Here is a 142,086-nt window from a genome sequence, read left to right as displayed (position 1 = left end):
ATTTATAAAAATTAACACATCATTATAACTGTGTAATATATGCTATGAAGTAAAAGCACAGCGTCCTAGAAGGACCTCTATCAGGGAGAGCAGGGAAGACTTCCCTGAAGAAGCAGCAGCATTTGAGCTGATAGCCAATGGATGCTAATCATATCGGGGCGGGGGCGGGGGGTGGCAGTTGGAGGCAGTTAGAGAGGGGTCATTGTAGAGGGATTATCATGTGCAAAGGCTCTGAGGCCAGAAGTATGTGGTGTATATGAGGGACATAAACAGAGCCTTTATGTCTGGATGGTAGAGGTGAGTAGTGAAGTGGTGAGCAATGAGGCTGGAGAGGGTGGCAGGGCTAGATCATGGAGGGCCCTGTGAACCCCAGTAAGGGTTTCTGGTCTTTATCTTAAAAGCAATGCGGAGCCAATGAAGGGATTTAAACAGGGAAATGCACTATCAACTTTGTGTGTTAAAGAAATCACTCTGATACATAGATTTGCTTCAAAGGAATCCAGTGGAGGGGGACTGGGGGAATAGAGGGTGAGTCCTGATGAAATAGGGACAGTCTTATGTTGAGGCTTATTGTAGCCAGGTGATGTATACATGGGGGTCCGCCCTACAACTCTCTCCTCTTTTGTATATGTAAATATCTCCTCATTTTCCACGGAGACAGATCAGTTAGAAGACTGTGTTCCAACAGAGAGATGACATCTCAGACTTGGTGGCACTGGTGATGAAGGGCCAGGGGTCGATTTAGGGTATATATTTCTAAAGAGAGCCTCACCTGGTGATCAACTGGACATGGGGCATAAAGGAGAAAGTGTCAAATATGACTCAGATTTCTGGCTTAAGCAAGTAAGATACTGCTGTTTTGCGAGGCAAAATAGAGAAAAATGTATTAGAAAAAGAGCATATTTGGAGGAAACATTTATGAATTCAGTCTTGAACATGTGTGCGCAACATTTAAGTAGAGCTGTCAAGCTATATATGAGTAAGGAGCTCAGAAGAAAGGTCCAGGCAAGAGGGATAAATTTCTGAGTTATTGGTCCATGAATGGGTAGAGGAGCTAGGAAGATCCCCCAGGGAAAATGGGTCCGTAAAGAAGAGAAGCTATCAACAAGAGTGCCAAGACCAATTCAACGGGGGAAAGAATAGTTTTTTCAACAAATGGCGCTGGGACAGCTGATATCCACATCATAAGAATTAATTTGGACCCCTATCTCACACCATATACAAAAATTAACTAAAAAATGTCAGAGCTAAAACTATAAAACTCTTAGAAGAAAACATAGATGTATATCTTTGTGACCTTGGATTAGGCAATGGTCTCATAAGATGAGACCAAAAGCACAAGAAACAGAAAAAAAATAAATTGAACTTCATCAAAATTAGAAACTTTTGTGCCGCCAATGATAACATCAAGAAAGTGAAAAGACAACCCACAGAATGGGAGAAAATATTTGCAAATCATATATCTGATAAGGAACTAGTATTCAGAATATATGAAGAACTCTCACAACTTTGAAAATATTATACTAAGTGAAATAAGCCAGTCACAATAAGACAAATACTATATGATTCCACTTATATGACACATCTAGAGCAGTCAAAGTCAAAGAAACAAAAGTAGGGTGGTGACTGCCAGGAGCTGGAGGGAGGGGGAAATGGAGAGTCATTTAATGGGTACATGGTTTCAGTTGTACAAGATGAAAAAGTTCTGGAGATTGGCTGCACAACGATACGAATACACAACACTACTGAACTGTAAAAATTAACTAGGAAATGATTAAAATGTTAAATTTTATGTGGGTTTTTTCCACCATAATTAAAAAATTTTTTTAAATTGTTACAACCAAACATTAAAAAGACAAACAATCCAGTTAAAAAAAGGCAAATGTGGGCTGGCCGACGGCATTGGGTTAAGTTTGTGCACTCTGCTTCAGCAGCCCAGGGTTTGCTGGTTCGGATCCCGGGTGTGGACCTGGCACTGCTTATCAGGCCATGCTGTGGCAGGCGTCCGACATGTAAAGTAGAGGAAGATGGGCACAAATGTTAGCTCAGGGCCAGTCTTCCTCAGCAAAAAGAGGAGGATTGGCAACAGATGTTAGTTCAGAGCAAATCTTCAGCCCAAAAAAAAAAAAAAGGCAAATGTTTGAATAAACATTTTTCCAAGAAAGATATCAAATGACCAATAAGTACATAAAAAGATGCTCACATCATTAGTTATCAGGGAAATGCAAACCAAAACCACAATAAGTTACCACTTCACACCCACTAGGAGACTATAATCAATAACAAGTGTTGGTGAGGATGTGGCAAAGTTGGAACCCTCATACATTGCTGGTGGGAATGTAAAATGGTGCCATTGCTCTGCAAAACTGTTTAGTGGTTCCTCAAATGGTTAAACATAGAGTTACTATATGATCTAGCAATTCTACTCCTAGGTATATACCCAAGAGAACTGAAAACATATGTCCACACAAAATCTTGTACAAGAATACTCATAGCAGCATTATTCATTATAGCCAAAAAGTGAAAACAACCCAAATACTCATCAACTGATGAATAAACAAAATGGGATATAGCCATACAGTGGAATATAATTCAGCCATAGAAAGGAATGAAGTACTGATACATACTACAACATGAATGAATCTTAAAAACATTACGCTAAGTGGAAGAAGCCAGTCACAGAAGACCACATATTGTATGATTCTATGTAGAGGAAATGTCCAGAATGGGCAAATTCATAGAGACAGAAAGTAGATTAGTAGTTGCCAGGGGCTGCCAGGAGGGGGAAATGGGAAGTGACTAATGCAGATAAGGTTTCTTTTTGGGGTGATGAAACTGTTCTGGGTTATGGTTGCACAACTTTGGGAATACGCTAAAAGCCACTGAATCGCACATTTTAAAAGGGTGAACTTTATGGTGTATGAATTATATCTTGAAGGAAAGAAGTCTGGGACTTGAAGAACCACAACATTAAAAGATTGTGTGGAGGAAGGAGAGGAGTTCCCCCAAGGAGATGAGGAGAGAGTGTGCCTCAAGAGGGAGAATACCAGGTGTAGAGGCTGTCGTGGAAGCCAAAGGAGTTTTCAAAAAGGAGGAATGGGAAAGCAGTGAAGTTGCTGAGAGGCAGAGTGGAAGGAAGACTGAGAGGCAGTCTGGACTTGAGCACCACGGAGAGGATCGGTAACTTTAGCCGCGACAACTTTGGTGCGCTCGTGGGAATCTGAATCCAGACTCGGGTGCTAACGGCCTTCTCCTACCTCTCTCCCAGCCTGGAGACTTCATCCCAGGGATGGACAGTGGGGACAGGCCTCTGAGCACAAGCGAGGATGCTGTTGAGCACAGCCGGAAACCCAGGTCACTGGCCAGCTCAGCGCCACACCAACCTCGGATCCTGCCTCCCTCGCAGTGAAAGACCGCGGAGGATGGGAAGGAGAAGGGACTGTACATTCCTCTCCTGGTGCCCTGAGGAGGCTGTTTGCCGTCGGGGAGGGGCAGGGGTGCTGTCCTTGCTCGCAGCCTCACCCTGGCCCAGCCATCCTCACCTGCCTCTCCTTTACCCTTGGTGCGTGTCTGCCGCAGCCCGCAAATCCCAAGTCCATTTTCTGCGCCTGCCTCCAGGAAGGGCTGGGAAGCCCGGGGTCACCAGCCACACCCAGAATTCCAGCACGGCACTCATCGCCAGCTCCCGGAGGCGGCGGCCCGGCGCCAGAGAGCCCGCCTGCCTGGCCCCGGCCCACCCTTTGGTGGGGGCTGGTGGGTCCTGAGACGTCAGAGCAAAAGCTTGCGCAGACAGGGAGCGCTGTTGGGAGAGACGCCGCGCCCGCACATCCCGGCCTCCCTGAAAAGAGAGCCGTCCCCCAAACGAGCCCGCTTGGATTGGTGCCCAGCACCAAACCCGGTAGCTGGCCTGGATGTGGGACTCCCCAAGCAGAGTCAGGCTCTGAGCCCTGCCACAGGCTCCAGCCAACTCTGCTCCCCCAAGCTGTGGTTCGGCTAAGGGTTCAGATTCCTAAGCAATGACCTAGTCTTAAGGAGCTTGCTGGGGCCTGGGACCTCCTCCTCCAGGGAGAACTCCAGATTGTCTAACTGGTGGAAAACCCCTAGGAATGCTGGCTCTCACCACTATTATTCAACATTATTCTAGGGGTTCTAGCCACTGCACAAAGGCAAGAAAGAGAAATAAAAGGTTTATACATTGAAAAGAGATGATTATTATTTGAAAGATAGGAAGATTACCTAGGGGACACACACAATCAACTGAAAAACCATAAGAAAGTGGCCCAGATATTCTTATATTTGGGCACTGGACTAGACAGAGCTGTGACGGGGATAGACACGATGAACTCTTATGGACTTAATTATTAGTCTAGTGGTTAGAAGAGCAACATAAAAGTCAATAGTTTCCCTGTAGGCCTGCAATAAAGTTATAAAATATATTCAGGAAAATGATTTCATTCATATGGCAACAACACATATAAGATATCCAACAATAAACTTTTAAAACATAGAAAATCTAGGAGAAGAAAACTACAAGCATTTTTAAAATGACGTAAAAGAAAACTTGAATAAATGGAGAGACAAACTCTGTTCTTGAATGGGAAGATTCAAAGTTTTAAAGAGGCAAATTTATCCCAAATTTAATGCAAGGGCTTTGCCCTACCAGATGTCAGAACTACAAAGAAAGAGCAATTAAAATAGCACGGTCTTTACTGGCTTAGGAAAGATTAATGGATCAATAGAACACAAGAGGCAGTCCAGAACATAATCTATGGGGATCTGAGAGTTTAGTATGTAATAAAGAGTTTCAAATAAGAGAAGAATGGATTGTCCAATAAATGGTATTGGGGTGACGGGGTACCTCACACCATTCACAAAAATAAATTCCTGGCAGACTAAACATCTGAATATTTTCTAATCAATAAAGAACTAAAGTAAAATAGAGGAGAATATTAAACTATCAGGAAAGGTTCTTCTAAGCAAGATATAAAACCCAGAACACATAAAAGATTTAATTGCATAAAAATTAAAAATCTTTGTACATCAAAATTTAAACTGACAAAGGATTGGTATTTTTAACATGTAATAAGCTCATCCAAGCCAATAAGAAAAAGGTAAAGGGGCTGGCCCAGTAGCGTAATGGTCAAGTTCACACCCTTCACTTTGGCAGCCTGGGGTTCGCAGGTTGGGATCCTGGGCATGGACCTACACACCACTCATCAAGCCATGCTGTGCAGCATCCCACATAGAAGAACTGGAATGACTTACAACTAGGATATACAACATATACTGGGGCTTTGGGGAGAAAAAAAGAAGGAAAAATGGAAGATTGACAACAGATGTTAGCTCAGGGCCAATCCTCAAAAACAAAACGACCACTACAATCAAGATATACATTTCCAGCACCTTCCAATAAAAAAAAAAAAGAAAAAAAGAAATGCAAATCCTTTGATCTAACAACTCCATTTCACGGAACTTGGTATAAGGAAATAAATGGACAAATAGGCAAAATTTATATTCATACGGTTAACAATTATGGGGGGAAAGTGGAAACATGAAAACAGTATTTTTTTCAAAATAGTATTTTATCAATAGATTGCTATGTAATTAACTAAAAGAACGGAGTATAGGGCTGGCCCAGGGTCGCAGCGGTTAAGTGCACACGTTCCGCTTCGGCGGCCCAGGGTTCACTGGCCAGGATCCCAGGTGGGGACATGGCACCACTTGGCAAGCCGTGCTGTGGTAGGTGTCCCACATATAAAGTAGAGGAAGATGGGCACGGATGTGAGCTCAGGGCCAGTCTTCCTCAGCAAAAAGAGGAGGATTGGCAGATGTTAGCTCAGGGCTAATCTTCCTCAAAAAAAAAAAAAAAGGGCAGAGTATAGTGTTAAAATGGAAAAGTCCAAAATGTGTTGTTTACTGAAAAGTAGGTACAGATTAGTAAGATATAATCCATTTTTAAAATTAAAAAATCTATACTTAAGGATATATATCAAACAATAGTGATTGTATCTTGGGGAGAAATATGGGAGGATTTTCACTCTATAATTTGTGTTTTGTTTGAACTTATCATAACAGGCATGTAATACTTTTAAAATCAGCAAAAGCAATAAAGATACTTAAAAACAAAAGGCAGAAATGATATTTTTTCTTATTAAATTTCAAAGGCTTAAAAGTTGAATAGTATCTACTGTTGATCAACATGGTGAACAGCCAGTCTCACACACTACTGTGTGGTAGTGCAGTGTGAAAAAGATATATACATTTTATGTGTAGATAATTGTCAGACTCATAAATTCCATTTCTAACAGTTTATTCTTAGGAAATAATTGGACACAAATTTAAATGTATAAGAATGTTCACTGAAGTGTAGTTAGAAGAGAAAAAACAATAGGGCATGAACAAATTATGGTTTATTCATAGAATGGAAGGCTATGTAACTATTAAAATGATATCAAATTATTTATTAAAACTTATTTCTTAAAAATAAGTCTCTATCGGGGCTGGCCCATGGCCTAGTGGTTAAGTTCAGTACATTCCGCTTCGGTGACCTGCGTTCAGTTCTCGGACATGAACTTACACCACTCATCAGTAGCCATCCTGTGGTGGCAACCCATATACAAAACAGAGGAAGATCGGCACAGATGTTGGCTCAGGGAGAATCTTCCTCAGGGAAAAAGAAAAAGTCTCTATGAACATGGAAGGATAGCATTATACAACTTGGAAAAAGCATTATATAGAACAGCATGCATGATAAAATATATGTCGGGAGGATGATCAACAAAATTCTAACAACATTTTTCTCCATCACTTGGGATTTTAGGTATTTTTTATTTTCTTCTTTATACTTTTCTGTATACTTTGCCTAAATTTTATTGTCACAATAAACTAACTGTTTTCATTAGGTGAAAAGAATAAAAAGGAGAAAGGAGAAGGATACGACAAGAAAAAAATTTGTTCAAGGGCACAATATGTTAACTAATAGATACCTCTGAAATTCCAAAATCCTAAAACCTCATTCTTCTTGCAGGGAAACCCTCAGAATCCAACAGAAAAAGAAACTTTGATTTTAAAAATGAACTTTGCCAAATCCCCACATGATAAAACTACACAAAACTAAAAACACACACACAAGTGAGTGCATTTAAAACTGGTGAAATCTAAATAACGATGGATTATATCAATGTCAATTTTCTGCTTGTGCTGTTGTGTTTTTGTTATGCAGGATGTTACCACTGGGAGAAATTGGGTGAAAGACACACAAGATCTCTATATTATTTCATATAATTGCATTGCATGTGAATCTACAATTATCTCAAAATAAAAGTTTATTTATTTATTTTTGAAGAAGATGAGCCCTGAGCTAACATCTGCTCCCAATCCTGCTCCTTTTGCTGAGGAAGCCTGGCCCTGAGTTAACATCCATGCCCATCTTCCTCTACATTATACGTGGGACGCCTACCACAGCATGGCGTGCCAAGCGGTGCCATGTCTGCACCCGGGATCCAAACAAGCAAACCCCAGCTGCCAAAGCAGAATGTGCGCACTTAACTGCTGCGCCTCCGGGCCGGCCCCAAAAGTTTATTTTTATTTTTTTAAAGATTTTATTTTTCCTTTTTCTCCACAAGGCCACCAGTACATAGTTGTATATTCTAGTTGTAGGTCCTTCTAGTTGTGGCCTGTGGGATGCTGCCTCAGCATGGCCTGATGAGTGGTGCCATGTCCACGCCCAGGATCCGAACCAACGAAACCCTGGGCCACCGAAGCAGAGCGCGAACTTAACCACTTGGCCACAGGGCCGGCCCCAAAAGTTTACATTTAAAAAATGAACTTTGGGGGCCGGCTGTGTGGCCCAGTGGTTGGGTTCTTGAAAAGAAAACAGACCAAGCTTTTCTTAGAGCTGGAGCTGGATCACCAGAGAGGCATGGTCTCAGATTCTCCAAGCTGGAGGCAATGCAGGGAAACTAACTTTTGGTGAGCACCTCCTGTACCAGGCCATTTCACAACCTGAGGATCTCTGAAGTGGGTCAGACGTGACTCTGTTTTATAGATGAAGAAAGGGAGCCTCAGAGCTAGTAGTAACTCAGGCGTAACTTGTGGAGCAAGGATTTGAATCCAGGTCTTTGTGAAAGCTCAGGCTCTTCCTATTATATGATAGTGACTACGTATCTGAGAAAGACTTAAAAGAAAAAAACACTTATTCAGTGTTATCCATATCAAAGAACTTGGTGTAAGGAAACTATTTGAGTGGGTGAAAAAAAAGTGGAGTTGCACTTAGGCACAAAGAATTTCAAAATGTGTGCCTACATGTGAATATCATCCATCAGATATGTCACTGAAGCCCTGATTATTAGAGTTTTTTCCACACCTGAATGGACCTTGTCCTATGTAGTGATCCTTCACCAAGGAACGAAACTGTCATTACGTTCCTTCCTTGATAAAGCTAGATCTCCGTCGTTAGTGTGACCAGTGCAGAGTCTGGGCCGTGAGCATTACTGCTCTCTCTTCTCCTGGGTCTGATATTGCAAGACCCATTAGCTCTCCCACCCGCTGCTTTTACATGGGGCCAATTGGTTATTTCCAGTCCTCTCAGGTCTTCCTCCATCATTACAAACCCTGGTTGACAGTCTAATGAGCTCTGGAGGCCAGGCAAGGGTTGCAGGGCGGGTCTGTGAACTCTTGGAATTTGAGGCAAATTGTTGTGTCTGAACAAAGGATCATGTTTCTGGAAAGAGAGCATTTCACTTTTATTAGATTTTTTTTTTATTAATGTTATGATAGATTACAACCTTGTGAGATTTCAGTTGTACATTATTGTTAGTCATGTTGTGGGTACACCACTTCCCCCTTTATGCCCTCCCCCCACCCCCCCTTTTCCCTGGTAACAACCGATCAGTTCTCCTTGTCAATATGTTAACTTCCACCTATGAGTGGAGTCATATAGAGTTCGTCTTTCTCTGACTGGCTTATTTCACTTAACATAATACCCTCGAGGTCCATCCATGTTGCTGCGAATGGGCCAATTTTGTCTTTTTTTATGGCTGAATAGTATTCCATTGTGTATATATACCACATCTTCTTTATCCAGTCATCAGTATCTGGGCATGTAGGTTGGTTCCACGTCTTGGCTATTGTAAATAATGCTTCGATGAACAGAGGGGTGCAAGGGACTCTTGGGATTTCTGATTTCAGGTTCTTAGGATAGATACCCAGTAATGGGATGGCTGGGTCATAGGGTATTTCTATTTTTAACTTTTTGAGAAATCTCCATACTGTTTTCCATAGTGGCTGTACCAGTCTGCATTCCCACCAACAGTGTATGAGGGTTCCTTTTTCTCCACAACCTCTCCAACATTTGTCGCTCTTGGTTTTGGATGTTTTTGCCAATCTAACGGGTGTAAGGTGATATCTTAGTGTAGTTTTGATTTGCATTTCCCTGATGATTAGCGATGCTGAACATCTTTTCATGTGTCTATTGGCCATATTCATATCTTCTTTTGAGAAATGTCTGTTCATGTCCTCTGCCCATATTTTGATTGGGTTGTTTGTATTTTTGTTGTTAAGCCGTGTGAGTTCTTTGTATATTATGGAGATTAACCCTTTGTTGGATAAGTGGCTTGTAAATATTTTTTCCCAATTAGTGAGCTGTTTTTTGTTTCAATCCTGTTTTCCCTTGCCTTAAAGAAGCTCTTTAGTCTGATGAAGTCCCATTTGTTTATTCTTTCTATTGTTTCCCTCAACTGAGGAGTTACAGTGTCCGAAAAGATTCTTTTGAAACTGATGTCAAAGAGTATACTGCCTATATTCTCTTCCAGAAGACTTATTGTTTCAGGCCTAATCTTTAGGTCTTTGACCCATTTTGAGTTTATTTTGGTGTGTGGTGAAAAAGAATGGTCAATTTTCAATCTTTTGCATGTGGCTGTCCAGTTTTCCCAGCACCATTTGTTGAAGAGACTTTCTTTTCTCCATTGTAGGCCCTCCGCTCCTTTGTCGAAGATTAGCTGTCCATAGATGTGTGGTTTTATCTCTGGGCTTTCAATTCTGTTCCATTGATCTGTGGACCTGTTTTTGTACCAGTACCATGCTGTTTTGATCACTGTAGCTTTGTAGTATGTTTTGAAATCAGGGATTGTGATTCCGCCGGCTTTGTTTTTCTTGCTCAGGATTGCTTTAGCAATTCGCGGTCTTTTGTTGCCCCCTATGAATTTTAGGATTCTTTGTTCAATTTCTGTGAAGAGTGTTCTTGGGATTCTGATTGGGATAGCATTGAATTTGTAGATTGCTTTAGGTAGTATGGACATTTTAACTATGTTTATTCTTCCAATCCATGTGCATGGAATGTCTTTCCATCTCTTTATGTCGTTGTCAATTTCTTTCAAGAAAGTCTTGTAGTTTTCATTGTATAGATCCTTCACTTCCTTGGTTAAGTTTATCCCAAGGTATTTTATTCTTTTCGTTGCGATTGTGAATGGGATTGAGTTCTTGAGTTCTTTTTCTGTTAGTTCATTGTTAGTGTATAGAAATGCTACTGCACTTTTATTAGATTTTTAATGTAGCCTATGACTCCCCAAATGACAGGAAATACAACTTTAATTTGATGAGCAACAAGATGGGTTTAAAATATAAACTCCAAAACTGATTACTTTAAAAAATAAACACTCAGCTAGCAATGAGCATCCCTGGTGCTTAGATGGTTGTCTCTAAATGCCATGCCCAACTGAAAGGAACTGATGCTCCTTGGAGAAACGACTGATTCCAGATTTGGGGCAGGAAATGAACAAATGAGCCTAAAATATCTAATCACACCAGAAAGCAAGGAAGCCATCAAAGACTGAGGTCATGGCACAAGGACTCGGGAGCCAACTTGAAGATAGGACAAAGATGGGACAATCTGGGCATCAATAAGCATGATGTCTACAATGGCCTGAAACACATCAAATCTGTTTAAATCCATGAGATCATAATAATACAAAAATGACTCATTGGTCACCTTAGGTGGATACTAAGGACCCATCTCATTATTTTGAAAACTTGTAAATAAAAGGAAAGAGTTAAGCATTTATTCTGCCTTTCTAGGACTAGCTATACGTCAGTGTAACCAAATAGATGAAGAATGGACATTTCTTTTTATAGAAAGATTCAAGCTAATAAATGATGAAAGAGTGATAGAATTAGAGTAATACCATTTTCAAATCCCTAATGAAATAGTGGGTCTAAACAAAATAATCACCAATGGCTGCTAACATCCCTCAAAGAGACATAACCAGACCTTACGTGCTTCCTCAAGTGTTCAATATCTCCTGAATCTGAGCAACCTCTAGATCCAACTCCCAACGTATAGGAAATACAGGAGGCAGAGGAACAATTTTTTTTTGGCGGGGGGGGGGGGGCAGGGTGAGGAAGATTGGCCCTGAGCCAACATCGGTGCCAATCTTCCTCTATTTTGTATGTGGGAACACCACCACAGCATTGCTTGATGAGTGGTGTGTAGGGCCATACCTGGGATCTGATCCTGCAAACCCTGCGCCACCGAAGTGGAGCGTGCAAACTTACCCAGTACGCTACCAGCTGGCCCCCAGAGGAACATTTTAAACAACATCAACAAACTGGGAAATAGTACAGTGTAAATAACCCGGTTTCTTCAAAAAGTAATTGCAAGGGAAAAAAAGAAGAAAGGGAATGGGAAGGGGAACTATAGATTACATGAGATTGTAGAGGTATAGATATATAGATTCCATGTGTCAACCAATTGTATAAAACTCACTGGGATCCTTATTAAAATTTTTTTAAAAAGGTACAAAAACGTTTATGAGGGGGCCAGCCCAGTGGCACAATGGTTAAGTTCGCACATTCCTCTTCAGTGGCCTGGGGTTTGCCAGTTCAGATCCCGGGTACAGACCTACACACCGCTTGGCAGGCTGTGCTGTGGCAGGCATCCCACATATAAAGTAGAGGAAGATGGGCATGGATGTTAGCTCAGGGCCAGTCTTCCTCAGCAAAAGGAGGAAGATTGGTGGCAGATGTTAGCTCAGGGCTAATCTTCCTCAAAAAAAAAAAAAAGTTTATGAGATGATGGGGAAATTTTAAAGATTTTATTTTTTTCCTTTTTTCTCCCAAATCCCCCCAGTATATAGTTGTATATTTTAGTTGTGGGTCCTTCCAGCTGTGGCATGTGCGATGCTGCCTCAGCATGGCCCGATGAGTGGTGCCATCTCTGAGCCCAGGATCGGAACCAGTGAACCCCAGGCCGCCGAATTGGAATGTGCGAACTTAACCGCTGTGCCACCGGGCCAGCTCCTCCTGGATTGTTGGGTTTTTTTTTTTTCAGATTTTTAATTTTTATTTTTTTTCCTTTTTCTCCCCAAAGCCCCCCGGTAGATAGTTGTATATTCCAAGTTGTGGGTCCTTCTAGTTGTGGCATGTGGGACGCTGCCTCGGCGTGGTTGGATGAGCAGTGCCATGTCCGCACCCAGGATTCGAACTGACAAAACACTGCACCGCCTGCAGCGGATTGCACGAACTTAACCACTTGGCCACGGGGCTAGCCCCTCCTGGATTGTTTTGAAGCAAATCAAAGATACATTATTTCATCCACAACTATTTCAGTGTGCATCTATAAAAGATAAGGTTTTTTAAAAAATAGAACTACAATACCATTTTCACACCTCAAACATAACAGTAACTCCTTAAAATCATCAGATAGCTAGTCAGCATTTAAAGTTTCCTCATCAGGGGCTGGCCTCGTGGCCGAGTGGTTAAGTTCGCGCACTCTGCTTCAGTGGCCCAGGGTTTCACTGGTTCAGCTCCTAGGTGCGGACCTAGCACCACTCATCAGGCCATGCTGAGGCATCCCACATAGCAGAGCCAGAAGGACCTGCAACCAGAATATACAACTATGTACTTGGAGGCTTTGGGGAGAAGAAAGAAAAAAAAAAAAGAAAAGAAGATTGGCAAGAGATGTTAGCTCAGGTGCCAATCTTTAGAAGGAAAAATAAAAAGAAATATGTAATTTCTTTTTCTGTAGAAAAGAGAAAGAGAGAACCAATCTCCTAACCAGTCACTATTGTTTCCTCAGGCATAGCACCCCAGCTGCTGCTCTGACCCTAAGTCAGAGAAAAAAGGGACACTGATGAAGTGAAATACCAGTAAAATTTTGACAATTATTTAACATACCATTTAAGTGCCACATCAACACATTAGGAGGAAAGCAATTCATGTTTTTTTTTTTTAACCTATGCAGGCTTTTTATTTTTTTTTTTGAGGAAGATTAGCCCTGAGCTAACTGCTGCCAATCCTCCTCTTTTTGCTGAGGAAGACTGGCCCTGAGCTAAGATCCGAGCCCATCTTCCTCTGCTTTATATGTGGGACGCCTACCACAGCATGGCTTGCCAAGTGGTGCCATGTCCGCACCCAGGATTCAAACCGGCGAACCCTGGGCCGCCAAAGCGGAACACACGCGTTTAACTGATGCACCACCGGGCCAGCCCCGCAATTTATGTTTGATTTAAACTAATTCTTTGTATGCTTTTTATTTCATATTTTTTAAAAAAATAGTGCCAGACAACTGATGTCCATTTGAAAAATTAACAATGGGATTTTCTGGTGGATTTTAAATATCATCTGAGGAAACACTAATTTAGGACAAGGACTTAAAGACTGGTTCGGAATCCACAGGTTATTAAAACATTCCAGTCCTACATCACGACCAAGCATTTCTAAACTAATAAAAATTTGTAGTTGATGGTGGGAGAAGGGAGGAACCAGTTTGCTCTGTACAGGCATTTATTCTTGGGAACAATGCCCTCCTTCTGGAATCTGTGCTGTAGCAGACAGGTGCTCCTTGGGGAGGCAGTTGCAGTTCTTAATCACACCGGAAGCTCCATTCCCAGGGGCTTCTGCCCTGCCCCTCCACCTTCCTCGCCTACAGTAATAAACAGCTGGGAAATTAATCGAAGCTTCAAAGGTCGGTGATAACACATGAGGACAGGTCACGCCCTGCAGCCCAGGTGAACAGCATCGCAGGGCAGGGCCAAGGCCGACTTCATGACAAAGTTACATTTGCATCAGGGATGGCTGCAGGATTAGGGGCAATTATTTTCTCTTCTCAGGAGGGGAGAAAACAAAATTATTTTCTGGTGCCCAGACTCAGGCCCTGGACACCAAAGTGGAATGCTGCACTGTGCTCGACTTCGTCGGCTTTCCAAAGGTAGACACAGCAAAGAAGAAATTATGTAAAGAAATAAAATACCTTTAGAAACTGAGGGTGACAGGCTAGTTAGCAGAATCACTGAAAGGCTACATGGAAGAGGCCTCTAGGGAGCCTACCATCCAATCTCCTTACCTTGTGATGGCAAAGCAGGTCTAGAGAGGGGACCTGACTTGTCTCAAGCCTCAGCAAAGTAGGAACAGCGTGAGGCTAACTCACTTCTGACTCCCAGAGGAAAGCTCTTCACAAGAGTCTGATAAATATGGTATGTGGCATTCAAGAGCCAAAGCAAAGACTTAACGAGGTTAAGGACTGGGCGGAGCCGCGCAGGCATGTGCAAGAGCTTCAGGGAAGCTGGGGGGTATAAGCTCATCTTGAGTACTGCCGACTTCAACCCTAGGGGGTCATCCTAGGTGGATGAATTGGCACACAGACCCGTCTGGTCTGCACTAAGGCTTTGAGGACTCCCCTAAGCTCAGACATTTGAAAGCTACAAGGAACATCAAAGCATGGATAGGGCCCGGACTGTCCCCTCTACGCTATTCAGAAAATTCTCCCAAAGGCAAGTCAAGAAGGAGAACTCCACTTTGGCCCCAGCAGAAACTCTCCCAGAAGGTCGGTGGCAACCCCTGCCAGCTTTGCCCTCTAGACCTGCCCATTTGCCCCAGAGCTGCTCACTGCTTAACCGGCCCCATCAAATTGTAACCTCAAACCTGAGAGGGTCTGCCAGCATGGACCTGACTGGACTCCAGCAAGCGTGATCAGAGGACTGTGGAGGGGGCATACTGCCCCCTTCACTGCAGACTGGGAGGGACATCCTCTACGCTGCCTCTCCCTGCAACCCCATAAATCTTTGCTCTGAAAGGAGCTAGACTTCAGAGCCAGCTAGACGTGTACATGCGGCAAAGACATCCTAGATTGTCAGGGGACTCGCTTTCATTCCCTTGGAGCCCAATCCCTTCAAGGATGGGCACCCCTAAACATCACGCAGTGGTGGGGGTGGGAGTGGGGGAAGTGCGGCAAGCAAGGGTAAATGACAGCTGGGTAGAGTCTCACCAGCCTCTTGACGACAGGAGAGAGGGAGCCCCTAAGCATTCTGCCAGCTCCACATACCTGTGTGGAGTGGGCACAGGGCTCACGCATTCACACTACCTGCCCCAGGGCTGGCTGTCTAGGGGTGCCAGGTTGTCCTACAGAGCTCAGATTTGGGGCTTGGGACCTGGGTAAGGGCAGGAATTTATATCTTCATTCACTGGCTCTATCTTCCCCAAATAATCTCACTCCTAGGGCCCCAGGACCTCAAGGTGGGCAGAGGCCACAATTCTTGATGTCACCTGAAACGCCAACTACCGCCTGCCCTGCCTCCTTCCCCTTTCCCCAGCTACAAGAACTTTCCTTTCTCGGAGGACAACTTTGGATCAGATCTCTAGACTGAGAGACCGGCCCCGGCCCGCCCGCCCGGGCTGAGCCTGGTGCACCGGCGCGGCTGAGTCGTGCCAGGATGCCTCCACCCACACTGCCTGCCTCCCGGGCAGCCGCGGGCCGCTACAATTGCACACCCGGCTAGGAGAGGAGAGAGGCTGTTCCCTCCGGGGGCCAGCAGGGCAGTTCCAGCCTTTGGGCCGCGGCAGTCAGGACTGGGGGTCGACGTGGCTGAGGAATGAATGAATGAGCAGCGATGCTGGCGGAAGCGGGTGGCGGTGGACCAAGGAAGATGCCCTCCACCACCCTGACGCCGCCCAGACGTCCCTCATCCCGCAACTTCAGACCCCCGCAGGAAGGGCAGACTGCCCCGGCGTTCTGCCCCCGCGCGAACACCCGCAACCCCGGAGGTTCCCGGGCCGGCAGCTCTGGCACGGAGCCCTCATGCCGGCGCCAGGGAGTGTCTGCCCCGCGGGCAGAACGTGCCGAGTCTCCGCGGGCCCCGCGGCCGCCCGCCCCCCGCCCCGCCCCGCCCCGCCGGCAGCCTCCCCTCGCTGCGGTCCCGGGGCTGCGCCCCTTACCTGCCCCCTTCGGCGGCCTCGCCCCGGCGCAGAGCGGTCATCGCAGCGCCTCCAGCGAGCACCGGGGACCGCCCGCCGGGGACCAGCGCGGCCCGACCCCGCCCTCCCCAGGAGTACCCACCTCCGCCCGCCCATTGGCTGCTCGAGCGGGACGCGCCAGCCCATTGGCCGTCCTGCCCCCTCTCCAGACGCGGATGGAGCCCCAGGCGCCGCGCAGATCCTACAGCTCCGTCCTCTAGGCTGGAAAGTCCCAGAGCCCAGGGCCTGGGTCCGTACTCCCGTCCTCACAGCGAGGGCTTGGGTCCGCTCCAGACCTTTAGTCTGTAGCTCTCTGCAGCAACCATTCCCACCCTTCTCCCAACGCTTCCAACACTGGGCTCCAGGCTAGGTTTCAACTTCTCTCCACACCAGAGAAGTGAGGACCCAGCAGGGGCCACCAGAGGGGATTTTGAATGTGATAGCCCTGGAGCTAGAATGCCTTAGTGCAATTGGCCTAGAGTTGAGAACTTCCCAGGGACTCCCAGGCAAAAAGCTTTTGTACTGAAGATAGCCACGAATCAAGAGTGGATGATTTCCACTCTTGGAGCACAGGAGGACGAGATCAGACGTGTGTATAAGAATAGAATGGGACCCGTCCTGGTCCCCCAGCCAACCTGTGGGCCCCTTCCCTCCTATCCCCACCAGGTAGGGATTGGTCCTAGGGAGTGGTCAGGAGGGAGGGAAGGTGCAAGCCAGATTCAGTTGCATTTCCAACCCTCCCACCTCCTTGGCCCTGCTTTATCATGGTGAGAGCACTTGGCAAGCAATAGTGGCACAAAGGGAGACCAGGGGTCCACAACTATTTTGGAAACTGGGAGCAGAACCCGGTCTTATCCTACAGCTCCCTGCATCAGAGGCCTTTACTGCAGGAAGACCTAAGAGGAGGGGCAGGGCAAGAGCACCTCACTCCTGGTTTACTGCCCTCTCCTAGCTTTGGTCCAAATAAGCCACTAAAATTACTCCAGCTGCAGGAGCTTTTAGAGACACAGCTACCACACCTCCCCAGTGTGCTGAAGGGGGTAACCTGTTATCCTTGCTCGTCAGCTACTGCTTTCCCAGCACCTCTGCACCCTGGAGGACAGAACAGGTGGCCTGAGTTGTTAACACAAGAGTACCCACCAGGAGCCACGAGCCTCTTGCCATTTTCACCCTACTCAGAGGGCAGGGTTCAACCACCCACACCCCCATCAGAAAAGACAGGAAACAGGTGCTTCAGCTGTTGTTTATTGACATACAGGTAGGCTCTATAGCAACAGGCCCGGAGGCGGCTGCAGGAGTGGGGAAAATGGAAGATGGAGGCTGGAGTGTTTATCTGCAGCGACAGCTGAGTGGAGCAGAGACACAAGTGCACAAGGTGCAAATCGGGGAGGCTGAGGGGGTTGGAGAAGTAAGGGCCAGGGCCCGTCTGCTTAAACTGGAGCCAGTGCCCATGCCCTACGGTCCCTACTCTTGCTGGCCATCTCCTGACCCCAGGCCGGGCTGGGAGTTCTCTGGGTATCCATTTTCGAAGGAAGTGAATAGAGTATACAAAGGAAGAGAAGCAGGAGCTGCCGCCCTCTGTGTTAAGCTCTGGGGCCTCCAGTCCCACACACTTCCTTCATCCCCTGCTTGGGTGGGCCACAGGATGGGCAGCCCAACTCTAGGCTACCTTATCCAAGCAGGGTCTTAAAAACAGCCATGTTTCACAGAGGCATTCATCTTCTTCCCTGGTGTCCCAGCCTACCAGTGCCACGCTACAGCCCCAAGTGAGCATTACAAGCATTGCTGGCCTAATGGATGGGTTGGGGGAAGGGGATGGGACAGGGGCTGCAGGAGGGGCTCTGGGGCCCATCATGGCACAGGCACTACACGCATGGTGTTGGTGAAGCCAGAGCCAGGGCGCCACCCAGTCAGTACAATGACCACATCTCCCTTCTTGAAGAAGCCTCGGGCCTTGCCTGGAGGAAGAGAAGAGAAGAGAGGTGGTGAGTAAAAGCCACGCCAGGCAGGTAGGCACCTGGGAGACTGCCCCACAGCCAGAGGTTGCAAGCAGGGCTGGCTGACCATTACTTCCTTACACCACAAGGTGGCGCCAGCCTCACATCCCAGGCGAAGGGGATGTGGAGAAGCCCTGAGATTTCCTTATCACTCAGATGGTAGAGTTGGCAGGGACCTTAGGACATCATTCATCTTATACTCTAGATGGTGGAGAGCCTTGCCCGAGGTCAGAGCTAGCTGCTTGCTCTCATCCCATGACATCCTGCTCTTACACAGGGACAAAGGTCATATGAGTACATAGTCTGTGTGTGTGCGGCCCCACAGTGTAGGAGCTCTCGGCTAATTTTATAAACATCCTCAGTAATGAGCAAATGTAAGAGAAAGAACAGCCCTGACGATCCAAGATCTTTTGTTTTGGGCCCCAGACTGGATGACTGAGGAGAGGAACTAGGTTACTCAACTCCACAACCCCAAGGCTCCTCTTCCCTCCTGGGCTCAGCCCAGGACTTCAGAGCATGGGGATGGATGATCCAGAGAGAACAGTCCCAGTGAGGGCAGCTGGGGCTCTTGCACTCTAAGGTCTGCATGTTCCCCTTTCTATAGGGTCCCAAAGAGGCCAGTGCTCAAGCACCCTCCCATCCCTCTAGGCTCTAGCCCTTGCCCCCAGCCACGCACCAACATTCATGGCCAAGTTCACCCGGAGGTCCACGTCCTCAGCCCAGGCCTCCTGCACTGGGTCCTTACACACCACAGGGAAGATGCCACGGTACAGGTGGGCCTGGCGAGCTGTCTGGTGATTCCGGGTCACAGCAATGATGGGGGCCCGGGGGCGGTATCTGGCCACCTGGTGAGCAGACCTGAGATGGGATGGGGAATAGGCAGAAAAGACCATTAGTGTCCCAGGAGCCTCCCAAGAAGCCCTTTAGGGCCTTCAGTAACAGCTCACTCTAATCCAACTCACTATGCCAGCCTCAGGCTCTGGCCATTTCCACATCTGCTCCCAAGGCTGGGGCAGCCCCTAATCCTGTTATCGTCCCAGCATATAACTCCTCCTCACAGCTATGCTATCCATTTGTCCTCTAGCCCTCCCCACAGGCAGGGCCACAGGCTCATAGCGGCCCAGCATGGTCAGTCTCACCCACTTACCCCACACAGACCATTGTTGGCAGAACCCTCCCACCTCCTCTAAACTTTTCTGTTCTGGCATGAGGAGGAAGCCCTGTCCAACCTCACCAGCACCCATTCCTCTCGCTGTCAGCAACAGCTACAAGCCAGGCAGCATGTGAATAGCACCTGACTTTCGACATCTGTAAAGAAGAGGAGCAGAGCCCCACAGCCCCCCTGGGAATCTGTGATCCAAACCTTCCTCACTGTTGTGCCCTCTCCCCACCCCACATGGCTCCCAGCCCCTGGAAACAGGCCCAGCAACTAGGCTCTAGAGCCCTAGAGTCAAACCTGAGTAGCTAAGTGAGGCTTGGAAATCTGGGTGCTACCCAGGAGGCCAGAGCATGAGTCTGGAGTGTCCGTGTGGGAGGCTCTGCCTGTGAAGGCTCCCCTGGAGGGCTGGGGAGCCCCAGAAGGCCGGATGCCAGGTGCTGCTTTGAACACTGACACTACAAGTGTAGTCGCACATGTGTCTCAGGAGCTGGGGAGGGGCTTGCAGGAGGAACTGGGCCCAGAAGGCAAGCCATGAGGACACTCAACAGGTGTCAGGGAACTTAAGCCATGTCACAGCAGAGAATGCCCCGCTTAAGGCCTGGCCTCCATACAAGGCTTTCAGAGAGTAGCAACTGCTGAAATCAGGACCAGCTGAGACTGAAATCCCAGAAGACTGGAGCTAAGAATAGCCAGAAAGCAAAGGCCAGACCTTCTCACAAAGGTCAATCCTAACGTTGGAGCTGTTTATCCTGACCTTTCTGCTGAGAATCTGCACAGGTCTCGTGTCCCGCTTCCCCAGGCAGCCACACCTGCTGCTCTCAGTGCATGAGGGCTGCCCGTGTGCTCCTCTCCCACCCTCCTCTGCCAGGAACCCTAGCCACCCTGTGGGCAGGGATGAGCAGCACACCCCCAGACTTGGGGATAATGCAGACTATCCCAGGCTAGGAAGGGGTCCCAAGTCCTCAGCTTGGCTGCATGGCACCCCAGAGTGTCAGCAAGACAACACGGTGACCTTTCCTGAGCCAGAACCCACTCATCATTGGGGCTCAAAGACAGAAGAGGACGGGTGCATCAACGAAACAGCATGTCAGCGAACAGCACTAATTTTCAAAACTGAACTTTTAAAAGAGCCCATAGTTACTGGAATAAGCAAAACTAGTTGTCTTTTACTTTTTTAGAAGACCTGCTTTTAAATATCAAATAAACATTTGTAGTCAGTCTATCTGTAGTTACACAGTTAAGTCTCCAGTTTGTCATGAGGGTATAAACTTGCTTTGGATCCAAATGGCCCAACACGCCTTATGACAGCTGCCTGGAGTCCTGTCCTTCAGGCCCAGGGAAGGGGCTCTGCTCACTCCTGGATCCTGGCTTGGGGGAGCTCCTTCCCTGTAGGGTCCAGGTGGCAGGCAGAGGGGTCTTACCTTGGCTCAGCGCCACTGAGCGCCGTTCAATGCACTGCTCCCAGGACCCCCAAGGAAAGGTGCTACTGAGCAGGGCATTCCCAGGGAGCCACTGCCACCTCCTACCTGCCAGACTTGGTGAGGACGATTATGGCCCCACTGCAGCACTTGAAGGAGGCCTCCACGGCGCCCACGGCGGCGGCTTCTGTAGGGTCACTGGTAATGGGCGCCAAGCGGCGGAGCTCCTCAAATAATTGCAAGTGGTAGATGGCGGCCTCTGCCTCACGGGCAATCTAGGGGAGCAACATCCGTCCAGAGGGACGAGAGGGGGACAGAGCTTTGTCAGAGCTGTGTCACAACGGGAGAGGGAAGGGAAGAGTCGCACAGACAGCTGGTGAGGAACATGTCCCCGGATGCAAAGGCCAAGAGGAGACCAATTACTGGAGGTCCTGAGCTGAGTAAGATCAAGACTCACAGGAACCAGTCCTTCACCAAGTGCCTGTGACACCTGCTGTGCCTACCACGCCGAAGGACCTTTGGTCCTGCCCTGCCTTAACCTCCCTGGCTGGCTCCCTGCAGATGAGACAAGAGGCCCTGAGTCCAGGTCCCAGGTGCAGGGCTGGGCCCTGGCTGTCTTCTAGAGCAGCTGGAGCAAGAAGCTGGTTATCCTAGAGTTACCTGCCCTCAGGGCCCTACCTGCCAGACTCCGTCAGAACTATCAAAGCTGCCGCTAAACAGTGATAAGAAGCCTGCACGCTGCCCATGGCCATGGCTTCCATGAGGTCTGTGGAGTGACTTGAGGCTCGCACAAGTTCTTCAAACAGCTTGCGGTGGAACATGGCTGCCTCAGCCTCACGAGCTATCTGCAAGGTTTAGGAGAGACGGGAGGCAAGGAAAAAGAAGGGAAAAAAACGAGAGACAACACATGGAAAGACAGAATGTGGAATTAATCAGAGAGGAAGGTAACCTTGGGTTAATTGGCTAAATCTGTCCTTCAGGCAGATGCAATGAGGCAGGGTGATGAAAGCTTAACTATTTAGGACCATGTGGAGAATTTTCAGCACCAAATGCTGCTGCTTCCCCTCCAATAGAGGGAAAATTGGATCCTCCATTCTGGAAGGATTTTTTGATGGGGGATCGTAGGGGTGGAGGTGGGGGGAGACAATATGGCAGCAGGCTCGAGTATCCTGACTCAGAAACATGTCCAGGCTGGGCCCACGCCACTCCCTGGCAGGACTTGGCCACACTGCCTCATGACACAGCTTAGAGGAAGGAACAGGCCCTCTCTCCTCACATGGCTGTCTAGTTACCCCAGGCCTCCCTGCCCAGCTTCCATGCACACATGGAGTGCTGCCTTAGCTTCAAGCGAGGATGCTATGAGCCTTTCCCGTGGCCTGCCACGGAAATGCATGGAGCAGCGCTGGAAAGCTGGGGTCAGACAAAGCCAAAACCATGTGGCTTTACCGCATTCTAAGCAGGATGGTGGGAAACTGGCAGCCTAATGAGGGGTAGACTGACCAGCCATGTGATGAGATAGATGCCTGTGGAAGCACGCAGGCAAGTTTAACAAGACATCTGATTAAAATCTAATGATTAAAACAGTCATAAGAAAGGCACCGAGTTATTTACAGACCAACTACTCAGACCAACAGCAAGAATTAGAAAGAAAATTTAAGCTTATTATTATTAAGGATTATAATGCAATTATCAGCAACTTAGAGAATGATGGGTGAGGGAATAAGTAACAGCATCTCATTAATTTGACAGTAATAAGCAGATGTGTGGCAGGATTTACTAGGTTAAAGGTTTTCTTTCTGTAAGAATAGAATGCATGCAGCCCAAAGGAGAGGGGACATGAACAGGAACAGAACCATACCTGGTACTGCCTGGCCCTAGTCATGGGTCATTAACTGCATCAATTAGACACAGGGGAAAGCAGTTAAGAGGAGAGGCTGTTGTGGTCTAGGGATGCGGAAAGGAGAGGCCAGCACCACCTGGCCCAGACCCCATAACTTATCTTCTGAGCACCACCATGCAATCCAAGCCTTGCAGTTCTAAGACGTGTTTCTTCACAGGAAAGATCAGGGTATGGAAAAATGGACATGGAATTGAGAGCCTAGAGCCTGATTCTCAGTCTCTGACCCCAGTGAGGGCTCCACATGGATCTGTGGGCCTATCTCTTGCTAGACAAAGCACTACATTGCAGGAGAGAACAGTGACTTAGGAGTCAGGAGATCTGGGTTCAAATTCAGGCTTTAGTATCATGTAACCCTCATCTATAAATTGGGGTGACATCTATCTCACAGAGGTTATGAAGCTTACATCAATCTACAGAGGGACTTACCAGACACTTAATAACAGCAGTGAATAGTTAATGCTAAGGCTACAATTAAACATATCCCATCTAATTCATTTTACAGATAAGGCCTTGAAAGCTGAACTGATTTGCCAAAAGATACATAAAGTCCCTAAGTCTACGTGGTTTTATCGTTTAGTAAATCAGGTCAAGGTCACTATCCCACCTCTGAAGCCATTAGGCCACACAACTAAGAAAATCAGAGGGGGGATGTGTGGAGACACTCATAAACAACAGCCGCCACTCTAGAAGTGGCGGGGTCAAGGTCCACTGTCTCCTGGGAGAGAAAAGACACTTTTCTGCACTGGGGCAGTCATGAGAACAAGCCCAGAGGTCCTGAGCATCCGAAGAGCAATCACGTTGCAGAGAAGCTGGCCTATCAGCCAGGCCAGGGTACTCAGCCATCCTGGGGATAGGGAGCGGTCTCTACCATTTCCTTATGGGGTAGTCCACCAAGGATGCTGAGGACAGCCCGGAAGACATCGGTAGTTAAGGTGTCTCTGTTCACCACTGACAAAGTGTTTAGTTACAAATGACACGTCTTCTCCGGAAGCCATTTAAGTCTAATAATTGGACACATAGAAAGGGAAGGAGGAAAGAAAGAAAACCTAGTGCAGAGGTCCCTTTTGGGGGGTTGTTTTAAATTTGGTGGAATGCAGGGGCGTCACACAAAGGACAGGGGGTCCTGTGTTGGCTGGAAAGGGAAGAGGAAGGTTGAAGAAAAACTACTTCAGAGCAAGAGGCAAGCTCACTGAGCTGTACGTGACAAACAGTGAGCCAGGACGACTGTGGGAAAGTTCATCTGCAGCACTCATTTTCCCAGGGATAAGAAACCCTCATAACTGATGCCTCCATTAACTCTTTAGTAAGCTCTAGAACAGAAGCAGATAGGGCAGAGGGACCAAGCCTCAAGCCCTGAGAGGCAGCCAGGTGGTAGGACACAGCCGAACAGAAGAGCCTTGAAAAGCTAGCTCCCTGCAGGAGAGAAAAGTCACCTCCAGATGCTCTCACTCCAGGGCCAGCCAGGATCAGCCATCTTCCCACCTATCTCTATTTGTGGACCTGTCGCCATCACTTACACCCCACTTTTTAGTCTGGGGAGCGTGCAACAGCTCAGCAAAGCAGGTCCCACTGCAGGCCCCATGCAAGACCAGCTCATGGTCCACTGAGCGCAGGCAACAGCCTCCAGCGCAGGCCCAGAGGCCCCTGTGGGGGAAGCACCTGTCTTTGGGACAGGTGGGGAATCAAAATGAAAGCCGGGGGCCGGTCCTGTGGCTGAGTGGTTAAGTTCCCACGCTCAGCTTCCGTGGCCAAGGGTTTCACTGGTTCCGATACTGGGTGCGGACATGGCATTGCTCATCAGGACATGCTGAGGTGGCATCCCACATGCCACAACTAGAAGGACCCACAACTAAAAAAAATAAAGAACTCTGCACTGGAGGGATTTGGGGAGAAAAAAAAAAAGATTGGCAACAGCTGTTAGCTCAGGTGCCTATCTTTAAAAAAAAAAACAAAACAGACAGAAAGCCAAACAAAGAGGACAGCTGGGATCAGGAGCCCTTGACCTTTTCCAGAATAGGGGAGAGCTACTCAGGTCCTCTGGGCTGTCCAGAGGAAGAGACACAAGTATCCCAGTACTTAAGCCAAGGGAAGGACTCACAACCCTGAAGCTATAAGTGAACAGGGCTATCGTGTGATGAAGGAGGACGCCTCCAGAACAGAAGGAAACAGGGGACGTGGTGTGGGCAGGGAAGGTAGAACAGAAAAAACAAGACACCCCTTGCCCAGCACACCCCTCCTCACTCTTCTTGTTGTCACTTGGAGACTGCGTGTGCAGAAACCTAAATGGCGTTGCTCTGTACCAGAGCGTGCCTCCATCCCAGCCCCAGCCTGAGCCCGGGGAGATGCGCAGGCCCTGAGAACTCACCAGGTGCTGCATGCGAACAGCCTCCAGAGGGTAGTCCCCTTTGGCGGTCTCTCCAGACAGCATGATGCAGTCGGCTCCGTCCAAGACTGCATTGGCCACATCACTGCCCTCGGCCCGGGTGGGACGGGGCTTCTTGATCATGCTCTCCAGCATCTGGGAGGGGACAGAGCATTAGTGAGACATGGCCTGGGCTATCTTCATAGATGAAGGACTGCAAGCTGACTCCCCAGATAGTGTGTGTGCAGAGAGTATAGCTTTGTGTGGGTGCATGGGGTGGGGGAAGGGGATATATGTACGTGCGTATGTGTGTGTATGACGTGGAGCAGAGTCCACAGGAAGAGACCAGTTTGTGGTCTAAACTTTTAGCCCACAAAAGTTTCCCATGAAAGCACACATACTCAGGGAGAGGCACATGCCTGTGTGGCGCAGATGACAGGCTTCCCAGCTCGGTTGCATCGCCCAATCATCATCTTCTGAGCAAGGAAGACCTTCTCTGCAGGAATCTCAATGCCTAGATCACCACGAGCCACCATGATCCCATCGCTGGCTTCCAGGATCTCATCAAACCTGACAGAGAAAGTGGAAAGAGAGCTATTTATAAGGAACAGGGACCACAAGTATGGTGATGCAAAGGAAGTTTTGCTGAGATTCTCTAACTTAGCTGTCCTTGCACCAGGACAGCCATCTATGAGGTCATCACGGGTACATGGAGGTGGTGGGGTGTACCAGCCCCCTAAAGTGGGACAACAGTTCTGCTTGCTGGGCTCTCAGCACCAGTATGGATACTTCATTGGGGTGAAAGGGCAAGGTCCCCCCAAATTCCCATGGGCTGATTTCCTCTCAATCTATATTGTATGACGCCCCTCTTAAGGTGTCTACCATTTCCACTCCTGTCAGCACTTCCAAGGCAGAAAGAAAACCCAAGGCCTGCTAATTGCTCCTGACGTGAAGGTCCATGGCTTCTTCCAGCCAAGGACACTTGAGAGCTGCTCCTTCAGGTGGTTGCTTCTAACTTGCTGAAGGCAAGAGGACACATGGCTTTGCCTAGCCTGGGGCTTAGGTCAGCTAGCACCCATGGCTTATCAGGATGGTAGAGGGAGGACCCCAAATTGCCTGGTACAAAGGACATCTAAATGAAGCTAAGGATGGCAAGGTTATGACACTGAGTAGTGCTGCTCCTCCCACCCTCCCCACGCACACACCTAAACCACATGAGTAGTTCTGGAGTTTCGGCAGCAGTGAGTTCTGTTTCCAGTAGGGAGCCAAAGAGGAACAGATGTCATCAACCTGGCTATACTCATTTGGCTCTACCTGGTGAGCTCTGGGGAGGTGGTGAAGCTGAGCTGGGACAATCTGGACCTAGGGAGAACTGCATGCTTTCCGCTGGGAAGCTGATACCATGCCCAAGCTAGCCCAATCGTCAAGCCAGCTGCTTTCTTAGTGAAGACCAAGAGGCCATAAGCTTCAGTCTCAACACTAGGCCCTGAGCTTCCACATGGCTCCCAAGTGAGGGGGCCCTTTCCTAAAAGCCTGCTGTCTTCCCTCTTGGTGGTTCCCCCATGCCAGGCAACATAGCACAAGGGCTCCTGATCCTGTGAGCAGTGACCCTGTTCTCTCTAATCTGGTCCCTGGGCCTACGGAACGATGTCAAGATGCTGGCATCCCAATCACCTAGGAATCTTTGGTTTATTTTTAAATACCAATGCCTTCCACTCCCCTTCTTAAGATACTATAATTCAGTGGGTCGGGAATAAACACTAGCGTCTGTATCCTAAAGGGCAGGCAGCCAGGTTTGGAACTAGATATTCATAGGATGCATCTTGCTCTTCAGAGAGATGGGTTGGGGCTGAAAGAGGTGGGAGACAGGCAGGGGACTTACCTCCGAACTCCCTCATGATTCTCAATTTTGCTGATTATCTTGATGTTCTTTCCTTTATCTCCCAGGACCTTCCTGACTGCATGGACATCAGATGCCTTGCGGATGAAAGACGCAAACACCATATCTACATCCTGCTCTACCCCAAACTTCAGATCCTGGATGTCCTTTTCTGACACAGCAGGCAGGTCCACAGCAGCCCCAGGGAGGTTCACACCCTTCTTGCTGCCCAAGGAGCCACCGTTCTCCACCTCGGTCACTAGGAAGTCAGGACCTGTGCGAAATGGAGCAGGTAGGAGAGATGGAGCAATGAGGGCATGTGCCCTGAACAGGAAGTAGGCTCTCTCCAGCACAGTGAACAGGGAAGTAGCAGATGATGGGCTCTGGAGCCATACTGCCCAAATTCAAATCACAATCCCACTAACTATGTAACCTTGAGCAAGTCAATTAACTTCTCTGGGCCTCAGTTTCCTCACCTGTTAAATAGGGATAATAAGTACTCATCAGGTTGTTTTAAAGTTTAAACAAATTATCATGTAAAATGCTTAGAATAGTGCCTGGCACTTAAATATTAGCTCTCAATCCCATGCACGCTGGAGGCCTGTACATATCATTCTGAGGGATGGAAGAAGGAAGCAGAAAGCGAAAAGCAGTGGAGATGCTCCCCAAGAGCACAATCAAGCTGGAATGAAGTCTGCTTTTAAGAATAAGGAGTTATAAAAGGAATTCCTGAGCATATAAAGACTCAATATTGCTGCCAGCTAAAGATGCTTCCTATCTTCCTTATGTTGAAGAAATGTAGAGATGGGAGACAGCTTTAGACAACTAGACCCTGACTCCTGTAACATACCTTTCTCCTTCACCTGCAGAGAAATAAGTCCATCATCCACGTAGATCTTGCTGCCCACATCCACCACCTTGCAAATATTCTTGTAGTCCAGCCACAGGACCTTCTCGTCACACTTTTCCATGTAGGCGTTATCTAGAGTGATCTTCAGAGTGGCTCCTTTCTTCAGCTCCACCTCTGCAGTGCCGCTCTACAGTGAAGAGAGAAAGCCGCGAGTGGAAATGCAGAGGCCAGGCCCTCCTGGCAAGAACAGAAAAGCTCCTTCCCTCCAGGGAACAATGCTCAAACCTCAGGTCGAAGTAACACTAAAGCTTTTCCTTTGGAAATAAATGATCATAGCATCTAACTTGGTATATTTCAAGGAAATAACCTAAGAAAAACCTACAATGTTTTAGTTATGCTGCTTACTGAGAGGAGAAAAGACATAAAGAAATTGCTCCCCAAAGTTAGAGACCTGGAAGTGGGTTTTTAGAGAAACAAAGATTATTTCTGACAGTAGTTCTTAGCAAAATAGATCAAATCAACAGTTTTTACAGAGAGGAAGGAAACTCTCATTTATAGACCTAAACACTGAGGAACACAGCTTTCAAAGGGCAGAGACTGCTGAGGTTGTCTCTGCGGCACCCTGCTTCCTGTGCCCTCCCTCTAGCTTCTCCCCAGGATACTCACGCCCTTGATAAGCCCAGTTCGAATTTCAGGTCCTTTAGTGTCCAGGGCCACAGCAACCGGCCGGTAGAGAATGGGGTCAGAAGCAAAGCTTTCTGTGGCTGTGCGCACGTTCTTGATGGTCTCTGCATGGTACTAGGGGAAAGGAGGGAAGGTGATGAGCAACCTCCCACACGCTAGGATCTAGTGCTGAAGCTAATCACTCAGGAAAGACCTGTGATGTTCTAGACCCCCACCTCCGTCTAGTCTCAGCACCGTCTATTCACTGAGCACCCTCTACCAGCTTATTTCAACCTCCTCAGCTTCCGCCCTCTTCTGCCACAGCACTAACTCACTCTAAGGGCAAATCTATGAGACTTTTCATAATACTGCCACCAAAACCCATTAAATGTGTCGGTGTAAACATGTCTCAACATAAAAGAAGCATGTGTCCCTCCGGCTGTTCTCTTTTCCCTAAGATTCATCAAACACTCTCAGCAAATAAAGCAGGCAACTGGAGTAGAACACCCAGGCTCATGTCTGGATAATATTGGTCTGGCAATCAGTGTCAGCTTCTGATAGATTTGGTAATTCTGCATTTTTCCTCTATTGTTTCCAACTACAATTCAAACTCAAAGTTATTAACTTAAGCTAAAAGTGGCCGAGTTGAATAACCCACTGCTAAGGTCACACAGACATGGTTTTCCCAATCACTTTCTAGAGTCTGATTAGACACGGAAGTGGGGTAGAGAGAGGTGGGAATATGCCTTTCTCTGAACTAATTGCCCTTTGCTATTTCTCACTTGCAATAAATCCTGGCTTCAATCGTCTCTCTAAATCCCTTTCTCTTTTTCCATTTGCCATTGCCATTTGACTCAAAGCCAAGATGTCTAAAGTTCTTAGACAGTGTAACCAGTATGACTTTGCTGATAATGGACAGCCAATTCAGCACTTGTGGGCCTTGTCCTTTAACTATCACTGTCCACCAGAACAGCACCTGCAAGGAGGAGGCTGGTGGGGAGCTAGCATCAGAGGTTAATCTCCAAGCATGGCATTACCTAAAGATCTTCAGCTTCCAATTCTAGGAATACTCTACAATGAGGACCGCTGGCTCGTTCCGTTGAGGTAGAGGTCCTTACCGTCAGTTATGAGAATTTCTTTCTATTGCTGATTTGCAGTAAAAATAGTACTGAATACAGAAATAATTTGAAGGAATGGGTGTTGAATATTGTCAAATGCCTCTTCCTCAGATTTGATGTGAGGAGTAAAAATACATGAAATGCTTAGAACACAGATGAGCACATAATTATTTAATAAATGTTACCTATTATGATCATCTTCTATTAGACTGACCACTCTATTTAATCCCAGTGTGAACTTTGTGTTCCTAGAATAAAATTTACTTGGTCATGGGTCATGAAATTCCTTTAATACACTCCTGGATCTGGACTGTTAAATTTTATTCATGCTTTCTAAGTGACACTGGTCTAGTGTACTAACTTAGTACTAACCTGTCTGGTTTGGATACTATCCTTGTCTCATGTTAGCATCAGGGTATGTTGGTTTCAAAGAACATACTGGGAAGGTTTCTATACTTCTCTAGGCTCTGGACCAGCATAACAAAGGATTTAAGTATTCCTTGATGGGGAGACATAATTCAGCCATCAAAATCATTTGGGTCTGGTATTCTGAGCAGAGCTAGATCTTACAATCATTTTTCAATTTCTTAAGGCTGATAGCCTATTTACATTTTCTACTTCTTGGAAAATAGTCAATTTCATCTCAACTTATAGGGCTGAAGGTATAAGTCTTTTTATAACTTTTAAACTCTCTTCTAATGTATAGGAAATATTTCCTTTCCTATTTATAGTGTTTTTCGTGCATCCTTAATTCTTGACCAGGCCTTCCAGTTTGTTTTACTGTGGTGGTGTTGTTTTTTTACTCCCAAAGAACCAGCTCTTGGCTTAATTTGTCAAATTTACTTTCTACCACATTATGCTATGTTTTTAAATCAATTTCTTTCCTCCACCCTTTTAAGGTTTAGTATTTCCCCCTAGTGTTTTGAGTTAAATATTTATTTCATTTACTTTCAGACTTCTGCTTCCTGAGAAGTGCATTTAAGTCTATAAATTTTCTCATTACTAGGTTAGACTTTCTTCTTAATTTTCACAAAAAAAGGTCAGAGAATGCAGTCTATATAATTTCTACTTTACGGAACTTGAGGGTTTCTGAGCGGCCAACTATATGAGCATTTTAAATAAAACATGCATTTTTGGTCTTGGAGATGTTATATTATACATAAGCCAATTAGATTATTAGGTATTATTTTATCCAATTCTTCTATATTATCATCTTCTGGTATATCTCTGGGAGGTGCACTGAAGTCTTTCACTATAGCTGTGGTTTTGTTGGATGTTACCAGGTGGTAAAGAATTCTATCAACCAATGCTGTCCTTGTGGAAGGTTCTAAATTTAGGTTGGTTAAAAGTCAGTATTTCTGGCCAACATGGCATTATGTGACCGCCCATTCAATAAAAACACCTCTTGCCTACGTGAACTGCCAAGAGTGGGGACTGGAGACACTGTGGCAAAGCTGTCGCAAGATCAGATGCAAACAGTGGATGTCTCTCTGTCAGAGGGAGGGAGAAGACAATTCCAACGCTCTGCTTACAAGATTATTTAGAATTGTCAAGATCAAAAAACCATGTCCCAGCTGCTAGTCAAAGGTGCATATGAAGTGAGGGCCCTGAGACGCAGTCAAACTAAAGCTGTGTACATTATATAATACTAGGACAATCTCAGACCAGTGTCCAAAACCCCGATCCCAGGGACAAGACAACTTCACATGGTCAAAAGCCTCAAAAGAAACCCATAAAAGAGAATTGTTTTTTTTAATCTCAATTCTAATCTTGGAATAAGAGTTAAAGCATAGATAATCTCCAAATGCTTCTTGTAGTTAAAAAAAAAAAAAAAATCCCTGAGCCAGCCCCCCTCCAGCAGGTGCAGCAGATCCCCTTGCCATTTCAGGGCTGTGTGGTGTTACTTTACTGGATGGAAGAAGCGGTAAAGCGTAGTTAAAGGTCAATTTCTTAAAATCTATTTCTGCTCCTTTGCCTGCACACAGAAGACCCTGGCACTCTCTAGTAGTAGGCACCAATACTGAACCGATCTTCTCTGAGGTCTTCAGCTCTCTTTGGGCTAAGCTAACACTTGCAGTAATCCCTGGTGACTCCTGCTGAGGACCCTTTGGAAAATTACAGAATGTCCTCAGAGATGTGTGTCTTAATCTGCCAGAGATGCCTGCTGAGCACAGTTCCTCTGAGCTTGGTCAGGCCCCCATGACATTTGGAGGCCTGCTGCCTGCCAGGCCATAGGCTGTTTATGGAACATGGGTTAAGGAACCTCTGATGAAGAGTCTCAAGTTTCCAGAAAGGAGAAATTCACCTCTTAGATTGCACTTCCTGAGCTTTTATTTTTAGTCTAAACTTCACACTAACTTCCAAATGCCAGAGGGCAACCCCTCAACTACTTGACCTTACAGGGTAGCGTTTTCCTTATTCTGAACAGGAAATACATAAGTCAAGAGTTGGGGAAGTCTGCCTCACCCATTACTCCTCTATCAATGCTAATATGAAACCCCTGTAGGGATGAATGGCCTATGGTTGAGCCTGAAGGTTTTTGAAAAGCACTGTTCCGCAGGGAGCCCCACACACCTCAAAATAAGTTTGTTCTCACCTTGGGAACAGAAGTAGGAGTGTAGCAGTTCTCAATAGCTGTCACCTGGTCCCTGGGTAAGGCTCTCCACAGGTGAAGTCAGCTCATAAACAGCCCCAGTACTAATACATTCCTACAAGGCTCCCTCCTGGGGAAGTGTGCTGACTTTATTTTAATAGACCAGACCCCTTAGGAAGAGATAGTCTGGGAACACAAAGTTCATGAAGTGGGATATTATGCCAGATGGTGTTAAGGCATTAGACTCAGTCCTTAACTTGCAAGAGTGGAAACCCCTCTCCTGGACCTGCCTAGTTATCTTGGGTCTAAACTAGGCCAGAATCAGTCTGCAGGGTGACCTTTTGGTTCATCACTGCAATATGAGCTATTACAGAAACCCTGGGCTGGAGTGTCAAGCCCTATGGCCAGGATACCTAACGGATTAGAGTAGAATGCTTCCACACTTTCCTTTCCTTTGTGAGGCCAACAGTAGCACAGGTGTGTGGGAGAACCATGGCCAATGATAAAGTAGGTCTTCTTTGCTTAGGAATTAGGAAGACTTGGCCAGTTGAGATGGCAGGACAGGGGGAAAGGAGAGTAGGGGTGGGCCAGTGAAAACAATCTTCCCATTGGCTGTAAACCCCAGACTCCTTCTTCCCTGGTCCACTGTGGCTACACGAATACTGCATTCCCACCATTTCCTATAAGCCATCCCAGTAGCCAAACTCTCCAGCTGAGGCTCACCTCGTGAGTTCCATGAGAGAAGTTCAGACGAGCCACATTCATTCCAGACTTAATCATCTCCTTCAATGTTTCCACCGATCGGGAAGCTGGGCCTAGCAAAAAAAAAAAAAAAAAAAAAAAGTTTTAAGGCCGTAAGTGTTAATTATTCAAAGTAGGAATAACACTTTAAGTTGAAAGAACTCTTGATATTTTATTTTTTTCCCTAAATTCTTCCTGCCAAATTGCTCAAAATTCTTTCAAAAGCATATATATGGCTATTATTGTGCTAGCCCACTTTCTTGATTGAGGAGGACACTTCTTCTATTTCCTTCAAATTCTACAGGCTTCCATCTAATTAGGAAAGCCTAGGTAAGACTTGGCCAGCCCTCTTTGCTCTCCCTGAAGCCCAGACAGATGTCCAAACACAGAACCCTGGTTGCACAGAGCATGTCAAAAGGTTCTTTCCTCTCTCAGATGTTTCTACAAAAATCTGCTAAGGAAGACATCCTCTAAATTTTGCCTTTACCAGAAAACATAAAGCATACTAATTCTTTATTGCAATTTCCTATGACTTGAATTCCCACAAGAATCTGTAGCATCTCGCTTAGCACCCAGGTTTGCTACATTTAGTCTTTTCAGGAGAGAAAAGATCACTGTGAAGCCCTTGTTTGGGGGAGGGGGGGAGAGGGGGGCCTGGCACACCTACTCACCGATAGTACAAATGATGCCAGTGTTCCGGGCCGTGATGGGTGGAGAATCAATGTCCAGGCGGCACATGTGCTCCAGGAATGTGTCAGCCATGGCGGCATGCAGCTGCTGGGTCTGAATGAAGGCAGTACCGGCATCACTATGAGGCTTCGACATGGCTTCTGAGGTCCTGGGTCCAGGGGAACTGAAGAGAGAGTGATCAGTCTGAGAAGCCTGGGGTGGTTAATACACCGCTTGGCACAGGAGGCTGTTTCCTCCTTACACATTAACTCAATAAGCACGCTTTGTGCACAAGCCACAGGGAGCCCCACCATGCGCTGGCTATGTGGGTGCTCCTCAAGTCGGGCAAAGGGCTCACACAACTGTGAGCAAGTGGAAAGGACCTCAGAGAACAAGTTAAAACCTTGTACCAAATGCATGTACTTCCCAGGTGTCCAGTGTAAGCAGACCTCCCTCACACCGAGCTAATAACGACCTTGACAGCTTTCCCACTAATCCTATAGATAACATCATTTTACATGAACTGAAGGAGTTCCCTCAAAAGGCAGCTGTAACCAATCTTCCAGTGATGCAAGTTTTTTACCTTGGAAAATCTAGATCTTTGCATGGAAAGTTGTCTCAAAGCTACAAACCTCTCATACGGGCTGGGGCACTGAACACCACTTCTTAAGAATCCCCACCCACACCCAAAGTGCTTATCCTGGCTCTAGAGACAACCACCATCCAAGCTCCTAGCTCCAATCCTCCAAGCTCCCAAGTCCGAGGTTTTCACTAACCCAGAACACCACAGAAATTCATTTCTCAACTTACTTTAGGCCCAAGAGTAGGTCCCAGCCCACCGACAGGCAATAAAAACCAGTCCCTGGACAGGAAGCAAAGTCCAGCCAGAACCCTGAATGCAAAATCTTTCACCCCAGGAGTCTAACTAAAAACCACATTTACTTTTGGTCAGGAGGACTTTAGGACGTGCAAAGCAATGTGCATACAACCAAGGATAACCACAAACGCACTGGTCTAGTTCTAAAATTCTTATAACTACATTAACAGGACACTTGCAACATGAGGAAGTCTTGCTCGTCAAATCTTTTCCCCAAAGGATTGTCTGATGGACCATCCTGATTCCCTTTCTAAGTCTGACAAGTACACTACCTCCAGCAACAAAGATCATTTGTTCCAGGTAATTAACCAGCCCAGGTCACAATCCTGACAACTGCCCTGACCCTTGCTTGTCTTCATTACTGACTTATTTGCTTAACTTCATTACTAACAACTAAACTCACTCAGCCGGCTAGTTAGGTGATTAGAGACAAAGACTTGAGAAGTTTCTACACAGTGTTTGAAAAACCATCAGGTGAAGGATGTGAGCCAGAAGCTTGACACTCCTCATCAGAAGGCTTCAAGGAAGTTCCTTCCTCAAGTTCTCATAGCAAAGGCTACTCCTCCTAAAACCCTTGAGCCTAGACGCTTCAGCCCAGCCTCAGGAACAAGCCCCTCTCTAGCCCTGCCCCACTTCCTCCTAAATCTCAGGGCTTCAAATCCAGGTACCCCATACATATAACCCTTACTCTTTCTCCTCCTCCATCCTTGACTCTGTGGCCCCTCTGGGTGGCTCAAGTAGAGCGTGCATCTACCCATCTCTGCAATCTTCAAGAACTCCGGTAAAAGGCCAAGAAGCTCTGTGACCAGTTGTGAGCAAAGCTTCTGTCAGCTATTGAAAACTGATGGCTATGAGTCCTTAAGTATAGACTCTAAAACTTTTTAAAAAAGGGAAATAAGATACCAGCTAACTATTCCACATGGGAAATGCACTGTTCCTTTCAATGTGCATGTCCCAACTCCCTACCCAATGCATACCAGATAGCAAAATGAAAATGTCAACCCTCTCCTCCATGACCTATGTAGTTTTGTATCTCTTAGCACCCACTACCTGGAGGTATTCCAGTGTTTGTTCAATGAACTTTCAGTGGATCTTAATGCCTCTTCATCAAAATGAAAGTTATACCTCTGCTCCCCCTACCTCCCCAAATCTGAGGAACTTCTGAATTACTGACAGGACGGCCTGGGCAGCCAGGGTCCCTTTACTCACACTCATCATGGAGGCAGGGCTTCAGAGCACCCAGTTGGACTTAGGTAAGTTTGGCTGTTAAGGGAACATTACTCAGGAGATGGTAGCAAGTGGCACACCAAGCCAACTGGAACACGTGGGCCTTGCTGTGGCCTCCAAGTAGAGAGTCATCCAGTCTGAGGACTGTGTCATAGACAAAAGACCTGACTAAGGGCGTGGGAGTAACTAACCCCACTCTTTTTAAAAATCATCAGCCGGTTCTTCTCTAGACCTGAGACATTAGGGTCTCCTTGCAAAGACCTGGCTGGAGCCACTGATTATCAGGTCATACCTTGTGCTCTCTGGGCTTGGGCTTCCGGTGATGACATTATGCTCTTTTTTTGGCTCAGGGTCGCTCCTTGGCCCCACTTGCAAAGACCGGTCGGAGCTGAGCAAGGTTTGCCCTGTAGAACTGTACAAGGATTAAGGTAAAAGCTGAGTGTAACTAAAGCTCTTTGAGGTAACGGAGAAATTACTTTAATAACCAGGAATCCAGGTGGTACTGCTCCTAGAGATTCAGCTATGTTACCAAAAAACCCCAGAGAAGCCTCCCAAGAAAATACCAAGAAACTGATAATAGAAAACTCACAGGTGAAAGTGAGTTCTTACTGGCTTCTCTGCACTGGTTTATCCCCTCCCACTGTACCCAAAGACTGCCTTCTCTCTCAAGTCTCTCTAAACCTGTGATTTACTAACATTTCACTATTTATTCTATAAAAGAACTTGGTCCCTCGCCTTTTTTGGGGGGAAGTGACACTAAATAGACATACATAAAAGGACTGGAAGGATATCTACCAAGTATTAACAGCATGTCATCCAGGTGGTAGGATTACAGCAAAAATTTTTTTTAAACTGTGTTTACCTGCTTTAAAAAAAAAAAATTTTTTTAAGATTTTATTTTTCTCCCCAAAGCCCCCCGTACATAGTTGTGTATTTTTAGTTGTGGGTCCTTCTAGTTGTGGCATGTGGGATGCCGCCTCAATGTGGCTTGATGAGTGGTGCCACGTCTGCAACCAGGATCCGAACCAGCGAAACCCTGGGCCGCCGAAGCAGAGCCCATGAACTTAACCACTTGGCCAAGGGGCTGGCCCCAAAAGTTTTTCTTCTCTTTATTAATGAATGGACTGATATGAAATACTTTATAATAAGAAAAATTACAAGTGTCTCTCTTCTAAAAATGATATATTTACAAGCACCCTGATAAGACTGTTGGAATTAAAACAAATGTGAAGCTCCCAGTTCCATTAGTCAACTGCTGCTCTATGCACTTCTGGAATACATGCTTAAATGTGGCAGATGCAAAATATGCCATCTCAGGCCCTAGGTCACAAATATATTGCAGGATAGTTTCACTGGCTTAAGGTCAACCTTGATCCATTCAGAACCTCAAAGTAAAAAAAGAAAAAAGTTAACACAGTCCTTAGGACAATGCTATGCCCAAAACCTGTTAGTTACGTGCCCAAATCCAGCAAATTTTCTTCCCTGTTTAGTCTGCCCTCAAGCTTCAAAGCAAAATCTTTGTGACAAAGATGTTCTAGTCCAGAAGGGCTGCCTCTGGGATCAGGAGACGCCATTAGAAGATATAATTACATTGGGCTCAAACACAAACCCCATTTCACCATCTTGAATTAAATCTGAAGTCTACAAGCTCTGATCTTTTGCTCACCCAGGCTATTAAGTACAAAAATAAATGAAAATTTGTTTGGCATTTGAGTGGATTTACACACCAGCAATCAAAAAGTTTGCTTGTCAGCAAGTCCGCCCAGAGTCCAAGAAGATCTCATCATGTCCTTAAAGCCCTCCACCAAACCAGAGACCTGTCTCATCCGGGGGCCACCAACTGGTCTCTCTCCCCTCAGGCTCTGCCCTGGGGTCAGAGGACGCTCCTGCCTCTTTTCTGAGCACAAGCTGCCCATCCCACCAACCACCTACCTACAGTTCTGACTTAATCACTGTCTGGACTCTCCCTCTCCCGGCCCCAGAAGAGCAGCCTCAGCCCCGGTTTCTCAGAGCAGGCCTCTGGGAAGAGCTCCCCTCCCTTGCACTGGCCGCCTGGACAGTGCCTGCCTGGACATGCGGCCCAACCCGTGCCAGTCTGACTCACTCCTGCACCCTCCTCTCCGGGAGGCAGACATGCAAAGCCAACCTCCTGCCAGCAGTGGAAGCCCGGTGGATCCACTGACGGTGCCAAACGCAGTGCCCAGGTACAGGAGCCTTATTCTGGAGCCTGAGCCCCTGCAGTAGGATCTTCCCCAGGGCCATTTCTCCTCTGTGAGAAATGAGATACCATCAGACGCCCTAGTGCAGGCTGACGGGCTGGAACAGGCAGCCACACTCAGCTCCAGGCACCCTATTCCCACCTTTCCTTTCATCTCAAGCAGCTCCTGGTTCTCTAAAACTATAGTTTTGTTTGTGCCAAACACAATTCTTTGCCAGTTTTCAGGAACCAGGGGCTGAAAATTATATATAAAAATACTCAACATGCCACTCAGAGCCAATACTCTTGGCAGGTTATGCTGGGAAAGATTCATGCTTCACCAATTCCATCTTGCACAAAGGCCCAAATCATTCTGCCCTAGTAAACCAGCCTGGCCTATGAGGCTGCATCTACATAAGCCTATTTTTAACCAGCCAGGCCTCTCTGCACCAATTTTGCTCTGATGCCAACGACTGTGTTCCTCGCTCTGACATCAATTTGCTACACACACCTCCAAGTCTCTAAGCCAGCATGAAGGCTTTTCAATTCCCCAAATCTTCAGAATTCCAGCATCCAGTAGAAAGTGTGCGTCACAATACGCTGGACCCTGACCCTGCATTCGGTCCAGCCTGCTTTCTAGCTCTCTTCCTACATGATGGAGCAGTGAAATATAATTCTCAATACTGGCCCTCATCTATGAGAGCGACAAGACCAAAATGGGTGCTGGAACAGCCACAGAACCTAGGAAGGTCTGGAGTAGATCCTGATCCACACAAACAAAAGGAGCTCACTTAAAGGTTCAGGTAAAATTCCCTTGCTCTTCTATTTATTCAGGGCTAGAACTAGTGACTTTACTTTATAAGCAGGAGCCTAAGGTCCTATTTCAAACTAGAGCGGAACAGGGCACAAAAGCTGATACTTGGGTTTACCCCCAAAAGGGAGTCCCAAGTCAGAGAAACCTCCATGTCCTCAGATACCAAGGATTTCCTGGTTTGATGACAGATGCTCAGAGCAGAGAACTGGTTTCAGCCTGAACGAGGAAGTTTGGATGAACCTTTTCTTCCGCTGTGTCACTCCTTACGAGGCTTAAAAACATGGGGCAGTGCTTCAGGACGTGATATGCATACTCTGGAAGCAGCAAGGACTCGGACCCTGGTTTATGGCCTCAGCAAAATGAGGCGTTGGCTCAGCATTTAAGGCTATGATGCAGGACGGAGAGGAAGGGAAACACTAACTAGGTCCAATTAGCATGGACTAGTCTTCCTACAGTGACCTTTACAGGTTTGTCTCTATTTTGTTTTGTTTTGAACTTAAAGAAAAGAAATATTAACATCTGTATTTCCACCACCCAGAGCTCATTAGTATTTAGCCAGATTTTCTTTAGACTTAAACAATTACAATTCATACAGTTCATTTTTCCTCCATCCCCAGGTCCCTCCAACCCTTCTACACCCTGTCATGAACTTTGATACCCACCCACCATCATGAATTGCATCCTTCTATTTAAGCGTCTATATACGGAACCTCATGACATTGTTTTTTTAAAATGCCCTAGGTAGTATACTCTACAAACATCGTCGAACAACTGGCTTTTTCACGCAACACATTTAAGATCCATCCAGTTGGTATATGGATCTACTTAATTCACGTGAACTCCTATACTAATCCACTGTAGGACTAGACTACTTATTTATGTATTCCCTTGCTGGATGGCCCTCTGCCCTCCACTAAACCGATTTTTTCCCTATTAATCAATTCTATAACAACCCTCCCTGTACATGTCTCCTTGTGCAGGTGTGAGCTTCTGCATATTCAAAAATGGAATTCCTGGGTCACAGGGTATGTTTATTTTCTATTTTACTAAATACTGCTGATATACTCCCCAAAATGGTTATATCCATTTACACCAATCAGTAATGTGAGTTCTTGCCTTCCCACACCTTTGTCAATACTTGATACTATCAGACTTTTAAAATGTTTGCCCATCTGATGCGTGACATTTGTTAATCTGCTCTGTAATGTAATAAAAGAGGGATATCAGGATAGCCTTGTTTTCAAAGTCTCCACTTCCCTACCTCTTAACCAGATCAAAACCCTAGGACTCCTCCAAAATGTACATGGTTATGTCTCAAATACCACGAGAGACTCAGCTGACTAATTCTTTGGCACTCATCACCAGAGACAGGGGAGACACCAGCTGTCTACAGTTAAATAAGTATTATTTGTAGGTTAAAAGGTGTTTAAACAGATGGTGCTCCTTTGGAGAATTTTTTGACTGCATCAGCTAAGGTGGTCCATACTCCAAAATACTATGACCAGCAAGTTCAGTGCCCTATCATAGCTGGTCTTGGCATCTCCTCTAACACAGCCCCTACCTGACTTCCAAAACAGTGAGCTAGCATCAGGAAAGGGAGGCTTAGAGCTGCCCAGGAGCTTTGCCTATGACATAAGTGCGTGAGGAAAGTCTCAGAGGCCACCAGAGGTACTGCAGCCTGGCTCTCCCTCCTACGTGCAGACTGGCACATACCGATCACTGCAGGGGTGGGGTTGCACCGCTTGGTGGCCCAGCCAACCTCCCCTCTTGGGCTGAGCAGTCATACCAGGACAAAGTATGATGGTATTAAGAAAGGTCTTCATTTTGCTCTATTCCTATCTGTGCCAGAAATGATCCCTAAAGTGATGACTCAAGGTCCTATAAGACCTTTTACCAAGTAAATCACTTATTCATTTCATAAGATCCTCAACAAGGTGGGAAGAAAACTGCTCACCCGGACAACTCTCTCTTGCAGTGTACCAGTCAACTGGGATCTGACTGTGGATATTTGGAAGGATTCAGAAATAAAGAGAATGTCAAATGAGTCATTTCCTCCTACCTTGATCTCAGTCTTAACTCTTGGCCAAAATAACACACCCTGAGGTGCCTTCATAAAAGCTGAAGCAAAATAAATAGAAACCCATGTAGTGTGAGCTTATACTGCAAGAGTTGCATTTTTTCTACCTTCCTGTTCAGTTATTTCCTCATTTCTTCCATTGCCTCAATATTAAGAAATGAATAGCTTGAAGAAATAAAATGCCTTTTCCTGTGCCCCTCATATTAATGTCACAACATTCAAGGCACAGAAGAAACTGCCATAGGGTGCTAACTCTGTTTAGTGTCACAGCTACCAAATGTGCCAAGTCACTATGAGTGCATTTCTTAAAGACCCAATAATCCTCTTTGTTGAACTATAAATTCAACACTAAAATTATTTACTTCTAACATAGTGCTTAAAATGAGAGTAGCTGTACTAGACAGGAAGAGACTGATGTCCACACAGTCGGGCTCAAGCCCAGTAACCCAGAAATTAGCTCAAGGACATTATTTTAAGTCATCATTATTCATGTACATACGGCCCCCATCCCACCAGGCCTGCCATGACCACTGCAGAAGGCTCACCCTGGCCTGCGGCCCTGCCATGCTGCACCTCAGCTCCTAGGGCAGTAGAGAGAGCCTGGGGACCTGGATCAACCGTTTTTCACTTAGTTGACACATTTTTTAACTGGGGGAACTGCATGCTTCATTATCTGACTCACTGAAAGGGGAAAGGGGACTTTTTAAACCTTCATAGACCACAATGCAGGTTTCCACTCACCCAACTAAGAGAATTTTCTGAAAAGCCAATAAATTCAAAGGTTGAGTCATCCTCTCCACGGAGCTTCCCTGCCTCCTCCCCTACCCCCACCCACCTGGTGATAGCTTACATACCTTTCCCCCTCAGAACATCCCACTGTATTCCCAACAGCATCCTCAGGCAACCAGAGATCAAATTATTTGCTAACAATGCTGCAGGGTGGGGGTGGGGGTGGAGCCTGACCTAGGCCCTCCTCTGTACCCTAGGAAGAGACCACACCCTCAGTATAGCCTACACGGGGCTACTGTGCCTGCCTCCAATCCTAACCTCATTTACCAGCTGGCTGAGAAAATCCTAGAAACCCACCTGAACAGATGGGAATGGAATGTGAAGAGTTCGGGTAGCAAGTTTGTTTCCACTCTTAGAGCCAAACATCAAAGGCTGAAATCACCCCCCTCCTTGCCTTCCTTTGTCTAGAGGTCCCATTCTCAGAAGACCAAAGAGCCCCTGTTGCAAGTGGAGAGTTGCAAAGTAAAAGTATTAGTTACTTTGTAAACACTGTACCAAGATCCCTGAAGGGACTGGTCTCCAGGAGATGTCTGGTATTTAGAGATCCTGACTCCCAAAGATTAACTACAAGTATGTGTTTGGGGATGGCCTGTAGAAGATGAGCCCTCAGGCTCAATTAGGGGTTAAGTAATTGTGCTTGGCGGCCAAAAGAATATATTTGGAGGCATTTCTTCTGGACATCTCACTAGAGATTAGACACTGCACTGAGCGTTTAACATATATACATGTAGGTGTGTATAGTGACCAATCCTTTCAACAATCAGGAGGAGAACGTTCCTCCCAGTTTACACACGGTAAACTGAGGTCCTGAGGCTGAATTCCCTCCATCACTCGCGTCAGCATGTTAATGAGTCAAACCTAATTCTGAAAGCCTGTTTACCGCTTGCCAATGCGTGGATCTTAATTAGGCTCACTTGCACTGGAGAGGACCAATGTGCTGGGTTTGAAGAATATAGGTAAGATGCCAAAGGGGATGCCTTTCCACGACTGGGCTCTTAAATAACTTTCAAGACTGGTGGCAGCCTCCTGTCCCCCTCACCCCAAGCCCTCGTTCCCCGGGAGGAAGCACGTACCTTCCTCACAGCACTTACCAGTAATAACTTTTGAGTCCGTTGCTTAGACTGTGAGCTCCGTCACATTCTAGTCATCCGGGTCTCCACCCCCCTTCCCCAAACAGCTCTTCGCACACACAGAATCTTTATTGAGTAAATGAGAATGCGGGGGCGCCAAGCCGTCGACATATTTCTTCTCTCCCCACAACCCGCTCCCTCCCCGCCCCATGGCCTCCGCGTTCTACAGTCGGGGCGCATCTGTTAAGCAATGTGAAACAGAGGCGAGGAGCCGGGGAGCGCCCCGAAGGAGGCTCGGTGCCACATGCGCTGGCTTGTCGGGCGGGAGGTGAAGCTTGTCCCGCAACCGGCCGCTAGGCCAGTCGTCCGGCGGGGTGGGACTGGGTGGGGCGAGGCGGGTCCCAGGCGCTGACTGCTACGTGCATCCCCGCCGGGGCGGGATGGAGCCCCGGTGAGCCCCTGGGAACGAGCGCGGCGCCGCGGCCACCCCACCGAATCCGGGGCGGCACAAAAGCGGAAGGCGCTGCAGGAGCAGCCACGCTTTCTTCCCTGAAGCGGGGAAGGGGAAGGGCAAGGGTTACGTAACCCTCCAGCAGCACCCAGGCCGCACAGGAGCCTGCGCTGCCCGTCTGCAGACCACTGCAATTCGGGTGGTGACCCCGGGACTCTAGGATAGCAAAGACTAGGAGGCCGTGACGGAGTGCGAGGGTTGGACTGAGATGAGAGACGAGGAGGAGGGGGCGGGGGGAGCAGGCGGACGTGACCAGAACCGCGCGAACGCGGGAGCAGAGGAGAGGGATGCGGAGGCGCGGACGTGACCAGATGGAGCGAGAGGGGGAGGGGGGAACCCAGGCACGAATGGGGGAAGGGGTGAGCACGAGGAGGGGACAGGGACGCGGGAAGAGTGGACAGTACCTGAACGTGGAGGGACTGGTGAGGGGAGCTAGAGAAGGAGTTTCAAGAAGAAATTACAAAGAAAGCATCAGAATGAGGGGGACACCGACAGGCTGAAGATGAGGGAGCGAATGGAACAGTATTAAGGGGTAAGGGGAGGAGACGAGCATGGGAGCAGAAGGAGGAGGGAAAAGAGGGAAGAGAGGAAGGAATTGCATTAGGAGGAAATACGGGAAGGAGGACGAGGATGGAACCAGATGAGGGAGGGAGAAGGAGGCGAGGGTGGGACCAGAATGGAGGGACGGATCGGGAGAGGAAAGGGGATGGCCGACCCATCTGACCTGGGAAGAAAGGGGAGCTGGGGGCTTGGAGTAGCAGGCCCTAGGCGCGGGCACCCCTTCTCCTCTCTCCCAACCTCAACCCGGTCCCAGATGCCCAGGACTCGGCGCCGCCCAGGGATGGGCGTCCTGAGGAGTGAGCAGGCGGACGGGATTCCGCACTAGCCGGGTGGACAGGGCCTCGGCGGGGACGGTGGGCCCAGCCTCTCCCTTGCTCACCTCCGGCGTGGTCCGGCTCTGGCTGCGCGGCTCCTGCAAACACGTCGGACGTCTAGCGGCGCTGCGCTCGAGTGCGGAGAGCCGCCGCCTCAGCCTCAAGGTTATCCCGCTGCAGAGCCGCCGCAATCCCTCCGCCGCCCCGCCCCCCACCCAATCCCGGCCCCCGGCTCGCGGGCCCCGCCCCTCTGCGTCCTCGCGGGGCGCAGTCACCTTCAGCAGGAACTGCGCGCAGGCGGAACGGGCAGTCAGGTTGCCCTTTTGGGGGGGACTACATTCCGTGGCGGAAGAACACAGCATAAAAATCGCAGCATTGATGATCCAATGGAGCCAATGGGGAAGCGGCGAGGCAGCAGGGCCCGCCCCCGGAGCTCCGGAGACCTCCCTCCCAGACCCAGGGGAGCCCGGGCCCACCTGTTGCCGCCAACTTAGAATGTTGGACGACGGTTCTTTTCTTGACCCTCGGCCCAGGCCGCCCAGCTGCCCTGGCCTACCCCGGCGGTGCCCAGACTTACGGGTCCCTGGGCAGCATTCCCCCAGCCCTGCTCTGCGACTCCCCACCCCTCCGGGGTCCCGCCCCAGGGCACATCTCGGAGACTGAGCCGGACTGGAGGTTGGGGAGGCCGGGATGGGATGAAAAGGTGGGGAGAGATGGAAACTCGTGGGATGGCTTGAGGTCCGGACCCCCTTCGGAGGGGCCCTGGCACTGGTAGCGGGAGTAGGGAGAAGTAGGGAGGGCGGAGCGTGCAATGGAGCGGGAGCGTGAGGCCTTTAGTTCTTAGGCTAATACAAGGAAGGACAGGTTGGGGCCATGTGAATACTTCGGTACGGGCTGGAATCCTGCAGAGCGAGTGCCTGAGAGCAGAGAGTGAATGGAAGGCATTAATATTAGTGCAGAACTGACCAGGAAATATAAAGTCAGAGCGTTAGAGCCAATCATCTCTGCAGGAGTCAGCACTTATGTTTTCAACTTGGTGCATTTAAATAAGTGTTGTTGGAGCTTTTCTTACATTTTTCTTCAAGGCATTTTCCGATTTCCCAGTAATTAGCCCACCACCAGTGACAGCAGCAGTAATCATGGAAACAGCTGTTAACTCTTGCCTTCATTCAGCCAAGTTTTGACGGCAGATACAACGTCGCCTCACTAAAAATCATAGCCTGTCTTAGATTCTTTTTCCTGGTAAATGAGACCAATGGGTGTGACCTGCTCAGGCAGACACCCTGCCTGCAGCTGAATCACAGGCCTTCATTACGCTTTCCTGTTAGCTCAGATAAACCGGGAGGAGAAAGGGACAGCCTAAAAGTAAATTTCTGTTTGAGATAAAATCCTTTAATTTCTTCTGTAAGCCTTTTCTGGTCCCCTTAGTTGTAGAGAGGAAGTAAATGCTTGGTTATTGAGGTGGTGAGAGCAGATGAAGTTGTTAAGAGGAAAAAAAGCCATGCCCCACCAGGGAGAATCAGATTCCTCCCTGTCCAGAGAAAGATGGATGGCAATAAATGGCCCTCTCTGCCCGCTGAGCTAAAGACAAACTAAGTACAGTGGTGGACAACATTGAGGTGGCAGTGATCTGGCCAATGCTGGACTATGTTGCATTTTAAAGTTCTAAATCTAGATATATTTGCAAGATTGAAATGCACATGATGAAAATAAGAATAATTTTTCACATATTGAGGTATATAGAGAAGCCATTCTGGTTTAAATCTGATTTGGCCTAAAACTTGTTTTTCCCAGAGCAGCCTGACTTATGGCCCACCGAACATGCATTGTACATCTGCTCAAACATTTTCCCAAAGCAAAGAATGCACTCCTTACAGAGATGAATGTCTCCCTTTCTCTGGCGCCACTACCAGTACTTCTCTGAAGATAAGTTTTTCTTCCCAGAGAACCAAGGTCAAGTTGAACTGCTGTGTACGTGCTAAACTGTGGCAAAACATCTCCTTGTGACTTTGGAAAAAAGATTCTCTACCTGTCATGCTTGATATCTGTTCTTTGTTCATATAACCATGCTGTAAGCCACACTTCCCTGAGTGCTTTCTTCCGGGGTGGAGACAGGGCTTCCTGGTTACTCCTCAGCTCAATAAATATCACTCTATCTTATCTATAGATTTCGGTTACTGATTATTTGCATTGACAAGTGTATTAAACTGGAGAGCTGGGGGCAAACTGTTGCCCTTCAGTCACAAATGTTGATCATCTAACAGTTATAAAAATGCTGTCCATGAAACTCCCGCAGACTAATCCAGCATATATTAGGTGCATAGTGAAAATCTGTCACATTGAGGTTGATTGTCATTGTTTTGCTGAGCAGCAGCATAGTACAGAAGAAAGCTTGGGTTCTTGTATGCGAATGAGTACAGCACAGCATCCAATAGGCATCCTTTCTTTGGGAATTGATTAGTCCTGGAGGTTGTCTTTAGGACTAGTGCCAGAACATCTTTCTAAATTCAAGTAACTCGGTTTGCCCTTCTCTGGGCCATTCTCCTGAATCTTCACTCCTTTGACTCAGCAACAAGTAACCCTAGGGCTACAGGAAACTGAGAACAGCTGAGGGAGGACACAAAACTAGAGGCCAGACTCCTCTCCCTAGAGTCAGCCCTTCCACTGTGCTCATAGACCTGGCAGAGGAGAAGCTTCTAGGTTCACTGGACTGGGGTGTGAGGATGTAGATTACTGTTACCTGCTTGGATTCTCAGCCACAGTACCAAGAATCTGGAGTTCAATGGTTTAACTCTTGAAGGTCATTTGGAATCCTAGGCAAGGTAGTATGTCAGCAAAGGATACGGGACCCAATCCTGGAGCCCAAAGACAAGCTTTGGCCCTGGTGAAGAGGGTGAGGTTACAGGCTTTACCATTACCTGACATCTTGACTTCTGCCTGAAACAGCAGTATTATTTCTCCCAGGCCAATACAGACTTCCAGGGCAGCTCATAGGCCCTCAACGTCAGGTTTAGAGCAGAAATGCTTCTCACTTTGGACTTTACATGCCCTTTCCAGAGCCAGACGAAGCAGACTTTTTAATTTATTCTGTGCCTTCCGTTAGACTCCCAAGGTCTCTTCAGGCCCACCAGGGTGGCACAAAATCTTAATTCCAGAGTTTCCCTCAGACAAATCCTGGACAGAAGAAAGATGGCCTTTTGGAGTTAGGGATAAACAGAGAACAGGCTGTCTGTGAAGGAGAGGAAAGGTTTCATGGAGGAAGAGACAAGAGAGTTGGTTATGATAGAGATGGGTATGGGAAGGAATAGTAAAGAATGTTTTCTGAATGCAACTGTGTATCTAGGTCTCTCCTCCCTCTTTTCTACCCCTACTTGAGAAAATGCCTCATCAGCACTTACAAGCAGGAGGGAAGAAGCTTGAAGAGTCCTGTTTATTCCAGCAGAAATACTCTCTCAGCCAAGGTGACCTTGTTAGCCGAGGACCTCCAGCAATCTTTCTCTAGCCCAGAACCACTAGGGCTCACAGAACAAAGCCTCTTTAGGGTGCATTAATCCTATCCACCAAGCCACTACCTTGGAAGCCCTGTGCTCTCTCCTTTTACCCTACAAGTGCAGCCAGAGCTTAGGCTCCCTACAATGCAAGTGGAATTGTAAGCAGACCCTGTCCCCTAAAGTAATCAAGATTTGGAAGAACAAGAAAGGCCTCAGTGAACAATGGATCAAGTGCCCCCTCCCCTAGCAAGTTCTGCTGCTGCAGTTCAAAGTCTGCCTTCTCCTTGACACGATACTTCTCATCTTCACCTCCACGCTCACTGGCTCCCAGCTAGCAGGACCCACGTATAGCTAGGACTAAGGAGATTGGGGGTTCTCCCCTAATTTTTATAGGCAATGCTTTAACTTAAAGGATGGTGTCTCTGGCCCCACTGCAAGGGGATTCTGAAATTTGTGAAAAATCCTATACCAAGAGAGACTGATGCCCCTTCAAACAAAATGGACCGTACTTTATTCCCACTCCTTCTGGGGTAATTGTGTGACCAGTGAAGTTTCCTCCCACCACTCCCAAAGTGGTCCCAGAAGCTGAGACATCGCCCAAACTTCCACCTCAGAATCCAGCCTGTGAGAAGCTAGTAAGTAACCCAGTTATGACTCAGCACCAGACTCTTCCCTCCGTCTCCACCCCTGGCCAGAATGAAAGGCAGAATCAAGCAGAAGGCTCCTCCCCCATGGAGGGCCACATCCTCCCCACAAACTGAGTCATGGCCACACCCTGCCTGGATGGAAAATTCCCATGACAGGAAGCGGAAGTTTAAACTCCAGGCGTTTTTGAGTTCTCAATCCAGAAATCATAGCCATCTTCCCTCCACCTGGAACTAAGTGAGAAAAGTAGTTCTTTTCCTGGTCCTAGCCCTCACTAAGCACGTCCAGGTCTAAATGAAGTGAGGCTGCTTGAGCACGGGACTGTGTGGAATGGAGAAGGCCACTGTATTTGTAATAGCCTTGGCACCTGTGAAGGAAGAGCTCTTGCTCAGACCTGGCTTTCAGACCTCCTCACCTCCAAGGCAGCCAGGCCTGGGGTTGGGGAATGGGGCAATCCTCCCTCAACTCCCCCTCCAGGCTGCGGAAAGATTGTTCTCAGAAACTCAGGGCTCATCCCTGCAATGAAGCGTTTGTTATAGGAGTGCTGTGGGTTTTAATTAGATGTGTGTTACACCATAATCATTTGTTCAGATATGATGATGTATGTCTTTCAAACTTCTCAGATTCATAAAGTCCTGTTGCTTTTATTTGGAATACTATAAAATGGTATATTTAATTTCATTACAATTCTACTGGCATAAAAAAGTCATTATGCATATGCTATAAAAAAGTGACACCCATGAGGTTATCTCAAGTATTTGAGTTTTTCTGGTAATATATCCTACCTGTTCATTACTTCTCACTCCATCATTTGCTACTACTTGCTATATCAGCTACCACTGATAAAGAAAAACTATTAAGAAATGCTTCCACCTGAGAAAAATTAATAATTTCTGAAAATTAAGCAAAAATGTCGTTCCCATTTGAGTATCCAGGCACCTAGGTTTAGTTGCTGCAACACCAGTGGGAAGAGTTTGAGAAGCTCTGGGGAATTAACAGAATGGTTAAGAGCTCGAGTCCTGGAGTTGAGCAGATCTGGTTCAAAACCCAGCATTGCCACTAACCAGCTGTGAGACCTTAGACATATTATTTAAGATCTCTAAAGAAAACCTATCTTCCACCTTTGTTGTCAGGATTAATGAAAAAATATTTGTGAAGTTTGAACGGCTATTTGGCATAGAACCAGAACAGCAATTCTGGAGTCAGGTTGCCTGCCAGTCACTAGGCAAAGAATATGGGCAAATCACTTGTCCTCTGTGCCTGTTTTCTCATCTACAAAACGGGAATAACTGCATCTACTTCATAAGCTTTTTGTGAGAACTGTATTCATCAATACATGTAGAGAGCTTACAACAATGCCAAGCACATGTAAGTCAAAGTGTTAGCAAATTATTAAAGTGCTTAGCATAATGCCTAGCACCTACCTAGAAAGAACTAAAATTTGCTAGCTATCTCTGATAACATACAGATAAGCTGCAGGGGTCCTCCCAGGAGGCAGGAATTTCAGTTAGGTGGGTTCCCGGATGGGGTCATTTACTTAGTGAAGAGATACTTCTAAACCTGAAACCAGAATGGGGGAAAGAGCCTTAGGAGACTGAGTCAGAATGCAGTAGTCTTGATGAAGAAGGGATAAAGAAATTTAAGAAACAGCTCCTGGGGGGCACGTTAAGAATGGACTTTAAGGATGGTACTTTCATGGTAAGGCAGGTCTGACCTTGAGATAAAGAGAACAGATTAGTGGTTACCAGAGGGCAAGGGAGTTGGGGGGTGGGCAAAAGGGATAAAGTGGCACATATGTATGGTGATGGATAAAAATTAAGACTACTAGGGGTGAGCATGATGAATTGTATTCAGAAACTGATAAACAATAACGTACATCCGAAATTACACAATGTTATAAACCATTATGATCTCAGTAAAATTACTTGGGGGCAGGGAGGAAGAATGGTACTTCCATGTTAAGTTCAGGCTTTGTAGTCTGAACTAAAAAGCAGGCAAGGTACCCAGGCAAAGTTATCTCCAAAGCAGTGTGAAGCTAACGAAAAGACAACAGTAGTCTGGTGCAGGCTTTATAAATCAAGAAGCTATAAAATAATTAAGAATCTATACTTGAAAAGGAAGCCAGATTTATTTAATGCTTTTTGTATTTTCTGGGCTTATATTCCTGTTTTTCTTCATTAATATATTTTTTTAAAGATTGGCACCTGAGCTAACATCTCTTGCCCATCTTTTTTTTTTTTTCCTTCTTCTCCCCAAAGACCCCCCAGTACATAGTCGTATATTCTGGTTGTAGGTCCTTCTGGTTGTGCTATTTTGGATGATGCCTCAGCATGACCTGATGAGCAGTGCCATGTCTGCGCCCAGGATCCGAACTGGCGAAGCCTCGGGCTGCCAAAGCAGAGTGTGCGAACTCAATCACTCAGCCACGGGGTTGGCCCCTCTTCATTAATATTTCATAAAATATTTGGCAATGTCCAACCTATCTCTTAGAACTAACTTAGGGATTTAGATACATGGAGCATAGCCTACAGGGCCAGCAGAAAGTTGGCAGTGGGAATTCCAACAGGGAGATGGGTTTCACTGAAACAATTATGTCTCCTAGAAACAGTTGTCTTCCCTCACCTTGCTAACCTTGGAGAATTTGAATTTTGTTTCATTAAGGGAGGCTGCATATCCTTAGGATCTCTTTATATCAAGTAGACACCAACCCAACTTCCTGTACCTGCCAGTTCTCCCCTGACCTCCTTTATCACAAATAGCTGGCAGGAGGAAGAGAGTAGGGGCCCAGCCCCTGAGACACAGAGCAAGGGAGAGTGGCTAGGTTTTGTCCAGAAAGCAGAGGCCCTAAGAGTAGGAAATCTGAGCTTCTTTGCCCTCAATGGTCCTTTTAAATCTTAAGGAATAGTCATCAGTGGTGTTCTAGATCCTTCTCAGTTTGTGTCATCTGCATAACTGATCAATTTCCTTTCTTTATCTAATCCATTGATAAAAACTGTGGTGTAGTGATTAAGTTCAATGTGCTCTGCTTCTGGTGGCCTGGGTTTGCAGGTTTGTGGGTTCAGATCCTGGGCGTGGATGTACACAACTAGTCAGCCATGCTGAGGTGGTGACCCACACAGAAAACACAGGAAGACTGGCACAGATGGTAGCTCAGGGCAAATCTTCCTCACCAAAAAAAAAAAAAAAAAAAAAAGTTGACAAATCTGTAGTACACTACACTAGATGGACTTGGTTGGCTTTGATTCCATCCAACATAAATAGTCCCAACCCTCAGGATCATCCATTATCCCCACCCCCGCTACCCCCAAGTGGGGGCTTGGGGTAGGTGCTGGGCCAAGGCTAGTCAGACCACAGTGATCATATCCAGTCCACAGCACCTTCCATTTTATTGTTTTATTTACAAACAGGGTGAAGTCAACTGGGAAAATCAGGAGTAGGGAGTCAGTCTGGGCCATCCAAATGTGGAGTGGTTCCTGGGTCAGTCTCCACCATGAAGGCCGCCTCTTCTATCCTTTTCCTGACCCTTGGTAATGGCCCCTTGATTCCTCAGGACAGCCTCGCCAGCTGCTCCTGACCCCTTTTATGAGGGCAGATGGATCCTGGGGGAACAGGGGTGGTACGAGGGCTGGGGCCCCCTCAGTTTGTGTAAACCTGAGTTCCGATCACACGCATGATTTCCTTCTGTATCTTGGGGTCCTGAGTATTAATGTTGGCATCGCCCACCTGACCATCCTCATATCTGCCAAAGATAGGGCAAGTGTGAGCATAAGAGGGAGACAATACCAGGATAATGTCAACCAATGGAACTGTATTTGGAGGTGTAGCCATCCCATCCCAGAACCCTTTTGTGCTACTTTTTAGGGTGGAAGAGATTCAGCTTATTTGATTTCCTCTAAACGGATCCTGATCTATACTCATCCCCATCCTCCAAGGGGAAAGTCCCAGTGCCAGCTCCAATGAGGCAGCCAGGGACAAGTCTCAGACTCCCACTTTCCCAGGAGTCACACACCATCACACCCCCACCCTCACTCCTCAGAGCAATGCCCAAGGTACCCTCCTAGACTTACACAAAGAAGAACCGTGTGCAGACATGGTCAGACACAGGGCACACCCAGATGTTCCCATGCTTCTGGAGGTCCTTAGATGTAATCACTGGGAAGAAGGGGGCCAGAAATTATATATATAATGCTTAAGTCACAGCATCGAGGCAGGGGAGAGAAGACATGATGACTCAATGTCACCCTTAGCTAGATCATGCGCCAAAGCTGCACCAAAAATAAAGGTTGGGGACCCAGAAAAACAGGGACTGGGGGAACTACCTACCTTCACAAAGTGCTATACAGTTTAGATTCCGACTCTGCAGGAACCTCGACTGAATGGATCGGGTCTGGAAGAGAAGGAGAGCAGAGCCAAGTAGACTGGTATAGCTTTCCCTGGAGAAGCTAGTTAGCTGGTGATGGTTGGGAGTGGGGCTCAGAGATGTCCTCGGCTCCCAGCCACCCTCCCCCCACCAAAATTTTGCTTTCCCATAATCAGTCTGGATGAGTCCACAGCTTCCATCTTTACATTTTCATGTCACTACATTTACACTCAGTCTCTGCTTCCATACTTATGACTGAGGCCATATATGACTCTGGAAGTATGTTCATCTAAGAACATACCTGATTCCTTCAAATGATCTTTAAAATACCCACCTCCCCCCGTACTGTTTCCCCATCCATCTCTGAAGCCTAAACTCATCCCAGGGGAAGGGTCCTGCCTCACTGGAGCAAGGCCAACTAATACCTGGGGAATGGTATTCATCCTGTTATATCTCTGGACCAGCTCATCCTTGGAGGGCATCCTGTGCTGTCCTTTTCCCATTCCTGTCACAGAACAACAAACCCAGTTCATTCACCCATTTCTTCATTAAATATTTACTAGAGTGCCTACTATGTGCCAGGCAATGAGCTAGACACTTGGCGATACAGCAGTGAATAAAACAAACAAGATATTTGCCCTCACAGAATTTAGTCTGGTGGAGATTACAGGCAAGGAACAAGTATTTATAACACAGCATGGTGGGGGTTGTGATGGGGAGAATACAAAGCAGTGTGTGAGGCAGCACAGGGGAACTAACCTAGCCTAGGAGTTTAAAGGTGGCTTCCTGGTGACAGCTGAGCTGAGAACTACAGGATTAGAAGAGTTATTATATGAAGGGGGGGAAGTGTTCTGGGCAGAGGTAATAGGATATGGAAGGCCTGGGGGAAAGAAAGCAGTGTGCGTTAGTTTGTATGGAGCATAGTTAATGGCAGAGGAGTGGCAAGAGAGGATGTGAATCAGGTGAGCTGGGATCAGATCATGCAGGCGCTGTAGGTCACGTTAAGGCAACTGGAGTTTATCCTGAGAACATCAGGGAAACATGTGGTTCTAAGACAGGGTAGTAACACATGAAATGAGCTAGGAATGAGGGGCCCAGAAGTGTGGTGACATCAACACCTAGGATCAAATGCCAGGCTAAGTGAAATGAGTGGAGAGGAAGCAAGCAGAGAAAGTCAGATCTGCTCTAGTCTCAAAGTTACACAAAAACTGACCAGAGTCATTCAAGAAAAAAGGGAGAGAGCACAGCAGTTAAGTGATGAATAATTTTCCACAGGGAGCTATCTTGAAATACACTGCTTCCTTCAGAAAGTCTTCCCAGACTCATTTCCATCTATTTAAATCCATAAATCCTCCATCATCCTTACCCTTAGTGAATAGCCCTGTTTTTAACATTTAATAGACTCATTCTGGATTTTCCCTATTTAAGCATGAAACAGTGCTTGTGTGCCCCTACCCCAACTCTTTGTGGCTTGTGAATAAGACTGCAGTCTCTGTACTCAGCTTTATCATAGGCCCAGCCCTTCACAGTTAGGGATAAAAGTCTGTGTGTATGAGACCAAGAGGGAGATGAAGATGGGAAATGATGCCATCATTACAGGCCATAAGCAGGGCCCTGATTTCAACACTCCACCCCAAACTTCCTATTATTACTAACTGCACTCTGCGTCAGTTCTTGGTTTTGTGATAGCCATGGTGTAGAGGTGGGGGTGACAACTACTGGACTGACACTCTTCACTGCTGAGGCTGTCAATGCATCATGCACTCACACCAAAGTCCTATGACAGATCTGAACAAAACTCAGGGCAACGAAAGCCTCAAGACTTGAACTGCCAATTTCCTTCTCCTAAAGGACACCCAACTCCTCTGTTTCACCTTCTCCCTTAGCCTTAACTAGGTTTAGCTCTCTATCCAAACCTCATGATCTTCTCAGCCTGGGTATTTCAATGAAAGGTTCTACCCAAGAAGATGAGCAAGAGCAATCTGATTTTTCTGGCTGAGCTTAGAGATGGCCCTTATGAATTAACCCAAATCTTGATCCACCCCAATCCTGTTGCACTGTCCTGTCCATACTGACCCAACGATTTTCTGTCAGTTTCCTGAGCCCAGACCCTGAGAACATGGTGGCTAGAATAATCCTTGGATACTTTGTGTTCAGAGTATATACTCATCAGAGGTCTCTAAACAGGGCTAAACAAACAGATGGAGTTTACCATCTCCTTTAACACTGTCTCTCGTTTTAACCTGCACACTATGGCCAAGTCATTGGAGGGTCTACTAGTCAAACAGGTGCTCTCGATTTACCCCCGCCCAGCGAAGGCACCCAATGCCACTAGGCCAAGAATAGGAAGAACAGAGAAAACCAGAGCAGAATAGGGTGGAAGAAACCTACAAAAAGATAGAGCTGGCCAAATGCTAGTGTAACTACAGTATGTTGGACATTTGCACACATCCTGCCCACTGTTACAGAGACTCTCACATATCTGTGGGGCCCTCAGAGACTCAGTCAGCCAGCAAAGCCTACTCTGTCAGTGCGATATACTAATAACAACAGTGGCCAAGAAGTTAGGAGACCTGGATTCCGGTCCTAGCTCTGCTACTCATAGCTGTGTGACTCTGAGAAAGTCATTTAACTTTTTTGTGTATCATCTTTCTTATCTATAAAGTAAAAGGGATTGGTCAAGATGATCTATAACTCCAGTAGTAAAATCCTATGGTATTTTCTACCTATAATCAATCAACCTCTTCAAGAGGGAGAAGGATAGTGTCATATGATGTTTTTATGTAATCAGTCAAGTGATGAAGAAAGGTAAGAAGTTAAAAGAAATTCCTGGCTTCATCAACTAAAGGTATTCAGGCACTTAGTGGTAAACAAAGGCCAGTGGGAGAGGCAACAGGGAGAGGCAGGGAGGAAATAGGAAGAAAGAATCTTGCGGGTACCAAGAGCCAGGAGAATCTTACTACTCAGAAAGTAATAAGTTAATCTACACAGAATTTGAAATACATTATGATGTACATACAAAAATAAACAAATAAATGAAAAAAAAAAAAGAAAGTAATAAGAGCTTAATTAGAAGGAAGCTCAGGCTGGAATAAAGACTGAAGAACCTAGACAAAGAAGCCAAAAAGACTACCCCAATCCAACCCCCACTTTGGACCCCAGGCACACAGAATAAGATTCATTCACACATGCAATACATATTTATTGGGCACTTATCCTGTGTGGATTAGTCATATAACCTTTGACACTACCATTTATTTAACAGAACAATGAATACCTACAGACCCAACCTAAGACCTAAATCCAAGAGCTAAAACATTACCAGTGACCTACATTTAGCTATGTACACCTAACCTATGCCAACTATCTTACTCCCCTTGGGAGGTAATCACTCCCCTGAAATGTAGGTTGTCATTTCTTTTTTTGTTGCTTTAGTTTTATCATAAAACACACTCATACCCCCCCCCCCCCAAATAACAATTTTGTTTGCTTTTGAACAATATGAAAAAAGGCATCATACAGGGGGTCTTTTTTCCCTCTACTTATTACTAATATTGTTCCATGTTGTTGAATACCACTCTTCATTAATTTTCATTGCCGAATAATAATCCATTGTGAGAATTTTTTTTTTTTAATTTTTTTTTTTTTGAGGAACATTAGCCCTGAGCTAACTGCTGCCACAATCCTCCTATTTTTGCTGAGGAAGACTGGCCCTGAGCTAACATCCATGCACATCTTCCTTTACTTTATATGTGGGATGCCTACCACAACATGGCTTGCCAAGCAATCCCGTGTCCGCACCCGGGACCCAAACTGGCAAACCCCGGGCCGCCAAAGGGGAACGTGCGCGTTTAACCGCTGCGCCACTGGCTGGCCCCCATTGTGAGAATATATTAAAATACATTTACTCATTCTCTCGATGATGTGCATTTGGGTCGTCTCCAAGATTTGCTGTTGCAAACAGCATTGCTTTGAACATTCGTGTACACGTCTCTGGGTGCACACATGTAGGAATGAAAATACTGAGTCACAGTGATAAAATTTCTCAGCTTTATGGAATTTAACACCAAAAATTGTTTTCCAAAGTAGTTGTACCAATTTATATCCCTATAAGCAATAAAAGAGATCCTGCTGATCTACAACCTCTGATACGATCAGAGGTATTATCAGATTTCTTAATTTTTGCCAATCCACATGAGTGCTAAATGGTAAGTCATTTTGGTCTTGATTTCACTGCCTTGATTAATAGGGGTTGAGCAGCTTTTCATATTTTTTGATCGTTTCCAGTGAAATGCCCAGTCATGTCACTTGCTTATTTTCATAATTTCATAATATTATTTTATAATAAGCTTTTGCTTATTTGGTTTGTCTTTTTCCTCTTAATATGTAAGAATTTTTAAAATACATTTTTATTACTGATCTTTTGTGGTTATATATGTTGCAGATGTCTTCCCCCAGTTTGTAGCTTATCTTTCTTTTTTCATTTTCTTAAAGTGTCTTCTGATGAAAAGAAGTTTTTAGCTTTAATATAGTCAAATTTACCAATCTTTCATGACTTGTAATTCCATCTTTTTCTATTCTCTGGATAATTTTGTGTAAGATTGGAATAATTTGTTCCTTGAAAGTTTGATTTAATACTCACTGTAAAACTAGCTGGGCTTGGTGGGGTTTTAGTTTGTTTTCTTTTTTGTGGAAAATTTTAAACTACTATTTCAATGTCTTTTCTAGTTTTAGGGCTATTCAAGCTTTCTATTTCTTCTTGAATTGATTGTGTTAAGTTTTCTGGGAATTTAAACCTTTTGTCAAAGTTTTCAAATTACTGGCATAAAGTTGACAAAATTCTCCCATTACCTTTTAAAATTTTGCTATATCTGTAGTTATGTTCCATTTTTCACTCATATTGTTATTTAATTGTGTTCTTTTCCTTCTTGATCAATCCAACTAGGGTTATCTGTCTTGTCAGTTCTTTACAAGAATCATCTTTTGGCTTTTTTGGCTCTATCTATTGTAACTGTCTTTATTCCACTACTTAGGTGCTCACCTGTGTTATCTGCTTTCTTCCACTTTGTCTGGTTTACTTTGTTGTTGGGGACTGTTCTAGCTCTGTGACGCTGGACCCAGGTTTCCTTACCTTTATGACATTTACAATTGCTCAAGAATACCAAGTAGTCTGTAAAGAATCTAGCACTGTCCCCTTCACAGACAGGCAACTACATGTGGCTATCCTTCACAGAGACTACATAGAACAAGAACAAAAGACTGGAAAGCAACTAAGACATGAACCTGGAACACTGAGAGAGCTCTAGGCCAGATTCGTTTTCTGAGCTGGACAAAGCTGGACTCACCTCCTGACTAGAATCTGGACCTCATTCATGACTTATCTTCGGAATAAAATGTTTTCTCTTGCATTTAATGTGCCTAATATAACACTGTGTAATTATAGACAGTTTAAATTTTAAAGGTGGTTCACAGGGAGAAGAGCAATGTCTCCCGAAATGTAAGCCAGTGGAAAGGACTCAAGCCTTCAAGTGTATTTACATATAAACTCAGATGCACATGTGCACACACACAATCTATGATGACAGGCTATTGCCAACATCAAAAATGTAGTCTAAAAAAAGCCTTGTTTCATCTCCCAGTTATTCCCTAACCCATTTCCAGAGACAAGCCCTTACAATGAATAAAACAATCCCCATGGAGAAGAGGACTACCTAAAAGAAAGGGAGATAACTGGCCTCATCTTGTAAAGAATCTAAATTCCTAATGAGAGAAAGCGGAGAGAGACAGACTATGTATCCATGATTGGGGAGAGAGCTGACATAGACCAAGTATCTATGATGGAGGAGGAGACAGCATAGATCACATAGTCACAAAACGGATGCAATGTAAATAGAGTCAAAGTGGCCAGAGAGTATTTCTTACCTGAGTATCCAAAGGAAATACTGGAGATGGGGCTCAGGTAGATGCCTTTGCCATAGGCTGCTCCATGCAGCTTGCAGGGAAACACCAGGATGAGCAATATGAGCCTGGGCCCTCCCATCGGTGCATATTACGCAGCCACAAGGCTTATCCAGCCCTCTGTCTCTCCATTTACCCTCTCATTCATTCAGATAACTCTAGGGACCTACTCTTAAAAAGCTGATTGGCTGAAAAGTGGATGCAGGTTAACCCCTTTGCCTATGAAATACTAGATACTGATGCCTTGGAGAGTAAGAGTGGCAGAGCCACTGAGTCAGTCCCTCAGAATCCATGCTCCTGTCCCCGGGCCTTGGGATATATGCAGATTCCACAAAAGGGCAGTACAGAATAGATAGCCAGGAAGAAGGACAATAACCATTCCTTGGAGTCTCAGAGGGCAAAGAAATAAGTCTCCTATATAAACTCTCTGAATAAAATAGACACATAAATTGAAAAGCTCTAATAGGTTAATTCATCACAGTGGCTGCAATCAGCAATTCATATTCCTGCCTATAGCTACATTCTCATTTCCAAAATCACCAAAAAACCCAGCCTGGGGTCAAATATACAACAGCGACATTTACTCTATACACGCAATTCCAACTTCCTCTCTAGGGAAGCCCCACGGCAGGCTAGGTTTGAGGATGCTGAGGCAAAAACAGCTGAGTACTCTAGAGCTGCCTTTCAAAACTTCAGTGGGGCAGGGAGGGAGGTTGAGAGAAAGAGAAAGGGACACAGCCTCACCTGCAGTTTGGTGTAGGATGCATTGACCAGCCCATTGCGAAGGATCGAATGCCAGTTCTCAATGTGGGACCCACTGTAAGGCAGGGTAGTATACATGTCTCCTCATTGTATGAGGTTCCCAGGAGTATTTCCAAGACTGCCACTCCCACCCATTCTCACTCACACGGGCCATGAAGACGGACACAGATACACCCAGTGATGGACATGCACGTGGATACAGTCACAGGCATGCAAGATGCCTGCATCTTGACTTCCAGTCCCATCCTCTGTTCTGCGTTTCAGCTAATCCCATCCTAAACCCTCAACTGCTGGTTCAGTATTTTCATGTGCTTATTCTCCTGATATTTCAAATTAAACAACTTCATCTCAAACTCAACAAACTTATCATTGATCCCAAATAGGGCTTCCAATCCTGACTTAACGTCTATTTTAAGAAAAGGGTACCACTACTCCCTTTAAGTTGCCTTTAATCTCTCTCTCTCTTCCCTCCCACCATTAGGCATAGATTGCTGATTTCCTTCAAAGTAGCTTTCAAACCTATCCCCTCCAATCTGTTCCTTCAATCACATCTTTTTACATGTAAATATCATTTCTCCTCAACTACATCATAACAAGTTTGAGAGTTAAGACCATATCACATGTGTCTTTTTATTCTCTACAGCACCTATCACAATAGCATTTAGTAAATATCTGTTGACTGACTGGGTGACAGACATAGGTAACACAAACTCATACACCTCAAGGGAACTTGCCCTCCCACCCCCCTACATTATTCGTTGCCCTCCTCCCCAGGCTCCACCCCCTCACTGGAAGGCAAAGGTGCTGCCGTAAAGCTTCTTGGCGGTCCGGAACCGAGCCTCCTTGGCAGGAGGGCTGCTCAGCAGGAGGAACTGGTGTGAGGTGTGCATGAACTTCAGCTGCTGCCCAGGGTGGGGTGGGGTCAGGAAAACAGAGCAGAAATGGAGATCAGGGAGGGAAGGGCTGGGGATAGGGAGCAAATCAGGCTTGCAATGACCCTAAAGAAGGGAAATATGCTTAGGCCCAAAGACTACTGTTGATGGAAAGAGCCCACCAGACAGGTCTAAAACCAATGAGGTTAGCTGATTTGGAGCCCCTCCCTGCCCCTCACTAGAAATTTAAAGAGTTGGGGGAGAATGGTCACTTACCCTGCTGAGAGGTAGTTTGACAATATGTGACCTGTTGCTAGAGATGATCCTAGGATGAAACAGAGAAAAAAGGAAAAGGATAGAACAAGTACGTGGTTAGGCCATCCTGAATAAAGCAGCAACCCTGCTCTGCCCCTGGAAGAACAAACAAGGATTCCAGGGCTGTCTGAATTGTGTGAAGTGTCCAGGTCACTGTCTGGATATTCCTGGGGAGGGTAATGCCTGTGTATAAAAATGTAAAAGGGAAGCTACTGACCAAAGAGCTAAGTACTAGGTTTGTAAATAGTGGATGAAAGAGAAGGATGGGAGGTGGGCTGCTATATCTAGGGAGAGAAAAGGATAATATAAAAGAAGAGCACAAGAGGTCAGTTACAAAACAAAAGAAATTAGAAAGGAGGGGTCTGTATTAGGACGGTGATAACTTATACCTGGGATTTAGAAACTTAGAACTGAGGCTCAGGAGCCATCCCACCTGAGTTGAGAGGAAGCCTGAGGGCTCTCTCAGGGATGGGGAGGAATGGAGAGAAAGTTACTGTTTGGGCTGGAGAAGGAAACAGAAGAAACTAGAACAAACTTTCTGAGGATTCAGGGACAGACTGGGCTGTACAGAGCCTGAACTCAGAAGACAGGAGAGAATAAAGGCATAAAACATGGAGGGTTCAGCGAGGCAGCATTATCTCCTAGAGTGGATAAAGTTTACTTTTTGTGCTTCATCCATGTACCTATGATGGTACGTGTACCCTGGATGGTCTATACTTGGTCATTCCTCATGCTAAGAGGGAGAATGCTGCACTGATAAAGTACTGATGTCAAAGGCTGATGAGGAAGAGGGCAACAAGCTAGAAGGGGAAAGCTATGTCAGGAAAACAGAACAGAAATCAACATCAGCAGGGAGGGCAGCAGAGGACGGTCAGAGTCTTTGCTAGGAGAAGGGAATAACAATAATGTCTCAAGGCTCTGGAGAGTCTGTATCAACAGGAAAGGCACTGAGACAGGGAAAGGGAGTCTAAGCGGGAGACAGACCTCTGGGTACGTAGAAAACCCAGTTGAAATGAACAGTGTTAATTCTTACATGCAAGGGGCATTCAAAAACCTATTGGGAAACATGAAACATGTAGAGAGAACTTGAGACATCATGTTAGAATTTGTGGGCTCTTTGTAGGATCTGAGTTCTTATCAAGGCCAGGTGTATTAACAAAACCCCAAGAAAAAGCAGCCACATCTATAACCTCATTAAGGATGCTGAAACTGCCTCTAAGAAAAGGTGCAGGCTCCATGTCTAACACTGTGCCTCCCTCCCCACCCGCCCTGGGAAGGATGCATCATTCTATCCATACCACTGCAGGAGAGGATGGGCCAGGGGATCCAGCTTGTCCATCTGCTTCTTGATTTCCAGATATGAGCCCTGTAAGACAACGGCCCTAAAGTTATCTACCGGGAGAGGTGGGAACCCTCCCACTTTCCACAGACTATCAGGGCCCAGGGCAAGGTAGGCACTGAAGGCCATACAAAGGCAAGAGGAGATGGGGTTCCCACCCTTAAGGAGCCCAGTCAGGTTGGGAAGACTATAAATAAATATGAAAATGACCAAAGATGCTTACAAAACAACATGCAGGTGGGTCTCCCTCATTTTATGCAATTCCTACAGCCCTAAAAGGTTGATTATAAATCAAAAAATAAATAAAATCAATGTCCCAGAAAGATTTAGGCTAAGGAATCCTGTGGTAAAACTTTACAAAAAGCAAAGAGTCCTTTGACAAGTAAATTATCCCTGCTAGGTGTCACTTATGTGTTAATCTGAACTGTGATATATAGGATTTGCTGAGAAGAGGCCCACCTGTAAATGTGAGTACAAATGAATGTCTATTCATGCAGAGATTGCAGACGAGGGGTGGGGAAGTCTGGTGAGGGACAGCCTTGATTCAAAGGATGGTCACTGCTCCATGTGGCTGCCCCACCCCTAGAAGGATAGAAGACGTAGGCCCCTGGGTCTAGTTCCTTACCTCCAAGCCCCCCTCCTCACCCTCACAACCCTGGGCAGAGGTCTTTCCCTCACTTCTCTAATTCCCTAAGAATTACGGGAAAAACATTAAATATGAACAACTTGTGAAGGAATTAGCAGCAAAGGAAAAGGTTGAGAGAGACATTAGGAGAGAGAAAGAGGAGTAACAAAACAGAGAACAAGGATTGGGAAGGCTAAAGAGGGAAGACTAAACACAACACAGTGAGGAATTAAGTAGCATCTCTAAATCTCTAAGTTCCCATGACTTCCAAGCAGAATAGGGCACTTGAGTGGGGCAACATAGAGGGCAGAGGACAGGCAGAGGACAGAATACCTGGGTCATTTCCCGGATGGACATCACACTATCCAGAGCTTTCTGAAGTCGCTCATAATTCTTCTTCTGTGGGGAATCAATGGGAAGAGAAGAACCAGATGAACAAAAGTGGAGGAGAGTAAGACATGACAAAAAGGAGGGTCAGATACACAAAAGAAGTCTAGGCCCCAGAGAAACAATGTAGTATGTCATAGAAAGAACACAGATTTAATGTCAGATAGTTATAGAATGACAAGCTAGTTCTCTTTTACCAGCTTGGAGTTAATAGCATAAGTTACTTAACCTCTTAAAACCTCAGTATTCTTGTGTAAAGGAAGATAAATATTCCCACTACCTTCATAGAGATGTTCTGAGGATTAAACAACATGTCAAGAACCTGATACAGTACCTGATACACAGCACTGACAGTAATTGTGAGACACTGTGCTGGTACTTATGATGATTAATTTTGTCAATTGCTAATCGGATCAATTTGACTGGGCCATGGAGTGCCCAAACATTTGGCCACACATTATTCTGAGTGTCTCTCTGAGGGTGATTAACCTTTGAATCAGTAGACTGAGTAAAGCAGATTGCCCTCCCCAATTCCTATGGGCCTTATCCAATCAGCTGAAGGCCTGAATAGAGCGAAAAGGCCAAGTAAGAGGGATGCCCTCCTGCCTGATGGCCTAGAGCTGGGACATCAGTCTTTTCCTCCTTCGGACTGAACTGAAAAGTCAGTTCTTCTTGGATCTCAAGCCTATCAGCTTTTGGATTGGGACTTACACCATCAGCTTTCCTGGGTCTCCAGCTTGCTGACTGCCGATCCTGGTACTTCTCAGCCTTCATAATGACATGAGCCAATTCCTTACAATAAATCTCTTCCTATATATATTTATCTCCTATTGGTTCTGTTTCTCTGGAGAATCCTGACTAACTAATACTTTACATTTGTTATCTCTCATTTTTATAACAATCTGCAAGGTATGCCCTTTTTACAGATAAGAAAATTGAGGTTTAGAAAGATTAAGTGATTTGCCTAACTATGCAGCTAGAGAGCAGCCAAACCTCAAATGGAATTCAGGTCTGTCTGGCTCCAAAGCCTCTATTCTTCTCTATCATGACATATAATATTTAATTCTCCCTTTCTTCTAACAAACTCAGTTATTTATTCACTAAAACAGCTAAAGCTTAGGGTTCAAGAGTTCCCAAGAAACAAGTGTTCCATTTTTTCTCTCTCTTATTCCAAATTGTGTACACCAGAACGATGGCCCATAGTCTCCCACCATCTTTTACGATTTCTGTTTCTTAGCCCTGACTTTCTTCCCAAGCAACTATACCTTAGGGTTAAAGGCCAGAGTCTTGGGATCAGTGGGGTCCACCACAGAGGGATAAGGCTCAAAGATGATGCTCTTTCTAGGGGATTCCAAAGCTGCCCTACACATGGCCACCAGCAGATCCACCACCTTAGCGGAAGGGAGAGACAGGGAGAAGAGACTAAGTGATTCCCCAGTGCTGAGAGTCACACCGTATCAAGCAGGGGTCCACCTGCTGAAGTCTCAGCATTTCTCTGATGTTCTTTTAAAAAGCGAACATGTTCATGGCCTTTTTGTTAGAAAATATAAGCACATTATAAAAATTCAAGTAACAATGATTAAAAAAGTGATTAAAGAAAAGATGAAAATCACCCCCTTGCCCACAAATGAATCTCACTCCTCACAGGTAACTATTGCTAAGTCTGATTTATATCCTTTCAGATATTTTTCCTATGGAAATAGTTATCTTATTATACAGGCAATTAAAAAAAAAGAATTGTACTATACACACTGTTCTATTTTCTATGTTATAATTTTCTACCCATAAATAGTAGCTGTATAGTATTTCCACTGTAAGGACATACCTTAATTTAACTAGATTCCCTACAGATGGAGCTGTACCCTTTTTATTTTTTTCCTATTACAAACAATACTGTAGTGAACTCCCTTACGTGTGAAAGCACTTCTGGAGGTTAAATTCTAAGAAGTGACATTGCTGGGTTCCCCACACTTTCTTGATCCCAATTCCCCAGCAGCTTTCCCTCTCCCATACCTCTGCTCCAGTGGCCACTTCCTCTGCAGCTCCGGACATGACTCCCAGTGTGTAGAAGGAGAAAACGCACAGTTCACGAGTACAGACAGCTGGCTGAATGGACATATTAAACAGATGGTGGTGGTAGCGAGTGTGCAGTAAGAAGGTGTTGTAGGGAGAGAGAGACAATCGCAACCTCAGACAATTCTAGAATGAAGTAGGGATCTGGGACCCTCTACGTCATGAGAAAATTATAAGTAAGCGAAGTCTTAATTACATTGCCTTACTGATAGTTTGAGAGTTAATGTTATGTCTTCCATGAAGCCTTCCATGGCCTCCCTAGATATTAGATGCTCTCTCTTCTGAGTTTCCACAACACTGCTCATATTTCTTCTACACACTTACAATGAAGTGTCTGTCTACTCACCTAGACTTGGATCCTTGAGGACAGCATCATATCCAATCATCTTGATCAGTATCTGATCCCTATTTTTAAATGTTGGGTGGGGATTATCTCCTCAAAAATAGTCACATATCCTCATATTTCCAAACAGGACTGCTGAGATTTGTTTTCAAAGAAAAACATTTCTAGAGTCTCAGGGAGTGTAGACAGAATTCTACCTTTACCACAGACCCAGGAAGAAAGGAATACAGAAGAGGTAAGGAGTGAAGGGGCCTTGGCTAAGGGTCCAAGGAAGAGGGTCACAGAAGAGGGGCACGCACCTTGAGCATGGACCCATTCTGGAAGACATGCTGCTCATCACACACCACACAGTACTCGTTCAACGTAGGAATCCTCTGCTCTGCATACTTCATGATCTGGGGAGAGAGGAGATTCTACTAAGTCTTTTGGAAGTACAGGCACAGATCTGGGAAAGAATTTTACCTTCTTTTCTGGCTACTCTCCTTCTCCCTCCTGTGCCTAAGGTAGAATCTACTCCTGGGCCCTGCACTTTAGGTAAACTGATGGCCTAGGTCTAGAGCTAAGACCATATATTATAGTAAAGATGAGACCAGACATGGTAGAAGAGCCAGGTTAAGAGTCCCTGCCTACTACTTAATACCAAATATAATTTTGGGCAAGTCGGTAAACCTGAGCCTTGGTTTCTTCATTTAGAAAGTGGAACATTATTCACCTCAGAGGTATTGAGATGATTTCTGTGAAAGTATTTTATAAATGGGTACTAATCAAACTATTAACACTAGTTGTAGTAACTATAGATTGTCCCTCTGGGTATTCAGTCTATGATCAGAGGGCACCTAAGAAGCCATTTCAACTATCTAAAACAATCAGCCTGTCCACTAGTCAAAACCATAGATACAACTATGTCCTGGGAAGACAGCACAAATCCAGAGCTCATGCAGCAATATCCTCAAGTATTTTTTTCTTGAGGAAGATTAGCCCTGAGCTAACTACTGCCAGTCGTCCTCTTTTTTTTTGCCGCGGAAGCCTGGCCCTGAGCTAACATAGTGCCCACCTTCCTCTACTTTATACGTGGGACGCCTACCACAGCATGGCATGCCAAGCGGTGCCATGTCCGCACCCAGGATCCAAACTGGCAAACCCGGGCCACTGAGAAGCGGAACGTGCGAACTTAACCGCTGCACCACTGGGCCGGCCCCTCCTCAAGTACTTTTTTAAACATTGTCTTAATACAGCTTTTTCAATCAGCCACATTTTGTATATAAATCAAGTTGCTCCCATTTCATATACCTTTGGGCTGGTAAAGGGACATGCAAGGGCTTTTATTCATTCATTTAATACAGATTTATTAAATGTCTATATGTACCCAGCTCAGGGAAAGGTCTCCTCGATTATGCAATAATATAAAAGATTTTCTTCTCACTCAGACCCTATATTCCAACAGGGGAGATGTGGCATGCAAATTAATTACAATTCAAGGCATATGCTATGTGAACACAGGTGTCCTATAAAACAAAAAGCATCATAAGAGTTCAGTGAGAAGAGACATCTCCTCCAGCTAATACAGCTGGGATAATGGAGAAGATGTTATGGAAAAGGTGGCATCTGAGCCTCAAGCGCAATGGGCAGATACGAGGAGAAAGGCCAGTGGAGGAACGACATGAACAAAGGTAACAGAGATGCAATGTGAAAGCGTGTCCAGGAAATAAGGAGATTTTAAAAGGAGCAAATGACCCGTAGTGGCTGAGCAGCGACAGAGGTCTGTGGGGAAAACAGAAGACCATTTGAGCAAGGACGTTGGGGATCATAAGGAAACTAGCATTAATCCCTGTCTCATCTTGATATCTATGCACTTAAAATTTGCAGTGCCTCTTGCTTTGGCACTTGATTTTAAGTTGTCTGTAAGTGTTGTCTTCCCAAAAATGCTGTAATCTTCTTGAGGATGGAAACTATGCCTTCTTTACTTCTATCCACACAACACATAGTATAGTTCTGGGAGTAGACTAACTCAGCAAACATCTGTTAACTGGCTGAGGAGCTGGGAGATGTTAGCGGATCAGACGGGTCAGACAAGAGGGGAAAGGCTTTAGACTTGATTACCTGGACAAGGAATCCATATTCCAGAGTGGGGATGTTCTTGCAGTGACCACTGACCTGATGAGAGTGAAAAGATGGACCCTATGAGCCTCCTATGAAGCTGGTGCCTCAACAGACGTCGCTCATGCCCATCACCTAGTATTCTCCCAAAATAGCTAAGCCCTAGCTCCGACCAGCTTAAGTAATGCCAAAGTTGGACAGAACACCTTCAGCTATCTTTGCTAAAAGTTCTCAAAAAAAGCTCACCTGTCCTTAACCCTCTTCAAGGTAGGTGGAATAGGTTAGCACAGCAGCTGACTACCAAATCCTAACCACAACCTAATAAAATCATACATGACATCTCCTTGGGATGCCCCACCCCAGACTCTCTGCTCCATGGCCTACTGTCAGAAAAGTTTGCCAGATAGTTTAGATGTAAGCTTTCAGCTATTAAAAATTCAGTTCCATTCCACCCACTCAGGTTACATGTCCAAGTGTGATTTATGATGCCTGGACAACCATACTTCTACCCCATTTTGAGAAGCTATACTCCCACATTTCCACTCCCACCCTCCTGACACCCAAGTCAAACTCTCCCCAGCCCATGTACCAAAGGAGAGGTCCGTGCTGGGGGAGGGAGGCCCACGTGCTGGGGGCACAGGAGACCTGCCTGGGGGCTGGGAGGGTAGCCAAACACTTCGACTTTGGGGTTCTTCATGGTGCAGGAGATGGAACGGTTCATGAGGCGCCCAACCCGAAGCTCTGGTACACCCAGTTTGCCTTTCAGCATGGAGTCCTGTATGATAGGGAAACTGGGAGACCTGAAGGGACAGCAAACAGAAGTGAAGAAAGTGGGGATTCAGTAGGAATCATAGAAGAGGACTGGAAACAAGTGGGTCCTGGGCCAGGATGGATGAAGTGAGCTATTGTGTTCTACATAAAGGACGAACAATGGGTTAGGAATACAAAGAAAAGGATATATAAGGGATAAGACCACGTAGGTAGTATTAGTAAAGCAACAGAATTCAGAGGACCTAGGGAGAGGACAGACTAGCTAAGTTTGGGTAATCTAGAAGGTGGGGTGGGTGCTAAGACAAGATTAACATGATCAGAGATGATCAGGTCCTGGGGGAGCACTTACTTGGGGATGGGTGAGAAGATGCTGAGGCCAGCTCGGAACTTCTTGATGGTACCACTTGCCTTGAACCAACTGTGCCTCTTCTCCTGCTGGGTCTTCAAGAAATCGTTGCTGAGATGTTTCCATTGTTGGGATGTGAACATACCCAGGATCCTAAGAATTCAAAGAGAACAGGCTTAAGAAAGCTCAGGCAGGGTAATAGGTCATGAAATAGAGGACTATGAAAGGCAACTAATCCAAAATTCAGACCCAAGGGACTACAAAGCCAGTCGTGGTGGGGGAATGTGTGTTGGAAGACTCCCCTGATATGACGTTAACACACAGAAATGTACTGTCCTAAAGCACCTATTTACCCTAGCGGGTAAATACTCACTCCCATTACCTAGTCTAAAGGACCAGAAAAATTCTGAGATGCTTTGCCTTTAGAGGGAAACCTCAAAGGTGAGCAAGCCTTCAAAGGGTATGAACCTTGGAATTTACTGCCAAGAATGACTACACCGAGAGTGGGATGGAGGTAAGTATCACCCTCTGCCTTGTGAACAGTGAAGAAAAGCACTAGGAACATGAGGGGTACTAACATTGTTAGGTGAAAAATTACATCCCCAAATTTATGGTTTTCAACTTGAGCTGGGCCATCAGCTACTCTTCTAATCTTTTCACTTGTCCTTGATCAGTTCTCTCTAGCATTACTCTAAGCTATTATGCCAAATCCTTATCACCTTCTTTAAGAGTCTACCTTCACCTACAACCACTAACCTCTCCTCCTCCTCAAGAGAAAACTGAAGCCATCAGATATCAGCTCCTTTCATTTTCCAACCCTACTACAAAATCTATTTCCACTTCCACCCTTACCTCAATCCCTCCATTCTCTGGAGACAAGATGACCCTCCTATTAAGGACCAATTCCTCTATTTGTAATCTAGATCTCAGCACCTTCCCTCCTCTTTAGGGAGCTTGATCTATCAATTACCTCCCTCTCCTGTCAGCTCCTTTCCCAAAGTCTATAGAAAGTTTGAAGTTTCTGCACCTCAGTCTAACTATCTCTGTCTTTCCCTCCCATCCTCATCCAAATTTCTCAATCCATACTTACTGTTTCTACTTCACTGCCAACCACTCACTTCTCAACTTACAGTATTCTGGTTTCTACTTTCACCGCTCTGCTAAAATTGGTCTCACCTTGATGCTAAATCCAACAGAAACTCCCACGATCTCCTCTTACGTATCCACTCTGGCTCTTGCCTTCCCTGAAGAAACTCTCCTCCTGGCCTTCTGTGACACCATGCTCTTCCCATTCTTCTCCAGCTTCTCTGACCTATCTTCAGTGTTTCTTCTTCTGCCTACCCTGCTGTTTGTTGGGTATTTTGTCTGGGTGTTAAAAGGTGTTTTGCTGCTGTTCCTATTTTCTTCTCGCTCTATCATGCTCTCCCTTAACAATCTCATATCATATTCTATGCTGTTTGTAATTTCTACCCATACGCTGATATGTATCTTCAACCTCAACTTCTCCTGTAAATACCAAATCTACATATCTAACAATCAATTAAGCATCTCCACGTGAATATCCCAAAGTTACCTTTAAATAACATGTTTAAAATGGAACTAATTACCTACCCTCATCCCACAAACCTGCTCCTCTTCTTAAATCCCTAAATTGGTGGTATTACAATTTACCCAGACATCTAAGCTGGAAACCTAGGAGTAATTTTCTACTATTCCTTGGCTCTTATGACCACATACAATATATCCAAATCAGTCTTCAAGTCTTTTTTTGTTTTTCGAGGAAGATTAGCCCTGAGCTCACATCCATGCCCACCCTCCTCTACTTTGTATGTGGGACGCCTACCACAGCATGGCTTGCCAAGCAGTGCCATGTCCACACCCAGGATCCGAACCAGCAAACCCCGGACCACCGAAGCAGAACGTGTGCACTTAACCTCTGCGCCACCAGGCCAGCCCTTCTCTCTCATCTATCTCTCATCTCTATTCTTACCCACAGTCATACATTGGTTCAGGCCTTCATCATCTCATGTCAGGACTTCTACAAAAGCCTCCTACAACTAGTTCTGGTCTCTCGTCTCACCCCCTTCTACCTATTTTTCACAATGCTACCAGAATGGCTTTTCTAAAACTAAATCTGACCATGTTCTTTCTTTGCCTAAAACCCTTCACTGCTCCCAATGTCTACAAGACAAAAGCCCAAGATCCTCCCTGATTTAGACTTCTTCCTACTTCTCTGGTTTCAGTTCCCACCACTCTCCCCTTGCCTTTTACTAGCAAGATTTAACTATTTGAAGCTTCCTACACACATGCTGCTTCACACGGCTGTGCCCTTGCAAATGTTACTCTCAGAATCTGTCTACATAGGCAACTCTTATCCATCCTTGAAAACTATTAATCATCTCCCTTTCATTCTTTCATTCATAGCCTTCCATCTGCCCCTAGACTGAGTCACTGCTTCCTGTGTCCTTTCTAAATCTTACATATTCACTTCTGTTACAGTATGTATCCACTGGATTCTATTTGGAACTTCTCAGGGTAGAATCTGTAATTCATTTCTCTTTGTATACCAAATACTTAGCAAGGTGCTCAACACATTCAACAAACTAAAACTGTCTGAGCTGCTAGAGCCCCACTCTGAAAAAAACACAAAAGGAAATGGGAAGAACATGGCTCTAAGTCCAAGGCTGTACTTTTCCTTAAATGCTAAATACTGATGAGCTTCTCATGTTACTTCCAGGAAGTCTCAAGGCCAGATACCCCCAAACCACAGTCTCCCCCATCTAACCATAAATTTGACTCCCCCAATTTATTTTAGTCTTTCTTGGGCATATTTCAGAAAGACATTTTTGGAAGGAAACATTCCATGCAAGGGTCTGCCTGTCCATTCACATACAAACATGTCTCTTTCCCTCCTATGTCCAAGACCAGAAAGATCAAAGTTCTTACTTTTTCAACTGAAGACCCAGCCCAAACCCTTCCTTATTCGATGGCTGGAAAACCTCAATTGACGGTTCTGTAAAGAGAAGAGAAAGCTTCTAGTATATATATTTCTCTATCTTCCTGGGAGTCCAAAGGCACAGTTCAGGGAATTAGCTTCCTCAGTTCTAATGTACTCTAAACAATAATTGTGGAGGAGGAAAACATCTGAGACAGGGGGTAGATTCTGGGAGCTGTCTGGTCAATTTCAAATATCCTCAGTAGGAAGCTGAGGGGAAGGAGAGGAAAAAATGGTATTTGGGAACCAGACAAAATGATTTCACTAACCAAGAAGACTTTCAGGGGATGGCTATCAGGTGACAGGGAATGAAGACACCAATGACAGGAGACTGAACAGCCCCTATCTGCAGATTTCACCCAGGGGCCTTGTTCCTAGTTTTTCTCTGTCTCAGTTAACTTAGGAGTTTGGATTAGACCACACTCAGAGCACCCACTTGCCCAAAGTCACTGCCTTTACCTGGTCCATCAAGGTACTGGGAGAGAGAAAATCGCAGCCTCAACACAATAGGTTCTGTCCGGAGGACCTTCCAGGCTGTAGAGACTTCCTCCTAAAAAAGTAAAGAAGATAATTTCCAGTTTAGCAATAGAGAGTAATAGACTTAAAGTTTTCCCTGTATGACATACACATGCACATGGACAGTACACACCACCGTCTGCTGATGATCTAGGAAAGACAGGGATGAAGAACATGTGCTCCAAATACGGCACTCAGGAGTAAGACTCCTGGCCTACATGACAAAATCCACAAGTCCAGCTAGACATGTTGTTAGCAGATACTAGCACCACTTACATCGAGGAAGCTGATGTTGATGTGGAGGTCAATGTCCACGTCATCGATAGTTCCATATTCTCTACAGAGATACAGGCGACCACAGGTGAGACTCATTAAGGGACAAAGACGGGAACAGAGACTCAGATAGAAGGAGAACTGAGCCTGGGGACAGGGCAGAGGAAAGGGTGGAAGGTAGCTCTGTATCTAGGCTATTAGCTACAGCTTCAAGCCACTTAGTATGACTAGGGCCTTCTCCAAGCCACAAGCCCATCTTACCTCAAAGGTGAAACTATCAGCCTAGAAGGGTCTTCTCAGACCCTTCTAGGGTCTAAGTGTATAAGCGGGAACTTCTCAGAAAAGTGGCTATACTTTCCTACTTATTCCTGTCGGCAAGCTTAAGTATTCTGAGCAACTCCCACTATCATTAAGCTCATAATTTATCAATGTCCACAGAACCCCTATCACACCATAAATGAAGAAAAAACCTCTAGCCTTTTAACAACTCAAAGAAACGGCTTGCTGCCCTGCCATTCCTGAAGTGGAGTCCCACCTGATGGACACAGAGTTCTCACTGTAGATCTCCTTCACGGCTTCAATGTCTGCATCAAGCTGTGGGTGTCGATACAGGTCAGCTGCACAGCTCCCCTGAGTCAGCAGCAAAAATGGTGTGACGGTGGGGGGAGGGATGGGGGAAAGAGAGAGATGAGAACATGAAGAACATAAAAAGAACATGAAGAAAAACCAGGAACAGGGAAATCAAACAACAGCAGCACATACAAGCTCAAACCCACTTATATGAAGGGGTTCTTGGTGGTGGCCCAAGCTGGGGATTTTACTGACACACAGGTCTTCCTTCAACACCTTTCTTAAGAAGTTTTGGCAGACTAGCCGCAGGCTTTGAGGAGTTCACATCCTTAAGTCTCCTGCTTTTCCTCTCAGACTGTGACTAGGATCCTTACGTATCCCTTCTATGACAATCAGAACAGGCGGAAGAGAATTTAACTCAAGCTGGTTCTTTCTGCAAAGCCCAACAATCCTGCTGAGGATCACACCCTGGGTAGTGATGATATCAGGCAATGACTGGCAGGGTAATATTTTAAAAATCTGACCCAATCAATGAAATGACCCCCACTGGCTAGTGAGGGAAGGGTCAGAAAATAACTATTTCCAACTAAAACATATGGGTAGCCTCCATATACAAAGGGTATAGTTTACTCTGGGAAAGGTATGAGTCCCAGGCAAGAGCAAGAAGATGAGATCAGCTCTGCTAAGACCATGCTCAGACCACACCAACATTATATCCTCATCTCATCTCTGCTCCAGAATAATCTTTCACTCCTGATGTATCCAAAGTACACATCAAGACCATCCAACTTGGGTCTTAGGGGCTATAGCCTCACCTGAACTCCATAGAGAAATTCCTCTGATTCATTATCTCCCTCCGAATCATCATCATTCCAGAACTGGCCTTTGATGTCCTAGTGATGAGAAATAAGGACATAACCCTGTTGGGTCCCTGCTATCCCACAGAATGGGGTGGGGTTATAGGATGGGAAACACATTCCCACAAAGAATGGGAGCAGGTCCCTTGGGATAGAATAACTGAAGCCCTAATCCCTTTACTCCCTTCACCTCAACCTTTGGGAGTATCTCAGTCTCTTCCTGAATCTGGTCATATCCATGGCCTAGCTCTGACTTGGTGGAACAGGGGAAAACAATAGGGAATTTCGGCCTTCGTAAGTCTTGGTATGATGATTGAGGCTCTCGTAGCCAATGAGGAAGGATTCAGACTTCAATGTCAAGGTTGATTCCTAGGCAAATCTAGGTTCTAGTACAAGCTGGCCTCTTCTAGGATCATTACCCAAGGCAGCAGCTCCCACATATACCTAAGCTCTCTTGTCTCATCACTCCCTTCCTATCCCTTAAAGTATTCAATTCACCCCTTCCTTCCCAAGAAAATCCACCTACACAAACAGCAAATAATACTCTTTCCATGAACCTTCTCCTTCCTTTAACTTCAAATAGCCACTCTACCTTCCAAAAGGGTGGGAGGGAAAATACCAGGGAAATGTGAGGCCTGCACTTCGTCCCATCTACCCCCTGGAGGATCAGTTGTTCTCACCATTGGAGCAGTGGGTCACACACACTCCCAGGTCAGTGCTAGGCAGCACCCCTCCATACCACCGGCTGAACCCAGGCCAGTGAGATGGGCATTTAGGAGGCCACAAAGGGAGACGGGGGAGGGGGTGATGTCAGGGGATGACTGAAGATCTGGTGAGGATGGCAGGCTCTGCCGTTGTAGTGGTAACAAGTCACTGTCCTGTGGAAAGTAGACAATAGGTTTCGTTATCACTTAATGGCTGGGTGGTATATAAGCAGGCACTCATTTACGGATACACTCTTATTATACATATGTACAGACACTTGCACACAGAGACATACTTGCATGCATGTACACATACACTTGTACACATAGTTCTTTAAAGATAATGAACTGTGAAAGCACTATACAAACATAAAACACTGTTGTTCCATTTAAGCCAGAGAGCTGGGACAGGAGCAAGTCCCTGCTCTAGTTCATAATGCTATATCAACCCTGGAAGCCAAAAGTGATGGCGGCAGGACCAGATGCTTATGCTATTCTATCTAGTCAGTTCATTTTTGAACATTCTTCACAGTACTAACCCCCATCAGAATCAGATTTTTTTGGACTCTCTTCCTCTAGTTATTTCTCCAGATTGAGTCGTTATCTCTTTTTAAACATCACTATCACTAGCCGCCTTTATATGACAATCATAGCTAACTTTAAAAGTCCTCAACACTGAGCATCCTAAGGTAGACATGGTCTGAGTGGTCAGGGCCAAAATAATGCCCTGGACTCCTCTTGGAAACTACTCTTCAAATAAAAATGTAATCCTGATCCCAAAAAAACACTCACAAAAACACTAACCCCTAGCCCTTTCACATAGTTTCCCTGTTCCCTTCTAATCTTAAAGATCCCCAACCCTACACCAGCAAGTTTTAGTCCCACTGAAGATTCCATATACAGCAGGAAAAAATATATCATCTGTCAATTTATGAAGGTTTTAATGGCAGAGGATGGCAAAGCTACCTTAGGAGCAGGCTAAAAAAGCTTTTTATTGCTCTCTAAATCAGTAGGTCATAAAAGTGGCTTTACATTGCAATCACCTGGGGAGCTTTAACACACATCAGTCCACAATGCCATCCCATAACCAATTAATTCAATTTCAGGGGCACGGATCCTAACTAACGAAATTGTAAAAAGTTCTCCAAGTGATTCTACTGCAAAGACAAAATTAAGAACCACGGTTCTAGGCCTTCCTGGCTCTGCACACACCTCAGTCTAACCTATTTCAACCTTAAACAGTGGTGTTTTTGGTCTCACATGGATCTACTGAACCTTAGGGTTCTAGATCAGTGGTTCTGATGGGGTCTGTGGACCCGCAGCATCAGTATCAACTGGAAACTTGTTAAAAATGTAAATTCTCAGGCCCTTCTTGAGACCTACTGAATTAGAAACTCCAAAGATGAGGTCCAGTAATTCGTGTTTCAACAAGCCCCCCAAGTTATTCTGATGCATAAAATTTGAGTACTGCTCCAAATCCTGGTGTGTTCCAAGAGACTGTGGTCTGTACCTTGGATACCAACTTAAGCCTGGTAACCGACCCAGGATGGGAACAGAAGGCACGAGGCAGGGCAAACAGCATGCAGTCCTCCAGGTGACAGTGCTGCCTGGCCCATCAAAAACAACACGCAAAAGGAAAGTGCATCTGAAGCTCTTATAGATGAAATTGCCTGACATCTGAGATCTGCTTTAAAATACTACTCCAGCACACACAAAAAAGGGGGTAGATAGATTAAATACGGCAAAATGTCGATTATTGATGAAGTTGAGTGATGGGTCCCTGAAGGTTTCAGAGGCTACTTGTACTCTTGCAGGGGCTTTCCCTAGAATGTTAACTCTAAATGTGAACAGGAAGATTACCCAAGACTCCACAACTGCCTCCTTGCTGTTCTTCAACCATATTCCCACCACAGGGCCTTTGCCCCTAGCTGTTCCCCCTTAGAATGCTTCTCACCCAGATATCCACATGACTCGCTCCTTCACTCATTCAGCAGCTCAAAGGTCAACCTGACCATCCTACATAAAACAGCAACACCCCAACACACACATACTCGCACTAATACTAGCACTAACCACCTTCCCTACTTCATTTTTTTCCATAGCACTTACCATGCTGTGACATACAACTTGTATGTTTATTGTATTTATCTTCCACCAGAACGTAAGCTCTATGGTGACAGAGCTTTGATTGTTTTCACTGTCTATACTATCAGTCTCTCAACATGTATTTATTCAATGAGTGAATGAATGAATGAATTGTCTGCTGGTTACCTAAGCCAAATGGGAGATACATACAAGAACCTAAATGCGTTCACACATAGACAAAATCACAAAAAAATAATTTTAAAAAGCAAGACTCCATTCACCTTCAAGAGCAGCTGACAACCAGAATATGAAGACCCAGGGGCTGGGTTTGTCAGATTTGAAAATAAACAGTCAGGTGCTGATCTGGATGATCACACAGGAATAAAGAGGGAGGCACTAATGTCCAGCTTGGGCTGTCTTGGGCTGGGCGGTAGGCCGATGGCAGCGTAGGCCAGAAGTACCAATTTTCTCAAGGTCTTTGTCACTGCAGAAGTCAAGAAACACTTAGCCTCTCTCCAAAGGCTGTTGCTGCTTGGCTTCTGCTGTTATCACAAGGAGAAAAATGTAGTTCAGAGGGAGTTTTTCTTATCCAGGGAAGAGACAACTCAGAGACTACCATCTTTTTCAAACCAGCCTGTTTCAGTGAAAGGGATGCCCACCTTCTACTCTCAATGCCCTTTCTTCTGGGGAGATGGAGAATGGGTTTAAAGGATGAAGAGTGGGAAAAGGGGAGTGGTGGGTCATGGAATTCACACACATTTTAAAGCCGAATAAGCCTGAAAGATGGCCTGTTTCAAAGCTTTCATGTTATACATAGAATACTCATGCTTAGGGAGGTCAAGCAACTCGCTTAAGATCAGGAGTACAGCGGAACTGGGACTTAAGCACATTTAACAGTTCCTAATTACATCCAATCTTCTTGTGACGTGATTATAACTAATTAAGGGTCTCGTTAATGAATTAAGCAAGTAAGACCTATCTGACTTATCTAAATGAGGAAAAGGAGGGAACCTTTCAAGAGATGATGGGCCAAAGACAGATTGTGAGAACAGTGCCCAAAGAAGAGTGTCGTTCGGCTCAGTGTTTAGTTTGGATGATGGCAGCTAACATAGAACACTTTATGAATTGGCACGGGAATAGGCCAAATGTAAATAAGCCTCAATGTGGATCTCAAAGGTCTTTCCCTGGGTCCACGGGCGCTTCTCGGCCAAACAACTTCACATCTAGCCAAAAAAGCCTCGGATCTCAATGTTTAAACTCTGGATTTGACTCTCAGCTATGTGGTCCTGGGAAAGGAGGTTACTCCACTCTCTATCGAGTGCTCCCTTCTCAGGAAGACTAGGCCACTGAACAAAGAGTGCGGGGGAGCACCCGCGGCGGGGCGATTCTCGCAGCGTAGCGCTGTCTTGGATACCCAGTAGAGGGAGACGACAAGCTGAGCCCCCAAAACACTTTTAGGACAGGCCCTGAGGCCTCCCTTGGGGGAGCAGTTAGAGCTCTTCTCCGGTTTCCTCTGGAAACCCCAAAGACACCCAACACCTGCCTCCCGGGGAAGAAGCTCTGCCTCATCGGTGTCGCCAGCCGCCCGGCTTCAGCAAAGCCTGTCAAGCCTACGGGCACCTACGGCCACCCGGTCCAAGCCCCTCACTTCATCCACCCCGGCCGAGGCGGGGCGGGCCCCGCACCCTGCCCGCGGCCCGGCCGCCCCGCCCCGTCCCGTCCCCTCCCCGTCCCCGTCCCCGTCCCCGTGGCGGCCGCCGCAAAGGCGAGCATCGCGAGTACTCACGGCGACCCCGGGCCGCGCGCTGCCGCCGCCAAAGGGACGAGCGGCCCGGGACGCCCCGCGGGGGCGGAGCAGCAGGCCAAGGGGCGGGGGCCGGCCCGGAGGGCGAGGTCGTGCACCCCACGCCTCGTCGTTCCGTCACGGGCGCGCTGGGCCACTCTGCGCACGCTCGCGCAACGACACCGCGGCCACGTGCCCTGCTCCCAACCAACTGCCACGTGGCCCGCCCCTGGGCGCGGCATCCTCCCCGATGCCAGGCTTGGGGCGCCTGCGCAGTGGCCGCCGGTGGGGAGGGGTTGTGGAGCGGGGGAGGGCGCCTGCGCTGTGGGTCGGGGCGGGCGGGTGCATGAAGAAACAAGAGGGGCTCCGGGGGTGCGCGAAGGGCCCTCCGAAGAGACTGTTGGCGTTTGGCGCCCCGTGTGGTTAGGAGGAATGAGGAGGGAAGGAAGTCTTGGCTGCCTCTTGTTGGAGGCCTGGGCCGGGCCTTCTGAGACCCTGCTGACTCCAAGAATCTCTGGTTTGCAATGAGGTGTCGAACGCCTGAGGGTCTTTTAATTCTTAAGTTTAACTCTCCTGCGCCCTTGATAGCTGTGGTGTGTTGGGGGATAGCACTGTGGCCTTCTATTCAGACAATCTAGTTTCAAAGCTTGGTTTCAGCTGTCTGTTCAGCTTTAAACTAAGACTTTCACTTTCTGAGTCTTAATTTTCTCATCTGTAAAGTGGGGACAATAATAGCTACTTAATGAGGCTGCTGTGTGTGTGTGAGGTTCATCCTGAAATGAGATGGTAGGTTGAACTGGATGCAATTACCGTTTTGTGGGATATAAAGAGGCAAATACCCACAATTTCATATGGTTCAACCTTATGCATATAAAGTAACCAGCAGAGGACTAGAAAGTAGTCCATAAATGGAAGCTGTAATTGTGGTTATTGTGTTTCTTAACCTCAGACATGACCAGACCTCCTCATCCTTATCAGAATTTGGTGTCTTGGGGCTCCCACAAGCCCCGCATTTCCATCAGCACGGATGGGGAAAGACTTGTCTTAGATCTACTCTCCTTTCTCACTCCCTCTGTTTTGCGGGACACAGCACACAGAAGGAAGGCTTTGGCCCTGAGTGATATAAACACGTGTCATATCTCTCCCTCCTGAGCCGGCCTCACTCACAATTTTCACAGTGGCATTTTTACATTAGAATATCCTCCGCATCTTCTTTCAGACTCCCTCTCCTTTTTATGCCCCTCTCTTCTCACCTTGCCACTCAGCCTGGGCCACAACACTGTCTCAGTATTGGTCTGTTATACCCGTTGCTTATAATAAGTGAAAAAAGTGAGGGATATAAAGTAACAGGACTTATAGTCTTAGTCTCAGAGTACAGAAATTCAGAGTAGTTGGGGCAGGAGTTGGTTCTGCTGCCTAAAACAACTCACCAGCAAGGGCCCCATAATAGCTCTTTGGAGCCCTGCATGCATAGAAGTGTTTGAACATTAGCACTTTAAGTAAGCACAGGGGGTCTGTCCCAGTGAGTGAATTGTCAAACTCCAGTATTCTCTAACCTTCCAGGATTTCCTCTCCTTACCCCCTCTCATCTCACACCACTAGCTCTTCTACTTATCATGAATCTCATGAATCTCCACTGCCTCATGGTTTATCAGTATCTTCCTGGCTTTACTTCTTTTCCTGTCTGGTCCAGATCCTATGGTCAGTTACTTTACTCACATTTTTGTTAATATGCTTGCCCTTAAAATCCCTGTATCATTCCGGTCATTTACCTTTTCTACTCTCACATCCTAAACCAGGACAAAGGAAATCACCCAATCCTACAGAATTGAGCTCGTGAGTGGACACTGTTTTCGGTTAGTCCAACCCATGAGCCCCATCCTTTAGGAATTATATTTTCCACACTCACCCTTCAGATCTACAGGCCTCAGGACTATATTTGTCTTGTGTGACCCCTGGGGCCCCGGCTGCAGTTTATTGAACAGTGAGTGGATTCCTAATCCAAGCTGTGCTACACAGATGGTATCAATTGGGAATCTTGGATTAGGGCTGAGAGATTATGATTTTAACTGGACTGCTTTCTTGAGTAGAAGAGACATAAACTTGGGAGCTATGGTGCATCCGCCTCCCAACTACTCTGAGGAATGAGAAATGGAGAAAGACTATCTACAGAGAGAGAATGAAGCATGGAGAGGTAGAGACTAGAAATGACGAGACTGCTGTCTGGTTGCTGGAATCTTCCCAGGCCCTTCCTGAGGCCCTCTGACCTTGAGGTCTATGAGTTACCTTTATCTAGAATAAAATGCTTAAGTTGACTTAACTTGTACCCACACAGAGCTACTACAAATTGTCTCCTCTGTTGGGCCCTCAGTGCATCCAGAGTCCTTCCATACATCAGCTGCTGCCACCCATCCCCCATTCTGCTTCACAGAGAAAATAAAGGCCATGAGGGGAGATGCTGTCAATTTTCAGCACCCTCCAAACATTTGAATCTCTCTCATCCTTTTTTCCTGGGAGGTAGAGAGGTCTCCCGTCAAATCCAAGGTTAATCCTTTCACTGTGATACGTATTTCATCCCCTTTTGCCTCTTAAATTAAGGAACTCTGCTCCTTCACTTACCCCTCTCCTTCACGGATATTCAACTTTTTTTCTTACTCTTTGACCCCAGCATATAAACTTGATCAATTTGCCCGATCTTTAAAATAATCCAATTTTAATCCCACACCTTACTGACTACTGCACATATTTTCTTGCCTTCAACCAAGCTTCCAGGGAGTAGTCTGCATTCTCCATCTCCACTTCCTCACCTCCCATTTATTCCTTAAATCTAGTACCATCTGACCTCTCCCCAAAATCTCTACCGAAAATACTTTCACCAAAGTTCCAAACTACTTCCAAACTGCCAAATCCATTAGAAAATTTCAGGCTTATTTGACCACTTCATGTCATTTGGCATTGTTGATCACCCTGCGCCTGCATCCCTTTCCTCCGTTGGCTTGTACGGGCTATGCTCTTCCAGTTTCTTCTTACACCTCATATGGCTCCTTCACAGCATCCTTAATAGACTCCTTTTCTGTCATTCACTATTGAAATTTTTTTATAAAAGAGTTCAGTCCACACCCATTTCTACTCTTATCACTCTTCCCAGTGACCTCAACAGCACCCACTTGAGACAGACCTTGGTAATTTGGGGCCTCCCAGAATCTGAATCCCCTTCCTATGTTACAAGTCTTGGAGGTAAGCAGAGCCCACTTTCCATGACAGACATTGAAAAGGTTGAATCTTTGCTTTCCCAGCTCTTTGGCAACTAAAAGAGAGGCATGTGACCTAGGCCTGGCCAAGTAGCCCCCAGAAATGTTAATAATTCAGAGAAACAGAACCATGGAGAACTCATCCTGGTAGCAGTGGCCATAGTAGGGTCAGCTTTATTCCATGCCGGGGAGCTGTTGTACGTGAGTACCGGTGCTAGTTTCCAGTGATAATGACAGTGGCAGCATTGTTGCTGGGCTGAGTCTGGTATCTGATTTTGGCTTTTGCTCTGGTGGATTGTCCTTCCATTGTTCCTGCTTATTTTCCAAGCTTGCGTCTCCTGCTTGGCAATCCCATGACCCAGCCAGTGCCCTTTCAACAAATGGCTTTTCTGTTTAAATCAGCCTGGGTGACACACTGACTGTGAGTGACTAGGACTCCCAAATCTCTATCTCCATCCTTTACCTCTTGAGTTTCAGTTGCCTTTTAGACAACTCTACTTGTATGCCTCACAGGCAAACTCATCTTCTTCACAGTCAGTGTTCCTTCATGTTCCTAGCTTAGTAAGTAGCACCTGTGACTTATTCAGCCTGAATCCTGAGAGAGAAGCATCTTAGACTTCTCCCAGCCTCATTTAAACTGAACTAGTTTTACCTCATAAACATCTTAAAGTTTACCTCTTAATACATTTTAAATCACTCCCTGTTTTAAATTCCTAATCCTCATCACCAGAACCATTGTACTAGCTTCCTAACTAGACCACCTATCCCAGTATATTGTCCCCTGATCGATTCTCCACTTAGCTGCCCAAAGGAATCTTTCTAAAATCCAAATCTGATCATGTCACTCCTCTGTTAAAATCCTTCAATGGCTCCCTACTGCCCCCAGGATAAAACTTATACTTTCTCTTTGGATCTGGCTTCTACGTGACTTTCACCACTCGCTCACCTGCATCCTATACTCCATCCAGGCTAAATGACATGTTCTTCCAGACCATGCAGGACATGTCTTTATACTCCATAAGTACTTGGTGGAGCTGAGAGTCACAATGCCACCTCTGCCCCCCGCCTCGTACCCCCTAGAGATAAATAAATGACCCATCAGGCCAGGCAGGGGACTCCATCACCCTGACCAAAGTGATTAATTCAGGTATGGGTTTGTGACCTAAATAGAGCCGATCATAATCTTCCCCTCAAAGCTCTCTCGCTTTTGAGGCCATGGTGCTGGGAGCATATGAGATGGAAGCTGCTGCTACCCAGCTCTCCCTGCCACATGGAGAAAATCTATTTATGGCAGGAAAGAGAATGGAACCAAGGCACAAAGAGAAGCAGAGCCCTGAGAGATGGAGTGAGAGAGCCCTGATGACGTTTGTTTGAGCTCTTGAATTCAGTCCCGCCTGAAGTCAGTAATACCACAACGCTTCTCAGTTCCCTTCTTGCTTCAAGTGGTCTGTGTTGGTTCCTATCACTTGTAATTAAACCAGTCCGAATAAAGAAATGGACTGGAGTGTGCAAACAACAGTCTCTAGAATGTGGAATTGGCAGAAGTGAAATGAAATGGAGGCAGTGGGAATCTGATGATCTTTGGCTGGGAAGTTGGAAATCCCTGTGGTGTGGTATCAAATCAGCTGGTTACCTTCTATTTTATCTTGAGATTTGTCTCATGCATCAATTATAGATGGAGATTTCAGGGACACACTGGAAAAGTGTCTGTATGTTGGAGTATTCTGGCCTCTGCTCAAGATTTTCCATAAGGTCCTGTGGTTTAGCTTTCTTCCATGCTGGCAGAACTGGAACCGTATATAGCTTTGTTTAGAGTTGCCTGTGGCCAGCAAGCTAGACTGCCGAGGCTCAGATAATCATGTGTCTTACATATTATAAAAGCCAGATCCTCCTCCCCAAGCTACAGTGAGCGAGAACAAAGGCATAGAGGTAGAAAATCCAATAGGAGATACTGGAGTTTAGGGCCTGGGAAATTCCAGAGAAAAAGCCTGATCCTCCAAACCACACCTGAATGCTTTTTTCACCCAAATTAAATAATGTTTATTTCGCTTAGAGTTCAGACAGTGCTGGGGGGTTCTTGTGCCTGGAGACCTTGGCTGTGAATCTTGTGGGAGAGAGTAGGATGTATTGGTCACAAACCTCATGCACCTTCTTGGACTCCCTAGAGTCACCTCCTTTCTCTCTCTTGGTTTGCACCTCACCTATGCCAAGTAGCCCCTCCAATTCCACATGATGGTAGAAATGCCACATGGCAAGCCACTGGATCTGATTTCCCAAGCAGCTACTCAGGAGGCAAATGATACAACTCAGAAGCGCAGTGGAGTTAGCTCTCTGTGGGGTGCACCTTGGCCAAAGGAAAACATGAGATGAGAGGGGGACAGATATATAAATTCCCTCTCAATTCTCCTCTTGGTGAACTGCTCCAAGGTGCGGTTTCTTCCGGCAAACACCATATGCTTAGCAAACCACCTTGTCAGGTGAGCTGCTGTCTCCTCATGGCTCATGTGAAGCAGGGGCCAACACAGTAATCCATTGTCTTACATTCCTTCACATCTTTCCTTGCCTCACGTCTCCTCTCCCCTCTCACCATCCTGAGTTCTATCTCCCACAACAGTGTGAGCACTTTAATCCTTGCCTTACAGTCTGCTTTCTAGAGTACTTGGGTTAAGATATGGAGCCACAATCAAAGCCCCCATCTGAACACTGAGTGCCAACAGTGGGGCAGCAAGAAAGTCCTGAGGACACAACGGATTTTTCCTGCTGAAATACAGCGAATCTAGCCCAGAATGCTGGCTTCCTGTAGGGGGTGCAGTGCCAAGGTCACTATGTCAGGCTGTTTCTGTCCAATTGTCAAAGAGAAGCTGAGGCTCATTCACAGGCTCTCTTCGTGGGTCCGTGCATTTTCTCCTGGGCACCTAAGATTGCCCTTGGGAAAAGGCAGCCCCAGGCTTGCCGCCTACTCTGCCTTCTGGGTCTCTGTACTCTTAGGCAACTGGAGGGCAGGAGGCCAGAGCCTAGAAGTTCAAAGTCCCCTCTACAGATGGCCAATCAAAGGCTCTTGATAGAGGGTAGAGAGCACTTTGATAGCAATGTCTGAAATCAGGGCTGGGGAAAAAAAGAGTGGCTTTCTGCCCTCTCTGAGTCTGCGCTTGGCACAGACTTGGTCGCCTCTTTGTGGACCCCATGTTGCTCAGGCTGGAAGGGCAGCTGCTTGGCCTGCATTGGTTCTGAGCTCCGTGAGCCCAGGAGGTTTCTTCCTTCATTGGCTCTCCCAAAGAAGACAGGGCTGTGTAACACAATCGTGCAGACATACTGGCCATCAGGGGAGGCCTAGAGGCCAAAAATAGCCTCTGAGGCCCTGCTGGGTTTGGCTGTGTCACGATGTAGGGAAGTGCAGTCAGGACAGTGGATGCCCAAAGATTACAACCAAAGCTGGAAAAAGTTCAAGAGAGGTTCTGTGATCTCCATGTCCTTAGCACCCTCTTTTGGAGGGTATTGCATGCCTGTTCTGTTCCACTGAGGCAGAAGCGAGACTCCAGATCTGGTCAGAGCACATAGTGGATCCAGAGCTGCTTCCAGGGTCAGAGGTCATTAGTCTTATATCAGATCAAAGGTCTCTTCTCCCTGCATCCAAAACACCCAGGTTGCATCCAGAGAAAGAAAGAGATTCTGGGGGCCCTGCTGAAGGCTGAAGACTCTGCCCACAGTCCCCAAGTTATACAAATTCTCAGAGGGCCCACAAATTCAGTGTCCACTGACAGACTCCCCTCAGGAGTACTTTGGTGATGTGGTCTCAGTGTAATCATGGACCATGGCCAGAGGGTGAGGAGTAGAGCAAGCTGCAGGCTGGCCAGAATGAGTGGCTGGGTGATTGCCTCCCTCCTCTCCTAAGCATCTCCTTGGGGCTGAAGCCTAGGAGTCAGTCCTACTCAGGGATTTTGACTATCTGGTCAGGGCCACTGGAGCATGCGCCAGCCGAGTGTTGAAGAGGTAATCTCTCTCTGCGGGCATGGGACAGATTAAGCTTGACTTATCACCACAGACAGGCCATTATGGAAGCCATGAAGCTGATGGGGAGGGGAATGGACAAAGTGTGACCTGTAGCTAAGAGACGAAAACCACAAGGACCAGGTCCAGACTCAAGGACAAGGACTCAGCAAGATTCTTGATGATGGTTACTAGCTCACAGAGATCCCGGGAATCAAACCAATCAGTTTGAAAGGAATCGTATCGAGAGAAAATCTTCACACCTGGCAAACAGGGATCTGGGAATGCGTAATCTCTAAGGCAAACTTTAGGCCCAAAACCATGTCCAAAGGGAAGAGGGGTGCTTCAATTCCAGAAGGGGCATCCTCTCAGGGATGTCCATAAAGGACAATGGATAAAGGAGATATTTTCCAGTGGAAAGGACCAAGGGCAAACAGTTTTGTTGACAAGGAAACTTACTCCACTGTGTGGAAGGATGTGCTTTATGCCATAGATTAGTGACCACTGTTTTCTCTTCTCCTCTATTCCAAATGGAAGGTGTTTTTTTCCTTTTAAAAAATGGTTATTCTATTACTCTCCACTATTTCATATTGGTTATGTAAGGGCAGCTAAATTTACCTTTTTAGCTGTAGATTGCAAAATCTTAAGAAGTTATATCCAGACCTGATCAAGAATTGCACATCACAAAGAGACCCTGGACTGAGGGCTCGATAAAGCAACTGGACACGATTCTGGTTTGTCTTCCATTGGGAAGTGGGTGTTTTTTTGTTGGCCCTAAGATCACTGCATTGTTAGGCAGGCACATTTTTGAAATTGTGTTTGTCAAGAAAAGTATAGGTGGATGCTGAGCAATAAAGGGGTGGAATGTAGTGGATGCCTATTGCTTATCTGCCCACCATCCTTTCCTTTGGGGACCCATTTCTCCCCTCTGCACAGTCCTGGTGATGTTGTCAACTATGGTGGCCTACTCTTCCACCCTAGAGGTGGCACATGTCCATTCTGGCCAAGGTCCTCCCTAGGACTTTAGAGATAGAACTAGTGAGGCCAATATACAGCGGGAAGCAGAGCCAAGAGATGGAGATATTATCATTTGGACCCTTAGATCCAGCTGTGCCTGAAGGCAGATACATCTTTTGATTTATCAATTATGTAAGCCAATTAATTTCTTATTGACTTAAACATGTTTGCGTTGGGTTTTTGACACCTGCAACTGAAAGGGTTCAGACTAATACATGCACACACAACAGAGACACAAACACCATGTTGTTCAAACTCATTGACATTATACAAGTCTTCCAGGATCTTATAGGGGTCAGTAAACTTTTTGTTTAAAGGACCAGATAAATATTTTAGGCTTCGTGGGACACATATGGTCTCTGTCTCATATTCTTTTTTGTTTTGTTTTATTTTTACAACCCTTTAAAAATGTAAAAACCATTCTTAATTTGTAGGCCATACAAAAAAAAGTCTGCAGGTAAGATTTGCCCACAGGCCATAGTTTGCCAACCCCTAATCTAGACCCTGCCAACTCCTTACACATTGGCACACAGTCTGCCAGTGCCTAATCATGAAACAAACTACTTTAAATGCCATTTTGGTTCAAGGGTCTTGACGTGACTTGACAATGAGTTAAAGTTCCAGGTAGAGTTAGGGATAGGAAAAGGGTCTTGTCTTGTGCCCATTGTCTACCACATAACAGGCACTGAATAATTGGTATCATTATTATTTCTTGGTAATAAAGATAATTTATCAAAATGATGCAGCTATCCAAATGGCTTTGTCCAAAGGTCCCAGTTCATCCTCGATGACCCTTCCCCTCCTTAATTTCCTTCAGGAAATCTTTCTCTGACCTCCCCTACCAATCAAGTCTGAATTAGGTAGTTTTCTTGCTATCACAGACCCTGTGTGGCCCTCCATTATAACTGCATTCCCCCCTAACTGTCTTCCCCCCTAACTCTGACTACTTAGAACATGCCTGAGCCCCAGCTCCTAGCAAGGGCTTAGCAACTAGTACCTAGCACCTCCATGTGAATATATGTTTGAATGTGCAGGTGCTACATATCTTCATCTGTGTCCAGGGTAATCAGTCTATGTGTCAGCATTGTGCTCGTGTACAGATGCCCTTAGTGCTGGTTCCTCTCTCAGTTGGAAATTATTTGTTGGTATATACCACACCTTGCCTGGTAAGGTCATTATTGTATCTATTTTTCATTCCCATTCCCTCCAAAAATGAGTCAAAGACAGAGGAATAAGTGGGAACAAGTTTTCTTAGAAACTGTTATGAAGGAGGAACCCTCCACCCCCACCCCCACATCCTTTACCGTCTGATGTGATACCAGATGAGAGGCTTCCAGCCTCAGCAATATCTGGGGATCAGAGTGCCCATCACACAGCTGGGGCCCCAGACTAGTCTGATCCACGTCTATGGCGTGGAGGGGAAATTATCCTCCTGGGAAAAACATGTGCAAGCCCTGCAGGCCCAGGAAAGGCTGACCAAGGCAAAGAGAGTCGTGGTGTTCTAAGCTGAATCTTTTGCCCATCTCACAGAAGCAGGCAGGAAGCACCACCATTGATCAGCTTTATATGGCACCCACTGTATACAACAGACAGACAAAGACAGACAGACAGAGCACATACCACTTCTAAGCTGAACACTGCTCACCATCTAGAAGCACCTTGGATAAGCACATGTGAGACACTCTTGCATAGGAAAGATGTACTTTTTAAAGAAATGAAGAAGTATTTTGGCAAAACATCTACTTCCCTCCCAGGTCCTAGGTAAAGAGGGACCTCTAAATTCTGAAGCTTCTACATATTGAACATTACCCCCTTCTCAATGGCAGTATATACAGTAGCAAACCTTCCTAGTCTGTTGTCACAGCCCTCTACATATATCCTGAATCTACTTTACAGGTGGGCAAACTTAGACTTAGAGACAGAAGGTGGCCTGGAGCAAGGGGACACAGGGTCTGGCTCAAGGAGAGGGGAAACAGGAGGTGTCTCGGCTCAGCCAAAGGCAGGGCCTCTGTCTATCTGGATGGGGAAGGGAAAGGCTCGGGTGGCCAAATCTCCCTTTCTTCCTGCCTGGGGAAGCGGTGGTTCCACAGGAAAGGCTGTCAAGAAGGAAAGGCAGGTTCCCACTCCTGCTGGCTAGGAGGACTCTCAGGGTGGTGGAGGCCAGAGCAGGCCAGAGCGCCTCCTGGGTCCTCTTCAGGGATGCTGTCTGAGTTTGAGGATTGTGGGTTCACTGCTTCATAACTCTCTTATTACCTGTATATGAGTCTAGACCTCAAGTCCTTAATTATTTTAAAAAGGTGAGGGTTGGGGGAAGTTTAAGAGGGAATGAGACACAGAACAATCTTTCCACAGCCTCGCTCTGCCCAGGCTGGGGCTTTCAAGGGTCTCCCTCACCCTGGCTCCTAGGGATATTTAAAGGCAGCTTTTATGAGACTCTATACTGTCTTTTTTGTTTCTCTTGTGGTTTTTTTTGTTTGTTTCTTTGTTTTAATTTATATAGATATATATATTCTTAAAAAAGCAATAGTCCTTTGGTCCCTAAACTCTAAGGAATGATATGATTTTCAAAGAAGCAAATCTGGGCCTCCCTTGTGGAGAAGCCCTTGGCACCCCCAAGGCCCTCTGCTGGTTCCCTAGACAGTCAATCCTCAGCCAGCCCCAGTTGTCTTGCCAGCCTGAGCTCTATGCCACAGGCACAAAACAACCCACTCGGATGAAAATAATCCTTCAAGTGGCCTGAGCCCCAGGTGCCGGCCTTGGATCTGATCCACCTCCGTCTGTGGCTGCTCCTTCATGAAGGGCTGCTCAAGCGTTTCTGTGCTTTTCCTTTCCTTTCTTCTCACTCCCCAGTTTCTGTTGTTGGGTATTAATTGGTAAAGAGAGAGGGGAGGAAAAAAGGCAAAATCACTCTGGAGGGCAAGACAAGAATTGCAGCTTGTCCCATCAGTGACATCTTAGGTGAGTGGCTGGACCTCTCCTCCTGAGGAGCAGAGCTCAGCAGGGTTGAGACCACTGATGCCACACCCTGGATCCTGGGCAGATGGCCCCAGCCTGGCACCCCCTCCAGAAGGCTCCCTAGGGTAGCTCAAGTGAGGCAGGGCCATGTGGATCTTCTGAGACAGTAAATCTCTAAAAGTCGTAGGCAGCTGGCCCTGCCAGAAACCTAAAAGAGCTTGTCATTTCCCTCCCCATGGCCCAGCAGGCCCTGCAGATCCTGTTTCTTCCATGTATTTGCTTCTCTCCTCATCCCTATGTTCACTGCCATTGTCCCAGCCCTCACATCTTGTCCTTTCTTTGTTTAAATTCCTCACTGGTTCTCTACCATCTGTAGGATAACGTCCAAACTCATGGCCTTTAAGACCCTTCACAAGCTGGTCCAAACCTACTTTTCTAGTCTCCTTGTCCAAGTCCCTGCCCTTCCCACACATGAGTTCTCTACTCCCATGGCCCCCTGCAGCTACCTCTGGAGTAGAACTGGTTGGATCTTGCTGTAATTGTCTCTCCCAGACTGTGAGGGCAGGAGGGTCGTCTAATTTGTCTCAGTCCTTGGATTGAAGGAAAAACACAAGGTCTCCAGCTGAGGATCCCTCTAACTCCTGGCTCTTCCCTCCCAGACTTTTTCAGAGGTGGGTGCCCCCAACATCCCAAAAGGACCATCAAAGCTGAGAGGCCTCCATCACTCAGGCCCCATCTGCCTGGGGTCCACCAAGGACTCACCTTTCTGTGGCTGGTCAGTGAGAGTAGATCAGTAAGGCCGGTTGGCATCTTTGGGCCTCTTTAGCTGGACCTTGAGCCTCTTCATGCCAATTTGAAAGCCATTCATGGCCTGAATAGCTGTCTGGGCACTGGTTGGATTGTCAAAGCTAACAAACCCTAGGGGGTGTGGGCAGAGAGGTTAGCTGGGAACTCTGCCTGGCACAGCCTCCTTTCTGTCTGATCAGCCCCCTCTTCTCTCTGCCCCCTCGGGCCAGTTCCATCAAACATATACCCCTCCACCCTCCACTGTTTGCACACACACATGCACACACGGGCAAGTGGCCGGAGTTTCCTACAGGGATGATTCTTAGAAGGAAAGGAAGGGGGCTGGCCCAGTGGCACAGTGATTAAGTTCACGTGCTCTGCTTCGGCAGCCCAGGGTTCATGGGTTTGGACCCCAGGCGCAGATCATCAAGCACTACACATCAAGCCACACTGTGGCGGCACCCCATATAAAATAGGGGAAGACTGGCACAGATGTTAGCTCAGCAACAATCTTCCTCTCACACACACACAAATTAAAAAAAGAAGGAAAGGAGGCGATTCTGAGTGTGTGTGTGTGGGGGGGAGGGCAGGCAGTGTGTTGGCTGAAGTGTTTCCCTGTCCTTCCCTGGCATGGGTTGACTCTGGCTGCCTCTACTGCTCCCATTCTGGTCCTCTGAACTGCAGTTGGAGTTGGAGGGGATCCCTGGTCCCAGACCCAGACTCCTCCTGTCCAGGCTAGACTCTAAAGCTTGACCTGGTGGAACATCTTCTAGACACCTGACTTTCCCAGGTGAACCTGAAATAGACTTGTTCCTGGTCTAGGCGTCGCGCCGTCACTGGTCTGCCATGCTGCTTAATGCCATACGGTCAGTTTCTAGGAATCATTGACTTATGGAGGGATAATCTTAGGGTCTGTAGGGGATCTCAAAGTTAGGAGTGGGAGAGGCCCACAGATGGGGCTCAGCTCACCAAAACACTTGCTCTGGTTGGTGGCTCGATCCACAAAGACTTTGGCAGAGACAACAGCTCCAAAGGGTAGGAATGTCTGTATGAGTTCTGCATCACCGAACTCCTGAGGCAGGTGATAGATGAAGAGGTTACAGCCTTCGGGGCCTGCAGGAACAGCAGCAGGCTGGTTCAGGGGAGGGACTCTGAGTCCAGCCCCACCAGGCCCTGATCTCCAGGCCCCTGTCCCTCACCTTCTCTTTGCTGCTGGGGCAGGGCTGAAGGCTGCTGGGGGAAAGCTGTGCTCACGGGGGCATAGGCCGACGGATAGGCTGCTGGAGACAGAGGTGGGAGTGGGCAGCGATCCCCAGGAGCCATCTCCCATCTGCCTAACCACCTTTGACCAATTCAGACTAGTCCACGGTAACCCCCACCCCTAGAGAAGTCGTTCTGGGCCCAGGGGTCGGGGGATGGGAGAGTCGACTCCTCAGAACAGAGCCTAAACCCCCCACGAATCTCCCTATTCCTTTCTGGGGCCCTTCAACCTCCCCCCAGGCCGCGGAGCGCCAAGTGAAACCTGCGTAGTGGTGCATCCCAGCGTAGGCCTGCTGCAGGGGGTCAGCCACGCCGGGACTCTGGGCTGGGGAGAGAGGGGCGTGAGGCCCACGGTGAAGGTGGTCAGGTGGGCAGGGTCGGTGAGAGGCTCAGGGAGTGTGGGAGGTGGAGGGAGCCTGTGAGAAGCAGCAGGCAACGAGGAGTCCCTTCCCAGGGAGGCCGGTTCCCCCTCCCCCACGCTCCCCACTCCATTTCAGGGAGATTTAGGCGGAGCTGGGGGCCCACCTGGGTAAGGGGAGAGCCCATTACTGTAGAGAGTGTCGGAGCCCGGCTGTCCGTTGGTCTGGGGGGTCAGGGGGCCGAATCCATTGACCCCGATGGGCGCCGGAAGACCAGGAAGCGTGCCCGGGCCGCCGCCGGGCGGGGAGCTAGCTGCTGGCGGCGGAGGAGGTCGGAGAGTCAGGCCGCAGCCCCGCGCCGCCCCCTCCCACCGCGGCCCCCTCCCCTGCCCGTAGTACCTGCCGCGGGCAACAGCGGCGCGGCCACCAGGCTGAAGGCCGCCACGTGCTGCATCTGTGCCGCCACTGCGGCCACCGGGCCTAGGCCCGGGCCCTGCGCCGCCGCCAGCAGGGCCGCCTGGTGCTGCAGGATCTTTAAGAGGGAAGAAGGACGGATGTGGAGGGCCCAGCGGCGGGCAGCTGCCCTAGCTCCGACCCTGGCCCGGCACCCCGCCCGCCTACCCGCCCGCGCCCGCCGGGGCCCGGGCACCTACCGCCGTGGTGTAGGCTCCGCAGGCCCCGAGCGGCAGCGGCGCCGGGTGGAAGGCGCCCAGCTGGCCCGCCATCTGCTGCATCCGCCGCAGCGCGCGCTCCCGGTCTGTGTCCGCCAGCTTGACCACGAGGCTGGACGACGCACCCTGGATTGGGCAGGGGACGCCGCGGTGAGTGGTCCAGGCCCCAGCCCTGGCCCTGGGCAGAGCGCCTTGCCCATCAGGCCTTTTCCTGGAGCACCGATTGCATTTGGGGAGGAGGAGCCCGTCCCCACCCCCACTGGCTTCACCCTCGGCCCCCGGCGCCCGCCCTCACCGCCATGGTCCGGCTGCCGTGCAGACTCTGGATGGCCGCCTGAGCTTCCCCCTGACTCCCAAACTTCACAAAGGCACAGCCTGGGGCAGGATAGAGGGATTGGGTGGCTCAGGCCACAGGGGCCAAAGGGTCATGAGGCCCAGAATGAGACAGGGTCACCAGGAAACCCAGGGTCAGCTCATGTCACCTTTACTGGTGCCATCAGGGCTCCGCAAGACGGTGCACTCCTCGATATGGCCGAAGGGCTGGAACAGGCGTCTGACGTCCTCCTCACCCTGCTGCTTCCCCAGCATCCCCACAAACAGCTTTCGGTCCTCTGGGGATAAATCCAGGAGTGACCTGGGGACCCTAAGTCCTCTTGGTCTCCAGAGTACGAGGAGGAGCTCAGGAAGGTAACTCACCATCATCTAGCTCTGGGAAGAGTGTAGGGAGTGAGAGGGTCCTGGGGCTACAAAGCTGGGTTTCTTTGAGGGGCAGGATGAGTATAGACAGATCCAGAGGAAAGGAACTCAACCCAGATTTCCATCAGGAAAACCTGGGTCCTGGAAAAACCCAGAGAGACTCATTGCTGCTCTTGTGAAAAGTGATTGAGTCCATATCTCTGGTTGTCTAGAGCCCTATATGCATCTTTTATATGTTTGACCTTTCTGTTCTAAGAATCTGGGAAAGGCTATTTTGGACTGTTTCAGCCCTATTAAGGGGGGGGGGGGAGGGGGCAGTTTCCTTAGAGAAGGCCTTTGTATTCAGACTGGGTTTGGAGAAGAGAAGTACACCATTGCCAGTCAGCCTGATGGCAGTGGCTAGAATCAATGCCCCTTCTTGCTCAAATCAGGGATGGTTCTGGATCAAAAAACAGTGAAGAAAACAGTTGTCTCATCATACTGCCTCATCCCCAGACAGCAAGCACTAGAATGATGAATCCCCACACCTAGCACAAACTGAACCTGGGTGTCTCTCCCAAAGGCCTAAAGAGGGCAGAAAGCTTGGGTTCCTGAGCCTTCAACATTAGCGTTTTCCCCACTACACTTGCTGAACCCCTGACCCCTTTTCTTAACTCCTACCTCCACTACCTCATTCACTCACTGAGCTTCCAGGACCCTCCCTGAGCCTTGCTGCCTCCTTTCTGACTTTCCCTGTTCTCCTGCCTTGATCCCTCTCCACCTGTTCATGCTTGTGGGAGAACAAGTTCTGCCTGTAGACCAGAACAAGTCTGGCCCCTACTTGTGTCCACTCTTCCTCAGGCAGCAGCAAAGATGCCAGGAAAGGGGCTGAGAGCTAGGCCTGTGTCCCTTGGAGAAAGCTGGAGAGCTGTGGTGGAAACCAGGGCTTAGCTGCACATCTGGCAAGTCAGACCTCAGGAGCACTATTCAGAGCCTGGGAAATAAAGAAGGACCCAACCTACAGGGCCTGCTGTCAGAGCCCTGCTCCTTTCTGCACCAAGATAAGTCTCTGAATTCAGGATGGGGCTTCATCCTGGTGATACAAGTTGGGAAAGAAGGAGTGGGTTAAAATCTGGCTTTAGGCTTCATCTTCAAGATCCCGGAGCCCAAGAATACCCATCTCAAACTCCTTTACTCCTTGACAAGCTTGGCTAGGCCATTGGGTGTCCTTGGATCCTGAGTGCAAGGGAGACAAGGCTGGTGAGAGTCATAGACTGAAGCCTGGGTGACAGTGAAAAGGAAGAACAGACTGACCAAAGTTAGCAGTGGAGGAAATCTCCAGCAAGGCTAGGCGCATGTCCGTATTTCACCTGCATAGTGTGGGGTTCAGACTAGGCTGCCCTGGGTACCCTGAGGTATCTAACTGTCAAGGCTGTGTCTGTGTGGAGGCTGGAGGCTGTGGTTTATATGGGACAGGCAGAGTGTGTTTCAGCAGAATCATGCCCTCTGTCCATAGGATTCCTGCCCAACAATCCTGAGGGGGAAAGGATGGATAATGTACTTGTGGCTGGAATTCTAGAGGAGGTACTGATCGTCTGTGGTGAGAGTGCAATCTGGTGAATGTGCTTCATTTCTAGGAGTGTTAGCAACAGAACAGTGCCCTTGGAACGGGTCATTGGTTTCCTAACCTTTTTTAAAAGCTTTGGAATTCATTGTTCTAATAAAAATATTAGGATGAAGCTAAAAATATAACAGAAAAGCAGGGCTGCTCTGACTGAAGGCAGGAAAGTGGGGAGGCAGGGTGCTGGAGTTCCTCCTGCTTCATCTTCTTCTAGTACCCCCTAGAGGGGCTCCAAGGAAAGTCCTTTGAAAACCACTGACCTAAAAGACAGAGAATAGAGTTCCTGATGGTATATGAAGAAGGATCTGAGATCATCCTGTTCAGGACCCCGAGATCATGAATCTCTTGACCAGCTTGATGTTAGTAGCTTTGCCTTGACATTGGAGGACAGGCCCCATTTGGTCAAGGAATGAAACCCCAGAAGACTGTGTCATTGTTCTGAGCTATGACACTAAAATATGCTCATGTGGCTGCAGAAGGCCCAAGAAGGGCTGGACAAGATCCCGGGGCCTCCAGAGTCCCGAAGGTTAAAGGAGGCTTCATGATTCCCTAATTTATAGTGCAGCTGTGTCATTGAGTAGGGTCTGAAAGATGGTGATGGCACCTAGGTAAGATGTCATGCCCCAAGGACCAGAATCCAGGTAGCCCTACGTAGGAAGAGAGATATCAAGGCTGAGATGGAGCCCCAGGCCAGGAGAGACGTTTGTACGGACAGTGGTGTGATCCTTTGTCTGCTCTTTCTCTCGTTGCTCTTTTCTGCTGATGGTTGTCGGTTCAAGCTCATGTCACAGACCACGAAATTCTATGATTCTTCTTTTCCAGTGAGAGTCTCCTGAGTTAAGAATTTCCATTTCCATAACAGGGCACTAACCCTGTGGTTCTGGACCGTATGAAATTTGAAATTGAAATGAGGCAGAGCTATAGGCTGGGCTCTATGCCACCCATTTCACAGGTATCACCCTGAATCCTGGTATCCTCTTTGCCTTATGGTGTTTGACAGGAGGATGGTCTGGGTTACAGTGACCATAAGCCTCAGGTGATCTCAAAATGGTGGGATAAGTTTCTTGAGAGACCTAGTCAAAGACAAGTACAGGCTAGACCCCTGAAAGTAGCCCCTAAATCCATGGCCCTGAAGATTCTGAGGGCTGATCAATGCCCCCAGAGAGAGATGATGATGGTAATTCGATTTCCTCTAGATCAAACTCTGCCATTTGGTAGAAAGAGGACTCTGTAAGAGGTAGCTCAGAAATACCTGAATAAAAGCATCCCATGGGTTGTGGTGGGTCCCTAGAAAGATGGAATATCAATTAGAGAGGCTTAACCTTCCCAAAGTGGAAGGAATTGGAAGGTAGTATCAGTGTGGAGTTGAGACGTAGTTGGAAAGATACACAGTTGAATGGTATAACTGCATTTTCCTGATGGCAACGAATGTGTACTCCTTGTTCTTCTACCAAATGCTTTTTGAACCCAAACCAAGTTGTTTGGGCCCAAGAGGCCCATGTCCATGAAGCTGCAGTGCACAGCTGCTCATATAGGTCAGAGATTCTTTTTTTGAAGAAGAAGAAGATTAGCCCTGAGCTAACTTCTGTGTTCAATCCTCCTCTTTTTGCTGAGGAAGACTGGCCCTGAGCTAACATCCGTGCCCATCTTCCTCTACTTTCTATGTGGGACGCCTGCCACAGCATGGCTTGCCAAGTGGTGGCATGTCCGCACCAGGGATCCGAACTGGCAAAACCCAGGCTGCTGAAGCAGAATGTGCACACTTAACCGCTGTGCCACCGGGCCAGGCCCTGGTCAGGGATTCTAATGCAGCAAATGATGGGGTTGAGAGACCAGAGCCAGAGTCAGTCCACTCCATCTTCTTCAGGAATGGCACCAAGAAGCTATTCAAGAAGGGAGGTTCTGCTACAAGTTGGCCCAAAGGAATTCCTGAGGTGTCCAAGTTTCTGGCGTCTAGGCCCCTCACACCTACTCACCTCCATTTTGGTGGGATGTCACGATTGTAGGGACAGTGTAGGTGCTTTGGGGTTTCAGGATTGGGGTGCCAACAACCAAACACATCTAAAAATGCCAATCCACCTTTCAGTCCAAATACCAAGGCAGAAGGTCCTGCTGGTGGCAGCATTTTGAGCAAAGCATCTCTCCCCTGATGTTCTTGGTGATGACTGCAGCATAAGGAGCCAAGGAAGATTAGGAACGAAAGTGAAGGAAATATCCTGGCAGAGTCTCCTGGCCAGATCTGATGAGCATCAAGAAGGGCTTTAATTCCACAAAAAACTGTTAGAACTAATAAACAAATTCAGCAAAGTTGCAGAATACAAAATCAATAACATAAAAAATCAGTTGTGTTTCTATCCACTAGCAATGAACAATCTGAAAAGGAAATTGAGAAAATAATTCCACTTATAATAGCATCAAAAAGAATAAAATACTTAGGAATAAACTTAACGAAGGAGGCAAAAGATTTGTACCCTGAAAACTGCAAAACATTGCTGAAATCAAAGAAATTAAATTGTGTCTACAAATAAGTGGAAGACATCTGTGTTCATGCATTGAAAGACTTAATATTGTTAGATGTCAATACTATTCAAAGTGACCTACAGATTTAATGCAAGTCCTATAAAGGTCCTAATGACATTTTTTCCAGAAAAAGAAAAGTCCATTCTAAAATGGAATCTCAAGAGACCCTGAATAGCCAAAACAATCTCGAAAAAGAAGAAAGTTGGGAGTCTCACACTTCCTGATTTCAAAACTTATTACAAAACTACAGTAATCAAACAGTGTGGTACTGGCATAAAGACAGACATACAGACCAGTAGAGTAGAATAGAGAGCCCAGAAATAAGTCCTCATATATATGGCCAAATGATTTTCAACAAGAGTACCAATCTTTTCAACAAATGGTGCTGAGAAAACTGGATATCTATATGCAAAAGGATGAAGTTGGACCCTTACCTTACACCATATAAAAAATTAACTGAAAATGGATCAAAGACCTAACCATAAGTGCTAAAACTATAAAAGTCTTAGAAGAAAACACAGGGAAACCTTCATGACTTTGCATTTGGCAATGATTTCTTGGCTATGACACCAAAAGTACAGGCAACAAAAGAAAAATAGATAAATTGGACTACATCAAAATTAAAAACTTCTGTGCATCAAAGGACACAATCAGAGTGAAAAGGGAATCTACAGAATGGGAGAAAATATTTGCAAATCCTATATCTGAAAAGGGATTAATATCCAGAATATATAAAGAGCTCCTACAACTCAACAACAACAAAACCCAAATAATCCAATTAAAAAATAAGCAAAGGATCTGAATAGACATTTCTCCAAAGAAAATATACAAATGGCCAATAAGCATATGAAAAGATGCTCAACAGCACTAATCATTAAGAAAGTGCAAATCAAAACAACAATGAGATATCACCTCACACTCATTAGGATGACTGCTATATATATTTTTAAAAAATAAAATAAAAAGTGTTGGCAAGGATGTGGAGATATTGGAACCCTTGTGCACTCTTGGTGGGAATGTAAAATGGTACAGCTACTATGGAAAAAAGTTTGGAGTTTCCTCAAAAAATTAAAAATAGAACTACCATATTACCCAGCAATACCAGTCTGGGTATATATCCAAAAGAATTGAAAGCAGAGTCTTGAAGAGATATTTGTACACTCATGTTCACAATAGCATTATCCACGATAGTCAAAAGGTGGAAGTCGATCAACCAATGAATGGGGAAACATACAATGGAATATTATTTAGCCTTTAAAAGGAAGGACATTTTGACACATGCTACAACATGGATGGACTTTGAGGACATTATGCTAAGTGAAATAAGCCAGTCACAAAAAGACAAATACTGTACGATTTTACTTATATGAGGTATCTAGAATAGTGAAACTCATAGAAACAGAAAGTAGAATGGTGGTTACCAGGGGCTAGAGGGGGAGGGAAATGAGAGTTGTTATTTACTGAGCACAGGGTTTGGGCTTTGTTAGATGAAAAAGTTCTGGAGGTTGGTTGCACAACAATTTGAATATACTTACTACTGAACTGTGCACTTAAAAATGGTAAAGATGGTAAAGTTTATATTATGTCTATTTTACCACAATTAAAAAAAGAAAGTAAAGAAGGGCTTTAAGGAGGGCTAAAAAGTAGGGATTTAGACCAAGGAAATAACAGAGACTCTACCGTCCTTTCATCCTGATCCAGGAGATCCAGGAGGCGAGTAAGAAAGGAAGGCCACGCCTGGGCTTCCAGGTCCCCTTGAGAAGAACTCAGCCTTCAGAGATGCATCTTCCTTCTGTGCAGTCTGTACACCTGTATCTGAAGGGCTTGTCAGAAGTTCAGCCATAGCCATGGCCTAAAAGTGTTACAACAATCAGATTTGGGTGATCCGTTCTGAGTCAAGCTGAAGGAAAGCCTCTCTCTTCACCTTCGGAGGTAGAATGCATTTAAGGAAGTAAAACATTAACTTGAGTAAAGTCTTAAGCAGTACTGTGAAACTTATCTAGTCAGGTCTTAGTTGGAAAAATACTTTTTAGAATTAAATAAGTATAAGGATCAAAGACAGACATGAGTGTCAATTGACTGGTAGAACAGTTGTTGCTAAAATCTATATCTGATTTAGGTCAGAGAATACATCTCAGTACTATCCAATTCTAAAAATTATAGCTCAAAATTTAGCTTTAAGTCAAAGATTAGTTGTTAAACACTGAATAAAATAGAATCAAATAAAAAAATTGGAGAAGATGGCTCACCTAGTTAGATAGTAATATCTGTTTATTACTCAAAATTCAGGCTGATGTTTAACCAAACCCTTGCAAATTCAGGTGGAAATCACTTAAATAATTATAAGATGGTGACAGAAGGGTTGGTGTGATAACAGATAATTGGCTTTTGAGTTAAACCAAATCTCAAGATTAAAAAAGAGATGCTTCACTCAGAGAATGTTTGAAATTTTAAAGTTAAAAAAAACTAAAGTGAAAAGAGTGTATGGATTGATAGTTAACCTATTTCTGTACCTTAGCCATCTTGGGTACATAAATATTTGCTAAGTAAAAAAATACAGCCAAGTTGGGGAATGGAACAAGCAGAGTAATCACCATTGTCATTTATGAATGTATTGATTTCATGTTATGAAATTTGAAAGAGAGGAAAGAATATACAGGAGTTCAACGATTTTGAAGATTTTGCCTTAGGAGTAAAAAACACTTTTCCTATAAAGTTGGTACTTACAGTTTAACTTATATTTAATGATTCCATAATAGAGACAATGTAAGTTAAGAAAAATCAACCACAGTCTCCATGCTGAGCAGCAAATAAAATAGACTGATTTAATTACCATTGTCTGAGGGATTTGGAGATCTCTAGCTCTGGCTTCATATAATTTGAAGTTAACATTTTGAAATACATGAACCTTAAATTTTTATCCAGGCAAAGATTTTAATGTTTACGTTCAAATAAATCCAAATGCTGAGGGAAAGGTTTTTGGCACTAGGTATGTTTAATGTAGAAATGGGTGCCGTTAGTATATTAGGAGATAATTTCATTTTGGAAAATTAGATTCATTTTCCTTTAAGAGTATACTGCTCAATGCCACAGGATATAAAATATAGGCATGGAGCATGGAGTATATGAATAGTGTGGAACTTAGCTGCAGAATTTATGGGAACTGGCTGGGATATATCAAAAGGCTGCTATAATATAGTCAATGAAGACCTGAAGACTTGCATGCCTGTCTGGCACTCTGTGAAAAGTGCCACCAAGGCTGCAGGGGATGGCTGTGGAAGAAGAGGAGCCCAGCAGCTTCTATCAGGCAGATCCTGTTGTGCTGCTACTATTATTGCATTGTAGGCATTAAATGTGCAAATGTTATCAGTAACTCCTAAAGGTAATACAACATATAGTATGTTTAACATATTGGTTATTCCAACCAAAAACCTCATGTCTGTTGATTAAAAATAAGAATACTACTACTCTGTTTCATTGGCATCAAAATTCAAAGGACAGAATGTAAAGTAACTGCTTTTGTCAAAAAGTTCCTGTGTGCACAACAGAATACTCCTTTATGGCAGATGGTCTTTGGGCAAAAGAAGCACACCTGATAGGTGTGGTTAGGCTCTCAGAGTGTTGGTCCACTTAAAAAAATGGAATTAGTTGCCAACATTTAATACAATTAAAATGTAAATGTTCCTTTAAATCATGACAGTCTCACCCATTTAGGGTTGCTGACCTGGCTCCTGTAGCATTGAAGTGGTGATCCCTGTTTTATGGGAATAAAAATCTAACAATTCCTTTTAGAAGAAAATGGCAGAATTTTGGACAGTTATATTTGCCTGGATACCCCTCAGATTATGTCTGATATGTATGATACCAGTACCCTTATCAGATGTAGAAATCATTATTAATCAATTGTAAACTAAGGGATTTAATTTCAAGAATAATAAAAAAAAATATGCAGGCTCATAGGCTTAAATATATCAGGACAGGTGTGACCATTAACTCTGAAAGTTCATAGAATGTTTGGGGTCACACAGATAAGACTTGAGTGGGATAAGCTATCCCACCTTGGTGTTAAATGCTACATTTCAAAAGCAAAATCCAATACCATTTTTAAAAGTTAAGTTTCTAGAGCATTAGCTTGTGTTAAAATTCAGGAGAGAGCTGAACTCACTTTAGAAGAGATATATGACAACATTGAAGGAAAGGGACACATTTTGATTAGTAACAACATTATCTAACAGAGATCAGTTGGTAGTAAAATACTTATAAATTGTAGACCCAACTGTTCTGCAGGATTCAGTACATAGGCCTCCGCTCTCCGGAATATGTGGCAGGGAACATTTGGTGACTCTGAGTGGGAGCAGGGAAGAATTGAGAGATCTGGTCAACCAAACCTGTGACAAGGATTATCCACGGATACATTTGGAGACTATGCTTACTAAGAGCCATCACTTATCAAGAAAATCTATGTAACACCTAACTACTAAAATTATGATTTCTACTGCCACGTAGACCTCTTTTCAGCTAGAATTGCTTTTCCTGCCCTCTTGAGCCTTCCCTGAATCTGAACAGGTGTAAAGGTGGGATGCCACATGTACAGAATTTGTCAATGACATGACACCTGAAAAACTTGTACAAAATGGGGAAGTGAAATGCAAAAACTCAGGCTGATGCTACTGCTTAGGGCCCAGAGAGGCAGGACACAGGGACCAGGCCAAGCAGAAGCATTATCGGCATGGAGGCCTCTTTTGCGCAGCTGCCCTCAGCCTGACAAGATGTGTTGGACTCCAAGCAGCAGAAGTAGTGCCCTCAGCAATGTGGACTTAGTCCCTGAACCAGACTCCAAGTTGCGTCATGTTCTTCTGAGCTCTGTACATGCTGTTCCCACTGCTTGAAACACTTGCTCCTTCACTCCTCCTTTATTTGACAACTGCTTGTTTATCCTTGAGATCTCAGCTTAAATATCACTACCTCTGGGAGCCCACCTTAATCTCTCTTAGGTGCCCCTTATTTTGTCCCCACACTCCCCCCCCCAGGACTTGGAAAGCACTGATTACACTGAATTATAACCTTGTTTACTTGTCTATATTCCCTCATGGCTCCAGAGCTGGATGAGGCCAGGTTCCAGGTCTGCCTTGCTCACATCTGTATTCCTAATGTGGAGTAATTTAATCAGAAGATGTTGGTTGGATGGTCGAATAAACTACAGCCCAACCTGTTTGCTTCTTAGCTCACTCAAGTATTCTCAGCTGGCCTCTCAGCTGTGGGACTATTTAGTGTTTGTGGGCAGGGCTTACAAGATGGCCAACAATGGCCTTGATGCCTAACAGAGTTTTCCAAGAAGCAGAAATTCTTGGGAGAAGTGAACCAGAGGTTTGGTATGCAGCCTGGAACTTCTCAAAAACCTGCCTGGAAAGAATGAGATGGGAAAGGAGGATGTGCGTGTGGAGGGGAGGGAGGAAGCTTAGAAATATCTCTTCAAGACAAAGTAGGGATGATCACATCTTGACCAGAAATCAAGAATTAGAGACCAGAGGTTGGAGAATTTGAAAGGATGAAGGAAGGATTTCTTGTAGGAAAGAACTCCACAGTGGATCATGAAGCTACCAGAGCCCCTTGTAGGTATGAACACTGAGTATAAAGTCTGAGAGGGTGTGCAGAATTAGTAGGAGTTAATAAATGTCTGTCAATTGGCTTCCATTCTCTCCTTGATCTTGGGCAGCCTCTTTTGCCTAACAAAGCCACGGCTGATCTTGGGTAAGGCAGGGAGAGAGTCTTATCCAAGGGAGAGAGTCAGCAGACACCAGGGAGGGCTATAGGCAGATATCCTGGAATTATATAAGAACCAAGGGTGAGAAAGACACCAAGAACTGACATCAAAAGCTAACATTGCTTTTCCAGCATGGAAGCTAGCCAGAATGCATATGGTTGTTAAAAAGCACAAGCTCTTTAGCCCTCCTGTTCTTAAGGAGCATTGATCTTTCTGCAATAGGAAACAGTGCAGCTAAAAACTTTGAAGATTTTCCATGGTCCTCAGCATAGAGTCAAATTCCTTAATATGGCCTACAAAGTCTGTCTTACCAGCCTCATCTTTTACCATGAGTAACCAGGCAATTGCAATGAAGGAATGAGTGGCCCCAATCCAGAGTGGACTGGGTTATCTGTAAGCAGAAGAATCTGGAAAAGGAGAATAAAACTCCAGCCTGGCTCTTCAAAGAAACCTGGAAGTTCCACCTGGAAAAACAAGAATGACCTCTCTCCAGGGACAAGGTGGCAAGAGCTCCCTTCCTCTATCTCCAGCATCTTCTTAGGCCCTGTCTGCCTCTTCTGAAACTAGGGAACCCAGGACCCCGTCCCTCCTCAGTCTGAGCTGGGAAGGCCCAGCGTTTCTGGTGCCAAGCACTTGTCCCCCTGACCCAGGGAGACTCTAGTAATAAACCACAGCTACGACTGACTCCAGGACTGAGTCCACCATGCCCTACGTGGATAGTACCCTGAGGTTTGTCAAAACAGGGAAGTTACCTCCTCGGCCCTCACTGGCAGCCGGCTTCACTTGGATCGGACGATTCATCTGAAAGACATTGGACCAACACACCTAGTCAGCATGTCTGCCTGGCCCTAGGGCCCTGGCTTCTCCACCTCTGGACTTCTCAGGATCTAAGCCCTGGCCCCTTTGAACTCTGTACTCCATCACTCTCACACTGGGACTATAGATTTTCTGCAAGCTTCTTTCCTTAAACCCAGGTATTTAGAGGGTGCTGAAACCTGAAGGGTTGGGTGATAGGAAGCTCAGTGGCAAGCAGAGAATGAAGTATGGTGGCTAAAGAGATTCTCCTGCTTTGGGCTCTGGGCAGGGACCATGTGAGGTCTGTCCCTCTGGCTCCTGGACTTCCTTAAAGGCTTTGGGTGAGAGGAATTGGGTGGTAGGGTGGAATTGATACTGAAGATTTGTGTTTTGTCTCTAAAACTGAGAATATGATTCTATGTGTCATTTAGATTAAACAATCTGGGAATCAGATTTAGTGCTGTCTGCCTCCAACTCTGCCATTTAATGGTTGTATGACTTCAAGTAAGCCACCCTCTCTCAGATTCAACTCATCAAATGGAGAAAACCTTCCCCAAGCTTCCATGATATCATAGTTTCTACACTCACCCCCTCAGTCCTCTCCCTGGGTCCCCCTTCTCCTGAGGATGCTGGAGTTCTCCAGGGCACCATCCTCGGCTCTGTTCATCTCACTCTTCCCATCCTTCCTGGATAGTCTTATCCACACCCACAGCCTCAGCTTCTGTCCCCACAGCGATGACTCAGAACTCTGTGTCACCAGCTGACACCTCCCTCCTGAGCTGCAGACCCATGTGCCCAGCTGCTTGCTGGACATCTCAACTAGAAAGTCCCACTGGCACCTTCCACTCGATACACCCCAACCAGAGCTCATCTTTTTGCTCAAACTTTATCCTTCCAGTCATCCAAGCTATAAACCTGGAAAGTAGCTTGACTTCCCCCTTAATCCCCCCCACCACCACCAACAAATTTCACCTTCTAATTCAGGGGTTCCCTGATCAGACATAGATAAGAATCACCCGGGAACCATATCAGACTCTCAAGTTGGGGGATTGTATAATTTGTAAAAGCTCCTAGGTGATTTTGATATACACCCCACACATCCCCATCCCCCACCAACCTGAGAGGATTCATGATTGAATCCCCATCTCACCTTCCTCTCATGGGTGTTGTGGGGATCACATGAGATAATGGGGATGCAAAAGGTCTTTGTAAACTGCCAAAAGCTGGGTGCGTAGGATGTGAGGAATTATTGTTGGGGGGCAGACAGCTGAGCGCCGGGAGGAAAGAACAGCAGCCTTCCTCTTCGTGGAGGAAGGGGTACTGATGCTCATCTGGCCTGAGAAGGTGATGATCTGACCCCCTCCCCTCAGGAAATACACTGCTTCTGCACCAATCAGGGGCCACTCCATCCCCTACCAATATGCTCGTTGCCGAGACAACAGGCAGCTTCCTGTTACCATAGCCACAAGTGCTACCCGGTAACCATGGTAACGCCCTGGCAGTCACAGTTGAGCAATTTCCTTTGGATCAAATTTGGGGGTGGGGGAGTGGAGAAGGTTTATTTAAAATAAAAAAAAAAAGGAAAGGAAAACAGGCCAAGCCTGAACCAGCGCAATCCCCCTCCCGCCCAGGACTCAGATTCTTCTATGCTCTGACACACCCACTCGCTGGTGGTGGAGCACCTGCAGTGTACCAGGCTGTGGGTGGGGGCCAAGACACCAACAGGACTCAGGCTGCACTCTAGAGGGGATGACAGATCAATCCAAGCAGATTAGGGCAAGCTGGACAGGTCTGGACTGGCCTGGACCAGGGACCATGAGGCAGGACCCATCCCTGGGCATGGCCACCTGTGATTGTGGAGGAGAGACCAAGAGATAGAGCCATGGAGAGCAGAGACACAGGGAGAGATGAAGAAACACAGGAAGACAGAAATGATGAGAGAGAGTAAGAGAGAGACCTAGAAAGGAGCAAGGAAAGAGAAATATTGGTGGAGATGGGAAGGAAACGAGGGGATATGGGATTAGGAAGGGGATTCAAGAAAGGTAGGGAGGAGTGTGGCAGGGAAGAAGGAGAGAGGGGTAGAAGTCTGGGGTGGGGGGCAGTGAGGGTGAGCAAGACCATCATTATTTTATTAGTTTTTAAATAGATCCTCAGAATTTTTCTCTGGAGCCTAGACTCACGAGCACATGTGACAGCAGTGGTTTCCATGGCAGCTGCCTCCCTGGCTGGGTTCCTGGGGAGATAGAGCTCATCAGTGCTCTGAGGGATGCCCCTTTGCCCCCTCCCACACACTCTTCGATGGACAGTGGGCATTAGGTGGTAGGTATACATCCCGCATGGACCAGGCAGAGTCTAGGTCTCGGAAGCTAGGCTCCTAGGCTTTCTACCACTTGGGCATGTTGCTAGCATTTCATGAACTCTGTGAAGACCCTGGGCTGGGCCCTTCAGGGGGGACAGCGATGACCCTGGGGACCCTGTCCTCAAAGGCTCACAGAGGGAAGATAATGCCACCATTTCCTGAGAGCCCACTATTCACCAGGCCCTTCCTGGGGCACTTTACATACATTGTCTCTAAATTCCTTCCAACATCTCTGCAAGGTAATTGTCCCCATAGTATGGATGAGAAAGCTGAGGCTGAAGGAAGTAAACCACTTGTCCAAGATCACATGGTGAGTAAGTGATTGAGCTGGAATATGCCCCCAGGTCTGTCTGAAGCTGAAGTCCATGATTTGTGCATTGTGCTGCTCAACTCTGTTCTTAAGACATGAACACAAATAATGAGGCACAGAGGGACCAGGGACTTAGGAGAAATGCAAGGTGAAATGCTTGGAGAGAGGCTGACTCAGGAAAAGTTTCATGGAGGAGGCAGAGTTTGACCTGGGCCTTGTGGAACTAGGGTCATCGGGCCACGTGGAGATCATGGGAGAGGTAGGGCTGGAGGCTGAATACTCCAAATGACTGGGGTATGGAGAGGGAGCTGCAAGTCTGAAGGAGCAAGGATTCTTCCACTGGACACCTGGAACAGAGGTAGCCAGCGCAGAGCAAATTGCTTCTGAGTCAGAGAGTCATGGATTTAAATTCTGGTTCCAGCAATGGCAACTTCTCTAAGATCGCTGAGCCTCAGTATCCACATTAGCAAAAGGGTGAATCATGATCCTAACTTGCAGAGTTGTAGTGAAAATGACAAAGGCTAGATCTTAGAAGGTGTACCAGATGTAATAATTTTTTTAATGGAAGGAAGTGAAACTGAAAGATGGGCAGGGACCAGATCAAGGCAGATTGTGAAAACCACGACAAAGAATTTTGACTTTGTTGTATTTCCAGGGCAACAAGGATCCAGGGAAGGATATTAATTAGGGGAATAATCCAGTCCTTTTTGTCTTATGAAGGATCCCATGAGCTGTCACCACGCAGAGAAACGACTGGAAAGGGAAAGATTAGAGGCAGGAAGATCAGTGATACAGGTAAGGGGTGAGGTGGACCTGGACCAGGGCAGAAGGAAATGGACAGATTCAAGAGATGTTTAAGAAGAATTTACTAGACTAAAATTCTGTTGGATGTGGGGTCTGAGGGAGAGGAGGGAATGCAGGCTGACTCTCAGGGTTACGGCTTAGAGGTTGGGGAAGTTGGCAGTTTGGGAGTTTGGAGGTGCAGGGAAGTCCCAGGGGGAGGAGCCCAAGAGGATGAAGACAGAATTGGGGAGAATAGTGCTTCTCACGGCTCTTGGCCTTCAGTCCCTACTGGGAAGCGGTTAGGGAGGACATCCAGGATTTAGGCATGCTCTGTGTGGCTGGAGGAAAAAGAGAGCTGCCCACAAGAACTGCCTGGGCAACACTCCCCTGCCTTGTTTCTGCCACAGCCAGGGGAGGGACGTGGGAGTGGGGTGAGCTAACTATAGTTCCCCTTTGAGGAAAATAAGGCATCACCTCCTTGCCAAGAACTTGTCATGGGACTTCAGGTGAGCTCTTGCCCTTGGCTGAGCACCTATTCCCTTGAGATTTTCCCTGGTGTAGTCAAGGCCCATGTCTGCTTCAGGGCCCAGCCCTTGAGGGAAAATCAAGGGAGAGAGTGTCAGAAAGAGGTGAGAATGACATACTCCAGGCAACGGAGTGGGGAAGGTTGGAGGCAGCACAGACACACATGAGGCCCTGGTCCTTCTGCCCCCATGAGCAGAAGTGAAGGCAAGACCATAACCCTTCTCCCTCCTTGACTTGCCTAAAATTCCTGCCTTGGGCTCAGCATTATGCTCTTCAGACTCTTCTGTCCTGATTCCAATTAGTTCCTTCACTCAGCACTCATGCCCTCAGCCCCTTGCCCCGACCATGGGAAGAGTGTTTATCAGAACCTCCCCCAGAAAAGGACCACTGCTGGGTCTAAGAGAGGTGTCATGGACGAAAGCAAGGGTGGATCAGAGAAAAAGCAAACTTCACCATTTTCAGCACTTTGTTCTACCTTACCCTCCTCCTCTAATTCAATCCACTACCAAATCCCATTGATTCTAGAATGTGTATGGATATCCTAAATAGCTCTCAAGCCCATCCTCTCCTCCCCATCCCTGCCCTATCCCAGCTTCAAGGCAGCAGCATCATCACCTGTGCTCAAGCAACAGTGTCCTAAATAGTCATCTGCCCTCAATGTTACTTCCTCTCCAACCCAACCTTCACACTGTTGCCAGAGCGATCTTTTAAAACCAGCCCCTCACTCTTTCCTGCTGAAAAGCTACCCACAGCTGTCCATTGCAAGCCTCCCAATAAAGCCCAAGATCAGCCAAAACTTGTAAGTCCTGTCTACCCTGCTGCCCACAGGCATAATACTCTCCATTCACGTGGAAACTTAGCTGTTTTTGCTGGACACTTTCCCTGCCATTTCTCACACTGTCCCCACAATTCCAGAAGTGGCTTTTGTCTTCTAGATTTCTAGACCCTCAAACATGGTGAAATATGATCATGATTCAGCTCAGATAGCATCTCCTCTGCAAAGCATCTCCTCCCTCCTCACTTGTGATGCCTCTTTTCCATGCCCAGAGGTCAACCCCATGAGATGCAAGGAGTTTTTTTCTGGGCTGGAAGCTCCTTGAGGGCAAAGGCTCCAACTCCTTCACTGGGCAGCTGCTAGCACATATAGTGCCTTCATGTGAGTTACAAAAACACACTCCTCCAACCTTGCAGATGAATTAGGGAAAAAATGTGTCCCTTCCCTGGGCTGACACAGCTCTGTGATAATGTTCACAGCTTGGTCAATCAAGCATGGCTGGATTTTAGCCCACATATGCCCCCCTTTTTTCTTTTGGTGATGAAGATTGGCCCTGAGCTAACATCTGTTGCTAATATTCCTCTTTTTGCTTGAGGAAGATTGTCACTGAGCTAACATCTGTGCCAATATTCCTCTATTTTGTATGTGGGACGCTGCCACAGCATGGTTTGATGAGCAGTGTGTAGGTCAGCACCCAGGATCCAAACCTGTGAATCCCGGGCCGCCAAAGCAGAGCGTGCCAGACTCAGCCACTACACCACCAGCTGCCCTCCCCAACATTTTCCCTTTTTACTCAAGCTGTTTTGTGCAGGGCACAAGCTGCAAAAGCAAATGTACTCAATTATGTCTGTCTCCTTCACAGTGTTTGAAAGAATGGATTCCCAAGGGAAAGGGGGTCATGAGAAGGAAGGGAGAGAGACAAGTAGGAGGGCACCTTCTGAATCCCAGAAGGTGGGGCTGAGGTTGAACCTCACCTTCTTCAGGTGGATTTTGGAATCTAAAGTGAGGCTGAAATAAGTAGCTCCAGCTTCATAGGGAAGAAGCTACAGATGAGATGGACCACTGAGGTTTTAAGGAAGTCCTGAGAAGGGAGCCAAGCTTTGCTAGGTGTCAGAAATTAGCAGGAGGCAGGTGGAGGGGACCTAAGAGGGAGTCCAGTCCAGCAGATATCATGAAATTTCCCCTTTGGATCCAGGCTTTCTCTTTGAGGTTGACCCAACCTTTCCTGGTCCCACAGTGACAGTTCTGAGTGTTTCCAATAGGAGCCCAGATTGAAGTCTTGTCCCTGCTTGTCTGGCAGATTGCAGCTGTGCCCAGGACCCAGTGCCCACAGAGAGCTGGGCATCCTCCTCCCTCCATGCTGGTGGGCGTAAGGCCAGCTGACTAAACCTGCTGCTGGCCGTGGCAGGCTCAGAGGAAAGACTGATGGCACGGACATTGCTGGGGATGGCCAACAGAGCCATCGATTTTCGTTTAGGAGAATAATTAAATATTAATTTTCACTTTGTTAATCTGGGGAGGGTGATAGAGCCAATCCTGGCAGTACCAGAGGAAGCCAGGCCACGTTGGAAGCCTGCAGATGAAAGAGTTGGAGGCAGCAGATGTACCCAGTCACCATCCCCTCCAGAACCTTACATCTCTGTCTGCCACCACTTTGGCTCAGGTAACAGTGCAGTGGGTAAGTGAATGAGTTCTGGAGCCAGACTACTTAGGCTCAAAACCCAGATCTTTCCTTTAGCAGCTACATGAACTTGGGCAAGTCACTTCTTTTCTATGACTCAGTTTCCTCATCTGTAAAATGGGAATGCCAATAACAACACCTTCTCCATAGGGGATTAAATGACTTCGAACATGTAAAGTGCTAGGAACACTGTCTGGGATCAACAAATGTTTGTTATTATTATTTTTCTTTTTTCCCCCAGAAATTATCCCAGTATTCTAGGGCTTCACAGCTCTTATCTTATGTGCCCTCAGCCTCATAGAGTCCCCCATGTCCCCGTTATCTTGTGGAGCCCTGTGGCTGGTTGAGGAAGGATTTTGTTCTCCCAAAGTTCATCCTAATTTTTTCAGTGCCTTGCATTTGCTTTTAGGATAAAGTCCAAAGCCCCCAGCCTGGAATCCAAAGTTTCCTCTTCAACCACTGTCCTCTGTGGATCTTCTTTCCAGCCTGCCCATGCCCACATGGGCCTTCCGCCACACTCCCATCCCCATTTCACACCCATCCTGTTCCTTCTGTCTCTGAACCTTTACCATGCTGTTTCCCACATGGAATGTTACAGTTAATCTCATTGATTCTCAATTCTAGCAGCAGAAGTCATTTACTCCCATAGTTGGATGAATAATGACTTCTACTCCTCCTCCTACTAATGCTGCTGTTACTATTACTACTACTACTACTACCACCAGCTAACTCACCAGCTAAGTATTGAGTGCTTACTCTCTGCCAAGAACTGTGCTCAGCACTTTACACGACTTAGTTCATTTAATTATTACAACAACCCTGTGAGTTCCATTTTACAAATGAGGAGGTTTAGGCTTAGAGAGGTAAAGATTTGCCCAAGGTCACAGAGTGAGTGAGTAGTAGGGTCTAGATCCAAACCCAGGTCTGTCTGACTCCACAGCTTGCATACAGAAGGTTGGTAAGGGTGATAAGCTGGTGTTACTTGACACTGAGTCTTCAAGAGTAAGGCTTGAGTTGCTTCAATTACTGGGATTGGTTCTAGGATCTGACACCCCATTGCTGTACAGCTCCAATTCAGAGAAATGATTCCTTTATACTGATCTGAAATTAGTGTGTCTGTTCTTTATACCCACTGCTCCTGACTCTGCCCTCTGGGGCCGTCCATAAAAAACCAAATCCCTCTTCAGACTCTGAAGGTAGTTACCTCCCTCCCACCCCCCGCCAACAGTAATATTTATTGCGATCTTACTCCGTGCCAAGCACTTGCTAAGCCTCAGTTTATCCTCACAATAGTCCAGTGAGCTAAGTGTTAGTATAACCCACTCCTAATAGATGAGGAAATTGAAACTCAAGGGTCTAAGAAATGTATCTGGAGACACAGAACTTCTAAATGGCAGAGCTGGGACTCAAATCCAGTCTATGAGACTTGAAAACTAGTATTCTTAGTTATTATATTATGATGCCTCTCTATTAAAGCCCCCACCAAACCCTATCTTCTCAAGCTAAATATCTTCCAATTTCTTCAAACTGTCATCCCATGATATATTTTATGTCCCCATCCCATCTCGGTCTCTTTCTGGTAGGCTAATGACCCTCTTAAATCTGAAACCTAGAACTGGATATAATCCCAGGTTTGGCCTGCGCAGGCATTTGAATAGTGCTCTTGTTCTGGACACATCTCTCCTCCGACAAGAGAAAATGAGGCTTTATAGTATGACTTGCTCTTGGTGAACCCATGCTAGTTCCTAACAATCACTACTTTCCTCCTGCCATATAATCAGTAAATCCCACTTTGCCTTTTGTCCAGTGAGTTGCCATTAGCCAAGGCCATATCAGGTGTTATTGATACACAATGGCCTAGCTGCTCATAGAATCAGGTCTCTCTTAACTTCAGCTAAGTATTTGGGGTATGGAAGGAAGGCAATCTTGGTGAGCCAAGGTCCCCCCAAAAACCATTACAGGAAGAGGACCAGAGGGAAGTGCCATCAAGGACCCTAGGGCTGGTGAAAATGGGATACCAGCCCAGCAGAGCCTCTACACCATGTATCTACATACATGCTCACACCAGTGACAAACACCTGAAGCCATGATTTTAGCTGAGGTGGACAAATCCCAGCATAGCCCACAACACTGATACGTGTCCTAAAAGATAGGGTGGAACACTTGGCCCCAAGGGTCTTGACTCCATTTTTTTGAACCAGAAGACTATTCAAAGAACCTGTAACAGTTCAGGGAATAGGTAAGCCCACTCCTAGAAAGATGACTCTGCTTCTAGTTTCTGGTCCCAACCCAGCCCCTACATGCTGCTTTGGCATGCACATAGGGCATGTCCCCAGCCTGAGGTGCTTCCCACCCCCCAGCCCTGTTGGACTTACCCCTGGCAGGGTCTTCTGCTCGTGCAGTGCACTCTGAGCCTTGAGAGCAGAGTCCCGGGCGCAGTAGGTGAGGAAGGCACAGCCTGGGGAGGAAGAGGCTGGCTCAGGGGGTTTCCTGAAACCCCCAAATACTTTTTCTTGGGAGACCCCATTAAGTTGACAAACTCAAGGCCACTCTCCTTTAAACAAGGACACTGCTTCTGAGATGCCTTCTCTGCCTCCCACCTTCTCTGAAGAGAGGGGTTTCATATGCCTGTTTCCCAGGCTCTGGCTCCCTCTCATTTGCTCCTGGCCTCTTGCCTAGGGAACATGTGTACTCATACCCAGTCACATGCTCATACAATCCCGCAGATCCCTGCCCCACTCCAGCCATAAGTCCTGTTGGGGTTAAACCTCCCTAAGCGGCTTTGCCTTCGGCTTTAACCTCCCTTCATTTTTGGATGCATACTCACTGTCTCTCAGAATCAGCCTAAATTCCTTCTCAACTCAGTTTCAGATGGGAGGAGGCAGAAAATGAGGAAGAGGGATGGGAGCCAAGCCCAGGACCCCACAACTCCTTCCTAACACCTCCTTCCTCCAAATTTGAAGCTGAGGAATGGACTAATCTGAGGCTTGGAAGGTGGGACTGGTTTATGGGCTTCCTGTAAGTGGGAGTTTCCAGGGACCGCCAATCCTATCCAAGGAGCTTGATCTGTCAGCTCTCCCAGGGCTTCAAGATAGGGCCTTTTAAAGGGTTATTGTGCTCCAAATCTGACTTCTCTAAAAGAGCAAGTAGATACAGGGCCAAGAAGGAGTCTGGGTTGAGCCAAAGGGTCAGTCCTATCCCTCTTTGTTTAGCCTCAGAACCTGTAGCCTGCTAGGAAGCACTGGGGCAGGGATCTCTTCCTTTCCAACAGTCATTGAGCAATAACTCATTCAGAAAATATTTATTGAATACTTACTTATCATTGTGAGCATGGGGACAAAGTGGCAAGGAGACAGACACATCCCTGCCCTCATGGGGATTATGTAAAAGATTATGAGAGGCACAGAATTGAGTCCCAAGAGTTGAGGAATGTCTCAAAGAAGTCCTCAATAACAAATCGGGGTTAATCAGGTGACAAGAAGGGCGGTTATTATTTCAGGCAGAGGGAATAGCACATATGAAGACCGAGTCAAGAATTTGGCATGTTGGGGAAATGATTGGAAAGCTAGTATGGTTGGAGATTGGTGAATTGGCACAGAGTGGCCAGTGAGATGTGCAGGGATCAGGTCATCTATAACCTTGTATGCCTCAGTCTGGATTTTGAACTTTTTCCTAAGAGCAGTGGAGAGCCTCTAAAGGGTTCTAAGCATGGTTGTGACATAAGATCTGTGTTTTCAAAAAGAGCCTTCTGAGTGTAGGAAGGAGAAAGACCAAAAGACGAGAAAGTGGATGTGGGAAGTTATTAGGAGCTTGGTGCAGTTTTCCACTTAGACCTCAGCAGACTAGAAAGGCAAATGGGAAGATTTTCTCTCATATCTCCTATGTGGCTGCCCTGTTAAAGTGGGTGGATATCTGTCACTCATTGAGTTAAAGAGAACTTAGAGAACTCCTGGGACAAACTCTTTTCATACCAATAGGGAAACTGAAGCCCAGAGAGTGTGTCAGTGGCAGGATAGGGTTTTGAATCTCCTAACTCCTAAGTTGAGCTTGTTTTCAAAGTACTGTGGCTGCCTCCCTTGGTACCCAGCCATCAAAAGGAAAATGAATCAGTCTGGCTTTTGGACATCACTGTTGCTGGGGAGAAGGTGGGGAAGATGTTGACTTGGAGACCCTCCCCAATCATCTTGCAAGGCAACCCTGCCTTAGAGAGTTGTGGGTTGTTTTGGGGATAAATCACCAAACACCTGATTCCACTTACATCTCTGCTTTATCTTCTGCCACCAAGCCTTATCATCTGATGTCAGAACTGGGCAGGGCTGGGGACTTGTCTGAAAGGCTCAAGGGCGCCATTGCTGCCTAAAGGAGCCCTATGTGGACTTCCTGGGCTAGGGGGTGGAAGAATGGAGGGTGGAAGGCAGAGAAGCATGGCTTGAGAGAAAGATGAATGAAAAAACAGAAATAATTGGAGCTAAATGGAGGGAGAGAAAGAAAGGATGAGAGAACATTTCAGAGCTTCTGATAGTGTTCAAGTGGGAAGAGTGAGAATTAAAGGAGTCTATACACTTCCCTTATTGTACGGATGTCCCAGAAAGATTAGCTTGTGCATACATACTGAAATAAATGTCTAGAAAATAGGAGAATAAGTTGATATGGGGTGGATGAACAGCTGGGCAGCTGGACTGCATTAGAAAGAATCTGAACGGTATAGTCTTGTCCCTTCGTGCCCCCTTTAAAATAACCCCACCCCAAAGGGTGGAAAATTCAATGCTAACTAGCTGGTCCTGGACCTTCTATGCGTATTCTCCTGAAGTCCCTATATTAGTGTACCTGGGAACACTCCAAGGCCTCTCACTTTAAAAGAAGTGGCAGCCTGATTCTAGCTCTTAGCCCTTGGGAAAGTACCGTTAGCTGTTACTCAGGGCCCACCACTTCTCTCCTAGAAAGATCATGGAGGATAGTTGGTGGGCTCCCCCTACCCCAAATCCTGAGACTGCAGCATGGTGAAGCTGGGGAGAGATAAAAGTGTTTGTCCTCAACTCATTTCCTTTCCATACCCATGTGTGACATGTGACTCTGGCTCTCTCACTCCAGCCCAGCCTGGACAGACTTTTCTGCATGTAAACAAGCCTCCTCCCTCTCTCTACAGGAAGAAAGGGGTGTGGCTGGACAGGACTGTGGTGCCTCTATCTCTGTAGCAAGGACAGAGAGAAGACCCCTTTCTGCCTCTTCAACCTGACCCACCCTGAGGCTCTGGTCCCAGGACCAGCCTGTGAGGGAGGGAAAGCAGGAGGAGATAAAGAGGATTGGGGAGAGGCAAAGATGAGGCACAGGAGTGGGAAGATTAGAGAATGAAAGTGTGAGTCCAGCTGAAAGGAAACCTGAGATGATGGGCACAAGGTGGTAGGAGTTCCCAGCTGAGGTCAGGGTTCTGGACTCAAATCAGAAGATGCAGAGTGTTGGGATTCTGGGGGCTGGGGGGGGGGGGGCGGTAGGAGAGACTGGGGTTACTGTTAAACATGACAGTGGAATTTGGAGCTGAGAGCTTCCTGGGAGGGGAACTGGATTTTGTGAGTCAGCCAGGCCTAGGTTCTGAAGAAGGGCAGAGTTTGGGTTTGTGGGGTTTTAGGTTGGCAGTGTAAGAGTCAAAAGAAGGCCCTGGGGGTTGGCTGGGCTTGGAGGCCAGAAGAGGGGTGCAAGACAAAGATATGTGTGTGAGTGGTTAGGCCTGAGTAGGGTGGCATCAGATGTGGGGATTTGGAAATGACTGGCTCCAGGGTTTGGGAGATTGAGGGTATTAGAGATCTAGATGGTGGATAAGTTTCCAAAAATTCCAGGATTTGGGATGTCTGATGGGAGGGATGGAGGGTCCAACTGAAAGGTGGGGACTGTTGAGATGTGAAAGGTGAAGGGTAGGGAGTTGGAGGTTGGAGTGGAGAACACATTAGGGGACCAGAGTGATGATCAGAGGAAGATGTCAGACAGAAAATTCTGGGTTGAGGGCTCTGCGATCTGGGGAGGAGTCTGGGCTGAAGTGGGGTTGGTATTAGACTGGTGTTAGACTAGCTCTAGGTAGGGCTAAGGTTGGGGCTGCGGTTGAGGCTAGGATTTGGGCCGGGTCGCCCTCTAATCGGATTGGGGCTAGGCTGGGCTGGGCTGGGCTGGGCTGGGCTGACCCCGCGCACCTTTGTGGAGGCCGGTGAGCCGGTCCTTCAGCACCGTCAGCTCGTAGATGCGGCCGAACTCCTCGAACAGCGGCTTGAGGTCCTGCTCGTCCAAGCCCCGCGGGATCTGCCCCACGAAGAGCTTGATGGCGTCGTGGTCCTTCATGGGCACGGCAGGACCTGGGTTTAGCCCGCTCATGCCGACGCCGCTGTCCGCGGTGCTGAAACCCAGGCGCGGGCCGGGGCCGGCGGGCGGCGCAGACCCTCCGGGCGCCGCGGCCATACCCCCGCCCGGTCCGCCCTCCCGCCGGTCCCACCGGTCCCGCCTGTCCCACCGTCCCCTCCCTGGACCGGTGGCGAGGGCCAGGGGGGAGGGGGCGGGGCCCAGGCGGCGAGGGCGGGGGGGCTGCTCAGGGGGCGGGGTCCGGGTGGAGGGGCGTAGAGGGGGTGGGGCGGGCGGGAAAGGGGCGGGGCCGGGGGCGGGGCAGGCCCGGGCCGAGGCGGCGGGACGCTGGGGTCTAGCTTGAGGTGCCCGCGCGGCGCTCTCTGGGCTCCCGCCCGAGCTCTCCCGGAGCCGAGCCCCGAGCCCCAACCCCCGTGCTTGATGACGTCAGGGAGCTGGCCGCCGAGTCTACGCAAACGATTTGCATAATAAGGAAGCAGCGACCAATCAGAGCTGGAGTTGACCGGGTTCGGCCGGGGGCGGGAGGGGCTGCTGGGCTCACGCGCTCCTGCTCGCCATGGCAACCGGACCCTCGGTTGCCCTGTGTGTCGAGTGTGTGCGGGCGTGGTCGTGGATCGCGCGTGTGCGCCTTGGACCGCGTGAGTGGAAGTAGCTTCGTCATGAGTGGTGATGTCTGCGGGAGTCGGAGCTATCCCCCTCCTCACACACAGGCACACAGAGGCGCACACCTCCAATCACTGGAGCGTTTCCTGCGGGGGCGGATGGGGATTCCTCTTCTCCATTCCCATTACCAAAGCCAGTTCCTCTGAGCCGATCCCACCCCGCCCCATCATCAGGCGTCTCTCTCTTCGGTGGCTTCAACCACTTCCTTACCCACTAGCCTCAAACATGTTCGTCTCCCCTGCATCCCCCCCCCCAAATAAAAACATTTTAAATAAATAAAACAAAACAAAAACTCCAAAACACTCCTTGAACACAGATTCCTCCTCAGGAGAGTGAGGGAATTTATATTAGCCATATTTGTTCAGGTGCCTGGTTCATCCCAATTCCATGAGCTTAGGAGTGTTATCCTCCTTTTCTGGAAAAGGAAGCTGAGGGTCTGAGGGTCAAGGAGGTTAGGAGCAGGCCCGCCCCTATCGTCTGCTGGGCCCAAGGCAAGAAATGAAAATAGACATATCGTGTGTCTAAATATTTTAAAGATATAAATCAAGTTACAATTTGTTAAATGAAATATGTTCGCCTCATTTTCACAAATGCACACATAAAAAAATGACAAATATCTGTAAAGCTGTTTTTTATATAACCGAAAGTTGGTAAAATAGAGCCGCTGGAATTTTATTACTCTTCCTCGTGTCTGAGTATTCTCATGATGGGTCGGTGACATTTGGACAGACGAGTAATATAATAAAGATAAATAATTGAAAAATTACATATTTATTTAATAAAAATTTTTTCTTGCCTTCTTTCAGTAAAATTGCTAATCTGTGTCCATTGACTACTCCAAGAAACTGCTGAAGAGCAGCAGTGGCAATTGGAATCAACAAAATATTCTTACAGCAATATACAAATTCAGAAATAAACTGATTTTTAAATTATTTTTTAACTTTTAATAAAAGTTACTCTTTGTAAGTACCTGATAATGAAACGGGTTACCAAAACATTTCACTTTCATTCAGTTCAACGTAGTTTTTAATTTCCTTGAAACTTACTCTATGATCCATTGATTATTTATAAGTGTATTGTTTAGTTTTCCAAGTGTTTGGAGATTTTCCTGTTATTTTTCTATTATTGATTTCTAGTTTGAGTCCATTGTAGTTAGAGAACATACTCTGTACAATTTCAATTCTTTTGCATTTGTTGAGGTTTTGTAACCCTCAGAATATGACCTATTTTGGGAAATGTTTTGTTCGTGGTTGAAAAGAACATATATTCTGTTATTCTTGGGTGGAGTGCTCTATAAATCCTGTTGGTTGATGGTGGTGTTGAGTTCTTCTACATTCTTGTTGACTGTATGTCTGTTTTATTAATTTTTGAGAGGGAGTGTTGAAGTCTCCAACTGTAATTGTGAATTTATCTATTTCTCTCTTCTGTTCTATTAGTTTTTGCTTCACATATTTTGCAGCTCTGTTGATTGGTTCATACACACTTAGGATTGCTATGTCTTCTTGGTGCATTGACACTTTCATCATTATGTAATGTCATTCTTTGTTCTTAACAAATTTTTTGCTTTGAGATTTACTTGGTCTGATATTAATATAGCCACTCTTGGTTTCTTTTGGTTAATGTTTGCATAGTATTTCTTTTTCCATCTTTTTACTTTCAACCTACCTATACTGTTATATTTGAAGTGAGTTTCCTATAGACAGAATATAGTTGGGTTATGTTTTAATTCAGGCCACCAATCTTTGTCTTTTCATTGCTATATTTAGACCATTTACATTTAATGTAATTATCAATATGTTAGGGCTTAAAGCTGCTGCTTAATTTTTTTGTCTTCTTTTTGTTCCTTCTGTTCTTCATTTCTCTGTTTTCTTTTTTCTGCCTTCCTATGGGTTACTTGTTCCTTATTCTAGGCATATTATACATACATATCACAGTTTGCTGGTGTTAACATTTTACCAGTTGGAGTGAATTGTAGAAAATGTATCTTCCTTTAAGTCCCTTTATCTTCCCTCCTTTACAATATAATTGTCTTAATTATGTCCTGTACATACTTTGAGAACCATATCAGAAATTGTTATTCAAAAATAGTCTGGAAAACTCAAGAGAAGCCATAAAGCCTATTGTATTTATCCATATTTTTCTTCTTTCCATTGTTCTTTCCTCTTTCCAGATAATCCAAGATTCCTTCTTTTATAATTTCCTTTACATTTTAAGAACTTCTTTAGCTATTCTTTTAAGGTAGTTCTGCTGGTGACACATTCTCTAAGTTTTCCTTCATCTGAAAATGTCTTGATTTCTCCTTCATTCCTGAAGGATATTTTTGTAGGATACAGAATTCTGGTTTGACAGTTCTTTTCTTTCAGCACCTAAAAAAATGTTGTGCCACTCCTTTATGACCTCCAAAGTTTCTGATGAGAAATCTGTTGTAATTCGAATTGTTTTTCCCTTATAGGTTAGGTGTCATTCCTTTCTACCTGCTTTTGTGATTCTGTCTTTGTCTTTAGTTTTCGAAAGTTTGACTATGATGTGTCTTGATGTGGGTTTCTTTGGCTTTATCCTGTTTGGGGTTTGCTCTGCTTCTTTAATCTATAGATGTCTTTTGCTAAATTTGGATAGTTTTAAGCCATTATTTCTTCAAGTACTTTTTCAGCCCCTTCATCTTTCTCCTTTTTCTTCTAGGACTATGATGACAGGAATGTTAGATCTCTTGTTGTAATCCCATAGGTCCCTGAGGCTCTGTTAAATTTTTTTAGAAGTCTATTTTCTCTCTGTTGTTCAGATTGGGTAAGCTCTAGTCTATCTTCAAGTTCACTGATTCTCTCCTCTGTCATTTACATTCTGATGTTGAGCCCATCCAGTGTATTTTTCATTTTGATTGTTGTATTTTTCAGTTCTAAAATTTCCATTTGATTCTTATTTATGTCTTCTATTTCTTTGCTGAGACTTTCTATTTTTTCATTTGTTTTGAGTGAGTAATTGCTTGTTGAAGCATTTATAATGGCTGCTTTAAAATCTTTGACAGATAATTCCAACATCTGTATCATATCAAGGGTGGTGCCTCTGAATATTTAAATTTTCTATTTTGGCAAGTATCCTTTGACCCTACACAAGTAGAGACACTGCCTTGTTACTGACAGGTAAGGATTGAAGTTTAGGTTTCCTACTAGGTCTCTGCTAAAATCACCTGGAATGGGAGGGAAGGCGGTCTCATTACTACTGGATGGAGGTGGAAGCTTTCAACTAGGTCTGTTTGACACCATTCCAGCAAGGAGGGAGGAGAGTCCCATATGCTCTCCATTGTACCCACAGTAGAGGAGCTTATTAATGCTGCATGGGGATGAAAGTCCCAGCTCCTGATTTGACCTTCTTTGACACCATCTTGGTGGTGAGGAGGAGAAAGAATACCTTGTTACAACCACAGCCTAGACTAATTGAATCAGAATTGCTGAGGTGTGACCTAGGCATAAGTATGCTTTAAAGCTGCCCTGTTGATTCCAATGTGCTTACAAACAAGGTTGAGAGCTCCTGCTTTAGATGTTCCTTTAGTGAGGAGTTAATTGGTGGTAAACTCTGCTATGCTTATCTGGAAATTTTTTATTTTGGTGCACTTCTTGAATGATAGCTTAGTGAGTCTACAGTTATTTTCTCTCAACGTTTTGAAGATATTATTTCACCATGCTTTGGTCTCCATTTGGCTTCTCAGAAGTCAACTGGCTGCCAACTTCTCAACTCTCTGCAGGTAATCAGTTTTTCTCTATGGCTACTCTTAAGATCTTTTCATTTCTTTTGGTAATCTTTGCTTTCAAAATGATGTGTGTAAGTGTCTAATTCTTTTTATTTAAGTTGCTTGAAATTGCTTGTGCTTCCTAAATCTGCATATTTTAATTTTTCTTCAATTCTGGAGAGTCCTCATTCATTGTTTTGTCAACTAGTGTCTTTCTGCCATGTGGTGTAATGTGCTGCCGAGGCCTCCTTCCCTCCCCTTTGGTGAAGGATCTGTTTTTATAGTTGCTGGAAGTGCTGTGGGCAGACAGTCTTCATCTGACAGCCCCTTTAGAGACTGCCTGTGGGTCATGCCCCTTCCCAGGGTGGCCCACATCAAATGATTGATCAATATAGGATTATATATACCTACGAATCTCAGCTCAAATCAGAACAATTCTGAAGGCCAGAAGAGCTCCTATGGAGTCAGCTGTAGTTTTGTCGGCCCTGAATCACAGCTCATCTTCTCCCTCGATCTCTTCTTGCTTCCCCTCACTCCCTTTTGTGGAAATTGATTCCAATGGCACTCTTCAATAATCATCCTAAATGCTAAACTTGGTCTAAGAAGCAGCTTCCTAGGGAACCAAACCCGCAATATCCCATTCTTTCTGGTCATTCCTTCAGAAACTCTGACTAAATATGTCAAGTTGTCTCACCCTATCTCCCTCTTTACCTCTTTCACAATTTCCATCACCTTGACTTTAGTTTGTGTGTGTGTATCAGGAAGATTGTCACTTTGCTAACATCTGTGCCAATCTTCTATTTTATGTGGAATGCCACCACAGCATGGCTTTATGGGTGGTATTAGGTCCATTCCCAGGATCTGAACATGTGAACCTCAGGGCCGCTGAAGCAGAGTGTGTGAACTTAACCGCCAATCACTGGGCTGGCCGCACACTTTGACTTTCTTTGATGCATTCTGGGCAATTTCCTAAGAGCTCTTACTTTAGATTAACTCACTAATTTTCTTTTCAGCTATTTTTGCTATGAATTTTTAAAAAGATATTGCTTTACAAAATTTTCTAGCACTACATTGTCTTGGAAAAATTTAATAAAACATGTTCTAGAAAAAAAGTATAAAACTTTTATTTTAAAAGATTTATGAAATCTTCCTTGGAAGCCTGATGCATCTCTTTCACGCAAACATCTGGTACCACACAAATATCCTCATCCTTCTTCATGAGCCAGTTTTGGTAATTAGTATGTTCCTTTAAAAACTAGTTGTGTTACAGTGTTAAATGTATTTGCACAATGTCTTACCTAGAATTATTTTTCTCAATTTTTCGTCTCCTCTATTCCTGCAACTATATCTTATTTTTCATTCTTAAAGATTTTTTCTTCTCTCTTTTTTTCTTGATCATGGTTGACTAAAGCTTGAATTTTCCAAACAATGATCTTTATGTATTATTGATTAACTCTGTTGCATTTTTTTGTTTCATTAATTTCTACATTCATCTTTATTGCATCTTTAACTACTTACTCCTTGGCACAGGTAGAAAGAACTTCCCTGAAGCAACTAGTTGCAGCTACTCTGATTTCACTGGTGTATCTGATATTATGCATATTTTACCCTATATATCTACTCCTTCAGATACCCTAAAGCCTTTCTTACTTATTGCAATAATCTTTTTTGGATTGAGGCTTGATCTTTAATCCTAACCCATTTCATTTCTGTTTTAGAAAAATTACCCATATTTTTTTGTCCAATTCTCTTATCTACTGCAATTTGGAATATATATAATAATATTTTGAAGGAAAAATCAAAAAGTATCTGGAGACAAATGAAAACGAGAACATACCATACCAATTCATATGGGATGCAGCAAAAGCCATATTAAGAGGGAAATTCATCACAATACAGGCTCACCTTAACACACAAGAAAAGCCCAAATAAGCAATCTCAAACTAAACTTAACTGAATTAGAAAAAGAAAAACAAACAAAGCCCAAAGTCAGCAGAAGGAGAAAAATAATAAAAATCAGAGCAGAAATAAATGCTATTGAAACAAAAAAGGCAGTAGAAAGGATCAATGAAACAAAGAGCTGGTTCTTTGAGAAGATAAATAAAATTGACAAACCCCCAGCCAGACTTACAAAGTGAAAAAGAGAGAAAGCTCAGATAAATAAAATTAGAAATGAAAGAGGAGTAATAACAATGGATACCACAGAAATACAATGGATTATAAGAGAATACTATGAAAAACTATGTGCCAACAAAATGGACAATCTAGAGGAAATGGAAAGATTCTTAGACTCTTACAACCTCCCAAAGCTGAATCAAGAAGAAATAGAGAATCTGAATAGACACATCACAAGTAATGAGATTGAAACAGTAATCAAAAGCATCCCAAAGTATAAAAGCCCAGGACCAGACGGCTTCCCTGGGGAATTCTACCAAACATTCAGAGAGGATTTAATACCTACCCTTCTCAAGCTATTCCAAAAGATTAGGGAAGATGGAACTCTTCCTAACACATTCTATGAGGGCAACATCACTCTGATATCAAAGCCTGACAAGGACAACACAAAAAAGGAAAACTACAGGCCAATATCGCTGATGAACATAGACGTAAAAATCCTCACCAAAATATTGGCAACCCAAATACAGCAATACATGAAAAGGATCATACATCATGATCAAGTGGGATTTATACCAGGGGCACAGGGATGGCTCAACATCCACAAATCAATCAATGTGATACACCACATCAAGAAAATAAGGAATAAAAACCACATGATCATCTCAATAGATGCAGAGAAAGCATTTGACAAGATCCAACGGCCCTTTATGACAAAAACTCTTAATAAAATGAGCAGAGAAGGAAATCACCTCAACATAATAAAGGCCATATATGACAAACTCACAGCCAACATCATACTCAGTGGGGAAAAACTGAACGTCATCCCTCTGAGAACAGGAACAAGACAACAGTACCCACTCTCACCACTCTTATTCAACATAGTACTGGAGGTTTTGGCCAGAGCAATTAGGAAAGAGAAAGGCATAAAAGGAATCCAAATAGAGTGTGAAGAAGTGAAACTCTCATTGTTTGCAGACGACATGATCTTATATATAGAAAATCCTAAAGAATCCATCGTAAGGCTATTAGAAATAATTAACAACTACAGTAAAATTGCAGGGTACAAAATCAACTTACAAAAATCAGTTGCATTTCTGCACTCTAATGACAAACTTACAGAAAGAGAACTCAAAAATACAATTCCATTTACAATCACAACAAAAAGAATAAAGTACCTAGGAATAAATTTAACTAAGGAGGTGAAGGACTTATACAATGAAAACTATAAGACATTATTGAAAGAAATAGAAGACGACATACAGAGATGGAAAGAGATTCCACGCACACGGATTGGAAGAATAAACGTAATTAAAATGTCCATACTATCCAGAGCAATCTACAGATTCAGTGCAATCTCTATCAGAATCCCAATGACATTCTTCACGGAAATAGAGCCAAGAATACTAAATTCATATGGGGCAACCAAAGATCCCAAATTGCTAAAGCAATACTGAGAAAAAAGAACAAAGCTGGAGGCATTATAATCCCTGACTTCAAAATGTACTACAAAGCCATAGTGATCAAAAGGGCATGGTACTGGTTCAAAAACAGGCACACAGATCAATGGGACAGAACTGAAAGCCCAGAAATAAAACCACATATAGACGGACAGCTAATCTTCGACAAAGGTGCCAAGAACATACAATGGAGAAAAGACAGTCTCTTCAATACATGGTGTTGGGAAAACTGGACAGCCACATGCAAAAAAATGAAAGTAGACCATTATCTCACACCATACACAAAAATAAACTCAAAATGGATCAAAGACTTGAAGATAAGTCCTGAAACCATAAAACTCCTGGAAGATAAGATAGGTATTACATTCTTTGACATCAATCTTAAAAGGATCTTTTTGAATACCATGTCTTCTCAGACAAGGGAAACAAAAGAAAAAATATACAAGTGGGAGTTTATCAGACTAAAGAGCTTCTGCAAGGCAAAAGAAACTAGGACCAAACCAAAAGACAACCCACCAACTGGGAGAAAATTTCCGCAAATCATATATCTGATAAGGGGTTAATCTCCATAATATGTAAGGAACTCACACAACTGCACAACAAAAAAATGAACAGCGCAATCAAAAACTGGGCAGAGGATATGAACAGACATTTTTCCAAAGAAGATAGACAGATGGCCAATAAACACATGAAAAGATGTTAACATCACTAATCATCAGGGAAATACAAATCAAAACTACACTAAGATACCACCTTATGCCTGTTAAAATGGCTATAATCACTCAGACTAAAAACAGCAAATGTCGGAGAGGGTGTGGAGAGGAGGGAACCCTCGTACACTGCTGGTGGGAATGCAAACTGGTGCAACCACTGTGGAAAACAGTATGGAGATGCCTCAAAAAACTAATAATAGAACTACCATACGACCCCGCTATCCCACTACTGTGTGTCTACTCAAACAACTTGAACTCAACAATCCAAAGTAACACATGCACACCTATGTTCATTGCAGCATTATTCACAACAGCCAAGACATGGAAACAATCCAAGTGCCCATCCACCGATGACTAGATAAAGATGTGGTATATATACAAAGCAATACTACTCAGCCAGAAAAAAAGACAAAATCATCCCATTTGCAACAATACGGATGGACCTGGAGGGAACTATGCTTGGTGAAATAAGCCAGACTGAGAAAGACAAACACCAGATAATTTCACTCAGATGTGGAATATAAACAAACACATGGACAAAGAGAGCAGTTCAGTGGTTACCAGGGGAGGGGAGGTGGGGGATGGGCACAGCGGTGAAGGGGAGCACTTATGTGGTGACAGACAGGAAATAATGTACACCTGAAACTTCATAGTGATGTAAACCATTATGAACTCAAATAAAAAAAATTTTTTTAATTTGCTTATTTGGGCTATATTTAAAACAACTCAATGTGAAAAAGGTTGCTAGTGGGCTTTTGAGCTAATGGGTTCCAGTCTGTCTGAAGAAGTAAACAACACAGGGCTAATATACAAAGAGCTTCTTTGGCTAATTTATAGAACAAAGCCCCAGCACTGGCACTGCAGATGTGTGTCACCATCTCTTCAGGTGTGGATCAATCTGGGTTCGTTCTCCCAGGTGCTTGGGTGTCTCTTCAACCTGTAGTTTGAAGCCTTTTGATTTCAGAAAATTTTTTTTTTTTAAGATTGGTGGCTGAGCTAACAACTGCTGCCAATCATCTTCTTCTTCTTTATATTATTCTTCTCCTCAAAGCCCCCCAGTACATAGTTGTATATTCTAGTTGCAAGTCCTTCTAGTTGTGCTATGTGGGACACTGCCTCAGCATGGCCTGATGAGCGGTGCCACGTCTGCATCCAGGATCAGAACCAGCGAAACCCTGGGCCTTTGAAGCAGAGCGCGCAGACTTAACTACTTGGCCATGGGGCCGGCCCCCTCAAAAAATATTATTATATTTTTAGTACATGTTCTGTTCCATTGCTTTGGTTTTCCTCTTCAGTAAATTCTATCATACACACGTTAGATCTTCTTTGCCTACCTCCTTTTTCTATCACTTTCTCTCAAAGCCATTTTTATCTCTTTCTTCTATCCTTCAAAAATTGTCCTTCATTTAATCTTGTTTGTCTGAAGATACTATCCATTGTCATTTTCTCTTGTATTCGTTCTAGTGTAGTTTTCATTTTAGAAACAACTTTTAGTTTATTCTCTTTCCTGAGTTCTGTAAGCTTACTTTTTAAAAATCTCAGTTTTTCTAATTATCACATTTCTGAATTTTTCTAATTCTTACTTATACTGGTTTTTTTTTAACAGCTGCTTTCATTTTCTTGATGGTTTTCTTCTGTTTTTTTGCCCCCTGGGTAAATCGTTCTGTCATGCCTTCACTGTCAGCAGGGACATGACTGTATGCTTTGTTTTCTTCTTTTCTACAATGACTATGTATGGGATTCAATTGGACCAGTTTCAATTACTCATGCTTAAGTGCAATGAGTTTTTCTGTTTACAAGAAGCAATAGGAAGAATAGCATTTTCAGCTTTAAAGCTTTAGAGTTTTCTGCATTTTTCTTTAAAGAAGTGATAAAAATATCACCTCTGACTTCTGAGATCTGCATCCTCTACTGTACCACACACTTTTTTTTTAATTGAGTTAATGATAGGTTACAATCTTGTGAAATTTCAGTTGTTCATTAATGTTTGTCAGTCATGTTGTAGGTGCACCACTTCACCCTTTGTGCCCACCCCCCACCCCACCTTTCCCCTGGTATCCACTAAACTGTTCTTAGTCCATAATTTTAAATTCCTCATATGAGTGGAGTCATACACAGATTATCCTTCTCTCGCTGGCTTATTTCACTTAACATAATTCCCTCAAGGTCCATCCATGTTATTGCAAATGGAATGATTTTGTTCTGTTTTACAGCTGAGTAGTATTCCATTGTATATATGTACCACATCTTCTTTATCCAATCGTCTGTTGCTGGGCACTTAGGTTGCTTCCATGTCTTGGCTATTGTAAATAAAGCTGCAATAAACATTGGGGTGCATAGGACTTTTGGAATTGCTGACTTCAAGCTCTTTGGATAAATACCCAGTAGTGGGATAGCTGGATTGTATGGTAATTCTATTTTTAATTTTTTGAGGAATCTCCATTCTGTTTTCCATAGTGGCTGCACCAGTTTGCATTCCCACCAGCAGTGTATGAGGGTTCCTTTTTCTCCGCAACCTCTCCAACATTTGTTACTATTAGTTTTAGATATTTTTGTCATTCTAACGGGTTGTACCACCCACTTTTATTGATGCTTTCTCTTTCTTTTGCCCTTAATGTCCCTGCCCAGCTATTTGGATTCTACTGCCATGAGTTTCTCCTCAGTTTGGGCTTTGTCCTGGAAGGAGGTTTTGATTTGTTAGTATTCAAGAAATTATAGGGCTCAAACCACTTCAACATCTCCAGAAATTACTGAAGTTCCTTTGCATTCAGTTGTAAATCGAGTCTGCATTACTTCCTCCCAGTTTTGGTGCTATTCTCAGATTGTACTTACCATGTACTTCCTGTCGGTGACTTGGGGCCTCTTCTATTCTTGGGAATATTAGACCCCTCATTGCTTTCCCTTTGCTTTCTCCTGCACAGATGCTAAACAAATATTGGTTTTATAGGCATTGATGATTCATTCCCAAATGCGAGTATTTTGGGGTTTGTAAAGTGATGTCTTGTTTTAAAATAGCTTTATTGAGGTGTAGGGGAGGAAGACGATTCCTCTACCCATTCTAGGTCCTTCTGGCTGCTCTATGAATTAAGTTGACATGAGACAGAACAACAGGAGAAAATCAAACAAAGCTTTATAGCATGTACACATGAGAGAAACCCAGGAAAGCTGAGTAACTCTCCAGAAAGATCGAGATGCCAGCTTAAAGACAAAGGAGGGTGTTGGGAGTAGTGGTTTGGAGCTTCAAAGGGGAGGAAGGCAATTTCCCATGGAAATGGAAAAGCAAATGTTTGGCAGATAAGAACGGGCTTAGCACGGGCCCTCATAGTCTATAGATACCCAGAGTTATCTATGGTGATGGCCTGTCCTGGAGACAAGCCCTTTATCTTAAAATTCTTTCAGGTAGTTGGGAGAGGGGGAGGTCAAAGTTTCTTTCAGAGTCTTTTGTTCTTGAAAATAATCAAGGCAAGGCAAAGAGACATATTTTGGGGTGGCCAATTCTGATCCCCCACAGAGGTATGATTGAATACAATAAATGCACATATTTAAAGTATATAATTTGATAAATTTTGACATATGAGCCCACAAGATCATCATCAAAATCAAGATAGTGAAAAGATTCATCACATTCAAAAGTTTAGTTGTGCTCCTATATAATCTCTCCCTTCTGCTCCTCCCTGCCTTTCCCATCCCCAACCAACCACTAATACATTTTTGCCACTATAGATTAGTCTGTACTTCCTATAGTTTTATATAGATGGAACCATACAACGTGTACTCTTGTTTTCTGGCTTCTTTCGTGGAGAGAATTATTTTTAGATTCACCGATGTTGTTGTGTACACCAATAGCTCATTTCCTTTTATGGCTGAGTAGTATTCCATTATATGTATGTACCACCATTTGTTTATCCATTCACCTTTTGATGGACATTAGAGTTTCCATTTTCTTGCTATTACAAACAAAGCTGCTATGAACGCTCCCATATAAGAGTTTTTATGGACATATGTCTTCTTTTCTCTTGGGTCAATGCCAAGGAGTGGAATGGCTGAATCATGTCATAGGTGTATGTTTAACCTTTCAAGAAACTGTCAAATTGTTTTCCAAAGTTGTTAAATTTTATATTCTCACTAGTGGTGTATGAGAGTTCAAGTTCTTCCATATTCTTGTCAACATTTGTTCTAGTCATTCTTTTTAATGTTAGCTATTCTAACAGGTGTGTAGTGGTATCTCAGTGTGTTTTTAATTTCCATTTCCCTAATGATTAATGATGTTGAGAATTTTTTCATGTGCTTATTTACTATATGCTGAAATCTTTTCCCCATTAAAAAAAAAATGGGTGATTGTTTTCTTATTGTCATGTTTGGGAGTTCTTTAGATATTCTAGTTCCAAGTTCTTTGTCAAATTTATGCTTTGCAAAGATTTTTCTCCCAGGCTGTGGCTTATATTTTCAGTGACTTTTAAATAGCAGTTTTTAATTTTAATTTTTATCATGACCAATTTATCAATTTTGTTGTTTAATGGATTATGCTTTTGGTAGCATATCTAAAAAATCTTTGCCTAAACCAAGGACACAAAGATTTCTCCATATGTTTTCTTCTGGAAGTTTCATAATATTAGGCTTTGCATTTAGTTCTGTGAATCATTTTTAGTTAATTTTTGTGTATAGTATGAGGTATGGATCAAGTTAATTAAAATTTTTTTTTTGCATGTGAATATCCACTTGCTCCAGCACCATTTGTTGAGAAAGGCTATCACTGAATTACCTTTGTCAAAAATCAATTGTATGTATATGCGTGTGTTTATTTATGGACCCTCTATTTAGTTCCATTGATCTATTTTTTTATTCTTTATGGCAATACCACACTGCCTTGATTACTGCAACTTTACTATAATTCTTGAAATCAGTTAGTTTTGGACCTCCAAGTTTGTTCTTTTTCAGAGTTGTTTTGGCTATCCTGTGACCTTTGCATTTCCATATAAATTTTAGAACCAGTTTGTAAATTTCTACAAAAAAGTTGCTGAGATTTTGCCTGGGATTGCATTGAATCTATGATCAGTTTAGGGGAAAACTGAGGTCTTAACTAAACAGAGACTTCTGCCCCTTGAATGAAGTATGTCTTTCTATTTGTTTAGACTTTTAATTTCTCTCAAAAAGATTTTGTAGTTTTCAGTGTATAGGTCTTTCGTATCTTTTGTCAAATTTCAAGTTTTGATGCTATTGTAAATGATATCTCTTTAAAAAATTGCAATTTGTAGTAGTTTGTTGCTTGTAAATAAAAATATAATTGGTTTCTGTATATTGATCTTGTATACTGCCTTCTTACTAAACTCGGTTCTTAGTTCTGTGGCTATTTTAATAGATTCAATTGGGTTTTTTCCATAGACAACCATGTCATCTACAAATAAAGGCAGTTTTACTGCTTCCTATTTAATCTGTAGGTCTTTTATTTCTTTTTCTTGCCTGATTGCAGTGACTAGAACTTCTAGTACAATCTTTTTTTAAAAAGTGTTTTAGTATTTATTTCTCTTTTTAGTTATATTTAGAAATAAATAATCAGGGAAACAATCACAGAATTACAATGCCCAACAAAATTTAGCTATATCTAGTCCAATTTCCTCTTTTTATATATATAAAAAATAAGACATTGTTGGAATTTATATCTCTGGACAGAGTTCTTTCCCCAAGTAGCGGCAACATTCATAACAGTCATGTATAATATTACCGTAGGCACTTTTATTTGTTTTCAGTATATGCTGTGTTATTATTTATTACAAAAACGTCTATAGCACGCGTCTTCATTAAGGGGTACCAAAGTTAAATTCATAAAACTCAGAAAACTGGAACATATAATTTTATTAGAGTACAATCTTGAATACAAGAGGTAAGAATGGAAAGCATTGCTTTGTTCCCAACATTAGGGGGAAAAACTTACTCTTTCACTGTTAAATATCATGTCAACTGTAGATTGTTTTGTAGATAAGCTTTATCTGGTTATGAATATTCCTTTCTATTCCTACATTGTTGAGAGCTTTTATCATGAATGGGTTTTCTATTTTGTCAAATACTTTTTCTGTGACTATTAAGAGGAGAATGTGGATTTTGTCCTTTATTCTATTAATATGTTGTTATATTAAGTGATTTTGGATGTTCTTATTTTATTTTATTTGTTTGCATGTAGGTGTCCAGTTATTCCAGCACCATTTGTTGAATAGAATATTCTTTCTCCATAAAGTTGCCTTTGTTCCTTTGTTAAACATCACTTGGCTAAATTGTGTTGGTCTATTTCTAGGTTCTCTATTCTGTTCCATTGATCTATTTGTCTATTCTTTCACCAAATACCAAACTTTCTTGATTACAGTAAGTCTTGAAGTTGGATGTTGTCAGTTCTTCAACTTTGTTCTTCTCTTTCAAAATTGTGCTGACTATTCTGGGTCTTTTGCCTTTCCATGTAAACCTTAGAACCAGTTTGTTGATATACATAAAATAACTTGCTTGGATTTTGGCTAGGATTGCATAGAATCTATGGATCATGTTGAGAAGAACAGATAACAATATTGAACCTTCCTATCCATGAACATGGAATATCTCTTAATTTATTTAGATCTTTTTTGATTTGTTCACCAGAGTCTTGTAGTTTTCTTCAAATAAATTTTGCACAATTTATTCCTAAATATTTAATTGTTTGGTGCTAATGGAAATAGTGTTGTTTTTAATGTCAAATCAGTTGTTCATTGATATATAGGATAGCAGTTGACATTTGTATATTAGTCTTGTATCCTGCAAACTTACTATAATTGCTTATTAGTTCCATTTTTTTTCTGTCAATTCTTTGTAGTTTTCTTTATAGACAATCATGTCATCTGTGAAAAAAAGACAGTTTTATTCCTTCCTTCTCAATCTGTACACCTCTTATTTTTTTTCTTGTCTTATTGCATTAGCAAGGACTTCTAGTATGATGTTAAATAAAGTGGTGACAAGGGACATCCTTGCCTTGTTCCTGATCTTAGGGTTAAAGCATCTAGTTTCTCACCATTAAGCATGATGGTAGCTGTAGGTTTTTTCTATAAGTTCTTTATCAAGTTGAGGAAGTTCCCCTCTATTCCTAGTTTACTAAGAGTTTTTATCACGAATGGGTGTTGGATTTTGTCAAATGCTTTTTCTGTATCTGTTGATATGATCATATGTCTTTCTTCTTTAGCATGTTGATGTAATGAATTGCATTAATTGATTTTCAAATGTTGAACTAGCTTTGTATCCTGGAGTAAATCTCATTTGGTTATGGATATAATTCTTTGTATACATTGTTGGATTTGATTTGCTAGAATTTTGTTGAGTATTTTTGCATCTGTGAGAGATATTGGTCTGTAGTTTTCCTTTCTTGTAATGTCTGTGTCTGGTTTTGGTATTAGGATAATGCTGGCCTCTATTTTCAGGAAGAGATTGTAGAGAATTTCAATTTTGGAACAATATTAATTATTGATTCAATTTCTTTAGTAGATATAGGCCTTTTCAGATTACCTACTTGTGCTTGTGTGAGTTTTGGTAGATTGTGTCTTTAAGGAACTGGTTCATTTCATCTAGATTATCAAATTTGTGGGCATAGAGTTGTTCATAATATTATTTTCTTATCCATTTAATGTCTACAGAATCAGTAGTGATGGTTCCTTTTTCATTTCTGATAAAAGTAATTCGTATTTTCTCTTTTTTCTCTTGGTTAGCTTGGTTAGAGATTTATTGATTTTATTGATCTTTTGAAAGAACCAGCTTTTAGTTTTGTTGATTTTCTTTACTTTTATTTCTTCTATTTCATTGATTTTTTCTTTTTCTTTTTTTTCTTTCCTTCATTTTTTTTTTTTTTTTTGAGGAAGATTGGCCCTGAGCTAACACTGTGCCAATCTTCCTCTATTTTGTATGTGGGACCATGCCAAAGCATGGCTTGATGAGCAGTGTGTAGGTCTGTGCCTGGGATCCAAACCCACAAACCCTGGGCCACTGAAGCAAAGCACGCAAACCTAACCACTACACGGCTGGGCCACCCCCTCTATTTCATTGATTTTAGCTGTAATTTCTTTTTTCTTTTTTTAAGATTAGCACCTGAGTTAACATCTGCTGTCAATCTTTTTCTTTTTCTTTTTTTCTTTACTTTCTTTCTTCTTCTTCTCCCCAAAGCCCCCCAGTACATAGCTGTACATTCTAGTTGTGGGTCCTTCTAGTTGTGTCGTGTGGGACACTACCTCAGCATGGCCTGACAAGTGGTGCCATGTCTGCACCCAGGATCTGAAACAGCAAAACCCTGGTCACAGAAGCAGAGCACATGAACTTAACCACTCAGCCACAGGGCTGGCCCCCTCTAATTTTTATTATTTCTTTTCTCTGCTTACTTTAGATTTTTTCTTTTTCTAGTTTTCTAAGGTGAAAGCTTAGATTATTGATTTTAGATCTTTCTTCTTTTCTAATATATACATTCAATGCTATAAATTTCTAAGCACTGCTTTTGCTGTATCTCACAAAATTTGATAAAGCATATGCATTAAAGAATCTATTTTCTTAGAGAATTAACTCCTTTATCATTATATAATACCCCCTTTTTTCCCTGATAATTTTCCTTTCTCTGAAGTTGGCTCTGTCTGAAATTAATATAGCTGTTCCAGCTTTCTTTTGATTAGTGTTAGTATGAAACATCTTTCTCCCTCCCTTTACTTGTAATCCATCTATGTCTTTATAAAGTGAGTTTCTTGTAGACAACATGTAGTTGAGTCTTGTTTTTTAATCCATTCTGAAAATCTGTGTCTTTCAATTGGTGTATTTAGACCATTCATGTTTAAAGTGATTATTGACAAAGTTAAATTACTATCAAGCATATTTGTTACTGTTTTCTATTTGTTGCTCCTGTCCATTGTTTCTATTTTTATCTTCTATTCTTTTTCTGCCTTTTATGGTTTTAATTGAGCATTTTATATTATTCTGTTTTTCTCTCCTTTCTCAGCATATCAGTTATACTTCCTTTTTTACCTTTTTAGTGGTTGCTCTAAGGTTTGTAAAACACATTTACAACTAATCCAAGTCCACTTTCAAATAACACTATACTGCTTCATGAGTAGTAGAAGAGCCTTCTAACAGAGTATTCCCAATTCTTTACTCCCATCCTTTATAACATTGCTGTCATTTATTTCACTTATCCATAAGGTCTAATAACCAAATACATTGTTAGTATTATTATTTTGGAAAAACTGTTATTTGTTAGGTCAATTAAGAATAAAAAATAAAATTTGGATTTTAATTGGACTCACATTGACTCTACAGATCATTTTTAAATCCTTACAATGTTGTCTTCTCAGTCATGAACATGTTACATATCTACATCTGAGTCTTCTTGTGTCTTTCAAAAATTTAATAATTTTCTCTGTAAAGTTCTTATTATGTCTTTATTAGATTCACTCAAAGGATCATATAATTGTTGGCCTCTGTTACATGAAACAGTGTTATCTTTTTTGCTTAAGCCAGTTTGAGTTGTTTCCTTGCAGCTAAAGGAGTCCTAATACAGGTAGAGTGTCGGGAAATGATAGAGAGCTCAAGAGACACATCATCTTGAATGGAAGACTAATGCTAATACCCTGCTAAGTGAATTGGACAATGGGGCAACTTTGAAAAATTAGAAACGGGAAATTGAGGGGCTGGCTCCATGGCATAGTGGTTAAGTTTGGTGCGCTCCACGTCGGTGGCCTGGGTTTGTGGGTTGGATCCCAGGCATGGACCTACACTGCTCGTCAGCCATGCTGTGGCAGCAACCCAAATATAAAGTGGAGGAAGACTGACACACATGTTAGCTCAGGACTAATCTTCCTCAAGCAAAAAAGGAGGGGGATTGGCAACAGATGTTAGCTCAGGGCTAATCTTCCTCAGCAAAATCAAAAAGCAAAACAAAATAAAAAACAGGAAATTGACATAATCTGACTTGCAGTTTAAAAAGATGACTCTAGAAGACTTGAGGCATGTGTGTCAGGATCCCATTCTAAGTTGAAGGGAGATGTGACAGGTCTATACAAAGATAGTGGCAGTGCAGATGGTGAGGAGTAAATGGATCTAAGAGTTATTGATATAGAGTGGGCATGACTTGGTGACAGATTAGAAGGCAATTATGACAGGAAGGAATTAAATATGATTCCCAAATGACTAGCAGAATAGTGGTATAGGAGTAGAATGGGGAGCTATGAAGAAAGAAGATGAATTCTGCCTGGCATATGAACTTCAGGTATGTGACGGACATTCAGGTGATATGAAGTAGACGAGTTTGGAGCTCAGAGGATGTCGATTAGATAGATGACGACAGATAGATAGCTGAAGATTTGTTTGCATGTAAATGAGATCACTGAGAAGAAAGTATAAAAGAAGAAAGAGGACAAACCCTTAAAAACATGATTGGTTGTGGAATGGGAGTTTGCTGGAAAAATCAGTGATGCAGGGAAGAATGGTGTCACAGAAGTCTGGGAAGAAAGAATTTCAGAGGAGGAGTGATCCAAATCTCAAAATACAAGGAAATGTCAAATCATGATTTACTTATTGTTGACAAGTGTCCCTTGATTTGGCAATATGTAGGTTACTGTTGGCCTCAGTGAAAGCAGCCTTTATGAGGACTACAGCCAAATTGCAGAATCCTGCAAACTGAATGGGAAGTAAAGAAATGAGACAAAACTCGCAGTTGTTTCAGCAACTTGACTGAGAAAAAGCAGCACTGAGCTTTGAATTTGTGTGAAGACAGGGGAGACGTGCCTATTTGTGTGCTGAGAGAAAGGAGGCATCCATAAGGAAGAGCAAGGTGGGAGGAAATGGACTTGAGCCCAGATACAGCTGAGTACCCAGCTTTGTCTGTGTGTCCGTGTGTGGTGTCCAAGAGCAGAAAGATGTCTGGTGCAGTGCGGGGCGGGGCAGTGGCCGACGGCCAGGTGCAGTACAGGGTAGAACTGACTAGGTGAGCTTGGATCCAAATTCCCTGAGGACAAAGCCCGGCTCAGCCTAGCAGTGCAGCCATGAGCAAGTCATTTAACCTTTCTACGCCTGTTTCCTGACCTCTCAGAAGAGGATAATATTGATACCTACCTCACTGGTTGGGATGAGGATTAAATAAATTAACATGCAACAAAGGGCTTATACCAGCGCCTGACACAGCAGGCACATACAAATGACGAAGTGCTTTTGTTCCCCTAGATGGATCCCCACAGATGTCTTCATTCAAATTTCTGATTTATCTGACTCTAGATAAACCTCCACATAGTTTTCTCTGAATTTCTACGTTCAAATATATTCTCTTTTATAATACATAGATTATCCAGATACCCCCAACATGCGCTCTCTCACATTCAGCTGCACAGCAGCACAGCACAGACACGCCCCCTTCCCAGCCATGTCTGCCTGCCAGCTGGTCTGTCCCCTCTCACACACACTCCCTTTTTTTTGATTGGTTTCCAAAACGTCCCTTTCTAATTTGCTATAAAGTGAGCCATGAAGAATTTACTAACAATGAAGAGAAATCACAGCTTAGTATCAGCTATTTCAGAGGAAATGAGATTTAAAATAAATTCTAGAAAGTGGTTATTTTGGAAAGGAAGGGACTGGGACTGGAAGGGGGACAGATATAATCTTTCATCTCTTAAAAAGCAAATCGGAAACAAATACAACTACTGAGATGTGATAAAGCTGGGTGGTGGTTATACTGTGTTTATTATTTTATTCTTTACAATTTACTGTTTGAAAGACTTGAAATCATTAAAAAATAAAATAAGCAAGGTTCCTGGATATTTTCATTTTAAAAATCTCATTGAAAAATGCAGGAAAATACACACACACACACACACACACAAAGAACTGCTTCAAAAAGTATTTTTAAAAACAACGGTGAGGACTATAAGATTTATGTATATAGTTAGAGTGAATAGTAATGAAAAAATTCAGCAAGTAAATATTTCACTGAAATTAGTTAATATGTATTTATATGTTATACATATATTTATTAACAGTTGGTATAAAAGGATACGAATTTTCAAACTTTCAGAATTTATTTATTTATAAAGGAAAAAATACAGAATGATTTTAACAGACAAAGCACCCAATTCCTATTTATTTTCTTAGTGGAAAAAAAAGTACATGATACCATACATTGTCATGGCCTGTATTGATTAATCTTACAAGTGATACTGACAAAAACTATAAAATCCAAACTTTAGAGGGCTGTAATGTTGCCACCAGGCATGTATATCTACACTAATATAAATTCAGTCTGTATCCAAACAATCCTTTTTCACCCTTTCCCAGTATCACTTGGCTTTCCTCACCCTTTTGCTGTCATCAGTAGCGCTGTGGAGCACCTGTGCTCCCAAGTCCTCTGCTGTCCTATCCTTATGTTAATCCACTGACGTGCACCTGAAAACACCAGATTCTAAGAAGGGAGGGGTACCTGGCACATGGCCTCAACTCCTACCAACAGGGGGCGCTGACTGTCCTCCCAGCCTCCATTCACTCCCTTACTTTTACTCCCATTAGGCCTGCTTTGCATCCTTAGCAGATTCATAGGAGAGCACAGGCGGACCCTTTGTGCCCTAAGACGACTGGAGCTAGCACATCGGTCCAGGCACTGCCCCGCCCCCTGGTGGTGCACAGAGAACACAACCAGGCCCTGTGCAAGGTGGGGCACTAAACCCACAACCCGGGTAAAGGGAGACGAGGTGGGGAGGCAGTGATTCTGTGCATCGCAACAGACTGAGTGGTCGCTGCGGGGACCGCCTCTGACCCATCAGCAGGTCAAGGTCTGCTGATGATCTTCAGGTAAATGCCCTCATGATCAGAGGAACGGTGGTGGAGGTTGGGGAACAGCACATCCCATCACTGACAGTCTAGATCGGGCCACATTGATTTTTTTTTTTATTGTAAAAATAATAACATTAAAGAAAATGTTTATAACAGGAATAAGAAATCGTAGAAACTTATTGCTCTAACACAAGTGTTTTCATGGTCTCTTCCTTCATTGACTTGAGACTTCCAATTTAGGTCTACTCTTTTTATTTAACATTATCCCAAACAATAGCAATGTGACAGTTATGATCACGAAGGAAGCAGGGGCATTTGAAGTGTAGCAGCATTTCTGCAGGGCCCTTGCCTGGGAACGCCCCACGGCTTCTCTGGGTCACAGAAGGAGGCTCCTTTGGTGGGTGCAGATGGTAGACCTTAGCTTGTGTTTCTCTAGGCCTGAGCCCTGGGCTTGGCTAATCTGGGCTGTGTGAAAACCTGTCCCCAAGAGGACTCTGCAGGTAGAAGGTGCCCACCCTGTTCCTACAGAAATAGCACAAGAAGGCAGGGCTGGCGTAATTCCAACCAAGTCCCCAAAGGAGTATGATCGAGGGACTGGTGGATGCTCTTTAAAGACCAAATTTTACTGGGATCCCTCTCCGGCCTGCTTTCCCCAAGACTCTGTACCCACCAGGCTGGAAATTTTCTGAAAGAAACATCTGGTACCTCCCCATCGTCCCTGCAGCCCAGGACCAGGTAAAAGAACTCCATAATGATCAAAGGACTCCTCATCTAAAACAATTGCTGTCCACTACTGCCCCGGCCTTGGGGCTCCGCTGTCACTTCTGAACATGAAACCACCAGGAGGCAGCCTGAGCCCACAATGAGCCATTTCCTCCTAGAGAAAACGGGTCACTTGTGCAAAGACCCACTTCCAGAGCCACATGCCCACCTCCTGGCCCCGCAGACTTTCCTCTCACGGTCTCAACTATGCCATCAATTCTCTGAAGAGATGCTATTGGGCTGAAAATGGGTGGGAGGAGGGGGGTGGAAGTTTCAGGCATTTGGGGGAGTCGACTGGGGCCTAGGTACCAAGTCCTTCAAATTTAACACCTAAAATGGTGCCAAGACCACAATATGTGTTCAATAATATTTAAGTAATGGTTGCATGAAATTGAAGTAACAGGAAACCCAAAGCTGAAGAAAAGCCCTAAGGAAGGAAAGTGTGTGAGTATGCACGGGGAAGGGCCATTCTGTGACCAGGTTGGGTCTGGAGCCCCTGCCGCTGCCCAGAACTGGGGCCCCTATAATGTTTTATTCTGCATACAGAAGTCTTGGAAGTCTAAGTGACCTCCCCACTTGGAGGGAAGTGATGAGGCTGAGGATGGGGATATGTGTCTGGACTATGAGGGCGGTAGGAGAGACATCACATAATTCACAGGCTGAGCAGGACAGCACAAAGGCTACAGGTTCCATTCCCAGCCCTCGGCTTATAAAATCCCTCCAGAGGCAGATACTGAGCCCAACCTGGCGGGACCCTGCTGAGCCCTATTACTCTCAGTGAAGGCCAGTCCTGGGAGCTCCCCGACCCCAGGGCCACTCAACGTTTTTTTACACAGGTAATCCATGTTCATTATAGAAAAATGCTACATCACTCTTTATTGGACACCAGCACCAGCAACAGACCCCTTCTCTCCAGGTACAGGGGCATGTGGGCAAGGGGCTCCGTCCCCCGGCCAGGATGCAGTGGAACCCCACTACCACTCTCCTAGGGCCAGCACCCTCCTCGGTGCCTGGGGCTGCTTGCTCAGGTCTCTTCAAACTCCTGTTCACAGTAGCCTACATTGAGGGGCTGGGCCTGGATGCCTCGCCTGCAGGAAGACGTGAAGAAACCGGCCAAAATAAGCCACTCAGAGGGGGCAAGGCTTAGGCAACACCTTCCCCACCGCAAACAACAGTCTCCCCTTCCCCCATTTCAGTGGATCTCACACTGCTGCTCTACACCAAAATTACTTGGGATCTCACTTCCAGAGATTCTTGCTTGGGGTAGGGCCACATCTTGGCAAGAATCTGCATTCTGAACAAATGGCCTGGGTGATTTTGATACAGGGACAACCAGGAACTTTGGGGAGCACCTCCCTTTTTCTAATCTGCCTGTCTCTGTAGCCCAGCTCCAAGTAACTCAGTCCCTTTAGAAAAGAGGTAGATGCCTGAGGGGTGCCCAGTGTTCTTGGCCCACTGAGCCACCCTTTAATGGCTCTAAAATGCTGTAAAATGCAGTGGCAGTGGGGGACTGAGGCACTGTCCAGTCCATGCCCAGGGTGTGAGCATGAATTCTGTCCTTCGGTCTCAGCCTAGGTTCCAAGACCGGACCAGTCTCCTTAGGGCACCTCTAGGCACACCGCCTTTATTATCCAAACAAACAGCGTGCTTAGAGATGGTAAGGAACCAGCTCAAAGTCACCCAGTGAATTATAGACAGTTGAGGCCTAGACTCCACCAAGCTAGGCTCCCAACCTAGGACTCTGCCCTGCACGAGGCTGTGTCCCCCAGGTCCTCAAGACCTAGTCAATGAGTGAATGAGGGAAATGACCATCTTACACAGGCCCAGCCCCAAGAGGGGTGCAGGTGTCATGAAAGCCCATAAAAGCATGGCCTTGGCTAAGAGCACTGACTTTCAAGTCAGCCTGGTTCAAATCCTTGTTCTGAGCGACTTTGGACAAGTTACTTAACTTCTCTGTGCCTCAGTTGCCTATCTCTAAAATGGGGATAAAACTGTATCTACCTTACAAGGTTGTGGTGAAGATTCAATGAAATGATGCCTGTAAAGGGCTGAGCGCAGTGCCTGCCACACAGTAAGACTTTGTAAGTTTTAGCTATTATTAGTATTCTTTTCCTGTCAGTAAGGGGTCTCAAGCCCCCGACCTGCCCACCCACCTTGGGAAGGCCCCACGGCCTCTTACCTCAGCAGCTCACAGCGGAAGTCTGCCAAACGTTTAGAGGCAAAGTCCAGATTTGTCACCAACTTGCTGCTCCACAGCCTCTCGGCAACAGCCCCTGCTCTGGGCCTGGAAGAAAGGGGGCACACACCAGGTCAGGCCCTGTGTTCCCTGCAGGGGTGCCGGACACCCACAGGCTACTGTCTCTTGTTTAGGCGCCCAGGACTAGCTCAGGGCTAAGGGATGGGATCAACACCTTACTCAGAGTGGCAGCCTGATTGGAGGCGCCCACGGACTTCTAGGGCTCAGCTCCATCTTCAATAAAATGTGGAGAGTGATTCCACTTTCCTTCTCTCCCAAAGACATGGGGACCAGAGTAAGTCTTACAGGTGACCTGAACTGTTACTGGCAGCAGCAGGTGTTCTCAGAATGTCAACTCCACACCCCCACCGGGCTGCTAAGGAAACTGCACAGGGAAGTCTTATTACAGGAGTCAGGGACTTTCATCATCCACGCTCTCCAGGCCTCGTTATCTTTATCTGTGGGGATAACAGTCTCTATCCTCCATACTTAATGGGTTATTGGAGGAGCATATGGAAGTCGGGTGGGAAGTGAACACTCCACACAAACAGATGGATCACAGCAACGCCCCTTCCCTCTCAGGCCTGACAGGAGAATACTAGTCTGAGGGTGGCTGAACCGAATTGAGTCTGTAAGGGAGAACCCATGCCCTCCATTCCGCAGAAAACCCTTACCAGAGCCTGGGGACCAGGTTTGTGCTGTCCACATACTCCCCCCACATACAGGCCTCTCCACCAATCACCAGAGCCTTCTGCTCAGGGGTACCTGAGGGAAAACAAGCAAAAAGAGTGTGCAGGTGGTGATGGGGTACCTCTAGGGGGTAATCCTCAAATACCTTCCCGATGTGGCCCTCTCCTCAGATAGGTCGTTTCATCTCCTAACCTGAAATGTCTAGCCCAGACCCTCCTGCCTCCTGCCCTGTGCCCCAGCCCAACCCTTCTGGTCAGAAGGAGAGCCCCCTGCTGTTACCGTCAAATGCCAGAGGCTCCACCATGT

The 142,086-nt window shown here is 45.3% G+C and overlaps 5 protein-coding genes and 1 long non-coding RNA gene across 73 annotated transcripts in view; 1 reads left to right on the top strand and 5 right to left on the bottom strand.

Moving 5' to 3' along the window:
• GRAMD2A (GRAM domain containing 2A) overlaps positions 1 to 16,319 on the bottom strand; it is a 43,639-nt gene extending 27,320 nt beyond the window's left edge. For 3 of the 16 annotated variants that reach the window (XR_011527313.1, XR_011527309.1, XM_070576419.1), the window contains exon 1: positions 3,543 to 3,942. Coding sequence is in view for 5 of the 16 variants with exons in the window: in XM_070576387.1 (XP_070432488.1) it covers positions 16,207 to 16,247 (41 nt within the window). In the remaining 11 variants the exon portion in view is untranslated. Of the gene's footprint in view, positions 1 to 3,257; positions 3,425 to 3,542; positions 3,969 to 16,206 lie in introns of those variants that run through there. The other 13 variants (XR_011527311.1, XM_070576381.1, XM_070576374.1 and 10 more) reach the window with 10 other exon arrangements.
• LOC139076088 (uncharacterized) lies at positions 188 to 3,393 on the top strand. Its single transcript, XR_011527338.1, has 3 exons — positions 188 to 297; positions 2,939 to 3,180; positions 3,269 to 3,393. It is a non-coding gene; the product is annotated as an uncharacterized lncRNA (long non-coding RNA).
• A 1,132-nt stretch (positions 16,320 to 17,451) lies between the features above and the next one.
• On the bottom strand, positions 17,452 to 44,387 carry PKM (pyruvate kinase M1/2). Of its 5 annotated transcripts, none has more exons than XR_011527147.1 (12): positions 41,507 to 41,630; positions 35,970 to 36,089; positions 33,576 to 33,757; positions 32,887 to 32,978; positions 28,456 to 28,587; positions 27,790 to 27,976; positions 26,943 to 27,213; positions 25,480 to 25,630; positions 25,064 to 25,216; positions 20,907 to 21,643; positions 18,898 to 19,079; positions 17,452 to 18,182 (listed from the first exon to the last, which is right to left on the bottom strand). XR_011527147.1 is itself a non-coding variant. In XM_070575979.1 (12 exons), the coding sequence occupies exons 1-12, from the start codon at positions 41,554 to 41,556 to the stop codon at positions 18,076 to 18,078; spliced, it is 1,794 nt and encodes a 597-aa protein (XP_070432080.1). In that variant the 5' UTR covers positions 41,557 to 41,646; the 3' UTR covers positions 17,452 to 18,075. The 5 variants fall into 5 exon arrangements, 4 of the variants coding, with proteins under 4 accessions (XP_070432080.1, XP_070432088.1, XP_070432104.1 ...); XM_070575979.1 differs by having other exon boundaries at positions 21,477 to 21,643; positions 41,507 to 41,646; XM_070575987.1 differs by having other exon boundaries at positions 20,907 to 21,073.
• Positions 44,388 to 51,508: 7,121 nt separating this feature from the next.
• On the bottom strand, positions 51,509 to 78,525 carry PARP6 (poly(ADP-ribose) polymerase family member 6). Of its 29 annotated transcripts, none has more exons than XM_070575886.1 (24): positions 78,181 to 78,426; positions 76,676 to 76,878; positions 74,286 to 74,483; positions 73,564 to 73,641; positions 72,714 to 72,808; positions 72,182 to 72,242; positions 71,849 to 71,939; positions 71,341 to 71,407; positions 68,398 to 68,547; positions 67,927 to 68,077; positions 67,281 to 67,334; positions 65,480 to 65,575; positions 64,778 to 64,870; positions 64,030 to 64,155; positions 62,711 to 62,776; positions 61,712 to 61,779; positions 60,375 to 60,423; positions 60,016 to 60,128; positions 59,209 to 59,281; positions 58,429 to 58,498; positions 52,932 to 53,011; positions 52,470 to 52,533; positions 52,214 to 52,298; positions 51,509 to 51,885 (listed from the first exon to the last, which is right to left on the bottom strand). In XM_070575886.1, the coding sequence occupies exons 3-24, from the start codon at positions 74,286 to 74,288 to the stop codon at positions 51,783 to 51,785; spliced, it is 1,836 nt and encodes a 611-aa protein (XP_070431987.1). In that variant the 5' UTR covers positions 74,289 to 74,483; positions 76,676 to 76,878; positions 78,181 to 78,426; the 3' UTR covers positions 51,509 to 51,782. The 29 variants fall into 29 exon arrangements, 17 of the variants coding, with proteins under 17 accessions (XP_070431987.1, XP_070432003.1, XP_070431979.1 ...); XM_070575902.1 differs by having other exon boundaries at positions 60,016 to 60,125; XM_070575878.1 differs by having other exon boundaries at positions 76,676 to 76,933; positions 78,181 to 78,407.
• Positions 78,526 to 87,664: 9,139 nt separating this feature from the next.
• CELF6 (CUGBP Elav-like family member 6) lies at positions 87,665 to 116,952 on the bottom strand. 17 transcript variants are annotated; one of them, XM_008527030.2, is made up of 13 exons: positions 116,454 to 116,952; positions 112,647 to 112,729; positions 103,796 to 103,844; positions 92,946 to 93,074; positions 92,759 to 92,838; positions 92,446 to 92,589; positions 92,192 to 92,324; positions 91,959 to 92,108; positions 91,696 to 91,758; positions 91,373 to 91,453; positions 91,143 to 91,286; positions 90,150 to 90,305; positions 87,665 to 89,285 (listed from the first exon to the last, which is right to left on the bottom strand). In XM_008527030.2, exons 1-12 carry the CDS (start codon positions 116,713 to 116,715, stop codon positions 90,178 to 90,180), a joined length of 1,446 nt encoding a protein of 481 aa, XP_008525252.1. In that variant the 5' UTR covers positions 116,716 to 116,952; the 3' UTR covers positions 87,665 to 89,285; positions 90,150 to 90,177. The 17 variants fall into 17 exon arrangements, with proteins under 17 accessions (XP_008525252.1, XP_070432126.1, XP_008525254.1 ...); XM_070576025.1 differs by having other exon boundaries at positions 91,373 to 91,450; positions 116,454 to 116,842; XM_008527032.2 differs by having other exon boundaries at positions 91,983 to 92,108; positions 116,454 to 116,842.
• Positions 116,953 to 139,704: 22,752 nt separating this feature from the next.
• The window catches only part of HEXA (hexosaminidase subunit alpha), a 24,810-nt gene continuing 22,428 nt past the window's right edge, over positions 139,705 to 142,086 (bottom strand). For all 5 annotated transcript variants that reach the window (XM_008527027.2, XM_070575745.1, XM_070575761.1 and 2 more), the window contains 4 exons: positions 142,060 to 142,086; positions 141,765 to 141,855; positions 141,034 to 141,138; positions 139,705 to 139,942 (listed from right to left, as the gene is read on the bottom strand). The exon at positions 142,060 to 142,086 is cut by the window's right edge and continues 157 nt beyond it. In XM_008527027.2, coding sequence (XP_008525249.2) covers positions 139,879 to 139,942; positions 141,034 to 141,138; positions 141,765 to 141,855; positions 142,060 to 142,086 — 287 coding nt within the window. In that variant the 3' untranslated portion in view covers positions 139,705 to 139,878. The remainder of the gene's footprint in view (positions 139,943 to 141,033; positions 141,139 to 141,764; positions 141,856 to 142,059) is intronic.

The sequence above is a fragment of the Equus przewalskii genome, chromosome 1 (genome assembly GCF_037783145.1).
Source record: "Equus przewalskii isolate Varuska chromosome 1, EquPr2, whole genome shotgun sequence".
Classification (NCBI taxonomy): domain Eukaryota; kingdom Metazoa; phylum Chordata; class Mammalia; order Perissodactyla; family Equidae; genus Equus; species Equus przewalskii.
Note: the sequence above shows the minus strand (reverse complement) of the source record. Positions and strands in the feature narration are given on the sequence as shown.

Excerpts from the sequence above, each read along its gene's own strand:
- CELF6 (XM_008527030.2), bottom strand. The coding sequence starts at position 116,715 with ATGGCCGCGGCGCCCGGAGGGTCTGCGCCGCCCGCCGGCCCCGGCCCG. Across the intron at positions 112,730-116,453 it reads GCTCACCGGCCTCCACAAAG|GCTGTGCCTTCCTCACCTAC; the intron begins GTGCGCGGGGTC and ends CTTCCTCCCCAG. Across the intron at positions 92,325-92,445 it reads GCGGAGCCTACACCACGGCG|ATCCTGCAGCACCAGGCGGC; the intron begins GTAGGTGCCCGG and ends TCCCTCTTAAAG.
- PARP6 (XM_070575815.1), bottom strand. Across the intron at positions 71,940-72,181 it reads TCAACATCAGCTTCCTCGAT|GAGGAAGTCTCTACAGCCTG; the intron begins GTAAGTGGTGCT and ends TTACTTTTTTAG. Across the intron at positions 53,012-58,428 it reads TATTTCCTTTGGATACTCAG|GAATGGGAAAAGGACAGCAC; the intron begins GTAAGAAATACT and ends GTTCTGTGACAG.
- PKM (XM_070575979.1), bottom strand. The coding sequence starts at position 41,556 with ATGACTCAACCTTTGAATTTATTGGCTTTTCAGAAAATTCTCTTAGTT. Across the intron at positions 33,758-35,969 it reads CCAAGCCCAGAGAGCACAAG|TTCCCCTGGACCCAGGACCT; the intron begins GTATGACCTGAT and ends CTCTCTCTTCAG. Across the intron at positions 21,644-25,063 it reads CTGTTCGCATGCAGCACCTG|ATAGCTCGTGAGGCTGAGGC; the intron begins GTGAGTTCTCAG and ends TAAACCTTGCAG.